Here is a 144,179-nt window from a genome sequence, read left to right on the forward strand (position 1 = left end):
GAGCTTCACTTTGCAACTTTAACATTCTTGCAATGTCATTTTTTGGGATGTAATATGAAAATGATAATACCATGAGGTATCATGCTAGGGCCAATGTTGTTTAACTGTCGTTATCTAGAAAAAGGAGGGAACAATGAGGTGTTAAAATCTGCAGATGACACCAAATTATTTAGGTTACTCAAATCCAGAGAAGACAGAGGAATTCCAGAAAGCTCTAACCAATTTAGGTGAGTAGACAACACAATAGCTAAAGTATGTCTGTTTTGATAAATGCCAAGTAATGTACATTCGAGGGAATAATCTGAACCGCCAAAAACATTGCTAGTTCCTAAATTAACTGTAGCTAGTCAGGAAAACGACCTGAATATCATTGTGGACAGCTCAGTGAAAACCAGTGGTCAAAAAAAAGCAAAGCAGCTGCTAGGACACATAAGGAATATGATGGAAAATAACACTGAAAATATTAGAATATCATTATAATTTTATGTATGCAGTGTTGTTGTAAACTGTGTTGGTCCTAGGCTATTAGGGAGACAAGGTGGGTGAGGTAATTTCTTGTATTGGACCAACTTTTGTTGGTGAGACAGACAAGTTTTCAAACTTACACAGGTTCTCTTCAGGTCCAGAAGTTGGTCCAATAAGAGATATTACCTCACCCACATTATAATTTCATGGTATGCATAGTATAGTGTGTTCAGTTCTGGTCACCCTACCTTTACAAGGATATGATATGTAGAGGTGATTCAGAAAGAGGAAATGAGAGTGACCATAGGTGTGTAAGAACATCCAGAGATGGAATGTTTAATTAAGAGAAGAGATGAATACGAGGAGTATACAAAATAATTAATTGTCTACAGAAAGTAGGTCACATTTTTTTTTCTCATCATGCAAGAACAAAGGGACATTTAATGAAACTGAAAGGCAACATATTTCAAAATGACAGGAGGAAATACTTTTCCAAGCAACACACAATTAACATATGGAGCTCATTGCCACAAGATATCAGTGAGGCCAAGAGCTTAGCGGAATTCAAAAAAGGACTGGACATTTATATGCATGATGAGACATCTAGATTTACATTAGTGAAGATTACACTTTAAAAATCCAAAAGATTGGAAGAAACAAAATCCCTCCTGCTTCAGAACCTAACCTAACTTTTAAATGAGTGGATTAGGAAGAAATTTTACCTACTGTGGCAAGACATCTCTGCCTCCTCTGGTGGTGGGGGCCTGGAGTTTGATGGGAGGACAGTGTTGTGGAAGGGACTGAACTGTCTTACTTGGGAGATATGACAGACCTGCAGGAAGGGGCCCCTTTGTGTGGAAAATCTATAAGGAAGATTTCTCCACTACCTCCAAAAAACCTCAAACAGTATTAAGTTAGCACTTTCCCTATCCTATCACCTATAATATCAATAACAGTTACCTTATTTTTTCCACTTCCTTCCCTCATGTCCAAACAGTTTTAAATTCTGTATCAAGAATATTCAGCATCCCTAAGGTTAATCTGATTTGATCTTGTCTTATTCCGTATATTTAGACATCTTTATCGGGCACTACAACTTGAAACAGATGTCCCAGATACATTATAGAATAACAAAATTACATGTAAATGTAAAAATTAACTTGTAATAACTTGACTTAATGCCTGGGCTTGAGGATCAGCATGATCCTGGCCTCCTCATCCATATAAAAATTATTCAGCCACAAAAGGCCCTTGAGCATAACATGACATTTACATCATCTATCTGTATTTCTTGTTTATTTCTCATAAATTTCCTTTGGTAATAACTTGATAGCTGAGAAACATTCTGCAGCATCCAAATACAGTACATGATTATTCCATATTTTATACAACACATGTTAAAGTAATTAATTTTCCCAGGCAAATGTCATACCATTTAGTTCATAGTTAAGAGCCAAATATTTGTGCACTCATTTGTTAGAAAGATATGCATAAGCACAGAACACTTTAGTTCCATTGTACTGAACAAGTGTAATTTAAAGGGACACTGTCACGCTTGTTAAGTTCTTAACTTTCACATTAGTTGTCGTTCCAGTTAATTGCAATTCCCTTAAGGATTCTGCCCAGTTTTATTTTTTATTTAAAAAAAAATATCCTTGCTATAGCATTTAACATGAAAAAACACCACCAAAAGACTAGACCTTCTGTATTGTGGAGTGCACTGCAGGCAGTCTGATATTTATGTCCTATGGTGCCAGAAGGACATGTTTTATTTTAACCCTCTCTCGCCTTTTTATTGACACGATCTTGAGCCTGTCCCATTTTTGGTTTGGAACCATAGCAATTAAGACCCTGTAGGTGACTCATAAAAGCAACTGCATTTAATAAGAACTTGAACAGAATTGCAAGTTGGAGAAAGAAACTTCTTTAATTTTTCCCCCCTCCCCACTTCCCCCCCCAAACAATAACAACTCTGGAGCTGTAATTCACAAGACAATACCCTCCATCAATGAAATGCAAGTTAGCAGCATTACATCATCATAACAATCTCCCATTGGCGCATCATGCTCTGAGGGCATGAAACCATTTCTGGCAGTTTCTCATAGCTGTTTATTTCCAAATGAACCTTTTAGATATACTACACCCTATAATACAAAAGACACTCACAGCGTTATATTTAAATTGGAACTGAACAAACCAGTTCAGTGAACTGAAGAGTAGAAATACACCTGAGCAACTACAAATTCTCCTCTCACTTGACAAGATTGGATTTCCTGAACAAAACCAGAAATTTCCATTGAAAGTTCCAGTTCAGCAATTCTAACCTGCACAGCCTCTCCTATTTCCTGCATGGCCACTTTTTCTTCAGCATGCTCAATGTGCTTCCAACAGCTTTGGAAGCAGAGGACCTGATTCTCTTCTCACTTACATTGATTTTCCACCGGTGTAAGTCCACTGACTTCTGTGAAGTGAGAGGAGAGGTAGGCCCACTGAAAGGCAGGCAGTTCTGCTTCTGATTCTGGAAGGACTGATTCAGAAATGGGAACAGGTGGCTTGGCAAAAAGTATGAGACGGACTGGCAGACATAAAAGCAAAACATGAAGCAGATGAGAAGATATGGATGATCAATGGAAAGAAGTACAAAAGAGGCCATAAGAGTAAAGGGGATCAAGAAGAGAAAGAAGTAGCCAGGAAAGGGATGATATAGGGAGGGAAGAAGGGAATGTAAGAAATACAAGACAAAGGGGAAAGGGGACAAAAAGAGACAGGAAGAAGTGCACAAATAAGAAAACAAAAAGATGTGAAAATGAAAGGCAGCGTGAAAAGAGATGGGGTTATGAAACATCTGATTTTATTCAGATCTCTGGGGCATTCACAGATTTTTGAATCCTTAGAGTTTCTCCCAGCACTGCTTCTAGTGCAAAAATATACCAGCTGTTTTAATATCTTACACTGCATTAACAGTCTATATGGACAATATGCTATCCTATTCCAGGCAAAACAGAGGATTCCTCAAAGCAGCTTTGATCAATACCAGATCCTCAAAGCAGCCTGCAAGGGTAGCTTGAAAGCTTTTTATTTAAAAAATAAATGTCATTTCCTCCTCTATTTTCTTAATTGAAATAGATACTGAAACTAGGACACAGTGTACCAGTAGCATGAGGGTGAAGTACAAGTGCATCCTTAGAAAAGCCTTGATCAATATTAGAGTCTCAAGATTGACTGGAAAAAGGAAGCTTAAACATGGTCTTGGGAATTTTTTAAAATGTTTTTGTTTTTATCCATCAGCCTAAAAGCTTAAGCTGGGAAATGCAGAATTTGGAGGAGAGAGGGAACTGGTATTTCCTTCATGCAGCTCCAATTGATGTCAAAGCTTTAAGGCAGCCTTCAAGGGGAAACTTGGAGAAATGCCTGGGGAATTTTCAAAAGCAGTAGGCAGCAGGTTAACAACCCTTGATGAGCAGAGACAGCAACTGGGCTTTTAAGCAACCTGCTGTATTTCAGTTATTATATTTGATAGTGTTTACAATAGAGTATTCAGGCTGCAGACAAGTAACCAATGGTGGAAACAAAAATAAATTTCTCTGGGCACTTCCTCTGGGACAAATCTGTAAATTTTGTTACCTGGGCACATCACACTACACAAAGCAGAAATTCACAAGATGCATGTGCTGTGTGTAGTTTGTGTACTATCACTGAATGGAAATGTTACCCAGTGATTAAAGTAAAAGGGAGCGTATATAAGCAAAGTACAGCCCCCTTCCCCAATCCTCAGTTGGTGCAGTGAGAGTTCCTCCTCCTCTTTCATTCTACTTTAAACCCTGATGTTGCCATTCTGTTTTTTAGGTACTGCACCTTTAAATATAGAGGCCTCTCCCTGGCAGCTGCAGGGTTGGCTGGGGAACAGATTGCCATTTTGCATTTCAGTTCAGTTGCAGAATGTCACAGAGGGAGTCACAGGGCTCTCCTGCCTCATGGTGACTTTATATTAGTTCTTTCTGTGCAGTTTCTAAATCTAAAATAAATGTCACCTAGATTGAGAAATACATGATTTGTGTCTGAGAAAATATGATAGGGAGGTCTCAGTAAATGATGAAAAATGGTTATTGCTACTGAGCAGTGTATTCATACTTCCCTTTGTTACTTGGGTATGCATGTCACTTGGGGTTAGAGCTTTCCTAGTCCTCTCAGCAATTGCTGTGTGTTTTAGTAAAAGTGTGTCTACAGTTTTCCTGCCAAATCTGCATTCCAGCTCTGAGTCTAATCAGATGCTTTACTTTCACATGCATACTATTTCACATGCTTTACTTTCACATGTATCTCACATTGGACCATAATGTGGGGGTGAATAGGATCTGTACAGTTACAGCATATCCCAGGTCACACTGAATATATACAGTGGTTTCACTTTAAAAGTTTCTGTCAGCTGGAAAACTTTTGCTGCTTTTACTGGCGATCCCCAGTATGGGTATGATTTTCAAATGTGCTCCGTGTAGGCATAACTCTGCTTTTTTTTTTATAAGTCAATGATGAAATTCCCACTAATTTCAATGGACTTCTTCTGATCACCTTTGCCTACATGTACAGGGTATGTATATCCAACTGGTAAGAACTTCAAAACCTGTGGAGACACTTTAAAAGTGCCACTGTACCTGATGTGACTTTACATCCAAATCTATCTCATATTCATGCTCAGTATGATAAAATGGCAAGCTTTTACTATGAAGTATTTCACACACAAGCTCAGATTCAACCCTGTGTTAGGGCATCTTAGCCAAAGTAACGAGCCACAGGAAGGTCACTTGAGTGTAGGGGGATCTGCCAGCAGCTCTTAAACCATTCCTCTCTCTGCAGCTGGCATAGGCAGTATGGCTGGGAGACGGGGATTATGGTCCATGTGCCATGGCTCTTTCCAACAGCTATATTGTAGATGCTCCAATTACTTGAAGATTTTGCAAACATGAAGGATATATAGATTAAATGCATTCTTGGGACCTTGTTCTCCACCCACGTACACTAGTGTGAATCAAGTGTAACTTCATTGAAGGGAATGGAATTACTTCGGTGTAAAACCAATATAAATGAGAGGAAAATCAGGGCCTTTGTGACAAAACGCCCAAGTGGTGAGTAGTTTTGTTCAAAGCAGATCAGGAGATCATAGTTTGAATACTGAATATTTTCAAATTTGCTTGAAAAACAGTCCCAATACAGATTAGAATCACTATGTTTCTCTTTTCACCATGGTAATAATATATTGGGTTTTTCTTTAACCCTTTGGCTTCCTTTCTGCCATCTTCCTCCTTGTACTATAGAACAAATGCAGTGTCTGATGTATATTCTCCATTATAATTCTCTGTTGCTGTCAGGATGTACAATTAATTTAATATTACTATCCTTTGTCATTCATTTAATACAAAGATTTTATTAAAATATTTTCTTTAACACTTTTTCAGTAATGGTAACTAATGCATTTGTTTTTGTTTTGGCCATATTCTCAAATGAATATAAAAAGGGAGGAACAAAAGATAGCCATGATGAATCAATCTCAAAGAAAACTTATGTGGTAACTGAATCAGTGGTTCTAGACAGGCTATATTGCTCCTGCACTTCACACAGCAAAATGTGACTGAAGAGTAGATGGAAAATGTTTGCAATGGTGTGTTTTGTTCTTACAGAGGAACTGTCTAGCAGCAGTTCTCAAACTGTGTTTCAGGACCCCAAAGTGCATTACAACCATAGGTGCCTACTCTGTGGGTGCTCCAGCCCTGGAGCACCCACAGAGAAAAATTAGTGGGTGCTCCTCACCCACCAGCAGCCAAGCTCCTCTGTCCTTGCCACCTCCTTCTTCCCCGAGCATGCTGTGTGCATGCTTCTCCATCTTTCTACCAGCGCTTCCCACCCCCCCACCAGCTAACAGCTGTTTGGTGGTGCTTAGGACTTTCTGGGAGGGAGCAGGGAGGAGTGGGGATGCAGTGCGCTCAGAGGAGGAGGTGAAGAGGCAAGGCAGGGGCGTGGACTTGGTGAAATGGGACTGGAATGGGGATGGGAATGGAAGGGCTGGGGTGGGAAAAGGCGGGGTGTGGCAGGGACTTTGGGGAAGGGGTGGAATGAGGGTGGGGTGAGGGCAGTGCTGGGGCAGGAAGAGGTGGGGCAGGGGGGCCAGGGGCAGGGGATCGAGCACCCACCAGGCAGAGGGGAAATCGGCGCCTATGGTTACAACCCCACTTTAGTGGGGGCTGGCGTTAGACTTGCTGGAGTCTGGGTCCAAAGCCCAAGCCAAAATTGAAGCCTGAGACCCCACTCCCCCTCCAGGTTGTGTAGTAATTTTTGTTGTCAGAAGGGGGTCACAGTGCAATGAAGTTTGAGAACCCCTGAGACAAAGCATATGCTTCCCTCATCACCTGTTACAACATGTAGGCCAAGAGAAAAGTTCTAACTGTGCTGAGTAATTGTGCAGGATGAGGGATGATGTGGAGGGAAAGCAGCAATTCTGTAATTTCCATGTAGCTAAGAAAAGCTTGGCCAGAATGTGGGGAAGAAGTCATGGGACTGTTCACTGTGGATGTTCCCTTGTTAGTGACTTGTACTTTGCAATGATGTCATCTGATACAATAGTAAGGGCTCAGGCATTTTTATCACTAATCTTGCTCTATGTTGTGTTAGATAACATGGTAGCAAGAAGGTCTGAATCCTGTCTACAGTATGACTTCCACTCTTACTACCTCTGATGGAGGAGCTACACCAAAAGTGAATTTTGGCTGCCAGTTTTCCTAGTTAGATGCACGAAAGAAGTAGGAAGAAGTGTGAGTGCCTTTTGGGCTATAGTTGTGTGAGTCAGACTTCCATTGCTATCTGGAAGGCAAGAACAACACAGATCTTGTCTTCATTGGAAAGTTAGATCAAGTTAAACCCAACGTTGTGAGTTCATGTTAGCTAATGGGATGTTAAACACAATTTTGCAACCAGTGTAGATTCCTACAAGTTGTGTTTAACAACATGTCAACTGGTTGCGGTTAAATATATAGTTCCATGACCATCTGACACAATATTAAACACAACAGTCCCTGCCTATATTGGTTGCAAAGTCTGTTTGACATCATGTTAGTTAACATGTCACCTCAAAGTCATAGTCTAACATGACCTAAGTTTCCAGTGAAGACAAGCCCACAAAAGCAACAAGGAAACCCATATATAGCCTGAGATCTGAAGAGTGTTCCCTGAGTATCCCTGTAGGTCTCTGGGTGAATGAAAAATCCTAGCTGGAAATATTCCTCCTGGGCTCCTGCTCTATCCAGAAATCAGGAGAGTGGCAACTTTTTGAAAGCCCTGAAACTTTGGGGGCTGTGTTTCCATTCTGTGCATTTTTACACAGGAAAAGAAGCATATGGCCCACAGTAAATAACATGTTTATGCAGAGTGTTAATTGTGCTAAGTATGGCTTTCAAAACCTCACTTGGAATTTACTTATGATTTTTAATAGGATGCTGATAATACTGTAGCATAAAACCATCTCTTGTTGCTCGTGACGGATGAAAACACACATTCCTCCAGCTACAGAGAAGAAACTGATTTTTGTACAATTTCAAAATATTTTTACAATCTGATGTTACCTAGAATCTCTGTGTTCTTGGGGAACCAGGGTGCAGTATCCAGCCTGTCTGACTCACAAAAGACCTTTCACCCCCACGCCACCCCAGCCTCTGCTTGAACCAAAACCAATCAGAAGAAAGACTTACAAAAAGCAATGAAAAGGCAGTGAAAGACAAACCTAAACCCCTGGGATAAAGGTGACAGGATTAAGGAAACTCCCCTAGCCTCATCTGCATTGAAGATGGGACAAGGAGGCATCTCCATTAGCATACAGAATGGAGAAAAGAGATTCCAAGGCAAGAACTGCACGGAACTCTGGGACCAGGAAAGCAGGGAAGCACTGCATGATGGGGGATTTCTGCTCCAGATGTTAATGAACCCACACTGGCACACACCCTGCTCAGACCAATTCTAGTATAAAATACTTTATTGTATCCAAAATAGTGAAGCTCCCTAATTGCATTGTGAGCTCCCTCCAAGGAACACCACCCACAGCCAGGAATGATCAGCTCCCATTGTCTAGCCTGAACAAAACAACTTTGATATACTCCCTTGAGCCATCAGTTTACACATAAACAAATCTAGTGTTCTCCCTTGAACCATTGTTTCTCTACAGAACCCCCCTACCCATGCTCAACTAAGTGTTCTGATGCCTGGATCCAAAATTTGCATCAGTTCCATTAGGACTTCATCTTCTCCTGACTGATCGTGCTGGGGGCTCTGCCTGTCTCCAGCACTCCGGACCTCAGCTACCTCCACCACCTGGGCCTCCTGAGTGATTCAAGCTTTACGGAGTGGTGAGAACCCAGCTCTCTCTCTCTCTAGGTATAGCTTTCTGACCCTGACTTGTGTGATCAGTTATAGTTTTCAAAATCTGACCTTTATAATCAAATTTAAATTAGATTTAATATTATAACTGTTTTGTTTGTTTGGCTCCCCTATGGTTATTACCTGGCAATAAATGATTTTCATGATTAAGCTGGTTGCTTCTCTCTCTCTCTCCTCCACTCTCCTCCCGGTGATTTTTGGCTGCTGGTGGGTGATTCATTCACTCTCCAGCAATGCTTCTCATATCTCAGCTAAAAGATCACTGCAACGCCCAAAAATTCTGTGGGGTTTGCTCATCAAGTGGGTTACTACCAGAACAACTGTAACGTGAAAGTGGGGATAGGGGCATGCTGAACCTGGGACATATGAGAGTGGCAGATTGAAAGTGCTGCTCGACCCAGCCTGCTCAGGCGTACTTTATTCCGGTGTGGTGTCCATGGCATATGAGGGTGACAGCTTGGAGGTGGTGTTTCACCCAGCCTACTGAGTCCAGGGACATATAAGGGGTCTATCATAACCTTAGTCCCAGATTTGGACCTTAGCGTCCAAAATATGGGGGTTAGCATGAAAACCTCCAAGCTTAGTTACCAGCTTGGACCTGGTACCTGCTGCCACCACCCAAAAAATTAGAGTGTTTTGGGGCACTCTGGTCCCCCTGAAAAACCTTCCCTGGGGACCCCAAGACCCAAATCCCTTGAGTCTCACAACAAAGGGAAATAATCCTTTTTCCCTTCCCCCCTCCAGGTGCTCCTGGAGAGATACACAGACACAAGCTCTGTGAAACTACACAGAGTGACTCCCCCTCTCTGTTTCCAATTCTGGAAACAAAAAGTACTTTCCTATTCCCCCAGAGGGAATGCAAAATCAGGCTAGCAATCCAACACACAGATCTCCCCTGATTTTTTCCTCCCACCAATTCCCTGGTGAGTACAGACTCAATTTCCCTGAAGTAAAGAAAAACTCCAACAGGTCTTAAAAGAAAGCTTTATATAAAAAAGAAAGAAAAATACATACCAATAGTCTCTCTGTATTAAGATGATACAATACAGGGTCGATTGCTTAAAAGAATATTGAATAAACAGCCTTATTCAAAAAGAATACAAATCAAAGCACTCCAGCACTTATATTTATGCAAATACCAAAGAAAAGAAACCATATAACTTACTATCTGATCTCTTTGTCCTTACACTTAGAAACAGAAGACTAGAAAGTAGAAACTACTTCTCCAAAGCTCAGAGAAAGCAGGCAGGCAGACAAAAGACTCAGACACAAACTTCCCTCCACCCAACGTTGAAAAAATCCGGTTTCCTGATTGGTCCTCTGGTCAGGTGCTTCAGGTGAAAGAGACATTAACCCTTAGCTATCTGTTTATGACAGGGTCAGCTTGGGAATGCTGATTAACCCGGTCCTCTCAGACGCACTCTGTTAATGTACGTGTGTGTTCGTCTGATTCTGGGGCTGAAAGAACCCAGCCCTGGGGAATCTAGGTCCTGCAGAATAGCTCCATTGGGAGGGAACTTGCAGCAGGGAGAAGTAGAGCTCCGTATGAGAACACAAGTGACACAAGAGTACATTGACAGAAGTACTGAAGAGTAACCCTAATAAATGAGCATATCCCAAAGTAACGGCAAAGCTGGTAACACTGACAATTTGAAATAATAAAGTTAAGGACATTATTTCAAAAGTAAAGTATACAGGAGGAAAGTTTGCATTTCTGCTTATTTGTCTTGGATCCGATAGGGCTTTAATAACATCATGCATCGACTACAAGAAAGGGACTGAGACACTTTTTCTGTTGGACCATATGAATTGGACCTTAAACTCACTGAACGTTAATTCTCACTAAATGAGTGTCAATCCATCCTCAGCATCGTAGTCACTCATTATACTTCACACCTGAAAGTAGCCATTTTATGAACAACATATCTCATACCTCATATCTCAATATCTGTACTTTGACCCATCAACTTTTTACCCCCAATTGGAGATATTGCAGATTATGTATTCCTGATGCCATCTGATCTTAAACAGAACTTCGTACCCCTTGATAATCTGTATGTTATTCCCTGATAACCAGAAACTCTACTCTGTACCATTCACTTTTTTTTTAAATCATCTTAATAATAGCAGGAGTCCATGCTGATGGAAAAGCCATGCTCACTTCTGTATTTAATTTAGGATAAACTTTGCAGTACTTTCTCAATTCTTTCTGAGTTGAAAACTGAGGTATTAAAAGGTATTTTACTAATGTAGTAATATCATTTCATCAGCCTATTGGTCAATACAACAAGTGTCCATGAATAGTAGTTATGAAATTGCACTAGTCCATTTAAGCTTTCTCAGTGATTAACTTATGTAGTATGGGACAGGGGTCAAGAGACTGAACAGAAAACTCTATTTTGCTCAGATATTTAAAAAGGTAGAAGTAATTTCTCACCATGAATTAACAGTGAAATATATTTGAAAGTAGAACTTTTAATTGGATTCTCTGAGCCTATTTTTGATAGCGGCCCTCTTGCTTTCAAACAGGATTTATGATGCTCGATCTATGGAAGTGCAGAGAAGCTTCTATGCTAGTTCAACAATCACAAAAAGAATAGGAGCATATTGGCATGTGAGCATTCCAAGATGCTTTGTGTCAATGTCCTCCAGACCCTCTCTTTCAAATGAAAGCTACTAACATTGAAAGTTTTGCTGCTGGAATATACACAGTGTTTCCTGAGAATTATGCAAATAAATAAAAGATAAAAACACATTGAAATGATAGAGGAGATACATGTATTTCATGAATGTTCTTAGAACTTCAGTCAGCACAGAAAGGGGTTAGTCATATGAGTGGTACAGGTGCTACAATCACACAATGTACCCTTCAAAATTTGTACAGCTCTTTGCAAAACTTCTTTGAAATTAGAGGTGGTGACAAAACAGGTTATTTCCCCCAGGGAAAATTTCAACTTTTCTGCAAAAAATCAAAAACTGAAATATTTCTACCAACAACCAAAGTAATTTGATTAGGAAATGCTGCTGTGGGGAATGTCTGATTTGTTGTTTGGGTGCCTCATGTTCCCATTTTTCTCGATAGGCTGGGCTCTCTGATCAGACAATATCTCCTGTGATACCCCGCGTCTTCTTCCCTCCTGGTGAAGGGAGGCAGTGCATTATGGGAGTCTCATGATTGTGATACACTATGGGAACTGAAGTCTGGCAGCCGAGTCTCACCCATGGAGAATACAGATATGGAGCAACTGAACTACAGTGCCCATGAGGCACTGTGGTGGCAGAATATCAGAATCAAAAATATTTTTTTGGCTGAAATATTTCAGCTATCAGCCAAAAATCAAAATCTTTTTGGATTTAGGCTGTCCATTTTTTTTTAAATTAAAAATTGAAATCTGCTGTGGAAAGCAGAACTTTCTGCAAAAATAAAAATAAAATAAAAAATCCAAATTTCTGTGGAAAAACAGTTTTGATGAAAAAGTTCTAGACCATCCATATGTGAAACACAAGGACAGACAAGCCATTGAGCTGCTGCTTTTCTGGACTATGGTTTGGAAGTGCACTGAGCATCCAGAATGCCCTGAAGAGGGTGTCCTATTTACAGGGGAAAATGAAATCTCCCTTGGACGCTATCAGCTTAGTTTGTGTTCAGAACCCTGCTCGCCACTACTTATAGCGAAGTTCTTGAGTAAAACATTATTATGATGTTTTTCTTTTTAATTTCAGAGGAAACAGTTTAAAAATAAGGAGTACTTACAGCACCTTAGAGACCAACAAATTTATTTGGGCAAAAGCTTTTGTGGGAGCTCCCTGGTCACTCAATTACAGATCTAAAAGTCACAATACTCACCAAAAATCCTTCAAAAACAGACTCCAAGGAGAAACTGCTCAGTTGGAATTAATTTGCAAACTGGACACCATTAAATTAGCCTTGAATAAGGACTGGGAGTGCATGGGTCATTATACAAAGTAAAACTATTTCCCCATGCTATTTTCCCCCACTCCCAATGTTACTCACACCTTCTTGTCAACTGTTGTAAATGGGCCATCCTGATAATCACTACTAAAGTTTTTTTTCTCCTGCTGCTAATAGCCCACCTTCATTGATTACTCTCATTATAGCTGGTATGACAACACCCAGTTTCATGTTCTCTGTGTATATTTATCTTCCTACTGTATTTTTCACTGCATGCATCTGATGAAGTGGGTTTTAGCCCATGAAAGCTTATGCTCAAATACATTTGTTAGTCTCTAAGGTGCCACAAGGACTCATCACTGTTTTTGCTGATACATACTAACATGGCTACCATTCTGAAAAAAGTTTAAAAACGTTTACATATTGCTAAGTAATCCTGGAAACGCAAACAGCCGGGCATGGGACCAGTGCCTGGGAAGCAGAAAGTGAAATCCACTGAGCTAAATTTCAGGGTCAGAACTGTGTAACATACAAGATCAAACAAAAAAAGTAGGAGATTCTCCCTTTAGCAGGTGGGGTTTGCAGTACCAGGGGGCCAGGTTGCAAGCTTTTCTCCATAGCCACCAGGGCTGCACACTAAGCGCCCGCCGGAGGGAAGACAGGTGGAAATCCCGCCGTGATCCCCTGACTCCAGGAGCTGGCGTTTTAAGGGGCGCACCCTGCCACCCGCTACAAACCCCGGGAGTCCTTCCCCACTCCCCGGCTCGGGGAAACCAAAAGCGGGAACCCGCGCTGCAGCCTCACGGGTGAAGCAGCCCGCAGGCAAACGTGCAGTGACCGCCCTGAGCCTGCAGGGGTCAGCCGAGAGCAGGCGCGCCTCGCCCAGGCCCCGCCCCGCCGCCATGACACCTCCCCCTGTGATGTCAAACGCACGTCTCTAGGCAACAGGATCCCAAACAGCGCGTTCACGTGCCCTCTCCGCCTGGCAGCGCGGGGGGCGCGAGCGGCCCGTGTCCGGGCAGCAACACCAGCCCCGGAGCGGCGCCGGGCTCGAGACCGGCACGAGCATGGCGCTACCGCTCCTGCCCGGGAACTCCTTCAACCGCAGCGTGAGTGACAGCGGCTGCCGCGCCCCCGAGACCCCGCCCCCAGCCGCATCCTGTGCCATCCCGCCCCCTGCATAGCCCCCTTCTGCACCCCCTCCCCTGCAGCTGGCCCCCTTGCATCTCACCCCTCCTTCCCCCTGTGTCCCACCCTGCACCCCTTGCGTAGGTCTTTCACCAGCAACCCTGCATAGCCCCCGGCAACCTCACATAGCCCCTCCCCTGCACCGCCTACCCCCTTGCACCTAGCAACTTCTGCCCCAGAGCCCCTTGTATCTAGCAGTCCCACTCAGCCTCTTTACCCATCACGCCTACCCTTCGCAGAGTCCCTACCCCTGTCCCTGCACACCTAGCAACTGCACAAGCTCCTAGCTCTGCACCAGAGCCCTGTCTGCACTGCTTCTACCTTCTGGTACCCTCACACATCTCCTTGTAGCTCCTGCACCTGGCAGCCCGCCCTGCACCCCTCTCCTGGCACCTGCCGCATGAATCCAACAACCCCCAGATAGTCTTTCTAATTGCCCCACACACTCCCAGCTCCCCCATTTGTTCCCCTCTATATGCTCCCTAGGTATCTCCCCAGCATACTGCCTAATCTACCACAGGTGTCTGATGCCTTTTTTTCCACATGTGTGGGGCAATAGGGATAATGATACTTGGCTCCCTTGGTAAAAAACTTTTGAGACCTACTGATAAAAAATGCTATGAAAGAGCCAAGTGTTGTTGTTGCTCCCCTTCAGCGTACCTCCCAAGTGCCTCCTAATGAATCCCAGGCTCCCCCAATATTCCTCCACAACATACCTTTCAGCATTATCACTTCCAGTATGCTCTCAATATACACAAGATGTGATTGCTTCACCTTATCTCTCTTTTATACTTATCATGTTCCTAGAAACCCATACGTTTGAAATTACTGTGCTTATTCCAGAGGAGAAGGGAGGGTAGGTCTAATTTTCAGAAGATTGTTCAAAAATAAATATTTATTGCCGACATCAGGCATTGGCAATGTTTGCACCTGATGAACTGTTGCTACAAACATGGTCTAGCAGCAAGTGTAGATGAGGATAAACACAACATGTCCTTGTCTATATTTGCAGGGAAATCATGTTTCAGCTGTACCTATTGTCAGCAATAGTTATTTTTCTCTTTTGTGTATGAGGCTTTGCTTCCAATACACTTGTCCTCTCTGGCCTTGTCTGCACTGGAGAATTATATAGTGTGTGATTAAAATATTAGTCTTGGCCCACATGTAAGTGCTGTACTAGCGTCCATACTACCAGTAATATTTCACTTGCACTTATCTCTGCATCCACACACAACTGTAAAATAAGCACATTGCCCTCAGGAGTCAGTGATGGGAGGACTAATTGTCATATACAAACTAGTTTTAGTGTTTCTCATGTTCATGAACACTGTAATATTGAAAGCTGGCATGGACTGAGAATAGCTTTATTTAGACTTGCTTATAGTAGGACAAACAAAAAATATATAAAGCATGCCTTTAAAACATTTGTAGCAAATCTAGGACTTTCCGGAGGTGGGTGGGAAGGGGGAACTGATCTCTAGTGCATCAAAAAAAAATCTCCAGTATAGGTCCATTGTGGGTGCTTTTTTCTGCTTTCATTGAAGTCAATGGCAAGACTCCTATTGAATTATTTGGCAGCAGGATTGAGCTCCACAGTAGTTGTCACAAGCAGAGTTAACTTAAATTCTGGAGTTTGCCACCTTCTCATTACACAATTGAGCAAAAGTAAAATAGTGTTACATTGATAACATTTCTTCTTTTTGAGGGCTTAAGTCAAAAGTGAACATATTTAGCAAGTAAGGAAGAACTGAATAACCAACCAGTAGTTTTTAGGACAGTTAGAACTTAGCTTATTTATGTAACAAAGGAAAATGGAGAGACAAATACACTGTTTAAAAAAACCCAAACAAATCAAAACCAGGACAGTTCAGGGATAAACAAAGTTAAGAATGATAATACATCATTCATAGCTGACAACTGCATTCTGTATATAGTTCCATAAGTATTCATGGCTGTTTGTAAATATGTAGAAGGACAAGGTTCTTACCATGAACTCTAAAATAAAAGAAAAGAGAGTTTAGGCAGCCACCACTTTTTCAATTCTGCCTATTAAGGATGGGGGAAATTTAAATAATAAATTTGCTGAATAGTACACATTTATCAAATATTTTTGAATATCAGTAGGTGAATACTTGGAAGTGAGTGTGACAAAATGAAGTTCAGGTTCAAAGGCTAGAGAGAGAGAGTTAAATCTTCCTTAGAATATTCTACTCGGTCATGTGGCCTCATTCATCTATTTTGTAATCATTCTTCAGATATTTTGGGTGCTGGTTGTTATTGCTAGCTTGTGCTGTTCACAGTGCCCTTTTCTCGGAGAAGACTAGGAGGTGTACTATATACAAACTAACAAAGAGGTTTGGACCATTCCTGCCACCGCTGCCTTCCCTTCTCTTATCTTCACCACGAGCACAACAGTTGCAGAGCAGCAGCAGCAGTGTTTTGGATGTTTGTGGAGGTCGCTGCTTTTATATACTGGAAAAAACAAAAGCCACATTGGTTACTACTAGGAGCACTGCCACTAGTGCCTCCTATTTTGTGGAGAAATCTAGTTCCAGCAATAGCACCTACAAAGCAAGAAGGACTAGTGGCCTTGTCATTGCTACTCCTATTAGCTCTTGGCTTATTTTTTCCCTTGCTGTTACTTCCATCATTGCACTTCCTGTTGCTGTTGTCATCACTACTACAACGACCATTCTTTTCTGTTCCCACTGCTACTGATATGTCAGTTACTATGCCTATGTGAAGGGCAAGAAGAAGTGTGGATGGAGAGGTGAAAGTACCCATTTTATTTGATTTGTACATGCCTAATCAGGAAATTTGCCTAACTGGGATGTCTCTCAGGGGTTCTGGTTGAACTTTGTGATAATTTATGGCTATTATTCTAGTTCAGTGGAGATGATATTTTTGTTAAAATTTGAGCTTTCATGATGCTTAGGTCTTTGTGTATGTCTCAGTCTTATTCTGGACTTGTCAACATTTATCTACCAGCAGCATTCAGTCTCTCCTTAGCTATGATAGGTCTAGAAAGGTTTAATTTCTGCTTGTTTCCTCTTTCCATATCAACTGTACACAATGGACTGCTAAGATGGACATCTCACAGCTGCCCCTGTTGCTGGCACTTGGTAGGTAGCAGTCTCTGTCCCTGTCCTACTGTAAATAGTGCCTCCTCCCAACTTGGCAACTTCCTGGAAAACAGTATTACAACTGAAATGGTTTATTCTGTTAGTGGCCATTCTGTTTAATTGGGGCCGATGTCTAACCATTTGGGCATCCCAGTTAATTAGACTCAAGGGTTATATATAAATCCTTATATATACACCTTATAAATACCTATAGATTTTTCTGTACCCTAATGCTTCCTTTTCACTGGATGAAACAGCAGAACTAATAGAAACAGTGCAAGTTTGATGTTCCATTTGCTGCAGAGGGTAGGATGCTTTCTGGTAGAAATGGATCAGGAGACATCAGAAGTTTGAAAAATTTACTGCTTGCAAAGGGAAAAGGGAGGTACTCTTCTCCCTGCGCCCTCCTTCTTCTGCTTTTTCTTTTAAGGCACTTATGCTCCATTGAAAAACAGAGAAAAATATATTGTGCAATTCCATTTTCCTGATCCTGCTAAGGAGGCCAGGATTAATTAAGAACCAATGGTGTCTTAGTAGTAGTTACAGCAACAGGACAAGTGAGCACAGCTTCAGGAGCAGGAAGTCTCAAAGGCCAACTAGCATTGCTATTGTTAATGTGGTGGTTGATTTTTAATCCATGTAGAATGGCAGTATTTTGAGCTTCATATAGTCAGTGCCACACAAGCTGTAGGCATACACTTCAGGAATGGTGTTTGCTGGGACAGAAACTTGTGAAGCCTGACAACTATGATCCATCTGTTGAATCATCTCTGTAATGGATGTCCCAATTTAGAGCATGAGAGGTATGCCCAAGTAGAGCAGAAAGAATGCACAAGCTGTTTCAAGTCCAGAATGGGTAAGGAAAGTGATGCGGTGGCATGCCTGGCACTATCTCCCTCTTCCTCCTCTGTCATCCTACTCTCTTGCTGTTAGTACTGTCCCATCTGCCTCTGCTCAAGGTAGCAGTACCATCACTTGTATTCTCCGTTCTCTTCTCCACTTGGGCTAAGGGCAAAAAAAAATCCCAACCTAAATCGGTGGTAGCAACATGAATGCCTATTATTGTTCCAATCATGCAGTGCTTTAAAACCAAGATCAAGCACAGCTCCTCTCACCCCACCATGCAGCAGATCACACAGCTGAGATGATGACAGTGGGCATGCAGCCCTTTTAAATTAGTGGGGTGAAAGGGAGAATGCTGGCTTTTAGCTGACCAATGGATTTTTGTTCAAAAAGTTTGAGATCCTGTTGAGATGCACCTTTTCTCAAACAGTTCTGCCTGGTACTTCTCAGAAGATCTGAAAGGGAGTTTACAGACCTTAGAAGAAGGTGGCTGTGGGGGAAGGTCTCATCTTCTGTGCCACTAATGTTTGGAACAGCTCAAATTCCATGCATACACCTCTGACTTCAACAGCTTACTGGAATTACCCTCAATGATGCTAATGTTGCTATTGTTACCATGACGATTGCTGCCTCATGCATTCTCTGCTACTTCTCCAATGTTGCCAGCCTCAATATCACAAGTTGCCCCCCCCATCATGAAATTAAAAAAAAAAAAAAAGATTACGTTGTGTAAGGGGAATTTTGGGCTGTCTTGATTTTTGAGCACCCTCCGCCCATCTCCGGTGTGTCTGTATGACAATTAGTGCTGCCCACTCTTCCACATGTGCTGGGTAAGGGGATTTTGGCCCCTGCTGCAGGAGCTCTCACCTCCACATCTTCATAGCCCCTACCCAGCAATTAATCCTGTCCCCCCCCCAGCCTCACCTCTGTTCCTTTATTTCATTCCTCTTTTCCAGGCCTGCGGGGCAGGTTCCCTCTCTCCCTTCCAGGCTGTTGGGGCTCATCCAGGGACTCTTCCCACCCCTCTGCCCCTTCCCAGGCTGGGTGCTGCAGGGGGAGGGGGAGTATCAGGGGATAGTCTGCAGGAAGTCTTGAATGGTACCTGGCTAGAAAATGGTCAACTTAAATCTGGCTTCTTTGTTATAGCTGTAAGGTCTAACATGGTGAGAGAAATTGCCAATAGATATTGTGGCAATTTCTTTTGCTTTGCTCATCCCTCAGTTTCCTGGTCATCCATTATTTCCGGAGAGAACCTGAATGTCAGAGTGATGTAATTGCCACAGTGAACACAACAGGTATTCACTTCCAGTGTTTGGTCAAAGCAACCAACAAACTATATGTATAAAGAGACCTTTGTTCCTTTCTTCCTTTCTTACTTAAAGGAACTTGCTGGCAAATACATACTGTTTGAAAAGTTTATTGTTCGCAGAATCTTTTAAGGTTAGTTTGCTTCTAATAATGATTCTGCATATAACCATTTTTATATGTTCTTTATGTAGAGCCCTCTACGATTTTGCAGCAGACAGTGGAAGATTCTTGATGGATTTAATTATTGGGCCATTTGGTTTTCATATAAAAAGTTACATTTCCGGAAGAAGTTCGTATAGGAGCAAATCTTGATCACTTAACTTAACAATTTAAGACACAACTAACCAAAATAAAAACCAGACAGAACAACAGGAAAACTTTCTCAGGACAGGCTTGAGATACATAACACCTGGTTCTGAGAGCTGTTTTCCTTTACCTAGATAAAATACTTCCCTCATTTATTGGCCACGCTTTTGACAGCTGCCTTTTTCTCCCCAGCTATTGCTTCAGTAATAGATGGGGAAAAAATAGGAAATATTAGATGTGCCAAAAGTGGTGCTATTCTGTAGAGCCCTTTGGTATAAATCAGCCATTTCTGCCTGCAAATTTCTCTTTTAAAATTCAGCTTTATTATATTTATTTCCCATTTGAACTCAAATGTAGAAAGCTTTCTCCTCCTCTGTACCCTCCATACCACCTTTCCCAGTTTGGTGAGGAGCTGCTACAGTAATAAAATAAGGAAACGGAACAAGAGAGTAGTTGACCAGCATCAGGAAAAAAAAAAAAAGACGGAGAACAAAAGTAGGAACCCCCCAGCCCCAAACCTTTTACAAATAAATTGCCATACTGGATCAGACCCGTGGTCCACGTGGTCTAGTGTCCCATCCCTGAAGGTAGCCAACATCAGATGCTTCAGAAGAAGATGCACTGTGTTATAAAGTAGTACTTTTTTAGTTGCTTTCATTCCTGGACCATGAACGTGCTCCTTATACACTTAAACAACACTTCACTTCTCACTGAACATATGGGCATACATTCCTATTGCCAGAGGCAGGGACAGAACGGAAAGGAGAGATATATTCACCCTTCTACAGGCATAGGGGAAACTGCACACAAGAAGATGAGGGAGGATGAGTGGAGTAATTTTTGTCCAACAGTTGGACGGAACAAGGAGCTGGTTCCACAGATGAGCACAATTCCCCCTTCTCCCTAAATCCCCTCACTAGTACTATGTCCTACATTTATACCATAAAAGTTTGTGTGACGTTTTTAAGCTGTTGATTTAAATACATCGTTTTATGATTATTTAATAATGGCTTATTCTCTTTTTTCCAATCTGTTTACAGCTAGGGAAAGAAAAGTTCCATAAATCTCAGCATTGGGGTTACTGCAATAAAATTGCTATGTTGGTGGCAGAAGATAAACCTGGAATAGGAGGTGAACCTTTGCATGGACAAAAGCTGAAACCTAAATATAGTGTGTTTCCTAGAGGTGTGGGAAGTGATGCTCCTTCATGGGTAGCATTTGATAAACAGGTATGTAGAAGTTGATCTCTGTTATAAAAGTGTTTTTACAAATGGTTAATTTATGCTAAAAAAGTATAAGATAAAGAAAATATTTTCTGTGCAGCAATGGTTAACATTTATTTTTCCATAGTATTAAGTATAGCTACACTGATCAATATACTAACTGCAACTGTCTAAATAGTCCACCACAAAGCTCCTAACTGGGGATTGGAGGGTATAGTGTGACTTCTGCAGGAGATAAGGTATAAGGATGGACAATGATATATTTCTTTTTAGTGAAATATATGGGGACCAAGAAATTATCTGGTTATCTTAAAAAACATCAATGGAGCTCATATATGAAGAGTTACAAGATGTAATTGGTAACTTCTATCCTTGTCCAGCGGTGAGTTGTGTGTGGCTCAGAGACCCACTGGAACAGGATTGAGGCTCTGATTCTACAAAGTAATCTGCCCATCTGGACCTTTATGCCTGTGCGAAGCCCCATTGGGACTCCAAATGGGTGTAAGGGTCTGGTTGGATTGATTCCCTTTGTAAAAGGTTTTAGGATTTAAACTATTATTTTTGCTTTTGTTTTGTAACAGAGTAGTGACATCCTTCAAATTAGCAAGTTATTGAAAAACCGTAATATTTGACAGTCTTACAAAATCAAACTATCATTATGTTTGATGTTTAAAGTTATGTTATGTTAAAGTTAGGTTCTGGTGACAAAGGTCATTTTGGCTCTTTTTAAAACAAATGACACAGAAATATTTTGTGACAAAACTATTGTGGTGGTTAAGTATTTGGAGGAATTTCTAATCTCTCAATTTCTGCTTTAAAATAAGTCATACAAGTAAGTACAGTTAAAACGCACATTCATCTTTTTGGTCAGCCAGCATCAATTATAAATTCATACAGGGCCTCATCCTGCAAACACATACAAAAGCAACTTTATTCACGTTAGCTATTCCTTTGAAGTCAATAGCACTGCTCACAAGTAAACATACTAATGTGTAGACGTGTCTGTTGGTTCCTTAGTTTGTGAAAGTACTAAGGCCTCAGTCAATCCTGCAGACGCCTATGCACATACTTAACTTAGTGCATGTGAGTTGTCCAAATGATTTTACTGGTACTACACACGTGTGCATGTATGCAGGCTTGAGACCCAAGTATATGAAATAAGTCTGTAAACTACATATTACCCTGCATGTGAGCTACAGTGCGAACACTGCACCATTTTCAGACTTGTGGTTAAATAAACTAGATAAACTATTTACATTTTGACTTTTAATTTTTTGGTTTAAAATTATTCTGCTTTTGCACATTTCTTCTGGGTTAATAGCTTTCCTCAAGATCTAATAATTCAATTAAAATTGAAAGAAGAGAATGCCTAGTACTTCATTTAACTAATTGAATAGTGAAGAAACAGGTTTTTATAGTTTTCAACATTCAGTAGGAAGTAAGAGATTAAGTGTTCACATAAATGGGTTAAGAGTTCACAAATGAGACATTTTGTGCTTGAAACATTACTCATAATTTGTCCATCTAACTATACTGTCAGGTAGGCCAAACTAAATGATGTTTCCAGGTGCTCCACAGAGTTTGTCGAATCTCTGTTCCTGTTCGTTGTTGTTTTTTGGTATAAAACGTTTATTAGTTTTTATTAACTTTTATTAAAAGAGGATAGATACTCCCTAAATTCATATATTAAACATGAATCTGCTGTTATATTGCTATCAAGAATATAAAATTCCCCAAAGTTGAGGGATTTGGAGAGACAGATGTGTATTATCCTACCTTTTCCTTTGGTATTGTCACAGCCAGGTCATGCGCAGCCAGACCTAGTAGTCAGAGCCAGAGTCCACAGTCGTGAGACAGGAGTTAGCTGGGTCAGGATACCATAAGATCTGAGGTAGGAGTCAAACTGGAGGTTAGAACCATAAGGCAGGAACTAAAGTCAGGCTTGGTCAGGATACCAGGGAGTTAGAAGCAGGAACTACAAGTCTGATACCAAGAGTCAAGCCGGCTCAGGCTGCCAGGAAATCAAGCCAGGGTAGTAGGCGCAGAAGGCACACAGTCCAGAGAAAGGTGAATCCAGTTCAGACAGCTTCCTGTTCCTGCTGCTGGCTTAGGGCTAGCGGGCCAATCGGCCCTCTGGGTTGGAGCCTTATAGTGGGGCTGGGCTTCATCACTCCCAGGTAAGCTGTTGCCGTCAGGCTGCCAAGTGGAGGTTTAGAGCATGACTTCTCCCATAAACCTTGCAAAGACCCTGGGGTCATGACAGATATTATCAGTTGTACATTTTCATTTCTTAGTTACTAGCAAAATGTTTTGCTTAAGCACATTACATTAAGTAAACTGAAACTGCATCCTATTTAATGGGTAAAATAGCATATGTGCCACTGAGTATGAATTTCATGCTGCAACTGCAGATTTGTAGTTCACTTTTATAGCTATTGTGTGTATCACTGTGATAGATTGACTACCAAAATATTCTGAGACCTTTAATATCCAATAGAAGAAATTAGTTGTTTGATTTGTCACCCTAAATTGTGTTTATTGTTAAAGCGCTTATGTGATTTTTTTTTTTTTGATTAAAACGTAACTTGTCATTTTTCAGTTTAAGGCAATCTCCTTTTCTCTTCCCCTCTACCCTCCTTTCTAAATGATTTTGCATTATTGAAATGGATGACTTAGCAATTGCATATATTTCAGTCTTACAAAGCATAAGCATATTCATATACAAGGGTATAAAGAGAAACAATGTTTGTGGAGCAAAATGCTTAATTGACCAAACTGTTCTAACAAAGTAAAAAAGCAGTTGGGCATATGTGTACAATAAGGAATCATTATTTAGGACCTGATCTTGCGTAGAGGTCCTTGCATGTGGAGTCTTCCATCTAGACGGATTCCCAGTGGGGTCAGTGAAATTCCATTTAGGCACAAGGGGCCAACTGCATGGATTCCTGTGCGGATCAGGGCATTAATGTGTAGAGGTATGTCAGCACATAATGTATCCCATTATTATGGGGCCATGACTGTGCCCCAGAGGTAGGTTTGCAAATAGTCTTCTCATTATAAACTCTATACTTAGCCTAATCACATCTGTTTAATCAAGAAGCTGAAAATTTGACATCCTGACTTTATGGCAAGAGGAGTTTATTTTGCCAAGTTTGAAGGGTCTAGATAAAACTGGTTTTCAGTAAGAAGCAAGTAAAAATTCCCCCTACTTTTATAATATAACAAAAATAACTAATAATTTTTGAAGTGCATGTAATGGAAATATTGACTTAGTTTTGCTCCTCCCTGGAACAATGACGCTCCTGGGGGTTGGTGGTGGAATGTCTCCTTTGAGCATTGCAAGCTCTGAAAAGAAGGGCGCTCTGTGGAAATATGCTGTCCAGACCGGGGGATGGAGGAGGAGGGAGTGGATGAAATCTCTCTTCTGTTCTCCATGCTGATGTGTCTGAAGCACCACACCTGCAAAAGTCTCCTCATTTAAGAAGCAACTTTGTCTCAACAGGACTCCTCCCCAAAAGGCAGATGATTCTTTATGTACAGCACTCCTGGAGGATTCGGCAAGTAAAGGCAGAATCTGTCTTTGCCCTATGCTGTTACCAACCTTTCCTGCATTAGCCCTAGTTAATGAAACATTGTACGACTTACAGGAAAAAATAGAAAATGATGGAACCATGACTTCAAAGAGTCCCATGACAGAAGTACTTTTCTTCTAAATGTACGAGACAAGGGTTTTTCTGGCACACAGAACACAGTACTGTGTAAAGAACTGAATGGGATGGGAGGACATACTAGCCACTGGCAACCTCATGGTTCAGGTGCCCTGCACAATCAACTTGGTTCCAGCTTTATTTAAGTGGAATTACAAGCATTGGTTTTCTGGAGAAGCTTGAGTGGAAGTGGGAATAACCGAGGCAGAGAAGCTTGAAGGCTTGGAAAGGGATAGGTTCTAGAGGGCTGTAGGGAATGTCAGGAATGAAGTTGGGGATGACACTTCCCCCAGGGAGAGGAAAGAATAGTATTTACCCAAACCATTCTCTGGTTCTTACCTTGCCCTCTTCCCTCCTTGGAGGAATTCTCATTCGTCATTTAACATGCCTTCTTTGAGATGCTAGCTATACATGTGTCAGGCTGCCCAGTCACCTCCAATGGTTATTCTTGCTACCAGAGATAAGATTTAAGCTTCTACAGAATTAAAAATACCATATATACTCGTTCATAAGTCAAATATTTTTAGTTAAAAAGTGACTCATCAAGGAGCAGGAGTCGGCTTATAAATGGGTCTACACCAAAATTTGATGATTTTAAACTCTATGGAATCATTGAATTGAATATCTAATACATTGTCATTTTGTTTACCTGGAGTGTCTGCAGGCATGGAGCCCCTCAGCTCCCATTGTCTGGGAACAGCGAACCACAGCCACAGGGAGCTGAGGGGCTCCATGCCTGCAGGCACTCCTGGTAAACAAAACATCCTGACTCACCAGCGGCTACCCTGACAGGCCTGGAGCCAAAGTTTGCCAACTCATTTATTGATGTCAATACTGCAGCCTTTTAAAGTTGCAAAGGCTTTGTTTAGTGGACTAGATTGGCTTGAAAGGAATACTGAAAGAGCAGTGCTGCAGATCTGCATGACATTTGACCCATGCATTTCACAAAATGCTATGTCTTACAAGCCAGACAGAAAAATACAATGAACGATAGTACTATAGTGTCAGTCTGCTACTGTGTAATTTGATCTCTTCATGCATTTCTACCAATGGACCTCATAAGTCTCAAGCCAATATGAAAATATAATGTGCAGAATAGATGGAATCTCTAATAAAATTGAAATAGCCAGTTATCCACACAGACGTGCCAATCTACAGGGCTGCTTTGAAATAAACAAAGAACAATAATAATGTGACAGTGATAAAGCAGGTGACGTTCCTGTGTGAAGTCCTGCAAAATCTATAACTACAATAATAATAATCTATTTTCATACTAGTATTTAAAATGAACAACAGTGAAATCAAAAGAAAACGGTCTGCTTATCACGCAGCGTTCAAACTTAAAGTTGTTGAATATGCAGAAGCAAACAATAATTGCGCCGCTGCTCGTGAATTCTGTATCAATGAAAAGCAAGTAAGAGAATGGCGAAAAAATAAAACAACACTAAAAGACATGCCAAGAAGCAAGAAAAAGTGTCCAACGAGGTGCGCTTCATTTCCTGAGCTGGAGAAGGATCTCAGTAATTGGGTTGTTGAATGTTGACAAAACGGGTACATTGTCACTAGAACTGGAATTCATCTGCATGATCTGCAAATGTTGAAAGACGACAAATACAAGTCAGTAAAGCCGTCAATGTTTGTCGCTTCAGCCGATTGGTGTGCTCGCTTGATGAGCCGTCATGGTTTCTGTCTTCGTCAGCGAACAAAGATAGCGCAAAAGCTGCCGAGAGATCTGGAATTAAAAATTGAATCTTTCCAAAGGTTTATTATAAAATATCGAAAGGAATATGCATTTGAACGGTCACAGATAAGAAATATGGATGAAACACTGATGACATTCGATTTCCTGAGCAACAGAATGGTAACTGATGATGGTGAAAAAACAGTTTTAACTAAAACCACTGGCCATGAAAAAATCCATTTTATGGTGGTTTTATCATGTTTGGCAAATGGATCAAAGCTCCCTTCTGTTGTTGTTTTTTTTAAAAGAAAAACCTTGCCTAAAAACATGAAATTTCCTGCTGGTGTCATCGTACGTGCACACGAAAAGGGATGAATGGATGGATGAAAGTGGGATTATTGAATTGCTGGAAAAAATGTGGTATGAGAGACCAGGAGCACTTTTCAAGAAACCTGCTATGCTCGTTTGGAACATGTTCAGGGCACACAAGACGGATGAGGTGAAAAATGTGGCCAAAAATATGAAAACTTCTTTGACTGTAATACGTGGAGACTTAACTTCAGTTCTACAACCGCTTGATGTCTGCCTGAACAAACCTTTTCAAGACAGGCTACGCAAAATGTGGTCTGAACGGATGTGGTCAGGCATGGCGAAGTTGACAAAAGGCGGGAATCTTATGAAGCCCGAAATCAATCTGGTCACCCAGTGGATCAAGGATGCGTGAGTGTCCATTCCTTCAGAAATGATAGAAAAATCATTTAGGAAATGCTGTATCAGCAATGCACTCGACGGGTCAGAAGATGATGCCATATTTGATGATGACAGAACAGAGGCTGATGATGAGAAGGAATCTGAGTCTGAAGACGACACTTCCGACATCTACGATGACAATGCAGGTGCAGCTGTGACTGAAGCTGAGTTTAATGAACTGTTTGGTGAATCAGAGACTGATTCAGACTTTGAAGGATTTAAAGACTTTTTAGTGTCTCATATTGTTCTAAGTTACATATTTTAAATATCCATTTACTGATTTTAAATATTGACTGTAATTTTGAAGGTGAATACATATTTGTTCAGTTATTATAACAGTTCTTTTGTTAGATTACATTAAAATAATTCTAGCAAAACTTTTGAGTGTTTCTTGTGATGCCAGCTTTTAAAATATAGCAGGGGTTGGCAACTTTGGCTTCTGGCCCATCAGGGTAAGCTGCTGGCAGGTCGGGATGTTTTGTTTACCTGGAGCGTCTGCAGGCACAGAGCCCTTCAGCGCCCAGTGGCCGCGGTTTGCCGTTCCCAGCCAATGGGAGACGCGGAAAGTGACACCACTTCCCGCAGCTCCCATTGGCTGGGAATGGCAAACCATAGCCACTCGGAGCTGAGGGGCTCCGTGCCTGTGAACGCTCCAGGTAAACAAAACGTCCAGGCCTGCCAGCAGCTTACCCTGATGGGCCAGGAGCCAAAGTTTGCCAACCCCTGAAATATAGGGTTGGCTTATGAAAGGATCATACAGATTTTGCTATTTTTACCTATCCATCTTGGGGGGTCGGCTTATAAATGAACGGGCTAATGAATGAGTATATACAGTAAGTAATAATCAGATGGTGTTTATATAGCATTTGAATGAAAGCGCTTTACAAATGGGTGGGCATTAGTGTCCCCATATGGGAAAACTGTGGCACAGCGTTGAAAAAAGTTGTCTATGGACACACAGCCAGTCAACAGCAGAGCCAGGAATGGAACAGGTCTCCTTGTCCATTGAATCACAATACATCCAGTTTTAAGACTAAAGTAATTTCATCTGAAGTGGTTGATTGTTGAAGGGGGTTAGGCAAAGTTAAGATTGTTTATGTTGACTTCACTGACCACTAAAAATTTAAGCCAGTATTTTCATATCTGGGTGCCTAAGGTTAGGCACTTAAATCTATTTTTAGAAAACTGTATAAATGCCCAGCTTAGGAACCAAGTATGAGAATTTTGGTCTTATTCAAGTGCTGAAAGCTGCCCAGGTCTTTGTTCCTTCTGGGTAAATTTTAACCCCTTTTCTGTAAAGAGAGATTCTCCAGTCGTGCAATTACATCCTTCTTCAGCAGAGCAGGAAGGACAGTCCAATTAAGAAACAGGACTGGGAGCCAGGAGATCTGCCACAGATCTTAGACAGTGCACTTGGCCCTTCTCTGCCTCAGTTTCCCCAGCTGTAAAAATGGATATTGATACCTGCCCAGGGTTGTGCTGAAGTTTACTTAATTACTGTTTGTAAAAGTACTTTGAGAGTCTCTGATGGAAATGCTAAAGAAAGGCAAAGTATTTTATATAGAGAATTTTGACATCTTTTAAAAATTTCCAAGCCTACTTCTGTCAGACACCCATCAGTACCTGTATGGCATGAAGAATGGCTAGCTAGAGTCTTTCTTCCATGGTCAATTTTATCTATGGAATCCAGATTAAAAATACATTCTTTCATTGCGTAAATCTTGAAAATATAATGATTATGAAAGAGGTACTAATTAGCACTGGTTTGAGTCAGACATGGTAGTGAAAAGTATGCAAGTTTCCGTAGTGTTTTCTTGCATGTGTGTGCTATGCCTACTTTCCTGTTGATTTATATACAAATATGTTTTACAGTTTTCCCCAAGCTTGACCTCATGAATAAAGACAATAAATGGTGCCAAATTGTTTAGTAGTTTTGCTATGTGCACAAATGAGTATTAATATGCAAGAGCAAAACTTACTAGTACATGTAACCATATGGAAGATGTCAGGGTCTCTAGAGGTGAAAGCTGCTGTAGTAAACTACTGAGCGGTGCACCCACAAACATTTTTTCTAGGATTACTAATACTGTAAGTTATAGTAAGGGAGGATCTAGATTTGTGTTTGGGGAGGCCAGCTCCAGCCTTCCCTGAGATTCACACACTCACTGAAACACAACACCAGGTAAGCTTTGAAGTAATTGTTTTGTATAGCCCTAAATGGCACTCAGTTATAGGAAGCTGGTATCGGCCTTCTCTGTGACAGTAGCCTGCTGATAGCTTAATAGTAGATTTCTTTTTTTTTTAATTTAATTTAATTTAATTTTTTTTAACTGGAGTCTTCCTTCTCTGCTCAGATGCAGTGATAAAAATGCCATCCAAAAGAATATAAAAATATAAGAATAGGAATTCGCATGAAATTGCATATTTCTGAAAAGTGAATCTACCTGCTGAAATCCACACATTTGTTATCTCTATAATTAATTGTGCATCTGTACCACTTCCCTTTATTGACATCTTTTTTATTGCAAACACTCTGGATGATGACTTTGCTTCTTTATATTTCTTTTTTTATGCTTTTTTGTAGGTATTGGCTTTTGATGCCTATTTTGATGAAGAAGTGCCTGAAAAAAATCAAGAGCTATATAGAATAAGACATTGTAAAATTTACTTCTATCTTGAAGATGACACAATTCAAGTGGTTGAACCCCAAGTCAAAAATAGTGGAATACCACAAGGTACCTATTTATAATAGACCTTCCTTTGTTTCTTCACCTCTGATCTTTTCCTCATTGAAGTCTTTCTCTATCTAAAAGGATACCTAAAGCATCTGCTTACATAGGCCTATTCTACACTACAAAGTTTTGCCAGCATAGTTATGAATTATTTAGGCTTAGTACCAATGTGGACACAAGAACAAATGGATATAAACTGGACACTAGGAAGTTTAGACTTGAAATTAGATGAAGGTTTCTAACCATTAGAGGAGTGAAGTTCTGGAACAGCCTTCCAAGGGGAGTAGTGGGGGCAAAAGACATATCTGGCTTTAAGACTAAGCTTGATAAGTTTATGGAGGGGATGATATGACGGGATAGCCTAATTTTGGCAATTGATTTGGCAATTGATCTTTGATTATCAACACGTAAGTATGCCCAGTGGTCTGTGATGGGATGTTAGATGGGATCTGAGTTACTACAGATAATTCTTTCCTGGGTGCTGGCTGGTGAGTCTTGCCCACATGCTCAGGGTTTAACTGATCACCATATTTGGGGTCAGGAAGGAATTTTCTTCCAGGGCAGATTGGCAGAGGCCCTGGAGTGTTTTTGTCTTCCTCTGCAGCATGGGGCACGAGTCACTTGTTGGAGGATCCTCTGCAGCTTGAGGTCTTCAAACCACAATTTGGGGACTTCAGTAACTCAGACATAGGTTAGGGGTTTGTTATTGAAGTGGATGGGTGAGATTCTGTGGCCTGCATTGTGCAGGAGGTCAGACTAGATGATCATAATGATCCCTTCTGACCTTAAAGTCTGAGTGTGAAAAAAAATCACATCCCCCTAGCTGATATAGCTGTGCTGACAAAACCCTCCTGCTGTCCTGACAGCGGAATGCTTCTGTCAGGATAGTTAATGTTTGTGAAGATGGTGCTGAGAGAAGAACTTGTGGTGACTTACGCCACATCTATACTAGGGGGCTCTGCTGGCCTAGCTATGCTGGCCAAGTCTTTGTAATGTAGACAAGTCCGTAGTGTAGCTAATTTTGAGTACAAATCTATGACAAAGAGTATAGATAGAATTCTTTTTCTTGCCATGACCATTAATGAGTACTTCCTCACAGGCTTCAGTTTAGAGGATCCAGGCCTAGTAGACGAACCCTCCTGTTTTTGAAAGAACATTCTGTGACCACGCTGTTGGGCAAAGTCCCTATTTTAACACAGCTATGATTGAAATTACATGATTATGGGTCTGTCAGCGCAGTCGTGTAAACTCTTAGTTTTCCAAAGGCAGGTTGTATATTATAGACTTCCACTCTTGTCTTGCTGCTGCTACCTTAGAACTGGTTATTAATTTCTCTATAGAATTCTAACGTTGTTTATTGCCCACTCGGGTAGCATGTGCCTGCCTTTGGTGAGGAGGTACAGCAGCTTTTAGTGCCTCCAGCTGTCAGTTCCTTTATTACTAGAGCTGGTCTTAGCATTTTTTGATAGGGCCTGCTAAATAATTTGTCACTGACACTCTCAAATTAACTGATTCCTGTGCACTGTGTTGACACCAGTATATGACCTGTGTTCTACACTCTACTTTTTATAAATATCCGCACTTGTGTTTTGGGAGAGGGCTAGTGAGTTGATTTTTCTGGAATACCCTCTAAATCTAATGGACTGGTTTTACATAAAAACTATGTGATCTGCAGACCATCGCTCTGCAGCAGAAGTGTAGTGCAGCTGCAGTTCCTTGGCGTTTATGGGGCTAGCTATATACTTTCCAGTATTTGAAATGTTTGCAGAAGATAATAGTATAAAGAAGCAAGAAGGCTGGGGATCATTATGTCTCCCCAACCACTGGAGCATTGTGTGTACATTCTGATGAATTTTAGTACATACATCGATATGCACACATTAACTACTCAGTCACCACAGTCCCCTTTGAGGTAGATAAGTATTATTAATTTCCACATCTATCAAACAGAGGTAAAGCAGAAATGTTACCTAACTGATCAGTAGAGCCCTGCAGATATCCGCTTTATATCCATGGATATCTACATCTACCCATGCAGAGGTGGTTGTAGTGTTTACAATCTCAGATGCAGATCCCATTTTTTGTATCCCATTTTTGTATCCCATTTTTTGCAGGGCTTTAACAGTGAGCTAGGGTGCTGATGCAGGTGCGGATACTTATAAAAAGTGGAGAGCAGATCACAGGTCAGATACAAGTTATCACAGATGCGGATTCAAATGTTTATATTTGCACAGGTCTCTACTGATCAGTGTTAGAGGTGAATTAAGATCCAGGAGTCCCTTTTCCTTAAGACAGTGCTTTGTGTACTGAATGACACTGCCTCTCTTGGTGTCAAATGGCCCCTCCTTGTGGTCAGAGGTCTCACTGGCTGTTCAGCAGAGGAGCTGGCTCTGGTTCCAGTAGGCACTCCTAGTCCTACCTGGGCAAATGCTCTATCAGGCTCTGGAAGAAGGCTTGTCAAATCTCTGATTCTCTTAACCTGGGAAAATATGAAGAATTTAAATCCTCTGTCTGTGATTGGAGATGGCAGCAGGTAAAGCTGTTCCTTGGTTTATGTGATACAGAAATGAGAGAAGCTACTTCTGGGTTAGATGTTCACAGCCTTTCTTGGCTACTAGAATGATCTTCAAGAGCTGGTGCACCTGAAGCTTGAGAGCCTGCAATACAACATAGGGTGCCACTTTGGGGCTTGTTGCAGGCTTGTTTCACTAAAGCAAGATAGAGCAAGACCACTCTCCATTCCATTGGATTTGGGTGGTGGACAAATATTTATCCCTATTGCCCGTGTAGTGGTAGTAGTTGGAGAGGCCAGGCTGCTGGGCTTAGGATCCTACACAGTTCGGCGGGGCCCTGGCAGGGATGACTTAAAAAAAAAGTGTTAAAAAAAAAGCCTTTCATTTTTTCCATGTATTATTTACTTTCTATAACTATATAAATAATAAAATTATATATTATGTACGTTGCATCATATATGCTGTTGATTGGTTATTAATGACTGCCGTTTCACATGTGTGGGTCCCAGCTGCTCCCTGCCCCCCTCATAGAAGCAGGTGTGCAGGGTTACTGCCCTGGGAACTGCAGGGCAGCAGTGGACATGGGGCTGGTTGGAGGTAGGGCAGGGGCTGACTGGAGGTATGGTCTGGCTGCAGGCAGGGCAAGGGGTGCGGGGCTGGCTGGAGACGGGGGTGTGGGGCGGGCTGGCTTCAGGCAGGGCTGCAGGGGGGTGCAGCAGGGGTTGGCAGGGCTGTAGATAGAAGAGTGCGGGAGTGGCTGGCTGCGGGCAGGGGGGTGCAGCAGGGGTTGGCTGGAGACAGGGCAGGAGGTGCAGGGCTGGTGCGGGCAGGGGTGTGTGTGGGGCTGGCTGGCTTTGGGCAGGGCTGCAGGGGTGTGTGGCAGGGATTGGCTGAAGACAGGACAGAGAGTTTGGAAGGGGTGGCTGCAGGCGGGGGGGCTGGTGCGGGCAGGGCAGGGGGTGCAGCAGAGGCAGCTGGAGCCCCGGCCCTTTAAATAGCCCCCAAGCCCCCCGCTATTCCAGGGCTCTGGGGCTATTTAAAGGGCCAGGGGCTCCCCTGCTTCTACCCCGCCCCGGACCTTTTAAATAGCTGCGGGAGCCCTGGAGAATGCATGGGGGTGGCAGGGCTCCGGCAGTTATTTAAAAGACCAGGGTGGCAGAGGCAGCTGGAGCCCTGGCCCTTTAAATAGCCCCTGGAACCCCCCCGCTACCTCAAGGCTCTGGGGGCTATTTAAAGGGCCCGGAGCTCCAGCCGGGAGAGCGGGGCTGTAGGGTAGGGCTTGCCGCGCTCCAGCCAGAGCTCCAGCCGGGGCCACGGGGCTTGTCACACTCCAGCCGGAGCTCCAGCCGGGAGAGTGGGGCCGCGGGGCAGCCGTGCTCCCGCCGGTGCTTTGGTCAGGAGAGCGGGGCCACGGAAGACCCCGGAGGAGACCACAGCCAGGGTAAGTAAAAAAAAATTAAAAAGGCGCCTAAGGCACAGAGCCCTCTTAGGTGCGGGGCCCGATTCCCGGGAATCAGGTGAATCGGCCTAAAGCTGGCCCTGTATGTCTTACATACTTGATTGAAGCTAGTGCTAACTGCTATTGGAGTACTTTTATTTTTTTTCTTTTGGTTCTAGATACTGAAACTTACCTTGAACATTATTGTAGAGAACCAAAAATACCTTCAGTGCACTATACAGGTGTATCTGGAAGAACTTTATGTCTTATACAACTTGGTCCTGAGTCTTTACTACAGAATTAGCAACTATTCTTGAGCGACAAGGTGGGTGAGGTAATAGCTTTTATTGGGCCAACTTCCTTTGGTGAGAGAGACGTGCTTTCGAAAGTTTGTCTCTCTCACCAACAGAAGTTGACCCAGTAAGAGAGAGTACCTCACCCACCTTGTCTTTCTAATATTCTGGGACTGACACGGCCCCAACACTGCATACAACAACTCCTGAAGTGTTAAAATTCATTCAAAAGGACTACTATGAGATTTTTTTAAAAATCTCAAACTCTCTGTTGCCACTTGGGTTGTTAAAGAGGCTTTATAATTTCAGAGTGTCTATAGCAGAAGTTTTCAGACTATGGGGCGTGGCTCCATAGGGAGCCATGGAGAAATAGTCGGGGGCTCGGGCCAGCCCTATGTGGGTGGGGGTGTGTTGGGCAGGGAGTGCCACCTCTACCCATGACTCACCTCAGCAGGCCATCTGGCCTATGGGTCAGTGTCAACATATGCATGCCCAGTGCTGGTTCTACCCCAGAGACCATCGTATGCACCTTCCCCAGCCCTGAAAACCCAAGAGGGGAGGGGTAGGTATGGGGGGGTGCAATCAAAAATTGTAACTCAAAGAGGGGGCTCAGCTCAAAAAGTTTGAAAACTGCTGGTCTATAGAGAGATGATATGGATAGAAAGCCTCTTCAGCCAGTCAGATTAAAGATTTCAGCCAAGTCATTTGAATAAAATGGTCCATAAAGACAAAATGAAGATTTTAAGTGTTCTGAATTTCGTGGCGGCTGGTGATCTTTCAGTTTCCTGATGTAGGTAAACTGTAAATATAATGTGTTCATAAGGAATTTATATTTTGTGTTAAATACCCAGGAAAGGTAAGAAGTATGCATTAACTTGGCTTTTCTAAAAGCCAGGAAACTAGATTTTACAGAAGATTTTTAACTCTCTTACACAGTTCGGCCAAACACAGTAAATTTCTATTACTGGTATATGTGAAAACCTCTATTACGGGTGTATTTTTTAGCCTGAGCACATTAAAAATACTTAAGCAAAGACAACATTTTAAAAGCACTGTTTTGTTTTGTTTTTAAAAATCCAAAATCATTAGTTGCCAAGTACATTCAGTTGTAGATACAACAGTGGTCTAATGTTGTTAATATTATTTATATTCTAGTAACCCTCAGGAGCCCCGTTCAGGAGTAGGGCCACACTGCATTAAGTACAGTATAGATATGAGAAAATGCAGTCCTCACTTAGAAGAGCTTAGTCTTGAAAAGGAGGAGGGTGGGAGAACAGACAAAGGGTGTGGGAAAGAATTACAGCAAATAAGTGAAGAGATCAGGGTAACAATGGCTCATATGTTAGTTTCACGTAGTTATTTTTATATATTTATTTTTGTTGATACTTACATGTTCTCTTTCTAGTGATTGTGCACTTATACGTTATATTGCGGATGTATGTGCACCCAATGCACTTGAGTCAGAGACTTTAGCAAGTAGTATCACTAGGCGCTGCATGTGCCCTCTCTCATCTTGTGCACCTAGCCAAGGACATAAAAAGGGCTGATCCACTGCCTCCCTCTCAGTTCCTTTTTGCAACCCGTGACGAGAGTTGGAGCTCCCCATACCTTTAGCTTAGGTTTGCCAGCTTTCTAAATAATTGTGTCGTATATAGATAGGTATAGTTCTAGTGTAGCTATAAGTTAATGTAGTTACTTAGATCTAGTTTAGCAAAAACTGGTCATTTGGAATGAAAAAAAATCATCAGGATTCAGGCAAAGTACTACATGCAGAGCCGTTTTCCTTGTGACAGGCAGGCATAAAAGCTTTTTGATTTGGCTTGGTGAGGGACACACGCAGTATTTGTACCTCCTTCCCTACCAGGACTAAGAGACTGAGGGTTTTCCTCCTCAAAGCCCTGATGAAGCAGGGTGATGCTCCCCTTTTCCTAACTGGACCCCAACAACAAAATAATGAAATCAAGTAAACAAGAAGTGCTCCTACTGCTACCTGGGATCCCAAGCAGAAGTCAATGGGAAAACATCACTCTTCACCCTCCCATCCCCCAGCCTCCTCAGAGCACTCCCAGCATTCTGACTCTTCATCTCATAAGAAGGCTTCCAGTAAGCACTCCAGTACTGGTTTGAGGCATCACAAGCATAAACACTCACTGGCACCATTTGAGGTTACACTGTCAACTTTGGCTCCTCTGGGGCTATTCAGAGTGGTGTCTTCATCCTTACTTGATACATGGTCAGTACAGCTGATTCAGACCCTATTGGCACTGCCAGCTTTCCAACTATCCTACTTGAAGACTTACCTGTCTCAGTCCTGTTGATTCCTCAAGCATTCCTGTCTGCAAGGGAATTTCTGTGCCTCCTCTTACCGGTTACCGGACTTTTCATGGTTATACCTGGCTCCAGTTGGGGCAACTCAGTGTCTTTGGCACAGTTGATACTATCAGCACCTTCAGCACAATCAGCACTGCTGGCATGCTCAGCAATGCCAGCACCTGTGACATAGTCTGGGCAGACAGCACTTCTCTCCACATTATTATGCCAGCACCATTGGTACTGCCAGCACCAATCACCTTGATGGTACTCCGGCCACCTTTTCCCTTGGTTTCTTTGGATCTTCTGGTGTCTTCCATACCCTGACCACTGCAGACTCCAAGAGTGACTGCCCCTCCCTTTTCTGAAGAAACCTGTGTTTCTTCTTCAGACTTTGAAAGGGAGGAACTTGTATCGCTTTGAATGTCTTTTAGATCACCATATAGACCTCTTACCAGAGTTATGGGTCCTAAGAATCAGGACTGGTTTTCCACCCTGAGCTACTCAGACATTGCAGTATCCCTCCTAGTTTTACTAATCTTGGGCTGAAGAGGGTTTCAGGAAGAACAACAGAAGATGAAGTTTGGTTCGGGTGGAAAGCTGACAGTCCCTTTGGAATAAACTTGAGGTGTGGCCTAAGGGAAACTTTGGCTTTATGAAAGATCATGAAAGGAGGATCAGCCAGAAGAGCTTGAAGTTCTGAAACTCTTCTTGCAGAAGTGGTTAGCCAGAAATGCCATGTTCATAGACAGTAGAGGTAGTGAAGTTGTTGCCATAGGTTTGTAGGAGGATCCCATTAGTCTGGAGAGGACTAAATTGAGATCCCATACAGGTAGGGGATTAGGCACAGGTTGGTAAACATTCAGCAGACCTTCTAGATATCTGGAAACCAAAAGGGTGAGAGAAAATCTGTTGCTGGTTGTAGTGAGATATGGAAGCTAGGTGGACTCTCCCAGAACTAACTGAAAGCCACATGATTTCAGGTGCAACAGATAGTCCAGTACACGTCTAAATTCTGTTCGATGGGCAATAACTGTTGTGACTGCACCCAAGTCATAAACCTAAACTTTGCTGCATACATGGATCTTTGCTGCATCTCTACTGGATTTTTATGTTGTTTAACAAGATGGCTTGACTATCCTGGGAGCACGATCTCTCATGAGTGTTCAACCAGGGATCATCCATGAAGTGGGGAGACTGGAGGTTGGGATGTAGAGACTTGCCCTGGTTCTGAGAGTGGTGTGAAGCAGAGAACATAACCCTCCTTTACAGTGCTGAGCACCTACTTGTCTGATGTTATGTCTTTCCAAGCACAGTGAAAGAGAGAGAGGCGTCTTCTGAAGGAAGAAGATCTGATCAGTGTGCTGTCCTTGATCAAGCAGTCAAAATGAACCCTTGGAAGTTGAAGATGTCTGGTGAGAAGGGCCAGCTGTAGACAAAGTCGAATGGCAAAATCAAGCTGGTCTAGACCTTCTCTTCATGTAATCCTGTAATGTTCATGAATCTTATAGTATGGGTGATGTTGAAATTGTTTCCTCTGTTCCTGGGGCATAAACTCTTAACGTAGGGAGCGTTACATGGGAGCCTTTCAGGCTATGCATAGCACCATCTGTTTTTTGGGGGAAATAGCTTAGACCCTATGAAGGGCAAGTCCTTGATTGTATTTTGCAGTTCCTTTGGAATGCCAGAAGTCTACAGATAGGAAAAGCACTCATGGAGATGGAGGTGGTCATAGAACGCAAGATCCCATAAGCGTCATCAAGTGGTGATGATCAGGGCGTGAGATGTCCTTTTGAAACCAGAGCCAGGAACTGTTCTTGTGGCAACTTGTCATGACATTTTGGAAAAAATAATAAAAGTATATTTAGAGAAGATTGCTTAATAGTTGGCCATTCTCATTTATAGAGTAGTGGTAGAATAAGCCTTCCGGCCATATAAATCCAGTCTCTTGAGCTGCTTGTCTTTGGGAATGGCTTTAAAATGGGACTGTCAAGAGCAGCCATGATCACCGAGGAATTGGGAACTGGTTGGGTGAAAAAGTAATTGAAGTCTGGCTGAGGGACTTGACAACATTTGTCCACCCATTCGACTATAATTGGTATAGAGGTGAGGCTCTACCCGATGGTTTTTGCCAGCTCCAACAAGGCTTCATTAATAGGAAAGGTAATTCTTTCTGAGGCAGGGGTTTGTAAAATATCAAGGAGGCTGTATGTATTTTCTTGCACAAGCTCAGTGTGCACTCCTAAGGAAATGGCCACTCTTCTCGTCAGGTTCTCTCTCTGCCCCCAGAGGCTTCCAGTGTTAATGGATTTAACCTCTCAATACCTCTGTTAAGAAGGGAAGTAAAATTATCCTCATTATACAATTGGGGAATTGTGGCACAGAGATTAAGTGTCTCGTGCATAGTCACACAGGAAGTCTGGCAGAACCAGGAAGTGAACCCGGGTCTCTAAATCCCAGTCCAGTGTGTTAACTACAAGAGCATCCTTCTGGTGCTTTTTAAAAAAAAGGTATTTAATTATTACTGAAAATATATGGATTTTTTGAGGGTGAGGGAGCAGCGCTTAGAGTTGAATTGTAGGAGAAGGGATTGTTGGAGTAAGGGGAGTGGATTAAGTGAGAGGACAGCTGAGCGAGGGAAAGTTGGAAGGGTGAGGGGAAAGAAAGCATCGGGGGTGTAAGAAGGATAATCGTCATGGAGAATCAGGTTGGGTAGCTAAGGGGCTGCAGTGGTAGGAAAGGGGCAGAATGAAGGAGAAACAGCAAACAGTGGCAGTAGAGGTAAATGAGGGGAAAGAAGTCCATGGGCCAAGTATCAGGGTTGATAGAATAGTAATAGAAGACTGAGAAGGCTCCTGCTGACTGATCCTATTTTTCATTTGGAGAGGATATAGGAGAGTGATCCAGAGGGTCTTTCTGGGTGTAGTAGTGCTGAGGTGGCTGCAGGGCCTTGACTTATCCCCTACGCTTTCAGCTGCAGATGGTTGCATTAGTGAAGAGGCTTGGGTTTTCTATTGTCCATTCCCTGTGAGATCTCTCTAGCTTCTGCTGTATCCCATGTAGTGTAGATAGGTGGTGCTGTTCTGTGTGGTTCTCTCTGGGTATGGTGGGGTCATGGAAGCTTGTGAGTTACCCACTGTGCTCTCTGTTGTGGCTAGTGCTGACTGCTTTGGCGACAAAGTATTGTATAGACTCACATGCCGAGAGAACGCTCCAAGGTAGAGAAAAATGAAGAAGAGTTTTTCTGAAGCAAAAATAATGAGTTTACAAATGTAAAAGAATTAGCTTGCAAACACATTTTCTGCTGTTTTCATTTTATGTTTACCAGTAATCAAACCCCCCTAAGAGTAAAGGATCTCCAGAAATGATTTTCAGAGACTTGAAAAAAGTTTCTGTGAAATTGGCAACACTATAGGGATGTGAATATGTACAAACTATAAATAAGGCTGCTGTGAAGGAATTACAGTTGTAAACTACATTTAATGCTGGGAGATGAACTGCTTAAATTTGAACTTACAATACTAAAGGTTACTAAAGTAACTTACAATACTAAAAAAACCTTTGGGCTTGTTTTACTCAGTGGGGAAATGCGCTCTATGGAGGTGTGACTTCTAAAGCTCACTAACATGTTGCCCATTAAATAGTCCATATAGACCCTGCTGGTGCTCTTTAACGTAGTGCTGTTTGAAACAGAACTGCATTAAAGCACATTAGGGAACCTTTAGTGCACACCAGCAGTGTCTACGTGGACCAATTAATACACAACACATTAGCGCTTTGTAGAAATCTTGCTCCTTTAGAGTGTTACCTCACGGTGTATACAAGCCCTTAGAAGTATTAGAAGAAAGCTATCCAAGCAGAGAAACAAATACATTAATTCATGTTTTGCCAGGCCAATTTGAAACTGACTTTGGAGAAACTGGAACCAAAGCTAAAAAATACCAGGACAATCAAAATACACAAAACTAAGTAAGGCTATGGGGGAACGGAGTGAAGGAGAGATCAGTAACCTTGAAAACACATTAAAAACTCCACCTACATCTTTCCAGGGTCAGAGTGTTACTGCAGAACAGTAACAAGAAATCCTCCATGTGCAGAGGAGACAAGTTAGGGTGATTCCAATATCCATTTCATAATTCCCCAGCTAACTGAACCCTGGCTAGCTGACGCTCTCTGTTATGAAAATCATTTATGTCCCATGGAGTTAAAACTGTAGTTTCAAGTGTAGCCTAAGCCCCACCATCTAGAGCACAGTTAAGCAGCTGGCTGGCTTCCCCAAGGTCAGCCAGCTGAAAAGGAGAGCAGAGCTGCCTGCTGGCTGGCTTCCCCAAGACCAGCTGGCTGAAGAGGAAAGTGCAATCAGGCAAGCGAGGTTTCAGTTAGCTCCTCCAATTTAACTGACTCTGATTATCTAAAGTTTTATGATGTTTCCTGGAACATTTAGATAATCAGGATTCTATCATGTTTATTCAGGGCCAGATCATGCTCTTGCTGCATGCTCACATAGATGAGTGGATATAAGGAGCCCTCTTACTCCTCCATGCTTGCTTTTTCTATTGTGGGGTGAGCAGAGGCTCCTGGAGTGTTCTGTGAATGTGGTCTTTGAGTGAATAGAGCAGGGGTAGGTGACCTATGGCATGTGTTCTGAAGTTGGCACTGCAAGCTGATTTTCAATGGCACTCACACTGCCCGGGTCCTGGCCACTGGTCCGGGGGGCTCTGCATTTTAATTTAATTTTAAATGAAGCTTCTTAAACATTTTAAAAATCTTATTTACTTTACATACAACAATAGTTTAGTTATATATTATAGACTTATAGAAAGAGCCCTTTTAAAAACGTTAAAATGTATTCCTGGCACGTGAAACCTTAAATTAGAGTGAATAAATGAAGACTTGGCACACCACTTCTGAAAGGTTGCCGACCCCTGGAGTAGAGTGAAGGCTTCACTCATTTCCCTCTGCCTCCCTTTACTCAATGCATGGGCCAACACAGCTGAGACAGTGTGTACGGAAGGTAAGATATACCAGGAAGAGTGCTGATGCTGTTTACTTTCCCTGTGGAGTTAGGAGGAAGTAGAGACTCAATTTTGACATAATTTGTTCCGTGCTCTGCTCAGCAAGATTACAATTTAACTTTAAGCCTTCCTTGCATCCCTTTTTGATATTAAAGATATCTTGTAAGATGTCATTGGACTTGTCCAAATCAAAAATAAAAGCACACTTTAAAGAGACACAGGCAAGGGTGCTCTATAAATATATTAATAACTTCCTGACACCCAGACTCCAACGAGGATTGTGGAGAATCAGTCCACCAGTCATGCCAGAAAAGATAACATGTTCTGGCTCCTGGAGTAAGCATATAGTGAAAATAAATGCCAGCACCACAGGCTGGTACAGAAGAGAAGCTGTATTTCAGATAGCAAAATGAGTATAATGAAGAAGAGGGTTAGCTCTACTGAACAGAAGGAGATTAAAAAAAAATCAATAATACCGTAGAATAGTCTGTTGGATGCTGCACTGTATGAAGTAACATCTACTTAACGAGGTGAAAGAGGTGTTAGAATATTCACTCATTATGAGTGATCTGATTTGGCTAAGCATGCATACACAGGTCCTCTTATAATGGAGTCTTATGGCAATTTTTTTTTATGTGGAAATGGTTCCCCCCCCAATTCCGATGAAAGTAGGATAATAAAAGTCTAAACTGTGCTGCACAATGTCTATTAAACCTCAGATTCACCAGTCTAAAGTTTATCATATACAGTACATGTGAAGAAATGAACTTGATCAGGCATAACAATAGCTCATTTTTTTAAAAGGGTGCTTTTGATACCCTCTGCACAAGAGATTTTCCATTGGCAAAGAATTCTTACCTACCTAGCACCAAGATGAAATGTGTATCACAACCAGACACAGTATTCATGAAAAATTAGTTGAAACCGACTCTTGGAGTTTTTGTCTACACTGGGAAGATGCATCATGTTAGAAAACCATCAACTAAAGTATTTTAACTAAAATGATGATTAAACATGATTTTGCCCCTTATATGGGTAAGGAAAGTTGTGTTTAAAAATATGTAGCAGGTCATGGTTAACCCAAGGGGAGAGCTGTCAGGGTAACTCAGTGAGGCAGAGGTGGAGCTGGTTTGGGCAGGTGCAGGTGGTTGCTGGTGTAGGGCCAGCTGGTGAGAGCAGGCTGGAAGCCTGAGGCAGGAGCCGTGCAGGCTGGAAGCCCAAGCAGTCAGTAAGACCACAAGGCAGAGGGAGAGTTCCCAGCCAAGTGGTGATGTTGCACAGACTGGCTGACTGCTCTTTCTGTGGGATAAATAGCTGTCCACGGGGGTCATCTGACCTGGTCTTGGCTTGTGCGTTGGCTATTGCAGCATGCCTGAGGGATGAGTCATTTCAAGCTCTGGCTGAGGGATTACCTCACAAGACCCAGATGTTAACCATGACCAGTTAACACATTTTTAAACACCACCTGTGCCTGTGTACAGTTGGTGCTAAATAGTGTTTTACATCATGTTAATTAGAATGTGTTATGGTTTGTTGTCTCAGTGGAGACATGGTCTAAATGTGCACATAGGTAGTACATTGATACATCATAAACCCGGAGGAGTATCTTTGCAACTCATTGTATGGCTCCATAGAGCAGGCTTTGTCTATCGTGGGTATCCAGACCTGGTGTTGGACTATCTAGATAGTAGCTCATAATTATCTTCCAGTGAGAGGTCAGTGACACAGATATGATATATGTGTGACTTAACTGGGTCTTAAATTGTAGCATGAAAGTGGGGGGCAAACACAGTGGGAAATGTATTTATTTATTTGGTTAACTACTCTGAAAATTAGAAGAAATTGCCATCTTTTCTGAACAGGAGTGAATATTTGACAAATAACTCTGAGAATACAGGGTAAATACTCTGAGAATACAACCCATCTAGAGCCATTCCCCAGGGACATAAGATCTCCAATAAAGAGTTTCCATGGGATAACTAAGAAAAAAGGCAATTCACACACCAAACAGGAACACACAAGAGGAATCGCAGCAAAATTACCACTTCTCAACATTGGAGAAATTTAAAAAAGGGATTCAGGTGGTACCAAGTAGAGTGCAAGATGCACAGTTGAAAGATATTGGGTAGAGACCTCCTACTTGCGTGAAGAGTAGAGGCAAGACCCCATAGATATTGTATATGACACACACTTACACAGTACTCACTTAAGTACTAGAACTGTTTGAATATTGTTACATCTTTATTAGTATTGTACGGTACATCGGGAACTGTTAGTGGTAAAAGAACTATGTAGCTGTAAGTAGTGATTATATCAGTTTACAATTTTTGATTGAATGAGTTGGTGATATTTTTCTAGTCCTAGCCAATAGATGTCCTCACTGCAAAATTATTGCCACAGAGTAGTACCTTTGTTGGTAGGCTCCTCAGGGAGACAAAGATTGAAAGGGCATGAAGGCCCAACTATCTTTTCATTCCCTAGACGTGGTTTCTCAGTAATGGGTTGAGAAACATTGGTGTGGGAAAGATTTCCCTTTTACTGTTGCCCATGCTGGTGTTCCTACATGGATTAATCCTTGGACTAAACTCCTCTGTTGTCTTTTCAGCACTTATTATAAACACTAAATTCACTCCGAAGAGAAAAATAATCATTGTAGGTCCTAATGTATACATGCCTGACTACAGCACATTACGTAAGCAGTAGGCTACAAACTGCTTCTGAAGTACTGTGAGTAATAGGTAATTTTAAGGCATTTTATCACTACAGTGCACAGTGCCCAATTCGGCAACGTACTTAAGTACGTCTAACTTTAAACAGGTATAGTCCCATTGAAGACAATTTACGCCCACCTTAAGGTCCCTTTGTGCTGCTCACAGTGTAACAGTGCATTAGTATAAATGAGACTCGTGTACCATAGGACACCATCTGCTGTTCATTCCACCCTTTCCCTGAGACTCCGGTTTTCCAGGCAGAAATATCAAAAGAAAAAAACAATGCAAGACTTGCAGTGTGATGGATGTAGTTTGTCATTCTCAATGTTGGGAGTGCTTGTTGAGAATGATCAGCCCTAGCGGGACAGGTATCCAGTCAAGAGATGGAAGAAGGGCTACTAATTCATCAGCTCTCTTCCTAAAGTCAAATGCGCAGACGTTTAAAAAATATTATCTGTGAGGGCTTGGAGGTGGCATTGTCTGCTATCAGTTGTGTCTATTTTTTGACTTCCATGATTCAGCATGAAGAGCAATGGTCTCTAGGATGGATGCTTACAGGCAACCCACGGTATAGTAAAAGGCTGAAATATGACAGAGAGGAGGTGGGGTGGGGAGAGGAGGTTAGACTTGTAGAAGCAAAATTAAGGCTGCTGTGGATGGGCCAACTATGATTAGGCAGCTGGTGTGCTGTGACCACTGCTTATTGTTCTATTTTTAATTTGTCTGTTACCTGGTGCTTCCCCTACCTGATGGTTGTTTGTGCTTGTTATTGTTCATTTCATAGTTAGATTGTAAGATCACTGAGGCAGGGACCATTTCTTTATGATGTATTTGTACAGTGCCTAACACAATGGGGTCCTGCTTCCTGATTAAGGCACCTGTGTACTACATAATATAAATAATAATGGGTAATTGGGCAATCAGCTGATTATGGCTGGCTCTGTGTAACAAGAAATAGGGCAACAAGCAGTTTGAAGGCTAATAGGATTTAATAATGTTCAGAACCTCTAGAAAGAGATTCCAACAGTTATACAACACCAGGAGGACTGGGGTTACTAAGTCAATGAATGTCCTTGTCTCCTTATCGTGTGACTGCAGCACAGGACGTGGACTCAGGAGTTCTGAGTTCTTGTCACAGACTATCTGTGGGAAAACTGAGCCCCTGGAAAGGTTAAATTACTTTGTTTCAATTGATGGATATTAATTCTGTCTACTTCATGGGTGGGATTGTGTTTACAAATACTAGTGAATTAACCCGAAGTCTTTTGAGATGTTCAAAGTGCTATGATTGTGAATAATAGTAAAATGTAAGATATATGCTGGTTCCCCAGTGTCTGGCAGATAAAACAATAGTGATTTCCTTTCTTAAGTGTGGATATTAGTAGTCACATTGTTCCCAGGGAGCTGGTCCTTTGCTTCAGGGATTATAAAGAATAAAATTAAAGCAAGTCCTAAATTTGTCTAGGTTCAAAGTGAAGTGTTTTTTTTTCCTGATAGGGTTTTGGCCCCTGTCAGATTGGTGAGCCCTGAGCCACTTCTCCAAGTCAGTGGTCTGCATTTCCCCACTGGAAGCCAATCAGTCCAATATTTCCCCTGCTTTCAACTTACTTCTTGGTGACCTTAAGATGAAGGCCCCTGCCTCCATGCTTGGAAGTTAAGGAAGTTTCTCCTGGGCAGGACAGTTGTCTTCTCTTATCACAGTGATGGATTACTGTTCTCCCCCTGTAGAGTGTTGTACAGGGACACCTCATCTCTGAAATCCTTTGTTTCCCAGACCGTGTCTTCCAGATGTCCACCTCCATAGAGTTTTAGCCATTTGGTTTTTGTGTGACTTTTCAACTTTCTCTTTAGAAAATAACTGGGGATAAAAGGCAGTAGGGGCTGCCATAGCTTCTCAATAGAATTGGCAAAGACTGCCCTCTCCTTTGGTTGGTCATCCAGTTTAGAATGCTGCTAAGAGAATACCTGCCAATCATGTTATAAGATCTAAGGGCCCCACGCTAAAAGCTGTTCTAATAACATACTTATAAATTTTGGTCTCAGAAGATAATGATTTTCTTTACTTGCATCACAATGGTATGTTTGACCTCAGTATTTGAGAGTGATTTGTGAATTTCTGAAGGTGATGAATGCAAAGTATTATTATTAGAAGAAGAAAAAAGATCGCTCTTTACATATAGTTATGTGCACAGTCTTTGCTGAACAAAGGAATAGTTGTCTCACTTTCGCTGAGTTTTTTATTTTAAGTGGGTTCTTCCATTTTTTAAAAATAAAACCAGCCTACTAGATTAATGTGAAATTTGATCCTTGGAGCAGAAGATACTTACCTTATCATTTTGATACAGGAACAATTGTCCGACGTCATCGGATTCCACTTCCACCTCCTAACGAAGATCAGTTTTATACTGTAGATTATTTCAACATCAATACAGAAGTAATCTTTTATGCCCGAAGATATAAGATTGTAGATTGTGATCAATTCACAAAAAATTTTTTGAGGAAGCTGGGAGTCAGATTAAATCCTCCAGCATATCATCCAGAAGATCCATACACCAGAGACCGGCAAAAGGTAAAGCAAATAGTGATGGTGAAAATCTAATTTTACAAACAAAAAAAGCCTCTGTGAAATCATATGCAAAGTATATTACATAAGAACATTACTCCTGTAGTAAATTAAAAATGTGTCCAAGTAACTATTTTAATATATGTTAATTAATTTTGGAATTAATACAAAAAGAATAAAGCAGAAAAGAAAATACCCATTTGGGTTACTTTGACTCACTAGCAAAAGCAATAGCTTGTAATATAGTCCCAGACAGGTCAATTTTCCTGTTGATGTGCACATCTACTTTGAAGCAGAGGGGAAACATTTGGGGAATAGCTAGCATGAGAGATTCTTCCAATAAAAGCAATATTGGTTGTGTGTATCTGCTTGATAAAACAGTTCTTATCTGTTACTGAAAATTGTAAGAACACAGGAGTGAAATTGTCTTCAATGTTTGTGTGCATGTAACTGCACAATATTACATTTAATATCTGTATGTATAAAATAAGTTACTTCCAGCCCTACATGTGGTGAATCAGATTTATTGAGACAAAGTATAAAGAACGAGATTGTCTCTAATAAATCTGATTCACCACATGTAGGGCAGGAAGTAGCTCTTTTAATATAGATATTAACTGTAATACTGTGCTAGCTGTTCCCCAGATGCCTCCCCTCTGCTGCAAAGTAGCCAGAATTCCTCATGGTTGTTTCCCACATAAGAGCTCAAATGGGGAGAATCCAGTAGATGATTGGGGATCTTTTCAAATAGCAAACAACAGGGGAGGGATCAGATAATCCGAGTCATGGGGGCCCTCTGCAATAAACTTTAACATCCTTTTCAGGGTCTGGTTGAATTGTTCAACCAGACCATCCATTGGCGGATGATAGACAGACATATATAGAGTCTTTTGTTTTAGTAGATCACACTTCAGTAGCCAAGATGTAAAGGTGGTGCCTTGATCAGTAAGAGTCTCCTTTGGTACTCCTTACTCTGGCAAAGATTTTTAGCAGTTCTGCTGTAATAATCTTTTTGCATTGGGGACATGCAGTGGGATTGCCTCAGGATAGTGGGTGGCGTAATCAACTATAACTAAAACATGTTTGCACCCAGCTGCACTTTTTTCTAAAGGCCCTATGAGTTCCATCCTGAGGCTTTCAAATGGAATGCTTGCTATGGGGAGTCAGACCAGAGGGGCTTTTGTCACTCCTTTAGGTCCTACTTGCTGGCATTTGGAGCAGGAGCCTATAACTTCTTAAAAGCAGCAAAGAATCCTGTGGCACCTTATAGACTAACAGACGTTTTGGAGCATGAGCTTTCGTGGGTGAATATCCACTTCATCAGATGCATGTCATGTCACGAAAGCTCATGCTCCAAAACGTCTGTTAGTCTATAAGGTGCCACAGAATTCTTTGCTGCTTTTACAGATCCAGACTAACACGGCTACTCCTCTGATACTATAACTTCTTAGTGAATTCTGAGCCAAAAAAAGTGATCCAGAATCCTGACAGGGTCTTCTCATGATTGCGGTAACCCGCAGAGCGGGTATTGTGAGTCAGTCGCATAACCTTGCACCTATGAGGCCAGGGAGTTGCAACTGAACTTCACCTGTCAGTTGGTCTTTCTCAAATTGGTACAGTTGCTCTGCCTGGAGCACAAACCAGGGATACTATTTTGCTTGTTGAGGGTCTATCACCTCCCTGTTCACCACTGGCAATTGGTCATAAATAGGGCCCTACCAAATTCACAAGCCATTTTGGTCAATTTCACGGCTATAGGATTTAAAAAATCCTAAATTTCATGATTTCAGATATTTAAATCTGAAATTTAATGGTGTTATACCTAAGGCTACGTTTTAGTGATGGGTATTTTTAGTGAAAGTCACGGACAGGTCACGGGCAGAAAACAAAAATTCCCCGTCTGTGACCTGTCCATGACCTTTACTAAAAATACTAGTGAATAAAACTTGGCAGAGGGGACTGCCTGGGGGCCCCACGGCTGCTGGGGGAGGGCAGCCTGGCTACTTGGGTGGGAGAAAGGCAGCATGTGGCCAAGGACCCCCGCTAGTGCTGGGGGGGGGAGGTTTGATGGGGCCAGCAGGCTCCCTACCTGGCTCCACACCTCCCCCTGCCAGCAGCAGCAGAGTGGGAGGTGGCAGGAGCTTGGGGCACGGGACGGGGTGAGGTGGGCTCTGGGCGGCTCTTACTTGGGGGGGCTCCCCGCAAGCAGCGATATCCCCCTCCCTCAGCTGCTGGGCGGAGGCTTGGACAGGCAGCTCTATGTGCTGCCTCCGCCTGCAGGCACCATCCCCGCAGCTCCCACTGCTGCTGGAGGTGGGTGCCTGAGCTGCCCCTGAGCCAGGCGCACCGGCCGCTGCAGAAGTCATAGAGGTCATGGAAAGTCGCGGAATCCATGACCTCTGTGACAAACTCGCAGTCTTAGTTATAACTGTAGAGATCCTGACCCAAAAGTAAGTTTTGGGAGGGTCACAAGGTTATTGTAGGGGACTCGCAGTATTCCCACCCTTACTTCTGCGCTGCTGCTGGTGGTAGTGCTGCCCTCAGAGCTAGGTGACTGGAGAGCAACAGCTGTTGGCTGGGAGCCCAGCTCTGAAGGTAGCGCTGCCGCCAGCAGCAGTGCAGAAGTAAGGATGGCATGGTATGGTATTGTCATCTTTACTTTTGTGCTGCTGCCTTCAGTGCTGAGCACCTGGACAGCAGCCACCGCTCTCTGGCCACACAGCTCTGAAGGCAGCGCAGAAGTAAGGGTGGCAATACTGCAACCCCTCCCCCCAATAACCTTGTGACTCCCCCCCCCAGTGTCCTCCTTTTGGGTTGGGACCCCTAGTTTGAGAAATGCTGGTCTTCCCTGTGAAATCTGTATAGTATAGGGTAAAAGTACACAAAAGACCAGATTTCATCGGGGAGATCAGATTTCATGGTCCGTGATGTGTTTTTCACGGCAGTGAATTTGGTAGGGCCCTAGTCAGAAACCTTCCCTCTGATTCTTGATGAGGTCAAGTCCCTCTAGTTAGAATGTCCCCTTCCAGTTAGGGGGACCAAGATCACTTTGTTGTTTGGTGGCCCTTCTCACTGGGATGGATCCCCCCTCTGCAGGGTCCTGCTCCTCACCCATACCTGCCAACTTTGCAGAGTTTGAGATCCCATCTCCCAAGGCACCCACAATCAATTCCTCTGGGGCAGGTTTAGATTCCCTCGGTACCTCAGAGAAATGCTCTCAATCCCAGCCCCAGATAATGGGGCAGGCTAGTGTTGAGGCTAGCCCCACACAAGGGACTTCGTGTTTTCCCCTATAGTCAACTGCACGTGTACATTAGGACAGGGTTTAATTTCTCTGTGAATATACTGTAGAAAGATAGTCTCCCTGGGTGCTCAGGATTTGGGACCAAATCATCCTGGACCAGGGTCTGCCCACACTGGGAATCCATCAGACCCATCATCTCTGTACTGTTTATCCGAATAGACACCATTACTTTAGCTGGTGTTTGCTTATCGGCACAGCTATTTGCCTTCCGCAGCTGTCCACAACCACACTCCATGTAGTGGCACTTGTGATACCGATGACTTGGGTGCCCACATGAAAAGCAAACTCCCACAGCTGGCTGAGTGGGAACTGGCCCTAAGCCTAATGTTTGAGGTAGCCTTTCCTTATGTGGCTTTTCTGCTACTGTCCTATGGCTTTCCTGCAGAGGAGTCCATGTGGCTCCCACTGACCTTTGTTGAGGCTGGGGCCTGAGATGCTGGGGTTTCCCAACAAGGACAGCCTGGGGCCCCTTAGAGGCTGGTGCTTCTGAGACCATACTGCCTGATTGCCAATACCCTTGGTGAGTCGAGGGGCTCCTTTGGCATCAGGCAGGTTCTAGTGTGATGCTGCCAGAGCCACTTCAGCAGCTAGAACATCTTCCATCAGCCAGACAACATCGGCTAGGGACTCTGGCTGGTGTTTGAGTACCTTGTGTCTACCTCAAGCTGGAAGCATGTGAGCAAACTGCTCCACCCATGATGAGCTCAGCCAACTGAACTCCTGTCCAAATCTCTGACTTTAAATACCTTCAGCATAAGTCTCAATTTCTGGGCAACCATGCAGGGTCAGGCTCTCTGGGGGAATTTCTCCCCATGGAACCTCTGTCAGAAGGTCTTCTCCATGACTTCAGGATAGTCGAGTACAACTGCTTTCACTTGCATGCAGTCGTGGGCACACACTGTGTCCAGCCCCCGGTATGTAGCCTCTGCTGGTTCTGTCAGGTCAGGTGCCAACAGGGTGGCTCACTGGTCAGGTGGTTACTGGGCTGCTGTTGCTACTCACTCAGACATTACCAGGAAAGCCTCTGGGTCTATCCTCAGGTCTCATTTTAGTGAGTTTCACTGACAGGTGAGGTCTATGGGCCCTGGAGGGGAAACCCCTGGGAGAGCCTGGGCTGCATCAGGCCCTTAACTGTTGGACCAGCCTTTGCTGCTTTTCTTGCTGTTGTGCATAGGCGTCAGGCCAATGTTACTTTTGAGCTGCCACTGGCTTCAGGACTTGCAGCTACTGCTGATCTGTCATGCACTTGAGAAGATGCTTGAGATCCATGTTGTCTGACCTACCAACTCAGACCTGTAGAGGTGTAGGGTGTTTGACTATCTGGGTCAATCAGTCTTCACCCTCTCCCAGGGTGGGAAGGAGTCTTGCATTCTTCACCAGTTGTGAAAGGGTTGACTTGCTGATGGTGCCTCCTTGTGGTGAGGCATGGCATAGTAGCTCTCTCCCTGCTGGGTATCTCCTGGAGATGGTTGCTCCTCTGTGATGATCTGCTCCTTCCTCCAGCCAGGTCACTTCACGGTCTCTTCACTTCTGGGGTTGTCCATGAGCAAAAAATGAAGGGAATTAATGCAAATAAATGGAATTAATAAGAGACAGAGGGGATTGTCTCCGTCTCAGAGTATGTCAGAGTCTGGCCTTCACTTCCCTCAGGGAAGGCTTCAGGCAGTGGTTGTCGAGGAAACTCCTGCCTTCAGTCAGCCCTTTCCTCAGGGACTGAGTGTTAACAGTCTGTCCTCTTTGCGGGTATGCCCACTAGTGAGCTGCTGTTAAGCTCCTTCTTCAGCCTGTGCATGCTTTGCAAGTATAGTGGGCAGAGCTGCCTGGGCCCAGAGCATGTCTTTAACCCTTTGTTGTCCAGTGTGGGGTTGTATACCCAATCACAACATCCTACTTATGATATTGCATAGGCTGAATGAATACTAATAAACCTATTAGTCCTCATCCTCAAAGGAAACCTGCACAACACTTTCAAAAGGCAAGCCTGGGAGCTTACATTCAGAACTCTGGTAGACACTAAGAAACATGGACTGCATAGAAACATTGGATTTATGGCTTATTACAACAACCTGTAACCCATTAACAACCCACCCCCTCAACTTCCTCTTCCCCCTCTCACTTCACCTTTAATAGTCCCTTGAAATATGTGCTAACTACTTGTTCTAAACAATCTGTTCTACTTTATATTTAACTGTGACACTAGAGTACATTTCCCAGACCTGGAGAAGAGTTCTGTGTAAGCTTTAAAGCTTGTGTCTCTCACCAATAGAAGTTGGTCCAATAAAAGATATTACCTCACTCACTTTGTCTCCCTAAGATTTTTAAAGGTAGATTTAATTGGGCTCACGGGGGGTTACCAATACTTTGGAGGATAGAGCTAAAATTCAGAGGCATGTTGATAAATTGGAGAACAGGGCTATAGATGAAAAAATGAAATTCAACAAAGACAAATGTAAGGTGCTACATTTAGGGAAGAAAAATCAAATGCACGAATACAGAATGGGGGATAACTGGCTTGGCAGCAGCACTGCTGAGAAGGATCTGGGACTTGTGGTGCATTACAACCTCAAAATGAGTCAGCAGTGCAATACTGTTTCAAAAAAAGCAAATGCAATTATAGGTTGCATTAACAGAGGCATAGCATGCAAGTCATGGGAGGTGATAGTACCACTCTACTCTGCAGTGGTTAGGTCTCAGCTGGAGTACTGTGTCCAGTTTTGGTCACCAGTGTATATAAAGGATGTAGAGAAACTGTAAAGGATCCAGATGCTAGCAACAAAGATGATCAAAGTGTTGGAACACAAGCCGTATGAGCAAAGGCTAAAAGAACTGGATATGTTTAGTTTGGAAAAGAGGAGATTCAGAAGGGGACATGATAGTAGTCTTCAAGTACTGAAATGTTGCCAAAAAAAAAAAAATGGAGAAGAATTGTTCTGTCTTGCCACAGAGGGCAGGACAAGAGGCAGTGGGTTCAAACTACAGTAGAGCAGATTTAGATTAAATCTCAGGAAAAACTTCCTAACAGTAAGAACAATAGGGCTATGGAACAGACGCCTAGGGAGGTTGTGGAAGCTCCTTCACTGGAGGCTTTCAAAGGGAGTCTGGATAGGGATAGCCATCTGTCTTGGATGGTTTAGACACAACAAATCCTGCATCTTGGCAGGGGGTTAGACTAGATGACCCTGGCGGTCCCTTCTAACTTTGTGATTCTATGGTCCAAGCACATGTGTGACTCTAGACTCATTGTTTGGGCACTTTTCGATGTCCTTATTAATCCCTACCCCCTCTACTTAATAAAACTATGTTACATGAAACAAATTCTTGCATCCCCAAGGTCCCAGTCGCACCCTTGCCTGGCATCCACTCTGTCTCACAAGCTTCCAGTTTCGTGTGCACATGCACACATCCCACCAAGTCTCCCTCCCTGTCAGTTCCTAAACACTGTGTAGATTTTTGTTTTCTGCAGGGTTTGGGATCCGGCTCCCCACAAATCTGGGAAGAGCAGTGGGAGTAGCAACAAGAGATTTTTCCCTGGTCACTTTCTTGAGGGCCATGTCTCCTTTTCTTCCTCATCAGCATGGAGGAGAGGAGGCATTGTGCTTTTTTTCTGACCTGCCCCTAGTGGGAGTTGTGGTCAGGGGTCCAGCCAGCACCCCTGGAAGCAGCAGTTAGTACAGACCCCACATGTCTGTCTCTCCCTTCCTGTTGTTGAGGCTCCTCTGTGACAGTGACCAGCAGTGACAATGGGATTTAACACCCCATAAAGATGCATGTGGCAGCCTGCATATCTTGGAAGCTGTGTCAGGCTGTCTGCAGTCTCAGGCAGACACCTGTGCATTAGTTATCTGTTGATGTTTTCAAGCTTTTCACCATAACTACAAGGGCTAAACTTCCTTTATTTTGTCAAATGAAAACTGAAATTTTGAACTCATCACATGACTCCAGGTATTGGGCCTATCCCTTTGTCTTAATCTGACCCTGTAGAATACACTTGTGTGAAAACCCAAGATGTATTTTCCTAATGTTGATGAGCTCTTAGTTGGTAATGGGTGTCTTTGCTCGATAGCTCTCGGCTTTTATTGCTAAAGGTCAATCCTGTTTTTTTTAAGACCATGCAAAATAAACTCACTCAAATGGGGAGAGAGAGAAGAACACCAAAGACAAGAAAATGAAGCTTCTTTCTTTTGGTATTTGCAGTTCAGCTACTGGAAAATCATATACACAGCTGTAGTGCAAATTCCAGTTGGTTCTGTGGCTCTTATTTCTCTGTGACTAGTCAGTGGAAGACAAATCTTTTATTTTACTATGATTGGGCTGCTCAGGACCACTTTGAACAAGGTGAAGCCTCTCTTAGTTAGCTAAAACCGGCTCTAAATAAGCAGGTGGCAAAAAGAGAAATATATGAGAGAAGCAGGAGGAATAAGGTGGGGGTGGAAAATGCTACACAAACAAGGTGCAGTAGGAACATTAGATTCACCGCTCTGCAGTTGCTCTGGCCTGGTCTACACTACGCATTTATACCGATTTTAGAAGCGTTAAACTGATTTAACGCTGCACCTGTCCACACAACGAGGCCCTTCATATCGATATAAAGGGCTCTTTAAACCGGTTTCTGTACTCCTCCCTGACAAGAGGAGTAGCACTGAAATCGGTATTACTATATCGGATTAGGGTTAGTGTGGCCGCAAATCAATGGTATTGGCCCCGGGCGGTATCCCACAGTGCACCACTGTGACCGCTCTGGAAAGCAATCTGAACTCCAATGCACTGGCCAGGTAGACAGGAAAAGCCCTGCAAACTTTTGAATTTCCTTTCCTGTTTGCCCAGTGTGGAGCTCTGATCAGCATGGGTGGCGATGCAGTCCCAAATCCAAAAAGAGCTCCAGCATGGATCGTACGGGAGATACTGGATCTGATTGCTGTATAGGGAGACAAATCTGTTCTATCAGAGCTCCGTTACAGAAGATGAAATGCCAAAGCATTTGAAAAAAATCTCCAGGCTATGATACAGAGTCCACAGCACAGTGCTGTGTGACAAGTGTAACGGAAAGCCAAAGAATCAAATGGACGCTCATGGAGGAAGGGAAGGGGGACTGAGGACTCCAGCTATCCCACAGTCCCCTCAGTCTCTAAAAAGCATTTGCATTCTTGGCTGAGCTCCCAATGCCTGTAGGGTCAAACACATTGTCTGAGGTGGTTCAGGGTATATCTCGTCAATTTACTCCCCGCCCCCCCGTGAAAGAAAAGGGAAAAAAATCGTTTCTTGACTTTTTTCAGTGTCACCCTATGTCTACTGCATGCTGCTGGTAGACACGGTGCTGGGGCAATGAACAGCAGCATCCTCTCCCCTCTCTTCCTCGGTGGCAGACGGTACAGTGCAGTAGGACTGGTAGCCGTCCTCGTCATCATCCCATGAGTGCTCCTGGCTGGCCTCAGGTGAGGTCGGCCGGGGGCGCCTGGGTAAAAATAGGAATGACTCCTGGTTATTCCCGGCAGATGGTACAGAATGGCTGGTAACCGTCCTCATCATAGCAACTGGGGGCTGAACTCCATCAGCCCCTCCTTTTTATGTCTAAAGAAAAGATTCTATACTGCCTGGACTATCATAGCAGCGGGATGCTGCGCAACTCTCCCCTCCACCATTTAATGTCCTTCCTGGACTATCATAGCAGCTGGAGGCTGCCTCCGCCTCATTTTATCTCACTAAAAAGTCAGTATTTCTTATTCCTGCATTCTTAATTACTTCATCACACAAATGTGGGGACCCTGCAACGGTAGCCCAGAAAGGTTGGGGGACCAGGGAAGCAACGGGTGGGGTTCTTGCAGGGACAACCCCTAGAATGGCATGCAGCTCATTGTTTCTGTGGGATCTGACACAGACATGGAAAAAGTAATGTTGCCTAGTTCCCTCGTCTTGTTTAGTCTGATCACAGCACCTTGGAGGTCTAGGGAAAAGAATGCCAAATTGTGTGGTGGTAAATGCCTGCATTCCAATGTTGAGGGATGGTGGTGGCTATGATGGAAATGCTGGTGCTGGTTGGTTGTGACATGGATGTGCATTGCTTAGGATCACGTTCTAGAAAGTTTTCAAGTTCCCCTTAAGGAGAAGAAAATATCCAAAAGTTGTCCCATCTAAATACTGTATAGGTTTATATGTGGACACATCCTTTGACCATCAAAAATTTGTCTCGATTCATCAAGTTTAGTCTGTTTCTAAAACAATTATGTAAGCTCCCCAGAAGCCTTGAAAACTCCTAATCAACAGTTTTTTCATTTCAAACACCTTGGTTTACATCATCTCTTTGACTGAATCCTATGCTTTTTTTCAGCAACAATTTAACATAGTTTTTGCTGGTTAAAATGACAGTTCTGCCACCTTTCATCCTCTTTGGACAATGCAAGTTCTCAATTAAGGAAAGGATCTGTATTCAGGACAGCATTAAGCATGTGTTTAAAGTTAAACATGTATAAAGGCTGTCCTAAATTGGGGCCTAAAACGTTAACCCAGGGTAAGATTCAATGCAACACTTCTCCATCCTTGAACTTCCTATGACTGGAAACTGCTGCTTTTCAGATCTTGTACTAAACGGGATATATTTTCATTTTGAAGCATATGTGTAATTCCTATTTATATAAATGAATGCATGCCAAGAAGAGAATATACACTGTTCAATAAGTGTAAACCACATAGATCACTTTGTAGCTCAAGGTTCCATATAACCAAATCATTATCTGTTAAATCCTGTAAAAAAAATTTTTAGTTTAACCTTTCTTCCACAATAGTTAATTACTGATATAAAATATCTTCAAAACAATCAAAGAGCGTGATGTTTGTCATGAAATGTAGCCCTATAGGTACCAAACATAATTTGTTGAAACTTGTGTGGTACAGGTTATTAATATCTTATCATTAAAAACTTGACAATTTTCTGATCAAAAGGACTGTTTATAGCAGGAGAAGCAAGGATTTAAAAGTCTAAAAATAATTGATCTTTTCAAAAATATACCGAGAGTATCCTCTTTTTTCAAATACTATGTTGTGTTTGATTTAGTATAGCTAAATTACATAATTTGAAACCCTTAAACTAGTCTGAGAACATGTCTTTACCATGTGTTTTTTTCCTGCACTTGAAAACATGTAATTTTTAAAAAGCTGTCTTTCATTTCTCCTTGATTTTTAGATTGCAGATAGTATGAAGCCCTTGCGCCCTTATGAGCGCTGTGACACTCTGAGACAGTTTCTGGAGTACGATGGACATGTTTTACGTTTTTACTGTATATGGGATGATACAGAATCCACTTTTGGGGACCCACGAGAACTTATTCTGCATTATTTTTTGGCTGACGATACTATTGAAATAAAAGAAGTGATACCAGTAAACTCAGGCCGGGATGCTGTTCCACTTTTCCTCAGTAGGAAGAAGCTACCAAAGGTAAAGAATAAAAAATACAGCGTATTTTAAGTTCTTTTGCCAACTAACAGCTTAAATGCATTATTTTGAAGTTCTTGTATTAGCAGTAAAATGATAATTACAGTATATTATCAAAATGACTGAGAATAACCACAATTATGGGATTTTTTTTGTTGCCTACGTATTTAATCACACAATAGGTACAAAAATTATAAAAAAATAATAGGCTTGGGCATGCTGTACTTAATCAAGAAGGGAGAAAATTCAGATGGGCGAACTAATAGGTTTGTATTCTACAATTTCCTTCTATTTATAATTCTATACCAATGGAGAAGTTTAAGTTTAATAGTTTATTACTGCAGCACTCCAGTGTAAATCAGTGTAAGTCCATTGAAATCAGTGGAGTTACACCATCATAAAACTGATGTGCATTCAGAATTAGGCCATGATTTTTTCCTAACTCCTTAAAAAAAGTCCAGTTTCAAGATTCAGCAATGTAAATTGTTGCTAGCAGCTACAGTATCATTGCTTTCACTTGAATTCTTAGAGTAGTGCCTAATCTAAAGCCAGCTGAAGTCAATGGGAGTCATTCTACTGACTTCAATGGATATTAGATCAGGCCCTTAGAGAGGGTCTACTAATTAGTTTAGTCCTCCATAACTTACTTACCATTTTAGAGTTTGAATACAGTGTTTTTGTGTTATTCCATTTTTATACTGGTGTTGGACTTGCACCATTATAGGTCTGGAGTAATGCAGTGATGAATTATTTCCCCCTTCTTTGCTTCTAATATTTGTTATAATATTTAATTCTGTAAGCCACAGGTGTTTACAGGCCAAGTTTAAAAAACAAACAGATCCCTGCCTTGAAGAGCCAACAGTCTGGGGCCCTGATCTTGCAATAAGCTCTGACTTAGCAGACCCTGTACCCATGCACTGTTCATTGAAGGATTGGGATTCAAGAGTCTACTTCTCCCTGAAGTCTATGGAAGTTAGAGAAATGGAGGCAAGGGATTACCTAAAATGGGGATGGTATACAGGAGGGACTGGAGTTACATTAAAGATAATGAGATCTGTTTTAGTTATATGCACATCTAGTTGATTATTTTTGGTTATAACTAGGATAAATTACTAGTATAAGTTAAAAACTTACTATAGGAACATTCATCACAATAGAATAGGCTGATTAGCTCTTTTCTATATTTGTGCAGCACCCAACACAATGGGGCCCCAATCCCATTTGCAGCTTTTACATGCCACAATAATATAATAACTACCAGCAATAATAATAAGATACACAATACTTTAGTTGTGCTAACCTTTGCTTTCCAATTGCTTCAGAGAAAGACTGTGCCCTTGGGTGCACAATAGGACTCTGAATGTTTAGTTTGAACAGCAGAGTGGCTTTGGAGGTCAGTAACATAAGCACACCTCAGTATGGTCACTAAAAATGTTCACACAAAACTAGTCATATAAAAATTGTCTCATACAACCACTGGTTTTGTTTGGTAACTGAAGTCTCTGTCTTTTGCTTTATTAGATGCAGTTCTTAAGCATCTGTTCTCTTTCCTTGCAGTATGCTCCAGCGGGGCTGTATCAGCCTGGTGCAATCACAGATCGTACAGTGCTCAATGTGTTTGGAGGCTTAGTAGGAAACAAAGGCCGTTACATTCTCGACAATCGTAAGGTCAGATATTTTGAATACCTCAGGCCATCTAATGTAATTACAGTTGTTTTATCATTTCTAACATCTTGCGAATCTTAAACAAAGAAGGTTATTTGTAAGAACGGTAGTGTCACTGTAGAACTGCTTAAATGAGCACTGTTGAAATTTAATATGCAGTGTTTGTGAAAATATTTAGAAAAAGCTTTAGCTTGGAGTAGGAGTAAAAACATCTAAAATGTGAACTATGGAGGTTTTTTGGTTAACGATCAAATATTTATGTAAAATTTCAACTTTTTTTTAGGACGTTCCATAGAGGTGCTTCTTAAATCTTTTTTTTCTTTTATTAGACAGGAACTGTGCATCAGGAATTTTACAAAGACTCTGACCTGACAATAGGAACAATGATCAATGTTTGGGGAAGGAGGGTAAAACTCTGTGACTGTGATGAATTTACTAAAGAATATTATATGGCAAAGTATGGAATCAGTAAGTAGTTATATTTATCCTCTTCTGTGCCTCCTTTTAAACTTCGAATTTTTAAAAGGTTAGTCTCTATTAATAGAAACCTTTTTATTTTTTTGAATTAGAAACTTGGAGCTATATAATCTGCTGTAAATAGCTAACAGCAAAATAGTAGTTTTGCAGGGGTCCCAGTGGAGTTGTTATAGAGTCAAGGCCAGAAAGGACCACCCATCTGATCTCCTGCACGTCACAGACCACTAAACACCACCCAACCACATCCAGACCAAGCCCAACAAGCAGAAATTGACCAAAGTGTTACAGTGTTCAGGAAACTGAACTATTGTGTGCCAAAGTCAGTGAACAGGACTGAGGTGCACCGATGCAATGGCAGGGAATTGATTTAGTAAGATATACCCAGATGTTCCTAGCAAGTGACGTGTGATCCATGCTGCAGAAGGCAAAAAATGCCCAATGTTTGTGCCCATTTGACTTGTGGGAATATTGCTTCCCATCCTTGGATATGGTGGTCAGTTAGACCCTGAGCATATGAGTGAGACCCACCAGAAGCCTCTAAAGTGTGAGATTTTAGTAACATAAGGCATGAACACAAGAGATGTCTAGAGGTACCTAGCCCAGTCCTCTCTCAGTGCAGGCAACTCTGTCATACAATCCTACTTCATACATTACCTAAAAGCGAATTAGGTTGTTTGCCCCCACAGCTCCTGTTGGGAGGCAGTTCCAGATCTTCACGCTCTGATGGTTAGAAACCTTCTTCAAATTTCCTCACCGTGGTCAATTTATACCCATTTATTCTTGTGCTGACATTGTCCCATAGCTTAAATGTCTCTTCACGCTCCCTATATTTAGAGAAAGCAGTCATATCCCTACCCAGCCTTTGTGTTGCTAAACAAGCCAAGCTCTTTTAGCCTCCTTTTGTAAGGTAGGGTCTCCATTCCCCTCATCATCCTAGTAACCCTTTTCTACGCCTGTGCCAGTTTGAATTCATGTTTCTTGAACATGGGTCATCTATCATGATCTGTTTAAGACCAACACAGATTTGCATGTTGTGCCCTTGACTGTTTTTATTTCAAAACCAGGACAATAAAATGATCCTACATATCCCTACCTTCAGTCAAAGTTTGTACAAAAATGTACATCTGAACATTTGTATACACTGGCTTCAAGACTAAACTTGATAACTTTATGGAGAGGAGGTATGATGGGATAGCCTAATTTTGGCAATTAATTGATCTTTGACTATTAGCGGTAAATCTGCCCAATGGGATGTTAGATGGGGTGGGATCTGAGTTACTACAGAGAATTCTTTCCTGGTGTCTGGCTGGTGAGTCTTGCCCACATGCTCAGGGTTTAGCTGATCACCATATTTGGGGTTGGGAAGGAATTTTCCCCCAGGGCAGACAGACAGAAGCCCTGGGGATTTTTTGCCTTTCTCTGTAGCATGGGGCACAAGTCACTTGCTGGAGGATTCTCTTCACCTTGAAGTCTTTAAACCATGATTTGAGGACTTCAGTGGCTCAGATATAGGTTAAAGTTTGTTACAGGAGTGAGTGGGTGAGATTCTGTGGCCTGCGTTGTGCAGGAGGTCAGATTAGATAATCATAATGGTCCCTTCTGACCTTAAAGTCTATGATTCATATTCTTCCATCACACTGCATTTTGTAAAGATGTCAGATCTATTTTCTGAAAACTGTTGCTGAGTTTAGATGTTTGTTGTTGTTGAGATGATTCAGTGCATCCTCACAACAAATGCTGGCAAATCTACACTTAATGCTCTCTACTGTACAGAACCTGTGCTGTTTGGAACATCACAGCAGCTATCCCATAGTGCCTCAAGAATTGCGGACTGGAGCACTGAATTTTTGGAAAACAATCAGCATTTGTCTCTAAGATGGGAAAACATTCTGGGAATATGGGATTTACTTAGCGATCCCAGAATTCCCCAGTCAGAATCAGAGCTGTTTTTAGTATAGGTGTCTCCTTGGAAGAGCAGTTTACCCTACCATCGATTTAGTTATCCAGTGAATAGATACTGAGTATATGGACTGCTCAAAAGTGGTGAGAAAAGTACTGTGCAACCTTTTCTGACATGTGAAACAAGATATCTGGGTAGACCTGTTTGTGACCCTGACTCACGACCAGATGGAACACAGAGTTTGGACTGAAGTCCAATGAACTCCTTGGTGGAATGAGGTACTGTAGTGCTGTAGAATGATAGCAATGAATGGCTGAAAAACATCAGAAGGAGGAAGTCCACCTTTTTATTTCTCTGGAACTTGGCCCAATATTACAGTAGAAGCCTTTATTGACGCTAACTACACATATTGAATACTGCTTCTTGTCTCACTTGTTGGGATTAGAAGAAAACAGTTGGAACAATACTGGTGCAAATATGCCAGGCATTAAACAAGATCCTATCAGAATGCGTTGTTAAAATTAAGAATGTCCATACTGTGATTACTGGAATGGTGTATGGGACTTCCATAATTGGGGTGGTGTGGTAAGTGGAACACACACAACCATTATCTGCCCACCAAGTAATACAGCTAAATATTACGGCCGCAAAGATTATTTCTCTAGTGTAATCGTGGCTGGTTAACTGCTGGTACTAGTTTATGAGAGGGCAGAATGGCACACTGTTTCCCACACACATATCAGAAAAATAAATAGTGTGTAATAGGGTGGTAGGATCTATGATTCTGTATAGAAATGTAGGCATCTTGATGTGACCCACCTTGTTAGCAGGTGTTAGAACTTTGCATAAAACTGCTAAATTCTGCTGATTTACTGTGACATGATAACCTCCTGGATATCCTGTCAGGATAGAAAAAGGCGTGACCTTTTAGTCAGAGGGGACTAAAGGTAGAGACAAGGAGGCCCTGTGGGTAACTCTTGGAACAGGTCGGGTTGGGTGAGAAAGCTCAAGGTTGGGGTTTATGTTCTGTTGTTTGTGAGTTGCCTATAAATTTAAACCCCAGGAAGAGATTACATTTGTCCTCCATGGAGCTTGTGCACACTTTATTTGGAGCGGGCAGAGATACCGTCTACTCTCTGTGACCTTGATCATGCAGTGTGCTCAGCACTCTGTCCCTGATCCAGCAAAGCACTCAAGCAGGTGCTTAGTTTTAACTTGTCTTCAGTAGGACCGTGACCTTGGCAAAGGTTAAACTCTTGCTTAAGTGCTTTGTTAAATTGGGACCAGAGTGCTCAGCACCTTGCAGGACCGAGCTCACTGTTGCTGTTGTGATTTTGAGTTACTCATCTTACCTACTGCTGTTCTTTGTGCAAGCATTTATTTGACTCTATGGCTTAAGCAGGAGTTGTATGCTGATAGAATTGCCTTTTAGGAGGACAAGGCAATTTCTCTTGATGTGCAGAGGTTATGATAATCAATGTGTTTCCAACGTTTTTGCCTGTTTTTCTCGGCATAATATTTGTGAACGCAAAGGGAGATTTTTCAAAGGACAGCGGCTTTGTAAAGATAGCTCATGCCCTTCAGCAGAAAGCCTGACGTTATTATGGATGAATGCAGCACTGATCTAAATGCAAGGGAAAGACACCTTAATGTGGGATATATTCTGCCTAAATTTTGCTAATGCAGCTGCATTGAAAGAGAAGGATGATCTGAATGCAGCAATAGCCACATATACATTATAAACAATGCATGCCCAAATGAAATGGGAAATTCACTCATGAGTATGTCTCTGAGGAGAACTATATTTATGCTTTTTACTTACTGTCTCATCACAGCACAGAAGTAGAGTAAGAAGCGTCCTTTCGTAAATACTTTTCTATTATTTATTAATTAAATAATATGTGGAGAGGGAAGAGGGATTTCTTGTGAGCCAAAATACATAGTGTCACATTTTTGGCTGCACTGCCAACCATGTGGCAAATAGGTGCTCTTGTAATATTTCTTTTAAAAGGCAGGAGAAAAGGAGGCATTGCCTCCTTGTTTTACTTAGTAAGTGAACTGTGAAGCAGGATCCCATTTCACTAAAATAAAGTTGGAAACTAGGGGATACCTGTTGCTTGTTGGCAAATGCATGAACCAAGCATTATGTCCAGGGCTAGTCATCTGTTTTCAGTCCAAGGGAATTTCAAGTACCTCTTCGCTGGTACTTTTAAAACTCAATTGAAATTGAAGCAAAAGATGAAATCTCAAATTTGAAAGCTGATTTTTTGCTAGCGTAACGCTTTTGCTGTGCCACTGAACTGCTCCTTATCACCATTTTTGCTACTGAGAAGACTACATGATATTCGAGTTTTTTTTATTCTTAAGGGGGACTGGATGGCTCTGGGGATTAATAATGGGCTATAAAGTTTTTTGCCTTTATGTTGCTGGTTCAGATCTTGTTTCATGATTGAAAGTGGTTAAAATGTAGTGACTGGTCTGTTATGTGAAATTAATTTGATAGTGTATGTCCTGATCATAAAAACCAGCACCACAGTAAGACTCCTTGAATTGCTCTGGACACTGAACTGCTCTCTCATGCATAGAGTATATCTTCACTACACAGATAACCCAGGCTCTTACTTCGGTTTTAGCCCGAGTTCCCTAATATCCGGATAGAAAATCCTCTTACTCAGATCTGAGGGTGCTTTAAGCCCAGGCTAGGTTACATTGCTCAGCTGGAGGAATGGGTGAGAGCCCACTTTCAGTTAGGCTAGAACCCACCCACTTTGCAGTGAAGATGTAGACAGAATCACTAATGTTCTGGTAGTCCTCCGATGCCCTTCCCACAATCCCTCCAGACAGACAAGTTCTCCCTCAACTGACTGGGAATGATTCCTACAGCAAAGGAGTAGGGATATACCGCCCTCCCATCCCCCCCAGACATGCATGTCCGAAGGCAGAAACAGTGAGGACACATTAACTAGGGTAAGACTTTGCAGTGGGGGCACTCACACTTGGGCACCTAACTCAGGTGCTCAGACCCAGATGCCAGTCATGCAGGTTCACTGTGGAGTGAAGACATACCCATAGAGATGATCCTTCAGTTTCAGGATTGAGGTGCATTGATGCAGCATTGTGGAGAAAACTGCTGGTGCCTATGGTGTACCTGTCCTGTCCATGAATAGTATTTCATTACCAAAGGCTTTCAATACCACAGTAAATTCACAATAAAATGTTGGAAGGAATGTTAGAAGGTCATCATAGTAGGGGGCAACCAGCGAGGAGATGGATAGATGTTGTGCAGCAGATCATTGGGAGATCAACTGCTGTGTGTGCAAAGTTAGCTATAGATTGAGAAGGCTTCCGAAAATACTGCCATGCTATCACTGGTATTCAGACTTGAATAAATGGACTTTACTTACTTTATTTTCTGCATTGTTCCCTAATGATTTGCAAGATGTTTTTTGAGAAGAACGTATAAGAACATTGTGTTACTCTGCAGATTGTTACAGCAAGAGACATGTTTACAAATGTTCAAAAATACTTCTGCTAAACTGTTTTGTTACAGATTTTCAGGACTTTAATAGAGATAATATATGAGTTCAGGGATAACACATCATTAAATTGTTAGGAATTGGTTCTGAGGGTCAAAGTTAAAGACCACACACAAATATTACATAATTACACAGAGCCCAATCTAGACTGGCTTTATGTAATGGGACCTGGGAAGACAAAAAATGGACATGTCCATACTACAGCAATTGAAAGCTGTGGTATTTTGTTGAGATCATGACTTATTAGTGCTGTATTAAGCATGGTTGATTATAGGTATGACTGACACATTAAAACAAATGTGTAAGTGCTGAGTTCCAAGAGAGTAAAACTAAATTGAGCAATTATCTTTGTCTTGTCTGTTAGACATGCACTAGGTGGCACTGTTGGAGTGCATGAAAGATCTTAATCAGTGTTCTATTTGTTATGTAAGTCCCACAGATTAAAGCTACCCGCAGGTAAGAATAATCAATATTATAAATCTGATTGTTCTTTTTCAGATAGAGAATACGTGTGATCACCTTGTAATTCAACATACAAACTCATGTAGGGGGTTCCACCCCCTTCTCAGTATGCAGAGACTAATGTACATGGTGTTTCTTTTTAACTAGAGTCGCACATGTAACTCCTCACACACTACACTGAAATTGTCTAGAGGGTCAATATTGCCAGAAATAATGTTTATTTTGTCATGTGTTTACTTACATGATGCTACTCTGTTACAGTGATGGTTTTTGGTGTAAAATTTGAAAATGTCCTAGCAGGAGACTTCTTTTTATGTATTGATTTAGGATTTGAGCCCTCCCAGACTAGTTGTGATATAGCATGGAAAGGGCATGTGTAACTTCTGAGGGAAATACATTAGCTGCTTTGTTTTTATAGAAACTCCTCTTGATTGGTTCAAGAGGAGGCATTAGCTTTTCCATGAAGAACTTATTCTTGACAGGATATCTTGCAATAGAAGTAACTGCTGAAGGAAGGATGGAGAAGGTGCTTCTTGTGTTTAGGACTTTACTTAGGAGAAATTCTGACATTTGAATTCTTGCTGTACTTTTCAACAACAAACTTGTGTTAGATAAATCTGAATTTAAAAGAGTAGGTTGCTGTGATCTTCGTTTATTAGCATGTTCTAAATCACCAGTTCTCAAACTCCATTTTGCTGCGACTCCATTCTGACAACAGAAATTACTACATGACCCCAGGAAGGGGGACCGAAGCCTGAGCCGCCCAAAGCCTGAGTCCTACTGCCCCAGGCAGGGGGCCTGTAACCTGATCTCCATCACCCAGGGCTGAAGCCCAAGCATGAGCCCCACCACCCAGGGCTGAAGCCCTCTGGCTTTGGCTTTGGCCCCAGAAAATCTAATGCCAGCCCTGGCGACCCCATTAAAATGGGGTCGTGACCCACTTTGGGATGCCGACATAGTTTGAGAACTCCTATTTTAAATAAACATGTAGACTGAAAAAGCACTTCAGGGAAAGTTTGAATTGGCCCACATTTCACCCTTTTCCTCTACATGTGCCGAAACCAAACCGATAGTACAATAATGTTGGGGATGTTTCAGATAAAAAATGCATTATTCATTCAATCAGTTTTTCTTCTTGTAGAACTATGTGTAAATTTCACCATTTTCACTGAATACTTTTGTTTTGGTGATGAAAAGGGAAAAAATGGTGAATTAAATCTCTTCCACTCCAGGTAGAAGAGACAAGGCTTGGGAAGAAAAAAACCCCATACTTGTTTGTGGTTATTGTTGTACACTGCCTTTCTGAGGCCCTCTGTTCTTTCATGGACCGTGGATTCTGTGACATTCTTCTGGCTGGTGATTTGCCTAGTGCGTTGTACGTTTATTTTCCAACATCTATCAGTGTTGCTTCCACGTTAATAAACTTTATTTACAGAGAATATAATCATCAAGACTGTATCTATCTAGGTTCTTATGTTGTCTGTAAGCTTCAATAGCTGTTGCAAGTTGTAATACCAGGAAAAACAGTTCAGGGGAGCAACTATGGCACACGAGAGCAGCAGCTGACACCAGGGCAGCAGGATTTTCGCTAGATATAGGGATCAGGGTGGACCCTATAACAGCTTGTTGAGTTGACAAGCATATGTGAAGAGAGGACAGATTGGTTATTGGTCATGTTCATATGGAGAAAGGGATCATAGTTGTGGAATAGTGCTGATGAGTGAGTCTGGAGCTAAGGCAATATTTAAGAGCAGGGTAGGGGAAAGACTATAAAAGTAAAGCTTCAGAAAATGTGGATGTATTTGGATAGGACTGAATTTATTGGTAACTTGCCAAGACTGACATAAACATTTGAGTTCTTCCAATACAAACATAGAAATTGACAAAAAGCAGAGAAAAATATCACAAGCAAGGAATTTAAATTGTGGAATGATCCCAAGGGATAAAAGTTGAAAAGTGGTTTTTAAAATTTGGTGGTTCTGTTTAGGAATAATATTTCCCTTACTATTGACTGATTTCTTCCAAACATTATAGGTCATGGGCAAAATCCTGGTCCCATTGAAATTACGATAGCAGTTTTGCCATTGATTTCAATCAGGCCTGCATTTCACCTTATAAATAGTGAAGTATGCATGATTTAAAGCAGGGATCTCAAACTGAAATTACCACCAGGGCCACATGAGGACTAGTACATTTGCCTGAGGGCCACATTACTGAAACCTTTTCATACAACGATACAAAAGCATAGTCAAAACTGAAAAAAATGAAGAGTAATATATGTGACAAAGTTCCTCCTCTACGTTGGTGGGTCCTGCGCTTATTGGCACATTTGCTCCCCTCAGAGATTCACCCTGTGGGTCGGGAAACAGCCCAGAGATCTTCCCCTCTGGTAGAGGCCACAGTCCAGGTCAATTCCTCCTGTGTTTGATCAGGAGTTGGGAGGTTTGGGGGGAACCCGGGCCTGCCCTCTACTCCGGGTTCCAGCCCAGGGCCCTGTGGATTGCAGCTGTCTATAGTGCCTCCTGGTACAGCTGTGTGACAGCTACAACTCCCTGGGCTACTTCCCCATGGCCTCCTCCCAGCACCTTCTTTGTCCTCACCACTGGACCTTCCTCCTGATGTCTGATAACACTTGTACTTCTCAGTCCTCCAGCAGTATTTCCACTCGCTCTCAGCTTCTTGCACACCTCTTGCTCCCAGTTCCTCGCACTCTCTTCCTCTTCTCTGGCTCTCTCTGGCCTGAGTGGAGTGAGCCATTTTATAGCATCGGAGGGGCCTTAATTAGAGTCAGGTGCTTAACTGCCTCACCTGACTCTTAGCAGGTTAATTGGAGTCAGGTGTTCTCATTAGCCTGGAGCGGCCCTGCTCTGGTTACTCAGGGAACAGAAAATTGCTTATCCAGTGGCCAGTATATCTCCCTTCTACTACTCTGTTGTTCCCAACTGGCCTGGGTCTATCACATATAGTATGGTATTAAAAGTCAATGTATTAACTTTTTAAAAACTGTAATGTGAAGAGGGGTTTTAATAAAATATAAACACCTGTAACTATTCCTTATGTGGTCAGTAACACTGATGACGATCTACACTAACAGACTATCAACATAGCAGTAATGTCAGGAACTTTTTAAAGTAACTATTCATACAAAATACGTTGCCACTTTTAATAAACATTTCTCCCAACTACTCACAGCAGAGTCATACATGCTGAACTTCATACCCCAGACTGCTTGTCTAGTCCATGAGGTCCCGCCTCTGCCCTGCCTCTTCCCACCCCTTCCCTGCCCCTATTCCAACCCCTTCCCCAAATCCCCGCCCCAGCCCCGCCTCTGTTCCCCCTCCTCCCCTGGGCGTGCCATGTCCCTGCTCCTTCCCCCTCCTCCTGGAAAGTCCTAAGTGCTGCCAAACAGCTGTTTGGTGGTGGGAAGTGCTGGGAGGTAGGCAGAGGAGCGGGGACACGGCATGCTTGGCAAGTGGGGGTTAGGGGTTGGGGAGGGGAGCTTGGCTGCTAGTGGAGTCGGTGCTTATGGCAGGCTGCATTTTTGAGACCTCTGATATAAAGGGAGAGATTCTGCCCTGTTACACGAATATATTAATAGACATCTATTCTGAAAATGCAATATCTTTAATAAAATAGCATGATCTGAAAAAAAATCTTACTGTCTTATTTTCTTATAGAGGATTTTACCCCGATTCCATTCAAGGCTCCACCTCCTGCAAAAATAGAAAGGAAGTTTCCACCGTACACTGGATTTGGTTCTGAAGAGGATTCTCTATGCTCCTGCTTGAGCCTTCTTCCTCAACCTCCTCAGAAAGATTTCAAGAAATTCATGGAGAAGGACAGGTATTTTAGTGAAAGATAATCCCAGTCAGTTTTTTAAATTCCTGGTTGCAGGGGAGAGGAGTGTTAAGTGAAATGTCAGGGTTACATGACTTAAGTGTCCAGGTGTATTAGGACTTGGTTAGCAACATTGCAGTTGACATTTCTGTGAACTAGGCAAATACCATCTTCCATGAAGTTAGGGTCTAATCTGATTCCCATTAAAATAAATACAAAGACTCCGTTGACTTCATTTGGCGTTGGATCAGTCTCTGAGGTATGTCTACACTTGGAACTAGGATGTAATTGCCATCTCGAATAGACATACTTGCACTAGCTCTCATTGAGCTATCATACTAAACCAAAGTAACGTAGCTGTGCTAGCACATGCAGTGGTGAGAGGTGGTTGGGGCTAGCTGCCCCAACTATGACCCAACCAGACCTTGTGGGTACATACTTGGGGTGGTTAGCCTGTACTGCTGCGCCACTCCCCATGTTACCATTGCTCCACTACTATTTGTAGCACGCTAGCTGGATGAGAGTTAGTCTGAGTATATCTACGTGAGCTGGCGCTCACACCCCCGGCTCCAAGTGTAGACCATTAAAAAGAATTTCAGAAGATCCACAAATATGATATAACTCCCGTTTGTTTCTCTTGAGATTTCCTGACAGTTCCTTTCTTTGTTGGCTGGTTGTCACGCACAGTTGTACTATAGCAATATGAAAACATTAGCACCTTCTATTTCCATATACAGACTGTGCCATGATTTATGAATCCTGAGTAAAAACCAAAGCTGCATTGCAGAGCTGAGGTCCATTAACCCACATGTAGAGCCTTCAGAAACGAGAATGCTTTTAGAAGACTTTATTAAAATTTTAATAATTTATATAACTATGGTACATTTTTAAATAGTAACATCTAAATCAATAGATTTATTATTGTTGAGTTCATGCAGTTTTCACATTTTAAAAAATAGCCACGTGGAAAAAGAATCTGATTGGCAAAATTTCCTGGAGAGGGTCCTGACACGTATTTTGATTTGTATTTAGGTTTGAAATTAATACATCTAAAAAATGCTTTTTTGCCCAATGAAATTTCTGGAAATAAACTTTGAGCCTGATTTGCAATTGAGATTGAATACAAATGCAATCAGAATCTGTAATCAGAGAACCAGTTGTGCCCTGAAAAATAATTCCTTTCTATCTGGCTGATCCTGCTTGGCTTTGTTAACCCCAGCTGAAAATTATTTTTGAAAAAATAGGGAATTTCATTCCATTTCCTGTCCAGACCAAGAATAACACAGTTTATTTCACAAAATGCATTTCCAAGTGATGAAAAGTTTCATCATACTATGTACTGAATTTCTTGCCACTTCTTCTGCCCTCGTAGAAAAGGCCTCGAAAGTAACCTGCTGCGCTTTCTTGCAAAATTTATTACTGATAATCCCATTGACAAGGATCGGCAGTTCATTATTTCTTATTTTCTGAGTGATGACACAATTACAGTGTTTGAGACCCCACAGCGAAATACAGGTAAGAGATGATAATCCTCTGGAAGCAAATCCAAGAGTTCTGCTGCTTTGATTAAAATGTAGTGATCATTAAACCCTATAGCTGAACTCAATCCTAATGGAAGCCTGCACAAATCCTTTTGAATTCAGTCAGATCTACATCTGTTTCTTTCAGGCTTGACTGAGGTCTACTGTTTTACGTTAATAGTAGTTGGCTGTGCTAATTTATAGTCTGTGATACTCAGAATGAAACCATTTGTTGTAAGACAGCACTTCACAACATTTAAAGTAATTGGCTCCTAAAGATGGTGGCACATTTTCTATTTGCAAATCTTACCCAGGGGAGCTTGCTTTTGTTATAAATAACATATAGAAACTGTATTTATTGTTGTCATTGATGGTAAATAGGGATAAACCCATAGAAAACCTAACATATTGGAAATCATACAGTAAGTTCTATGTTTTGCAGAATCAATATTATTATGCTAGCTACTGTATATGTTTTCCAGTATATAGAGGCACAGTATAAAAGCAAAATCATTGTAATCTAATATACATAACAATATCTTAAACAATACACAGTTTATTGGCATTTGAAGGGTAAATTTGGTCTTGTGCCAGGAGCTGTTTTAGTGACCTGCTAGAGTGACATTGATTTGAATTCCAGGAGACAGCTCATCCAGCCTTTCTAGTGATGAATGATCTGTGCTTCAAGTTCTTGTCCATATGTGTTTCACTGTTGGTGAGCATGCATCCAGTACAATTAAGTCCAGATACTTTGGGCCAGCAATATTCTTTGGGGACCATGCCTGTCCCTCTGAGGACCAAAAGGGCAGGGCGACCCTACCCTTCATTTCCTTCTCCCTTCCTCTGGGTATGGGTTGGAACTTGCAGTGTCCAAGCTTCTTAGCTCATTATATGGCCTATTCTTTGCCAGGTAAATAGTTCTGGATAGTTAGGTACTTAATAGTTAGTTAGTTAATAGTGTTATTGTTACAGATTTTTTTATAGTAATTCCTTTCTTCCTTTTAGAAGGAAATTCACTTTTTTGTTTTCCCATGAGTTAGCTCTGGAACTGAGATCAGTCATAATGGCTGAGCAGAAATCTCCAGGCTTAAAAAATTCCTCTTCCTGCGAGGCAGTAGTGTCTTCCAATGATGTGCACACTAGATGCTTGCTGGGTTTGGGTGAGGTGCACATAACAGAATCATGTACTACATATAAATCAGTTTCAATGAGACCCCAAAGAGCCAGGGAGTCTCCTCTGAAAATATTCTCCCTGGAGAGGTCAGTGCATCCCTTTCCAAACCCCGAGACACCGGGAGCAGCAGTTTCTTAACACTCATCATCTAAAAGTGCTCTGGCTGCCACCTTAACTCCTGGAGTGAAAGTGGGAGCAGAAGCAACCAAACTAGGGAATGCTGCACTGGGGGTGGGAGAAAATGGGGCCTCATGGGTGATCTCTCACCCCAGCAGCTCCTTGAACCCTGAACTGTGCAAGATAGACTTCCCCCTACTCTGGACATACTAGGACCCAGGTGGTGCCTCCCCTTTTCCCTTGTCATATGGCCTAGCTGGCCAGAGTCTCCAGCTGGCTGGGGCAGAAATGGCCAAAGCAGGGACCTCTGGACATTCAGAGAATTTTCTACAGTTTTAACTGGACTTTCTCTGCCCTGTGTTTGATTGGCTGTTTGTTCCAACACACCCCTCTCCCTCCTTCCCATTTTTTTCACCTCAGCTTCACTCCACATTTGTCCCTCTTATCCTGTCTCCCTCACGCCCTGCCCTTCAGTGTCCCCTCTCCCTTCCCTTTTCTTTCCATTTAACCAATCCCTTCCTAAGTAAATCTATACCCTAACACACCCACAAAAAAAATAAAAACTTGTGGAATTAGCTTAATGTTAGCTGCCATCACACTTTTCACTCTGCCATTGTTCGCGACTCCTTCTTACATCCTCTGTCTTGTCTATTTAGACTGTAAGCTCTTTGGGGCTAGGACCACTTACTGCTCTGGTTTGTGCAGTGTCTTGGAAAGAGGGGTCCATTCTTTGTTGGCCATTAGACACTTCAATATTGTATTTATTTATTTATTACTGTAGCACGTAGAAACCTCCGTCATAGACCAAGACCTGATTGTGGTAGACACTGTTCAAAATAAATATGATTAATAATTAATAATAAGAGCTGCTCCTAAAGATCCATCTTTCTAGTTTGGTAAAATCTCAGGGTACAGAGGGAGGAAAGACCACTGGACCTTCAAAGGAAAGAGATCTCTGTCCTCTTCTTCAAGGAACCATAAATCCTCTCGAGCTTCAGAAGAAAAAGCACCCAGTCTGGCACTGTTCACTGTGCCTCACTTGGTAACGCTTAAATCTCTCAGTACAGACCTCTCAGCATTGAGGCCCTGATGTCTCTCATACTAATAACCTTGGCACTATGACCATCTACTCACCTGTCTTTGATACCAACATAATTGATATCAAATTATATATCAATTTATATATAAATTATATACAGCATTGAAAGACCTACTGGTCTCTTCAGTGCTGGACTCTCCACTGTTAGCAGTGATGGAACTACCTCCTCCAGCACTGACTGCTGCTCTGATACTGGTACCAGGTACATCAGTGGTACCAACCAGAGCACGGACTAAAGGTGCTCCTAGCACACCAGCTGCTACAGCTCCTTCCCTCCAGGAGGACTATATATTCTCCTTCTCAGGCTCTGCAGGCAGTAGGGAGGTTGGCCCAATTTGTTCTCCAGAGTCTAGATATTCAGGCAGCACACCACGGAGAGGGAGTCAAGGGTTGAGTTCTATTACCCTCAGTGTAGAAGCTGAAAGAGGGATAGAATTCTCTGGTATCCTCTCCCTTGGCTACCTGGGTCTTGTGCTTAACAGTGCCTTTGTCTGTATTGGGCTCTGGGAGGAAAGCATCAGGCTAGAAGGCCAATGCCTGCCTCCCAATCCAGGATTAGATCCCCTTCTTCACCTCCACCAACCCAATCTGCTCCACTCCCAGCTGAACAGACATTCATGGTTCCAGTGAGGAAGCCCAAGTAGACGCCATCCTAACCCAGTTTCACATATTCTCATCATCCCAGTATGAAACAGTAGTCCCTGAGTCATTTACCTCAACCCCAGAGGGCTATAAGATGTTCCAGGACTAGTTATGCAGAATATCTAACACACTGGAGATTCCAGCTGAAGCAGTACAGGAAAAATCGCAGAAGCTTCTGGACATCCTACACAGGTCCATACTTGGATCTCTTGCAGTGCCCATCAAAAATGGACATCTTGAATCAGCTAAATTGCTCTGGGAGACACCTGCCTCTTTGGAATCAGCATCAAAGAGCTCATATCATCATTGCCACCTATTGTCTTCCCAGGGTATTGAGCAATTTTATACGCAATAGCTGGCATCATGGGTGGTTCTTGTGGTGAATGAAGAGAGATCACATGGAAGGCAACACAAAGCAACATGAAAAGACAAGGAACCCAAAAAGTTAGATTTATTTGGATGAGGAAAAGTACTCCACATCAAGCCTGCAAATGAGAATCATAAACTACCAAGCCTGGTTGGCAAAATACAATTATCTAAAGTGGGATTACATGGCTAAATGTGCAGGCAGGCTTTTTTAAGACAGTAGAGAAGAATTTAAGTTGCTCAGTGCTGAAGGTGATGTTATGCATATCACTCCAAGCAGCCTGTGATGCTGTAGGTATAGCTTCTAGATCTTTGGTAAACTCATTTCTGTAAGTTTAAGTGGTAGCCGTGTTAGTCTGTATCAGCAAAAACAATGAGGAGTCCTGGTGGCCCCTTAGAGACTAACAGATTTATTTTGGGATCACCTTTTGTGGACTAGAACCCACTTCATCAGATGTCTGAGACAATTCTGGTACTTTACACCTAAAGAATCTCTCCATCCAACCTCCAATACAATTGCCTCTCCAGGCTGATGTAATATCTCAGGCACTATGAGATTCTCCATCTGGATCCACATTCCCTGCACTTTATGGCATGGGTGCTGGCTAGCTGACCTGAGTGGAAAGATCCTATTACCCTGAAGTACAAAACATCTTAATCTACAGTAGAAAAGATTCTACAAGGCATACTTATGCTGCTAAGTGGAAGAGATTCATAATCTGGGTGCAGCAAATTCCAGACATGCTGGACTGCCATCTTTCTTTAAAGGACTCTGGACTGTCAGTGAGTTCCCAGAGGGTTCACCTAGCAGCCATCTCAGTTTTCCACCCTCCTCTTCAGTGATATTTTACATTTTCACACCCTACGGTAGCTAGCTTTGTATATCCCCAGTCAGAGAACCTCTTCCCTCCTCAGGATCTAAATATTGGACTGATTGGGGCTATTGGGCCCACCTTCTGGGTCAATGGCCATATGTTCTCTCTTTCCACTTTTTTATTAAAACAACTTTTCTGTGGCAGTAACACTGTCCCGAAGGGTTGAGGAGATACAAACACCTGATGGCAAGGCCCCCTATAAAGACAGGGTGCCAGTAAAACCGCACCTTAAATTTTTACGGAAAGTGGTCTCTGTCTTTCACTTAATTCAGGTCATCCCTTGACCTGTTTCCCCCGCCTGCCCAAAAAAAAAATCCATGTTCAAATAAAGGTGAGGTGAAATGGCACACTTTACAGAAGTTCTTAGAGTGCTCTCCTTCTGTGTAGATAGGACTAAGCCATTCAGGGTATCCCCAAGATTATTGATATTTTATGCAGACAGGGTTAAAGGACAAGCCCTTCCAACACAGGTGTTCGAACTGGATCTCTGCTTGTATCATGTGATGTGATGAATTAGCTAACATACTCTCATAGGGGGGTCTAACATCTCAGTCTACCAGAGCACAAACATCCTCTGTTGCTTCTTTGATAAATGTTCCCATACTTGGAGATACTAGGGTAGCTACTCTGGGCTCAGTACACACATTCACCCAGCATTACTCCATAGTGGAAGCATGAAGATCTGATGCTAATTTTGGTAGGACTCACCTACAATCATTGACAAAGAGTCCTGTGGCACCTTATAGACTAACAGACGTATTGGAGCATAAGCTTTCGTGGGTAAATACCCACTTCGTCAGACGCATTGGTTAGGTAGACTCCTAGCATCCACCTCCTGTAATCTAGGTCATTGCCTGTGAGTTACCAACAGTGAAATGTTTATGGACCAGCTCTCAGAGAAGAAGAAATTGCTGCTTGTACCTTACAGTAATTAGTTCTTCAAGATGTGTTGTCCATATATGTTCCATGAGTGCTGCCACCGCCCCCTCCCCCCCCGGCGTAGAGGCAAAAATTGAGTGTAGAAAGGCGCTCCACCTGTGTTCCATAGCCTCTAGCTTTCATTCTTCACTGTTCCAGCCTACATATTAGATCCATAACTAGTTATAATGGAACTGTCTATAGAAACAGTTGCTTCCATATATGTTATATCAATAGAGGGAGGATGCTGGTACAAATCCCGCAGGGTGGAACATCTATCAGTGTCTTTCCATTCCCTTGGATTTTGCTTATTTTACATAGTATACAATACATAATGCATACACAAACCCTTTATCCATACTGATGCTTCCAGTTGCTGCTGCTGCTGTTATTGAACAACAAAAGGGAAAAGGAGGGATGCAGGGACATAGAAATACACAGAATAAAGTTAAGGGTTTGTTTGGGTACTACATTACCTATTGTAGTACTTCCTGGGTGGTCTTTTTTGTTTTGTTAATTACCTTAAATAATTGTTTTAATAGAATTTGCGGATTGTTGTTTGAGGGATTTTGAAAAGCAGTGGGTTTTGAGAAGATATATAGTAAGGGAGATTACTTGGCCTACCAGACCAGTGAGACCATTTCAGGCTCGGAGGCCAGCACTCAGGAGAGCACAGGCACTTGTGCGAGAAGGGAACAAAAGGGGATCAGTCATTGGCAGAGAGAGAGAGTCAGCATAAAGGTAGTAGCTCAGATCGAGTGGATGAGGTTACCCAGGCATAAAGTGCAGAGGAAGAAGAGGAGAGGGCCAAAGACAGAATTTGGATGTAAAGAGGGGGTAAAGAGGAGGCGACACCTCCAGAGGAAATACTGAAGGGAGCACTCCAAATCAAGTATCTGATAGTCAAATAAAAGTACATGAGTTCAGAAAGGCGAAGTAGAAGAGAGTTAAGAAGGATGATATGGTTAACAGTGTTGAAGGTAGTAGACAGGTCAAGCAGAGTGAGCATGGAGAGATCAAGGAGAATGAGACTGAAGAAGAGAGATTTGGACTTGGCCAAGAAAAGCTAATTGGTGACTGACTCAGTGAGAGAAGTCTCTGTGGAACAGAGGAGTGAAAGGAAGTACAAGCAACAGGAGGATTTAGGATGTGAAAGGGGTTACAGAGACAGGGTAGCAGTTGGAAAGGTGGGAGAAACTGAGGAAGATTTATTTTTCAAAATGCAGAGAAGTAGATATGTTTGAAGGCTGAGAAAAAGGAGCTAGCTGAGAGAATCAAGATTAAGAATGAGAGAAGAGGGGTGGCAGAGGTCACAGATGGGAGGGTACAAGGGATAAGGGCAAAGGGACAGGGATTGGAGGAGGAGAGTGGGTACTTTGGCATAGGGAGCGAGGTGGGACTGGAATGGGTCTAAGTAGGGGAAAATAATAATGACCTCAGAACAGATGGGAATCGGGCAGTAACAGTAAATTTGTTTTTTTTTGGTTGTTGTTTTTTTAGTCATCATCCCTCTTTTACTCAGATTCAAAATGCTTATAATTCCTATTTTAATTTTAGAAATTGATGTTAATAGGCAAATTAAACTATTTGGAGTTGCAAAACGAACACTACAACCTTAACATTGTTCTCATTTTTCTCAGGACAGCATCCTGAAAAATCACAGGAGGAGAAGCAACTCATTATTAATATTTTGCAAATTACATTAGAAATTTAATTTTTTTGGACATTTTGAAGCTTCTGTTGAAAATGGGGGCAAAATCTGAGACCTATCGCTCCCCATATAGGAGACTATAACCCATTTTCCACCTTGTGTTAATACTAATCTAACAGCTGTACAAAACACCTGCAAGGACTGCTCTGATCTCAGTGGAAGACTTTCTTGTTGGTGTTTATTTTGAGTCTGCTTCTTGCAGATTTCCATTGAAATTGCTCATCTGATCTCAACCTAAGGTCCTTAACCTAGCAGTGTTCCTTATTGTTATTTTAATTTTTCTTTGCAGTATTAGAAAAGTACTACTTTTAAACATTAGAAAAACACATTAAGGTAAATTTCTAATTTAAACCCACAGAAGGAGGGAAATGCAGTCTGGGCTGAAATTCCAATCTGATGGTGGCCAGTTCTGCTTATGTATTTCATACATCTTCTAAAACTGTATGATCTAAAGTATCGTATGTGCTGCTATATCTAGGTGAAAAGGAATGTGTTAAGTTCAGAGTTCTATCCTTAACTTTGAATTTTCATGCTTTTTTTGGGTTTAAGCTAGACCCTGATCATTACCTTAATGTATTTTTTCTATCACTTTTATGATGCTAGTGGAGCAATTAAGTAAGATATCTGATCCAAACTCTTGTTTAATAAGTAGTTGGGTTTCACATTCACTTACAGTTTTGACTATAAATGGCATTTTATTACACTGTCCATCAGCTTTTTATTGGATTTACATCACTACAGAATATGTAAGACATCATAAAAAGTTACAAAAGTATGCTTTTTGGCTTTTGGTTTGAAAGGTTAGATATAAACAGGAAATGAAGCCCAGGCACTGCAGAACTGGCGTAGTGCACATTTAACGTAGTAACATATCTTGATAAAACATAACACTTGACAAACTGTTTTCTAGAATTTGGTAAATGTGATGCAGATTTGCTGGGCATTGCAAAACTATAGTAAATCAATTCAAAAGAAAGCCTATTCCTTCTAGTATTTTACATGCTAGTCACTTTAACTTTGCAAACAATGGTACCCATTCTGCCCTACTTGCACTTGTACTTGGCACTTAAATGTCATTTACATTTTAAAATCCCCCTATAGTATAAATCTCACAGTGCACTTCAACCACATGCTCGGTTCCCATGATGTGTATAAAATCATTATATATGAAAACAAAATTACCATGAGGACGTCAAGTTTACAAAGGAAAGCAGATCAGAATTAAGTTGCATTGGAAGAGCTATCTGGGAAAGCTAGAGCTATCTCAGTCCTGTGTTTTTTCACATTCATAAGCTCTTAAAAAGAAGTTGGAATAATGGTAAACCAAAAATTGAGTATATATGACTAGGACTTTCTCCTTATCCAAAGCTGTATTTGGCTTTAGCTGTTCAAGTGCAATTGCTTGTGTTGTATCCCTCCCAAGGATCCCAGTGCTGATGTCTGGGTTGTGGAAACCATGAGAAGAGGCAAACTTCTGTCACATTTTTATGAAAAAAGGAAGGTGTTGGCAGGCATTATAAGGATCACATGTGAGGGAATGTGCACAGTGTAATTGTTGCTGTGGGCACTGATACAGATGGCCCTTTCAGGAATGAGAGGGAGAGAGAGGGAGTATGGGAGATGAAACGTGAAGATGAAAACTAATATTTAAAAACAAAATAGCAAAGTACAGCTAATTATTTACAATTCTGTTCCTCCAGGGATACTTGGTGGGAAGTTCCTGGAAAGAAGTCGTATTAAGAAGCCTGGGCAGGAGCTTTTTAAGAGTGAGATATCTGAGTACTTCAAAGCTCAGGATCTGTTTGTTGGAGCCAAAGTTTGTTTCCATGGTCACAACTTTCTTTTGGTGGATGCTGATGAGTATGCTTTCAGTTATATGGAGAAGCATGCAGATGAGGTGAATTGAGCTTTTGCTATTTTATTTTGCCTTTCAGGACTGTGCATTGAGTATCTTATCTATATAATTTTCTCATAACCAAGTTTACCATGTTTCTTCACACTAAAATGTGTACCAAACTATCATTATTTAATTATTTATCTTAACAATTTGATCATTTCACTGCCCTCCTCTCTGTATGTGTGTGTGTGTGTGTGTGTGTGTGTGTGTGTGTGTATATATATATATAATCTCTGATCATGTGCTTTGTCACAAATATCACATATTCCCTTCACAGCTGGGGATTCAAGATCTCAGTTGCATTGAGTTTGATGATCTGCTGAGACTGGCATTGTTTTCAGAAAGGAAAGCAATAATTAGCAGAGGGAGGGGAAAAACTGATGATACGTACTTTTATCGTGCCAGTTAATTTATACGTGGTCCTGGTAACAGAGTCGATGTTAACCAAAGCCACACAGGTATGTCATAGTTGTTCTGGCTGCATCTTCCCACAGCAGTTGTCACATGAGGCACTGGCAGAAACAGTAACTTGGAGGAGACGATAAAAACAAGCTGCTATAAAGAATTGCAGAGTATTATGGGTGGACTACTGGTCTGGGTATGCTGTGCAGAAGCATACACTTAGGGAGATTATGATGAAATAATTATAACTGTAGGTGTACATATTTGGGAAGTCTTTTCTCTGAAGTGTTAAATATTATTCTGAAATTATTTAAAAATGCATTTGAAGAATATGTAAAATCAGGAACTCCTGAGTTCTAACCCCTGCTCTGCCATACTCACCTTGAGCAACTTGCTTAGGGCCAGATTGTGCCCTGAGGCACAGTTCTGTGCAGAGTATAAGTTGCATTGCTTGTGGTGGATCACCAGAAGGAAACGTGTCTCAGACTCAGTGTGTCTGAGTCATAATTTCGCCAAAGCTGCCCTTTCCCACAGTGGCAGGTAGGGAAGGGCAAAGAATACATTGAATCGGTCCTTAACAAGAAAAGGGATTTCCCTCCAGCCTTGTGTCCTGGCATCTTGTGTGTGTGTGGGTGGGATAGGGGGTGGTGGGAGGGGGGGTACAATGTTACTCTAGTCAAGTCTTTACCTATTCCATGACCACCTGCTCACTGAAAGGGAAGGGGGCAAGAAGCAGCCATTCAAGGACTCTGCTGTGCCTAAGTCCCAGATCCCAGGGGTGGGTACACCTAATACTGTTTCATATGGGAGGGTGGAAATCCTTATTCCACTACCCAGTCATGGTAAAGTAGACACAGTCTAGCTCTTAATGCCTTTGGGCCCCATGCACTACTCATCTGAGTGAGACAAACAGGTTTTCAGCCTCTGTTTCTTTGTAAAATAAGGATACTAACATTGTCTTCTTCACTTGGTGAAGTAAGGATTATTCGTTTGTTGAGTGCTTGTTGATATAAAGTGTTTTAACTGTTATGTATTAATAAAAAGATAAAGCTATATACACCTCTTATTCCCTGCAATTTGTTTGTACTCCTAGTATCATAACCAAACTATGCTCCAAAATATACAGTGCACCATTAAACTACAAATGTTCTTTGGAGCTGCTGTTTGCATTTGATTAATCCCTAAGCAAATAAATGAGATCCTAGTTTTTCAGACTAAGTGAATGCATATATCAGCATTACAATTGGCAGAATGTGAACAAGAAACATTGAGAAAACAGTCCTTTAAAAATGAGTTTTGAAAACTCTTATTCTTGCAGATAAGATTTTAAAACAGATGGTGAAAATAAGCTTTACTGTTGTATTGATGCCTAAGTGATTTATGCATGGTATTTGAATACTGAATATTAGGATTAAGTATACTAATTTGTCACAGTGGTCCAGGGAGTCACGTACTTCACCTACCTGAGCAAAAGTTGAAGATAAACAATGAAAAATAAATACATTCTAGAGGAAGAGAGTTTTAAGATTATTCTTAATCCTTTTATTTTTAAATTAAATATTTCTCTAACCTTTAGTTCTCTGTTTCCTTCCTTTGCCTTGCTCACTTTTCTCATCTGTGTCTGTTTTTAGAGCTGGTCAGAAAAGTTTTAGCTGAGCATTTCTCCATTACAAAATGCCATTATGCCAAAACAGAAACTTTCTGCAGAAATGTGTTGATTTTTCATGCATTTTTGTTTAGATTAAAAAATAAAAGGCATTTTGATAAAGTTCCATTTCTGTATTTTTGGAACAGAGTATTTTGATTTTAATTTTGAAATTTATTTCATTTTTATATTATAAAAATGTAAAAAGTCATAGTCAAAGGAAACATTTTGACTGATCCAAAATAAATTATTTTCAAAAATCTCATTTTCTGGGAAATTTTGAAATTGTTTGGTTTTGTTCCGGATTTGGAATGAAAACAAAGTTAGAAACTGAGGAATTTCCCACAAATTTAGAAATTCCAGTTCCCACACAGCTCTGCATATTTGGGGAGGGAGGGATAGCTCAGTGGCTTGAGCATTGGCCTGCTAAACCCAGGGTTATGAGTTCAATCCTTGAGGGGGCCATTTGGGGATTGGCCCTGCTTTGAGCAGGGGGTTGGACTAGATGATCTCTTGAGGTCCCTTCCAACCCTAATAATCTATGATTCTGTGTATGGAGACTAGATCAAAGCTCCTTAAGGAACTGTTAATGATGTCAGCAAGGTACACAGGTATAGTTAGCCTGCCACGCACTAGTGCAGGGTAGATTCACATTCCAGCTTGCTGCAAAGTAAGTGTTCATGTAGACAAGTCGTAAATGACAAAGTGTGCATGTCCTGTCTAGCAGGTAGGTTAATTCAAACTGGTGATTATTAATTACACTAAGGCCCCTTTGTGCTGCTCAGGCAATGTTATTAGGGTCTTACGGTACACCCACTTTTAGGGCTTTTAACACAACCAGGGTGATGTAAAGATGCCTAAGAGATGCTGGGCGTGCCTCGCAGTTATGCTAAGTGTAACTGAGAGTCAGGCCTAACCTCTCTTATGGTTAGATCCTTAATTGCCAGCCTTATCTAATTTCAATATTTGCTACTCAGAACAACACTGTGTATCAAATGGGAGAAAACAGTTTTTCGCTTGTTTCATTATACTTTCTAGAACTTGATTCAGCATCTGTTAAATGACTGTTTATTCAAAAAAATAAAAATCAAAGTTTTATTCTTGTTGACTACACACTTTTAAGAGTACCAAGCAAATTATGTACAGGGTTTTAACATAGCAAAGCTGAATACTGGATTTGAAACTTAAGTCTCAAGTCTAATTGGAATGGCCTAATCAAGAAGAATGCCACTTGTTGAAAGAAACGTTTAGCTTTCATTCTGGGAAAAATTGGTTCCTAATAATACTATCTGTGCTGAACCCAGTGTGAATGGCAAGTTTAGATGACTGAGCATATGCACTGGAACTGCAGTAAGCTGTTCACCAAAGCGAAGGATGAAAAGGTTTATTTTAAATTGATCATATGTATTAAATGAGGATTAAGTGGGATGCAGCAGTGGACAGTGAGGGCAAAAACAATTTTTAAACTTGTGCTTTAAAATGTACCTCTATCTGCTTTGATGTTGCATTGAAGCAAGACTGGGCATCGTTTTCAGTAATTAAAATCTAAGCTTTCTGAAGGTATAACAGATAAGTACATTTATTGAGCTTTTAACATTTTCAGTAAAAAGCAAATTTTTTCAGCAGTTGGCTTTTTCTCAAACTCACATAGAAAATGCTGTGATATGTACTGCACATTTCAGATGAGACAATGAGGATGATAATGCTTAGCAAGTATACAGTGCCTCCATAACACTGTGCATACGTTAACTAAGTAATGCCTTTCTGAATATTTCTGTTCTTCCCCCTCCATTAAGTTCCCAATGGCCAATATCAGCCTCATCCTGAACAAACTGAAGGCTATAGGAGAACCTAGTTCCAGAGAGATCAAGCAGATTTTTGCAGCCACTGATCCTGAACACACCAACATGATTGAATATAACCCTTTCAGGTAAGAACGAGGGATTCTCAGTTTTAACATTTACTTAGGGTGATTTTCACGAAATGTACAGAGCATTGCTGTTTCTTGAAGCTCTTTGCACAATTGTGTGTTAAGTGATAGATGACTTGTATTTGATTTCCACTAGTTTTAGCACTTGTGTGAAATGCAATACGAAGGAAGGTTTTCAGGTGAATTTAAAGAAAAGGAAGTGATTCTGGCTTAGAACAAGAGAATGTTTTGAATAGCTTGGACAGCACAAATGAATGTGGCTGTTCTCTGTGGAGTTAGCAGTGCAGCCACAGGAGAATAAGATCAGAACTGCATAGGCAGGGGAGTAGGTGAACATATGAGCAGACAGGTAGGGTCGGCCAAGTCAGCTGGAAGTTCTGAAAATCAGGAAGGCAATTTTGAGTTGAATTCAGAGATGGATAGGAAACAACAGAGAATGGGGTTACTTGAGTCCTGATTCTTTGAGTTACGGAATCCAGGCCCCTTGAAGTGTAGGAAACAAACTAGGAAGATCTTAAAAGAGGGGAATGCAGTGATGAGCTGCTAAAATTTAACAACCGGTTCCCTATAAAAAGTTCTGATTTAAGGGATGTGCCACAGTATGTATTTTTTGTACCAATAGGGTTACCATATGTCCGTATTTTTCCACTCAGACAGCGATTTAAGAACCAAAAAGCCTGTCATCTCCAGAAAAATACAGATGTATGTTAACCCTACCTAAAGTTCTTTTTTAAAAAGATGGGCCTGAACTAGAAATGAGCTCCATTTCACATGTGTGGGTCCCCGCCACTCCCTGGGGGTGTGCTAGGGTGATCAGATGTCAGATTCTATAGGGACAATCTCGATTTTTGGGTCTTTTTCTTATATAGACTCCTATTGCCCCCCACCCCCATCCCAATTTTTCACACTTGCTGTCTGGTCACTCTAGGGTGTGCACATGTGTGGGTCCCAGCTGCTCCCTGGCCCCCTCATTGAAGCAGGTGTGCAGGGTTACTGCCCTGGGAACTGCAGGGCAGCAGTGGAGGTAGGGCTGGCTGCAGACGGGCGTGGGGCAGGACTAGCTGGAGGCAGGGGGTGCAGGCAGGGGGGGCTGTGGGCAGGGGGTGCAGGCAGGCGGTGCAGACGGGATGGCTGCGGGCAGCGTGGTGGCTGCTGGCAGCGTGGTGAGTACTCACATGGGGATAGCAGCCCAGGCCCAGCAGAGCAGCCAGGAACCCACCAGGCAGCAGCCGGAGCCTCAGGGCCAGAGGTCCGAGGAGCAGCAGCAACAGGGCCAGGAGGCAGCCCACATGGCTCCCGCAGCGCAGCGCCCCCGGTGGCCGGGAGGAGGAATTACACGCTTGCCCGCTGAAGCCCATCAAAGCTTCCCTCGCAGGGAAGCCAGTTAACAAGCGGTTCTAAAACCGCTTCTGAACTGAACAACCGGTTCGTGCGAACTGGTGTGAACGGCTCCAGCTCACCCCTGGGGGAATGTAGTAGTTCACTCAAGCAGTGATTAAAGCATGAATAAGTATTTGAGGAGAGGCTGGGTTAATGGAAGTCTGGATTCTGGCAATGATCCAGAGGTGGTAATGAACAAATGTATAGGCAAGTTATATATGGAAGGGGAAATTAAATTCAGTATCAAGGCCAGCTTCAAGATTTCTGGCTTTGGTGGTAAAGGAAGGGTCTGAGCTAAGGAGAGTGGTAGTAAAGTCAAAGCTGTCGGACAGAGAAGATTGTTTTACTTAGCACTTCAGTTTTTGAAACTTTGAGTAGTAGTATATGATGATATCAGGAGCTTCAGAGATAAGTGGAGTAGATAAATAGGAAATAACAAGATGTACAGTGGAATGTCATCCATATAGAAATGTTAGCTCAGATAGAAACTACTGATGAACTATATTAGAAGAGATATAGATGAGAAGAAAAGGGCCAAAGACAGGTCTTTGTAACACTTTATAGTAGAAGTATCAACAAAAGAATGAAACCTCATCTTCAGTAATGAAAAATGAGTATCTAGAGAGGTAAGATTCATACCAGGAGAAGTCAGTGCCACTGGCACCTTCTTTTTGCTCAAGGTACTCAAGGATCAGTGTTAGAAGTTTTATTGAGATCAAATAGGTGTTAATCCATGATCAAAGTCAAGATATTAGACCATTAAATGCTTTGAGATGGTTGGTCTTCCTACTACAGTAAGAAAGGGCAAAACACCAAGCTGATGATGTTATGCTGAAAAACCTTACGTCTGAGTAAGCAGTTTATTGCACATGCCCAGTAATCTCTCTAAAAACCAAATAACTTGGTCATTAAATATTTGCTTTGGTCCAAATTATGAACTAATTATCTGAAATATTTTGTTGTTCTCTGCCATGCACTGATAATGTGTCAAAGCCTCTAGCACTTGTATTACCAAATTGGAGTGGCAGACTTGAGAAGGGCTGACTGCACTTATGTATAGTGGGAAAGGTTTTTATTCTGGGAGGTGTAGCTTTTGTTACATGTAAGCATACTGTGTATTCTTTGAAGCCCGAATTCTGTGCAGCTGTGAACAGCCTGAGTGCTAAGCTGTATGCAGAGCAGGATGAGAGGGGTGTGGAATGAGATGAATTCTCTCCCCAAGGCTGTAGAGCTGCTCTGTGGTCTACTCTTTAAGCAGCGAGGCTTCAATAGCTTCCTCCACGAATCTGAGAGGAGAGGAGGACTCACAAAGCGGTAGGTCTTCTAGCCTCATCTCTCACATGGATCACCACAGGCCTATCTCTTCATACCTCATGTGTGCTGAGATGCAGGGCTCCTGTAGGGAGGAGCTGTATCTCATAAGGTGTGCCCATCACCTGCAACTGCTGGCCTTCTGAACCCCCTTGTGGGGTGGAATCCCACCAATTCTGACAGGGGAGTATCCACAGATTTGAAATATCTTAACCATGTCTTCCTGTTCCATTTTGCAATATATGCATTACTATAGAACTGCCTGGAAATATTTCCACCATTCGGGAGAAAAATATTTTTATGCCAAAGCAAACAGAAAACCTCTCTGCTTCTATAAAAAGTCAATTTTTTTGAGGAAACATATGTCTTTTATTTTATTTTCTCATATGTTACTATTGCTTTTAATCTTTCACAGCATTTCATACTTAGAGGCCTTTACAAAATGCATATTTTTAATACATGCGCACACCTGCATGACATCCTGAAGCTGTAAGGGACACTTAAGTTTATGGTCCAGTACTACAGTCTTCCTGGCTTGTCTTAGAATGAGTCAAGAATTTCACTATGCTCTGAAGTTTACAGTTCAAATATACTCCTGTCTGCCTAGTTAATGAGTCAAAATAGCTTTCTCCGTAATGCACAGATCCTCTGTGTAACTTTCCTTAAGTTACACTGAGAAGATATACCCTTAGATATGATGCAGTGAAGCAGAATTATAATTATAACATTTGTTTATTCTGTTTACAAATCCCAAATCATACAGCATAGAAAACAGGAAATAAATAAATAGAATATACAGAAAGTATTGGCAGAGGTATTGTTCATGCTATTGAGAAGCTTTGTTAAAGAGACCAGGACACTGATAGTGACTGTGAAATGCTAAGGGAGATTAGGGAGGCTACCAAAATAATGAACTCAAAATAGTAGGGGATTTCAATTATCCCCATTTTGACTGGGTTCATGTTACCTCAGAATGAAATGCAGAGACAAAATTTCTCAATATTTGAAATGACTGCTTCTTGGAGCAGCTGGTACAGGAACCCACAAGGGGAGAGGCAATTCTCAATTTAGTCCTGAGTGGAGCGCAGGAGCTGGTCCAAGAGGTAACTATAACAGGACCGCTTGGAAATAGTGACCATAATATAATAACATTTAACATCCCTGTGGTGGGAAGAACACCTCAACAGCCCAACACTGTGGCATTTAATTTCAGAAAGGGGAACTATGCAAAAATGAGGCGGTTAGTTAAACAGAAATTAACAGGTACAGTGACTAAAGTGAAATCCTTGCAAGCTGCATGGATGCTTTTCAAGGATACCATAATAGAGGCCCAACTTCAATGTATACCCCAAATTAAAAAATACAGTAAAAGAACTAAAAAAGAGCCACTGTGGCTTAACAACCATGTAAAAGAAGCAATGAGAGATAAAAAGGCATCTTTTAAAAAGTGGAATTCAAATCTTAGTGAGGTAAATAGAAAGGAGCATAAACACTGCCAAATTAAGTGTAAAAATGTAATAAGAAGAGCCAAAAAGGAGTTTGAAGAACAGCTAGCCAAAACCTCAGAAGATAATAACAAAATGTTTTTTAAATACGTCAGAAGCTGGAAGCCTGCTAAACAACTGGTGGGGCCCCTGGACGATCAAGATACAAAAGGAGCACTTAAAGACGATAAAGTCATTGCGGAGAAACTAAGCGCACGTCCAGACTAACCCGTGGCATCGGCGGGTTAAAATCGATTGCTCGGGGATCGATATATCGTGTCTAGTCTGGACGCGATGTATCGATCCCCGAGCGCGCTTACATCGATTCCGGAACTCCATCAACCCGAACGGAGTTCCGGAATCGACACGGAGAGCCGCGGACATCGATGCCGCGCCGTCCAGACGGGTGAGTACCTCGATTTTAGAAATTCGACTTCAGCTACGTTATTCCCGTAGCTGAAGTTGCGTATCTAAAATCGATTTTAATACCTAGTCTGGACGTGGGCTAAATGAATTCTTTGCTTCAGTCTTCACGGCCGAGGATGTTAGGGAGATTCTCAAACCTGAGCCATCCTTTTGTAGGTGACAAATCTGAGGAATTGTCACAGATTGAAGTGTCACTAGAGAAGGTTTTGGAATTAATTGATAAACTTAACGGTAACAAGTCACCGGGACCAGATGGCATTCACCCAAGAGTTCTGAAGGAACTCAAATGTGAAATTGTGTAGCTGTTAACTATGGTTTGTAAACTCTCCTTTAAATCAGCTTCTGTACCCAATGACTGGAAGATAGCTAATGTAACACCAATATTTATAAAGGACTCTAGAGGTGATCCCGGCATTTACAAAGCGGTAAGCCTAAAGTCAGTACCGGGCAAATTAGTTGAAACAAAAGTAAAGAATAAAATTGTCAGACACATAGAAGAACATAAATTGTTGGGCAAAAGTCAACATGGTTTCTGTAAAGGGAAATCATGTCTCACTAATCTATTAGAGTTCTTTGAAGGGGACAACAAGCATGTGGCAAGGGGGATCCAGTGGACATAACGTATTTAGATTTCCAGAAAGCCTTTGACAAGGTCCCTCACCAAAGACTCTTACGTAAATTAAATTGTCGTGGGATAAGAGAGAAGATCCTTTCGTGGATTGAGAACTGGTTAAAAGACAGGGAACAAAGGTTAGGAATAAACGGTAAATTTTCAGAATGGAGAGGGATAACTAATGGTGGTCCCCAAGGGTCAGTCGTAGGACCAATCCTATTCAGCTTATTCATAAATGATCTGGAGAAAGGGGTAAACAGTGAAGTGGCAAAGTTTGCAGATGACACTAAACTGCTCAAGATAGTTAAGACCAAAGCAGACTGTGAAGAACTTCAAAAAGATCTCACAAAACTAAGTAATTGGGCAACAAAATGGCAAATGAAATTTAATGTGAATAAATGTAAAGTAATGCACATTGGAAAAAGTAACCCCAACTATACATACAATATGATGGGGGCTAATTTAGCTTCAACAAGTCAGGAAAGAGATCTTGGAGTCGTCGTGGATAGTTCTCTGAAGATGTCCACGCAGTGCACAGTGGCAGTCAAAAAAGCAAAGAGGATGTTAGGACTCAGTAAAAAAGGAATAGAGAATAAGATGAAGAATATCTTATTGCTGTTATATAAATCCATGGTATTCCCACATCTTGAATACTGCGTACAGATGTGGTCTCCTCGTCTCAAAAAAGATATACTGGCATCAGAAAAGGTTCAGAAGAGGGCAACTAAAATGATTAGGGGTTTGGAATGAGTCCCATATGAGGAGTGATTAAAAAGGCTAGGACTTTTTATTTTGGAAAAAAGGAGACTAAGGGGGGATATGATAGAGGTATATAAAATCATGAGTGGTGTGGAGAAAGTGAATAAGGAAAAGTTATTTACTTGTTCCCATAATATAAGAACTAAGGACCACAAAATGAAATTAATGGGCAGCAGGTTTAAAACAAATAAAAGGAAGTTCTTTACACAGTGCACAGTCAATCTGTGGAACTCCTTGCCTGAAGAGGTTGTGAAGATTAGGACTATAACAGTGTTTAAAAGAGAACTAGATAAATTCATGGAGGTTAAGTCCATTAATGGCTATTAGCCAGGATGGGTAAGGAATGGTGTCTCTAGCCTCTTTTTGTCAGAGGGTGGAGATGATGGGAGGAGAGAGATCACTTGATCATTACCTGTTAGGTTCACTCCCTCTGGGACACTTGGCATTGGCCACTGTCGGTAGACGGGATACTGGGCTGGATGGACCTTTGACCTGACCCAGTATGGCCGTTCTTATGTTCTTATGTTCTTAAAGCAAAGACCATCTGGAAACATAAACACTTTGTCTTAGTCCTGTCCTGACCTCTGGTTTTCAGAAGGTGATATGCAGGGCCATTTACAGTGAGAGACATAGCAGAATCACATGGGTTTAATGAAGATGCTACCCTTTCATTCATCTTGTGAAAGTTTTCTGAGCAGGTAATTATAATTTCTTCTCTGACCCTCCTAATCTTAGATTGCAATCTGATTTATTCTTATAGAATAAAAAAATTAAAAGAAAAGAAAACTAAGTTACAGGGAAAATTTATGAGACAAGGTGGGTGAGGTAACATCTTTTATTGGACCAACTTCTGTTTGGTGGAAGAGACAAGCTTTCGAGCCACACAGAGCTCTGTGTGCCTTGAAAGCTTGTCCCTCTCACCAATAGAAGTTGATCTAATAAAAGATGCTACTTCACCCACCTTGTGTCTCTAACTTCCTGGGACCCACACAACTACAACTATACTGCATAGGGAAGATTCATGTTACTTGACATTGTTTCCTGGCAGGAGAAGTCAATAAAATTCTGAGTTGGAATTTTGGGTCTTCAGCACTCTTCAGATCATAGTAACCCTAGGAAGTCCCTTAAATCCCAAAAGAGAAAATAATTTCATCTTTGGAAATCTTTGGTGCTTTGATTGTCATTGTCTGAGTTGAGAAAACATATGGAAGGATTTATTTAGATCCTAATCCTGCAAAGACTTAAGCATGGATGTAAAGTTGTACATGTGAATCGACCCACTGAAGTGGGTGTGACTACTCATATGTGTAAGGTTATGCATATGCTTAAATCATTGAAGGATCCGGATCTTAGTTGTAAGCCGTTTGGGGTGTGGCTAGTCTTCTATGGTGGTAGTATAGTGCCCGGCACAAAGGGCTTTAATTTTGATTGGGGCCTCTGAGCGTTACTGTAAAACACATAATAACAAGGGCGGGACCAAGCTTTGGTATAGTGTTGTATTTCATGCACTCAATTCAAATGCAAATGCTCAGTTTCCCTGTGTCTGGAAATAAGATTTATCTGGAGCTCTGTACACCTTGTCCTCTCCTGCTATTCATCTCATCATTGTAAATAAAGGGTCTTTCTGTGTTACTTAGTACAAATCCAGCTCAGAGTGAATCAGCTGAATCAAAGCAGAGAGTACGTTGTGTTCAGTACCCTTTAGTGAATAGCTCTGAGAATTTAGACTTCATGGGCCCTGGATTGACACTTTTATTTGGGCAGGGCTCCCCAAAAAGCAAATCATTTAAAAGAAACAGATACAAAAATCATCACATTTGTGGTAGAGTTGGGGGAGGGGGCAGTATGTATTTGTGCTATGAATTAATTGTTGACTATTAAGGGCTGCATTATCAGAGAATAGTGCAAGGTTTAGCCATGCACCATGCTCCTGACATCTCTCTGCCCAGCTCCTTGTTTTTTCATCCCTCTGCCAATCAGAGCTTCTGGGGTGGGGCCAACTTTCACAGCACTTCCTCTGTGCTGGAACTTCACACCTCTGCCCCATTTGCGTGCCTAGCTCTATGACTCTCTGTCCTTTTGGCACTATCCTCGCTTGTTTCCCTATTTTATGTATTTTCTGCGTAGGTGACATAAGTGTGGTTGTGTTGCTAGCTCATAGTTCTACAAATATCTGATCAAGTAGGGTGGAAGGTAGTTTTTAATTGATAAGATGAAATAAGATCATGTACAGAGAAGAGCAACAAGAATGATTAAAGGTTTTGAGAACATGACCTATGAAGGAAGGCTGAAAGAATTGGGTTGGTTTAGTTTGGAAAAGAGAAGACTGAGAGGGGACATGATAGCAGTTTTCAGGTATCTAAAAGGGTGTCATCAGGAGGAGGGAGAAAACTTGTTCACCTTAGCCTCTAATGATAGAACAAGAAGCAATGGGCTTAAACTGCAGCAAGGGAGATTTAGGTTGGACATTAGGAAAAAGTTCCTAACTGTCAGGGTAGTTAAACACTGGAATAGATTGCCTAGGGAAGTTGTGGAATCTCCATCTCTGGAGATATTTAAGAGTAGATTAGATAAATGTCTATTTGGGATGGTCTAGACAGTATTTGGTCCTGCCGTGAGGACAGGAGACTGGACTTGATGACCTCTCGAGGTCCCTTCCAGTCCTAGAGTCTATGAGTCTATGAGTAGTTGGACAAAGACAGTGATGCAATAAATACTGTCTTCAGTATGACTCCAATAAGACAATGCTGTGGAAAGGTACTTCAGAGATTACAAAGATTTGTATAGTACCAACATTGTGCTAGGTATACTACAGACGGGTAGGAAGAAATGGTCTCTTCCCTAAAGAGTTAAAATTTAGATAATTTCTTAAACAGTTTCCTGAGTAGTGTTGAGTTCATGTTAAACTATATGGACTTAATATCAGCATCACAAGTTGAGTACAGTACATCACCTAATTTCACAGAACTCTTAATTACATTAAATACTCAGCTTTTAATTGACTGTTTTGCTTTATTTTTCTATTTAATTTATTTGTTTCTTGCTAACAGAAATTTGATGGTGAATATCACTGGTGGAAAATTGTCAGAACATGAAATTATGACTATTGGACGTCATTACAGCGAGCAAAATGAGTTTGAAATGGACATCAATTTCCTTCTTGCAGTGGCTCAAGAACAGCTAAAGAAAAATAGCTTTGAGAATTTCGGACAACTGTCTGCTACCTTTATATACAATGACCGTGAAAAGTAAGATTTCTGTATTTAATTCAAGCTAATAATTGCCTTTTTTTTAAGCTGGTTTCTGATTTGATAAAATTCTATTTAGAGACCCAGGTTCTGTCTCTCTTTTGCCTAGCATATCATGAATGCATTCAAAGGATCTGGTTTCTGATAGGAGCCACTTGAGGATGGGTGAGAACTAGACTGCTTCTCTGTCCTCCTTTTTTATTTTCTGATTTGCTGATGGAGTCTGCATCATTTCAAATGTATTGAGTAGCCTGTGAAATAGTTATGTTCCTGGCCCTGCCACCATAGAAAAACATTTTTTTTAATCTAGGAGGAAAAATAGACATTTAACAAAAAATAAAAATCTGAGATTTTTATTGAATTCAAAATAATCACTTACATAAATTGTTTGTCCTGGTTTTGTAGGATCATAGATTTAGAATTAGAAATCTGTAAATGTACACCTTCCACCTGTAGTATACATGTGACTTAAATACTTCAGGGGAAGAGGGCTATGTGTGTAAAGTGTTGATGTTTTTCCTATTATGCAAAAGTGAAATTGTGTGAAATACGATTTTCATTTTTACCCTTAGATTTTCTACAAGTTTTATATTGTTTCCTTATTCACAATACATGCATTTGAAATATACGTTTTGCTTCCATGTTGTTAAACCTGTGAAGTTAGACAACATGAAGGAAATTTTTTCACTTCATTTTATATTTGTGCAGATGTGGGTTGCTGCCCCATGAGAAATGCAGGACTATTTGCAAGTCCTTCAGATTGCCATTGGCTGATGATCTTCTGCGAGCTTTACTGACCATGTAAGTCAAGGCCAGATAAAACGTTGTGTGTGAGTACAAGTCACTTGCACTGTAATGTAACATATGTTTAATGGTAGGTGAGTATTTTACATAAATTGTAGAAATATTTCCTAAGAATTTCAGCAGTTCACACAATTGTGTATGTGCTGTGGTGCTGAATCTTTTCATGCATTCCTTTGAGTTTTCATACTGGTAAACATTTGCAAATAAAAAGGAAGAGAATCATAGAAATGTTGGGCTGGAAGGGACCTTGAGAAGTCATCAAGTCCAGCCCCCTACTCTGAAGCAGGTCTAAGCCAACTGGCCAACGGTCTAGTTTGAGTTTTAGAATATGGTCTTTGGTCTCTTCTTTTCCCCTACTAGAAATCATTAAGAAAATCATTTTGAGGATATGGAGACCTCTTAGCATCAAGTCAAAAGCAGAAGGAGGTCTTATTTCTTGTCAGGAATAGATGCTTTCATGCATGCAAGCTCCTAGCTTTTAGCAGAAATTCAATGTATGCTTCAGGGATTTACCATTGAATGACAGGATTCTCTACAAACAGGAAGGTGAGGGAAAGTTTAATCACCTTTAAATCCTTATTGCCCAAATCTAGCCCTCCACACTTCACCAAACTCACAGGACACTGCTTGGAGGAGAAACCTTTTAAAGTCACTCTTTACCTGCAAGTCTGCCTTAAGAAACCTAAGGCACCATTGTTTTTAAGCTCAGTTTGTCTATGGACCTAAAGCATTTAGAATAATTCCCTGTGGTAGCCAGATGGATGACTTCTACAAACTGCTGACCATTCATCACTTCTGACAGTTGAGTCACAAGCATCAGTCAAAATGCATTAGCTGGGGGTATATATTCTACAGCTTGCAGTTTTTTTTCTGAGGTTAAACGATAAATAACTTATTAACTTTTTAATTTTCTATTTAAAAAGTAATACCCTAAATATCTATTATTTAACACTTGTATATAATACCGCAGGTGTCCATGGCACTTATCAAACAGAGTAAGGATTTAGGCCACATTGAAGTAAATAGGAGTTTTGCTATTGGTTTCAATGAGCCCAAGATTTCACCCGTGGTTTCTGTCCCAAAGAGCATCCCAATCTAAGCAAATGAAGAGAGAATCCTGGCCAATAATGTAAAGTTATAGTGCATTGAAAGTACTAAGGCAATTCTTAGTGTCTCATTGGTATAAATATATTTTTTTAAATTTACAGAGCAGGTGCAGATTTTTTACCGTGATGTATTCAAGATATGCAGAGGCTTCCTATTTGTTTCTACCAGTAAAATGCAACATTTTATTATAGCATTTCATTAAGTTTGTGCAAACATACAAGAAACAGTGAGCTCGTTTAATACACAAGCACAATTAAAATGCTTGAAAAATAAAATTTTGCATTTTGAAATAGTTGGTATTTTCTTTTGATCCTATTTTTATTTATTCACTGTGAACCTGTACTAATTGACAATTAAAAGAGGCTTACAGACTAGAGACATGGTGAATGAGGAAAGATAAAATGGAGGAAAGGAAGCAGGTAGAGGGAATGTACGACAAAGGTTCCAAATATAAGATCATGAGTTAATTCATCTGTACTGCACACATCTCGTGGCTTTTAAAAAATATTGTAAGTTTATGCTGAATAATTGCTATGGACACATTTGGGTGGTTTCTCTCAGCCCTGCTGCTGTGAGGTGGTTGTGGGCTTCTAGAAAAGATGGAGGCTTGGCAGCTGTGACTCAGGAAAGCCTGTGGGGGCAGCTGCCAGGCTGGGGAGTGCTGATGCTCGTGTGCCTCTGGAACCTAATATCCCAAGTGGTTGCCCCTTGTGCCAGGAGGCCCACTCACTGTAACTCCAAAATTTACTGTAATTCCTATATGGAATGAAGTGATGAACAAGACAGTAGAAGAGTGCATGCATCAAAGAGGATCTTTACGCAAACTAGATGCATTTTGAGTAGAGCTGTGGAAAATGCAGCAACTTCAGTTTGCAGCTTTTTGCTGGATGTTTTTTAGTTCCATTTTATAGCCCCCAAGTTTCCATGTGTGTATGAGCCAACACACAATGAAACCATTACGTTTTCCTTCAATTTTAATTTGAACAATGCAAAACTGATAATTTGTTTTTACCTGGTACCACCCCGAGGGTCACACTTTTCTCTGAGCACCCCACCTCCCCTGGCTTAACAGGAAGAGGGAGAAGACCTACAGGCATCTTTGATCCTCAGAAGAGCCAGAGCAATGAGATTTGAGCCAGAATAATTCTGTCCCTAGAACTTCCCACCCACAAGAGGCCAGGACCTCTCTGCTTTTTTGCTATCTCTTGGTGTGTGTGCCCTGGTGACTTTTACCCAGCAACCTACCCTCTAAAGTCTGTTTATTTTGGGGGTGCTATGCTCCCTCCAGTAGGGTAGGCCTAATTCCCCATTCACAGCAAAAAAATTCCTGAGGCAGACAGCGGGACTCAAAAGGCACCCCTGGTCATCCTGCTATACTCTCTCTCCAGCTCAGTGTGGCACCATAGACACACCTGTCTCTACTGTGGCCTTAAGGAACTTGCAGGTACCAATATTTAGAACTTAACCTTTTACAAACATTTTTGGTTTTTCAGTAACCTATGACAGACAGGTAGTGCAGTATGCATTTGTTGGGTATGTGCTAGTCAATATATTTACCACAGATTAGCCATCAACATTACTTAGCTCATACTGACCAGTTGTACATACCAGCTTGTGTTAGTCCTTTAATCTTTTCCTATAACCAACTTAAACACGTATTCATACCCAGAATATACAGAAGCTATCAAACAAATTGAAGTAGCAGCACAGCATACTCGACAAATATTCTGTTAAGTCAAAGTGACATAGTACTTTCTACAGCTATCAGATTAACATTTTAATAAAGTATTTTTGAAAACAAAGGAACTTAAGCTCTGTAAATATTGCTATCTAGAAAAAGAACACTTGGGTTGCAACTTTCTTGGCTGGAAAAGAAACATTTGTAAACAGGTTGGGTCACTCAGCACTACATTCTTACAAATTGATAAAGCAGGCTTCTACATGTTGGGGTGATCCAAGGTGAACACATTTTGCAGAGGCCACAAACAAGAGCTGTCTTCTGCCAAAGAAAAGAGAATTGTTCTCCAGGTGTTGTGGGGAGGAAGGAATCTTATAACATATTTTAACCTCAAATGCTTTGATGACGTTCTAGAGCTAAACTAAAAGGGGACAAGGTGTCAAGTGATCTTAGTTGCCTCCTGTTGGAAGAGGAAAATCTAACTTCCTTTGTTACAGAAAAGCATTATACTAGCTACTCATATTAACTCGGATCATTCAAATGTAGAGCATCTATTTCCAGTCCATCTAGTACCTTTGGCTCCAAACTCATAACTCAAAAATAAGGCATCTCCTTATTCAAATTCACCTGTGTAAGCAGGTGCAGTCCATGGGAGTCAAGGGATTTGTATCCACCTACCATATACCAGTATGAATTTGGAATATTTTCAAGCCACTTTTACATAGCTGCCTAAATATGGATTTAGGATCCTAATTTTCAGCACCCAGGCTTGAAAATTTTCGCTCTAGTTAAGGGTATTAATTCAAAGACAGCATTCTTAGCTGTTCAGGGTGCTTTCACAGTCAGGTCAAAGGACTTTGGCCCCAGTCCAATGCTTGTTGAAGTCAGTGAGAGTCACTGTATTGCACCTATACAGTCTTAGATGAAAGTGGTCTGGTATAGGTTTAGGTAATAAATTCTTTCACTTTTCCTATATAAAAAAACTACTCGGTTAACTTGTACAACTCTGAGTCTGTGCTGTGGATTATATCTTGACTTTCCACAAACCAGCAAAAGACCAACCTATATACTGAGAACATACAACTTCAAAGATTCTAATTAATGAAGTTTTAGGATGTCAACATAATGTAGTACTCTTAACTTTTTCTTTAGAGGGTTGAAAGCAATACTACAAGTTGGTAATTAAAAACAAAAACAAATCACATGTCATAAGGCTTATGAAATTCAATGCGTGTGCACCATAGATCATATTAAGATATATGTGCAATCAAAGGTTAATGCCTGTCAACTTTCATGGCGCATGCTAGCTTCTTAATCAAAAAGTAGGAAGTATTTGTCCTGCTCTACGCAGCACTGGTGATCACAAAATGGGTGCCCAGAGAATTTTGGATGGGTGCTTATTTTTATGAAAGGATTATAAATCAAAGTAGCAAAATAAACCAGATCAGCTGTATTCTCTTGTGTCTATAGCACCAGCAGGTTCTCTTCTAAACACGAAGACAGGATTTTACAGGGTGCCTCCAAGAACATTTTCACTCTTTATCCCAAAACTATAAGGCTTCCACTGATCATAACATTCGTGTATTGAAGAAAAATTGGCTAACAGTAATGTTTAGAAAATGAAATGAGTTGAACTCTAATACACTTTAGACAATGAAAAGTCCTATGTGACAGACAACAATGAAGAGTAAAGTTTTATATGAAGTTTAATGTATAGTACAATAGAGACATATTCTGCAGAGTCTTCTCCTTGGCCTGTTGTCCATTTTTTATATTTTTGAAATTAAATATGCAATTTGTTGTGTGATGTAAAATATGGCAAAGTATATTAAAATAGGTCACAATTGAATCAAAATATATATAAATATTCTGCTTTTAGGTTTGAAGATGGCAAGGAACAAGTAGATTATAAGAAGTTTGTCAATGGGCTGAATTGGAGAGAGAATCCAGTTCCGACTTTCCAGACAATAAAGGTTCCTATAAAGGTAAAGTTAAGACGTTCAAAACAAACAAAACCTGAAAGCCCCTTTCATGCTGCCGCTGATATCGTTCAGTCAAAATATATTAGCATCGTTGATTTATCCAACAAAGAATATCTGGGACTCAATCTTTATGGATCTTGTCTGGGTTTTTTGAGCAGTTTGTTTCTGTTGTGAAGGATTGGGCGAAGCAGAGAACCAGTATAAGGCATGGGAACTCTGTAACTCTGTTGTGCACAGTGGATGCCACATCTCTAATGGATTTCTAGGGAAATATAGGAAGGAAAAGGGCTGTGTGCTCCTGTGAACAAGGGCATGACTATCAGGTGCTCACACTTTCTATTACACAAACCTTATGTTCAGAAGTCACAATTATCAGTTAAGTCTACAAACTCCACTGACACTGCAAAATGTACCTAAAATTTTCTATAACTCTATGGAAACTTGCACAGAATACACCACTTCCTTGGTAGGTAGTGGGAATATAATGGAGAAATAAACTAATATGTCTCTGTCAGCCTAGTATTTAGGGTAAGTAAAAATGTCATTTTAGGAAACGGCAAAGATTAATCTGACCTGACTGTCTTGTGCTTGTGTGAGAACAGAATGGTTTAAAATAGCATTGTGCATAATCCAATCAAATTGATTTTTTTTAAATGTCATAGCAAAGAAATCCAAAGCATCTTAGCATGCATATAACATCGCTCTTCTGACCCAGCCCATGACTGATATTGAATGTGTTTCATTTAGTCTCCTCTGCTTCTGCTGGTTTAGAAGCATAGGGTTCAGTGCATTTTAAATTCAACAGCTGCATATTTTCACCAGTTATATGCAAGTGCTGCGTTTTCATCCTGACAACATAGTGGATTCGCTACTTGCTCGCTCTTCTGGAGCCTATAAAACTATCTGTAGGGACTAGTGAGGGCACAGTGCTGCTGAGTTGCTAAGCTTTCCTTGGTGTCATTTTCTTGGACTGCATAATTCGGAAAAAATTTCTTGTATGCATCTAAGCAAGATCCTTACAACATCCACATTATACTGGATATGTTTCAGATTTTAAAAGTGTGTGCTCCATATTAAGATGAGGGCACTTTTCAAACAGGGGGTTCGGAATTCTACTCAAAGATATTACTCAATGATTATGTTGTGATAGCATCCATTGATGCTTGTCAGGATTAGGGCATTGTTGTACTAGGTGCTGTGCAAACAGAGGTAGATGCAGTTTCCGACCCAAAGCACTTGCAAAACTAAGAGATTGAGCACCATGTGATGGGGGCGGTGGTGAAAGAGGCAGAAAAATATACAAATATGTTGGCTTGTTATTTATTTCATATTTTTCTCCTAGCTGTTTTGGCTGCTTGCCCAACTGCCTCAGACTAGTAATTGGGCACTGACTGATTTCTTGTAGGTGGTGTACCTGAAATGAACCTTGAATAGGGGGTGAAGGACCTGAGTGGTAGTGAGGAGAGGCAGTGTGTTCAGTTTGTAGTCATAATAAGCCAATCAGTGGCTGTGATCACAGTTTGCCACTTTGCCTCACTGTTATCAGATGACAGTGTTTTGTAGGCATCATGGCAGAGGTGATTTGAGGGAGGATTGGTGTTATGGATTTTTTCAGGGAATTTTTCCAGTGTACATGGGACAGCAAGGGAGAAAAGACAAAGACATTTGTGAACCAAGAAGTCAGTCAGGGTTGGCATCTTTAGTGGAACAAAGGCTGTGATCCATATAATAAAATACCAGGGATAATTTGGCAGGGTTACATTGTAAAGGTCAGGAAAAGACATTTGTGTTGGCAGTAGAGCTTACAGAAAATGAGCTGACAGAGCTACAGGCTAGGGAGACCATCTTAGTGGCAGCACAGTGAACGGACTTGAGGGGAGCAAGGTTGCAGACAAGGTCAAAAAGATGGAAGTTGTTGGTCATATTCTCATTTTATTATTTGCAGTACCGTAGTGCCTTAGAGTCTCAGTCCTGGACCAGGAACCCATTGTGCTAGGCACTTTGCAAACACAGAACAAAAAAACCCAACAACAGTCCCTGCCCCAAGCCACAGATGTGTATTCTGTTATCCCGCTAGATAGGAGAATCAGTTCTGCATTAATTGTTTAAAAAAAAAAAGCTGTACATTACATAACATACTGAGATATCCAGAACTATAGTAAATTAACAAACAAGTTAGTAAATTATCCAAATTGGCTGTGGTGGCATTATTTATTCAATTTATTATTTTGTTGGTTAGCTGTAATATATAATAATGAATTTATTTTAGATGAGTACATTTTAATGAAAAGATGAGTAACAAAAGAAGAGAAGATAAAGAGAATATAAATCCTTTTATTGATTCTTTGACTTTCTCAGCTGAATCTTTATCTGAGCTGTGATTTAATATGCACTATGGTTATTTTGTCTAGGTGTAAGATGATTATATTTGACAAACAAAAATTTCAGTTTGTATTCATACTCAGTGAATTAGTCCTGAAGTTTTGATCTTATAACTTACATTTCTTCTTCATTTTGTCTACTAGTTTGAAAGCTGACAATTCCTACAAAGGACTTGTTCTCTTAGCTGACCTACATATCTGTGAAGTATAGGTGTCTAACTGAACAAAACAGTACACTAGTCTTTAATTAAAAAAAAAAGGGCTGAAGTGGAGATGATGGGATATTTTTAATTAAAACTTCAGCAGCATTGGTCAAAATCGATACCATATTCTTTAGGAGGATATGCTTTACAAATTTGTTTTTTTCCACAGGTGATTTGCATGTAGAAATGAAATAACTTGCTTAACATTATTTTGGGATATTTCTAGTTATTTTTGTTTTCAAAATGAATTCTAAGTTTGTCCTCTTGTTTATCACTTTCAGTATGAAGATGACTGGAGTGGGCAGCCACCATCCCTTCCAGTGAAAAGGATAAAATATTTACCCCTAATAGAGGATGTTTTTGGCACTGAAGAATAATCTGGTCTATGCAGGTCACTTCTTTTGAATTACTGTTGCAACTTCACCAAGTGTATCTGGACAGATACTGTAAACTTTCCTTAAAAAATAAAAGAATCACAGATATAGATTTTATTGAATTTAAATGTCTTACTCCAATGTAGAAATACAGTTCATGTATTTTTGTAATTCTTTCAAAATACAAAGTACTGTACTGTAAGTACATGAGCACAAATAAAAATGTCCTTTAAACTGATCTTCATGTTTGGTTATATGTAGAATACACAAATATTCAGAAGTCTTACAGTGAGAATCAGATGTAGCAAAGTGTGACTGACCCTAAACCATTCTCATCTGCAAAGAAACAAAATGATCACTGACAACATTAAGTCAAACTATATCAGCACAATAATTTAATACACTACTACCTCGATATAACGCCACCTGATATAACACGAATTTGGATATAACAGGATAAAGCAGTGCTCGAGGGTGGGGTGGGGGGCACACACTCCGGTGGATCAAAGTAAGTTCAATATAACATGGTTTCACCTATAACACAGTAAGATTTTTTGGCTCCCAAGGACAGCGTTATATGGAGGTAAAGGTGTATTCTCTTCCATTTTTTTTCATGCTGCTTAGTTTTATATTGATGTATCCCTGCTGAATCTTAAGTGTTGTTTATGTCAAAGCCAGTTAGTTTATGGAGGGGTTCTAGCAAAGCACATTTCCTGGTATCAAAGATAATTGCAGCCTACCCAATATAGAAGTAAATATCTTGCAAGTGTAACACAGAAACTCTGAGCTCTTAATTTTTGCTTTACATACCTCGTAAATCGATAGATGTCAAAACTTATTTGGGGAATCTGTGTGAAATGAATTGGTGGGGAAGCTTGAGGCAGAGGCAGAGATGAGATGTGGAGGGACTTGCCTGAGGCAATAGTGAGTCAGTAGAAGAACCAGGATTAGAACTGAGAAGGTCTGACTCTCAGCTCTGCACTAGTATTTTCTGTAAAAGCAGCAAAGAATCCTGTGGCACCTTATAGACTAACAGACGTTTTGGAGCATGAGCTTTCGTGGGTGAATACCCACTTCGTCAGACTACATGCATCTGACCAAGTGGGTATTCACCCACGAAAGCTCAGACGTTTTGAAGCATGTTAGTCTATAAGGTGCCACAGGATTCTTTGCTGCTTTTACAGATCCAGACTAACAGGGCTACCCTTCTGCTAGTATTTTCTGGTTACTTTTGTGAAATTATCAAATTCTTTGACTGGAGGATCACAGATTTTTAATCTCAAATTGCAATTTAAGGAAAAGGACAAGTGCTTATTTTACAAAGATGAATACTTAGCTTATCTTACGATTCTTTATTACAAACAAGTTTAATAGATTATTTAAATCTGATTTGTTTTGTGGTCATACATTTTAAACATAGATTAGACTCCATAATGTCGTAGATTCCAAGGCCAAAAGTGGCCTTTGTGATCATCCAGTCCAGCATCCTACAGGCCACAGAGCTTCGGAGAATTAATTCCTGTTTGAACTAAAGCATATTTTACAGAAAAAAATCCCATTTTGATTTAAAAATTGCCAGTGATGGAAAATCCACCACAACTCTAAGTAAGTTGTTCCAAAGGTTAACTACCCTCATCATTAAAAATGTGTGCCTTATTTCCAGTCTGAATTTGTCTAACTTCAGCGTCCAGGGATTGGATCTTGTTATACCTTTATCTGATAGATTGAGGAGCCCTCTATTACCACATTTTTGTTCCCTGTGTAGGTACCTATACATTGTGATCAAGTCACTCCTTAAGCTATTTTAGACTTGAAAATGCCTTCTCACATGTCTGACAAGATCTCTGTGTAGATAAGTAACAAGACTTGAGTTGTTTTTTTTTTGGAAAGAAAGTTGAGAACTACCATCATTCTGTCTTTTGACTATTTTGTAATGCTGTTCTGTGTATTTGTAGTAATACTCACTGAATTTTCTCCCCACTTCTGTCTGTGCCTTCTTTTCTTTCTCATGCCCTAGGCAACTTGGATAGCCACAGAAAAATCTACTAGGAATGGTACATAGCAGGTTCATGTAGGGATTTTCATTCCTTGCCACCATGTTCACAATGCGCCTGGCAAAGTTGTGTGGAACTACATAGTACAAATAATTTCCACCAGATCTTCTGTTCACAAGTGGCAATGAAGAGGCCCCAGCCAATCATCAGCCAGCCTTATTGTTTGTATAATGTAACACAAAGCATACAACCCCCCTGACTATTTCAACCCCTTAATCCTGCCACCAGCTTCCTCTCTCTCTTCACATTGTTAATGAGATGCCTGAATGAAGACAATATCATAAGATTATGTTTCCAGATGGCATAAGGCCACAACTTTAAAGCACTTACCACATAAAGTGGGACGCAGTCCTTGCAATTGATCTTAACTAACAGTCTCTGGAGAAGAGCCTCCCTCATATCCTAAATATATCTTCTGTCCACAGACATCCCAGCTTTACATGGCAGTAGCTAAGAGATGCCCGCTGAGGTACTGCCTCACCCCTCTATGCTGACTGGATCTTGTAAAGTACCCAGTGTTGACTTACTAGCTCAACCCAGTACCTGAGAATGTGTCAGGGGCCATACTGGGGCAGCATCAGAAGCCAAGACATGGTTAGAGTCAGGAGCCCAACCAAGGGTCAGGACCAGGGTGGAGTCGGTAGCCATGCCAAGGATTAAGCCAGAATCAGAGTGAGAATTTCTGTCACTGGAATTAAGGTGAGGCAGCAGGAGCAAGGAGCAGAACCAGCTGAGGAGGCAGGAACTAGGACCAAGGTATGGTAACAGGGACAAGGGTCAGGAACTCAATATCAGGAGTCTGGTCAGCAGCAGACCTGGCAACTAGTTGCTCAGACAAAAGGTCAGACAACAGGAAACTTTATGCTTGGTGGTGTCCAGTCAGCAGTCTGCTGCTAGTATCCTGACCCAGCTGAGTCAGTGAGAATAGTCTGTGGTGGTGAGGCGTTAGCTGCACTTTCCTCATGTAAGCTCGTGGCACAGAGACTAAGGCTTTTGCTTGACACATCCCCCTTCCCCACTCCGCTTCCCCACCGGCCTGGGTTCAAGAGCTGCGGTACCTGACAGAATGGGAATTCTACATATTCCTCAAAAAAGCTGCTTCAGCCAAACAATAGATGGAGCTGATTCCATCTCATGCCAAGGAGGCCCCCTGCACCAAAACAAACTGACAGACCCTCTCTTTGGTCTGTCTTTTAGCCCAAAAGGTAATTCAGTAGCCCCAGGTACAAACTTCCCATGGAGGATCTACAAAGATCTTAATACCATGATGTCTGAAGCTTCAGAAGATTTAATCACTCAACAATAATAGGTGAGAAATGTCCCACTTTCACCAATAGCAACTTGACAGTTTATTTCTGATTAAACATCATCAGATGCTCCCACGGTTCCTGATAAGGAATTACAAAGCCATTAGAATAACTTTTCTCATCTGGGTGATCCAGCAGTTGGGAGAATAAAACTAGTATCTTGACGGGAAGGAAGAGAGAGGAAGAAATTCCATCCAGGTATAGCAAATTAAGATTATATATTATATAGGCTGTTACTGTATACAGCTGGATGGTCTGAAACATCTGGCAGTTTTTTGTTTTGTTTTGGAATATGTTATCAATAAATAAATTCACTGTTCTCAACTGCCCTTCAGCTGAGCCATTTATCCGCTTCCTCTTCCCCTTCTTTAGCTAATAGCTTTACACTGAGAATTAGCTGTAGTAAAAACTGGAGAAACCAATTCAGAGTCAGCTGCTTCTCAGGACCATAGTGTAAGCCAATGGTTAGCAACTTGGTAGAAATATCCTTTAACAGTTCAAGTTCATAGTGTTAACTACGGTAGTTTAGAAAATTTCCTCATTGAAAAGGAAAACTATTAGAAGAATGACGTTGTCTTGAAGGTTCAGAGGTACAAACTTTCCACTTGCATGTATTAGAAGAAACTCAGGGCTCTCAGTATGGTCACCGTGATCCATAAGCTCACTGAAGTCAATAGAAATACACCCATTGTCTTCAGTGAGCTTTGAATCAGTTTCCAGCTGTAGTATCCATAGATAAAACTCTTGCACTATTGAAGTCAACAGCAAAGCTCACATTGACTTCAGTGGAGTCAGGTTTTCTCCTTAACTGTTGTGCTTCTAGACCCCAGTTCATCAGAGCATTTAAGCATGACCTTAAGCCCATCACTATTTAGCAAAGCAATGTAAACATGTTTTTAAAATCTCATTGAACGCAGTGCAACAGACACATGTGCTTAAATGCTTTGTTGATCTGGGATGGACTGTTGAATCGAGGCCCAGATGAATTTAGTCACTGTAATAAAAATACATTATATCAGAAGATAAAATAGTATCTTATATTATAGAAGTGTGTGCGTGCCTATGTGTGTGTTTGTATCTGCACTCATGTGCATGTGCTGTATGTTATTCGTTATTACTGTATTTTTTTCATAGTGTAAGCCAACAATTAGCAATTAAATTCCCATTATGGGATCATGCTGGTAATTGTGATAAATTGAAACTATGTAACTGCTTTAAACTGTTCTCTTAACTAACCCAAATACTGTAATACTTCTATAATTTAGAGATAATATCCCCATTAGTACTGTTTATGACTCAATAAACAGCTCCCAAAAGTTAATAAATGCCAAAGCCATAAACACCAAGACTATTAATGCAGTAGAGTTTCTGTGCCTCCCTCTTTTGTTGGTGGTCTAGATACAGCAAAGGGAAATGCTATCTCAGGAAAAACATTTATTCTGGCTATATAAATATAAATGAATTGTCTTAAAACCCATCTGGAAAGCTCCCATCCTCCCTATGTCCCAGGTGGTCTGGCAACAGTGATGAATTCTGAATTTGTCTGTAGCCAATAGGAAAATCTTCCTTTTTAAATAAAAGAAAGAGGCTTAGTTTTAAAAGCTCTGATGACGTCTTCACCTTGTCTTTCCCCTCTGTGGAAAGTGGGAACAAAAATCCCCTCCACTGCGATTATTCAAATATGTTCGTTCAAAAACAAAACAAAACAAAATAAAACCCTACCACCAGTAGTGTGTGGATTTTTACATCTCTTTAACCGTTTTGCTGCCAGCATTCTTCCATTTTGATGGACAGATGGATTTGATGGAAGAGTGTCTGTGGGCGTTGATGGCAGCCTGAAGTTTAACACAGGCAAAGCTTTTCTGTAGTAGGAACTCCTTTGGATTCAGAGCTGAGGGAGTGATTAATGAAGTAATTTGCAAACAACACCAACCTTTTGCTTTAGCTAAAAAACAAATGCATTGAAATATGTTTTGCAAGATGCCAAGACTCCATTTCATTAAATAATCAGTTGTTCAATGAGCCCACTGTACCAGGGAAGTTTTTTGCTGAAGTACATTAATTTTGTGTATATGTTTGTATTAATCAAAATAGCTGAATGTTTTAGCCTCTGCAGCTGAGTTAATCCATTTCTGCATGAAAAGCCAGAGTGTATGCAATGGATCAATTTCTCATCATCCCCCCTCTCCCACATACTTCTTGTCCTGCTTATGTAACCCTTATTTTAATTTAATTTTTCCCCATCATTTCATAGCTTCTATTCTGTTACTTTTTGTGAGAGTCTGTTTCAGAGCAGGATTGTGTCTCAAATGGCTATTGAGATTCATGCTTTTGACCTCTGTGCTATTGCATTTGTCACCGTTATGCCTATGGGGTGCGGTGGGCATTGAAGGCTTTCAAAGGGCTAGTTATCATGCAGACAGAACCTCCACAAACATCGTCATCAAATATTTTTCTGTGCAAGTGCAATTAGCCAAAAGCAAATGTATCCTTGGTTGGCTTTAGATCTGTTATAATGTAACTATCCTCTTTATTTTGCTCTTGGGTTATGTTTCAGGAATAATTGTAGCTAACAGTGGTGTAATCCCTAAACCAACATGCAAATGCATTTCAACACTTTCCATATGCCACATGCACTGATATTTTATGGCCACTCAGCAGATCCAGAAATGCACCCACTGATTTCCTGCAGGAAAGCAAAAAATTAAGAAAAGAAAACCCACTGAGGCAAAATCAGTTTTTCTGATTAGAAAAACAAGAGACCGGGCACCCTAGTGGAGCAGAGGGCTTTGTCTGAAGAGACAGCCCTAATGGTAATTAAGTCAGTGGCAGTTTTATTATTGATTTCAGTGTGAACAGGATCTGACCTTAATTCAGCATAAATGGGTCTTATTTTGCTGCATCCCTTAACTCACAGTCATAGATTGTGACTCCAGTGAAAGCCAGAGCTCACAACTGACAGAGGGTTCTTAAGTAACTTTAGCAAAACTATCCCTGGATATTAAAAGTAATAACTCCTATCCATCAGAGAATGTTCTTAAAATGCTCTGCATATATACTGGTGAGTGGTACAGTGCATCACACACATCATTTTAAAAAAAGTCTATACACTGGTCTATAAAACCTATTATTCCTGCAGGTCTGCAATAACAGCACTGAAGTATAGGGAACTAGTAAAGTGACGGACAAATGTTTATATATAAAAACCTCCAGTGGGAGCAGAACCAAGGACTAGAATCAGTTCATTATTTTGAAATTATCCTTAATTTAAGCAGGCAGGCAAGATGTTACATGAGTTACAGAGAAGAAGAATACTGGAATCATCAGGGTTATGAGTTTTAACAAAATATATACATTTAGGCACTGCTCCAGGGTCCGTTGAAATCATTGGAAAGATTCCTGTTGACTTAGCCAGCTTTGGATCAGGCCCTTCACTCACATTGGTAATCACTCAGTTGAGGTTTAAAATTAGGATTGTGGTGACCTCAGTGCCCTATTCTTTTAGTCATTGAGCACTGTTTGGAAAGCCCAGAAAGCCCTCAACTACCACTGGTTTCTTGGAGGGAGAGGTCCATGCTTTTCTGTATTTCTTTTCCTTCCTTTATCAATAAGCACTTTTGCATGAAAACACGTGTGAGGGGGTGCATCCTCTATTGTGAAGCAGGGTTACAAACCAAAGGTGATTGTGTCTGTTATCTTCTGGATTATCAGTAAAATGATATTATGATATTTTTGGAATATTTACTCTCCTCTGGAAAGCCTTCTGGGTAAGCTTTTCCATGATAGTGGGGTATATAGAGCTGTACATGGCTTTATAGTGTTGATGTTAATGCCACACATGCTGGAAGGCAGAATCAAGCCTTCAGCATGTAGCTGTCAAGTGAATGAGACCCTCCTCTTGAGGGCCTTGCTGTTGGTGAATTCAATTTTGTTTTTATGTAATGTTTCTATCATGGGGCGACTGGACCCTTTAAAGGAAACAGGTGAAGCTCCCCTGTGATGGAGTAGGTGGCCCTGATGAGGGCCAACTGATAATATCAGGAAGGGCAGCTAAGGGGGTGAGAGGGAGCCCAAAGGGGCTAGAGAATGAAGATGTTGCAGATATGGAAAGTTCTTCAGGTCCTCCCTGTGAACAAGGAGGAGGGGGTTGTCTAGAGTGAAGTGGCTTGGGCAGGGATCCCAGGATGTGCTGGTGAGAGGAGCATATAGGAAGCCCTTAGCCTCTGGCAGGGATCCCAGGATCTAGGCATAGAACGTGAAAGGAAGGAACTCTAAACATTCAGCAGAAAGCTATGGTGTGTGGACTAAGAAAAGTAACCTGTGGACTAATGGGGTCCTGGCTGAATGCCTTGAACAGAAGGGGAATGACTCAGAAAGGCCTGGACCCATTGAATAACTGTCTGTACTACAAGCCTTTGATGAAGACTCTGTAAAAGCCTATATAAAGCATTGCAGCTTTGTTTATTTCTCTTTTGTTTTGTTTTGTTTTGTTCCAAAAAACAGAGATAGCCTAAGGAATAGGCGTCAAACTGGACTTGAGACTTGGTGTTGGTTCTTCTGATTTGGTGTGACAGGACAAACCCGTGGAAAGAGGAGAGGTGGATTCACTTGCATCATTGTGACCGGCCTGAAGTAGGCGCTCCAGGATGGTGAGCTGATGAGAGTTGTACTGGTTAAACATTTTGGATTACTCTGTTATCTGTTGTCCAAAGGCTTTCACATGCTCCGTTGTCCCATGCACAGCATAAGTTAGAGTACAATATAGAATTCCTTTTTATTTAATACTGCTGTTGCTCACAGCAACTCTTTAACTGGCTCCACATTTGCTGCACTGAGTTGGTATCACTTAAGGGTAACAAGCAGCCTGCCGTCATTCTGGAAGCAGACTGTGTATTTTCATAACCAAAGCGTGAAAACCAAACGTAAACAGTGTCTACAGTTTACAGCACAATGTACAATGTAAGTCATTCTTGGATCTCCTTTTTATAATGTTGCATTTATTTTTGTAGCACTGATAATAAGTTGAATACTATACCAACTCAAATGGATTTACTTTTAAACATTGTGGCATCTATTCCTTGTGCAGCCCAGAACATCCTGTACAGTATAGTGGTTTAGAAGTGCCGGTGTTGCCACAGTGAGATTTCAGAAATGGGAAGTTACCAGACATTAACAAAGTGAAATACAGGGGCTTAAAATGCATTACAGTCTTGCACTGAAGACTGGATCCCACTTGTTCACAATGAGTTTCATTAGACGGTGGTCCAGATTTCACCAAGGACTTTGCCCAGCTTCTCAGCAAGGACATCACCAATTAAAACACTAGTTAATGCAAGCCAGGCATTAACTGAACATCCTTCAATAAAACTAACAGGGAGTCCGTGGTCCAATACAAGGTGTTTTCTGCAGGTGCTGGGACTGGGGAGCTAGAACTGCATTGCCGTGAGGCTGCACCGTGTGCTGTAAAAGCATAAAGAAACCCCTTCCAGCCCTGCCCAGATGTCAGCTGCATGAATCACCCACAGTGATTCAGATCAGCCTTGTGTGCTTCAGAAGTGTTGGCAGAGGTAGTGTTAATATTCTGATGACCTTCATAGCCAGCAATGAAGTCCTTTGTTTTGTGAATCAGGCTGAGCACAGTGTATTGGTGGGCTTGGTAGTCAAAGAAAATGTGACAGGAGTTATATACACCTTATTCAGCCTTGATCAAAAAGTTGTTCCTTTAAAGAAGAACTCAAGTGATGCAGTCTTTTATTATTGTTTGACCTTGAGGTGCATTGTATTCATCCTTTATTGGCTAGGCAGCAGAAGGAATTGTTCAAGTTGCATACACAAAACATGGAAAGCCTAGAGATGTCTCCCAAACACTTGTACATGTAAACTTTCACTCATGGGAGAAATGACATTGATACAGTGAAAAGTCAGACGCACGAAGAGGTTCATGCCTCTCTGAACTGAGCCTTAGTGTTCTGACACCCAGTTCTGAGAACATACTTTGCCCAAAGACAGAAGTGGCAGTTTTGTTATGATTTACTACTTGTATTCTAGTAGCACCCATGGGGTCTCGCAAGCTTCTGGGTGCTTTACAGCTATACAGTGAGAAACAATCCATGTCCCAAAGATCTCACAATCTAAATAGACAAGACAAAGAACCAGAGCGGTGAAGTGATTTGCATGAGGTCATAGTGATAGTGCTGAGAGTAGAACCCAGGTCACCGGCATCCTCGTCCAGGGCCCAAGTCACTGGGTCACACGGCCTCTGGAGTTAATGCGGCGTCTTCAGAAATGATCTGAGTATGTGACACTGAGCAGATCAAGAGTGACTACAGGGCTCTGGGAGTACGGGTTAAGGAGTTTGGAGCACAGGTGGTATTCTCTTCGATTCTTCCTGTTGAAGGTAGGGGCCCAGGCAGAGACAGATGCATCGTGGAGGTGAATGCCTGGCTGCGAAGATGGTGTCGCCAGGAGGGCTTTGGCTTCCTCGACCACGGATGCTATTCGAGGAAAGGACTGCTAGGCACAGATGACGTTCACCTTTCGAAGAGGGGAAAGGCCTTATTTGCGCACAGACTGGCTAACCAAGTAAGGAGGGATTTAAACTAGGTTCCACGGGGACAGGTGAGCAAACCCCACAGGTAAGTGGGGAACAAGACCAGGGAGATGGGTTGGAAACAGGAGGGAGCACGGGCTATAATGGCAGTGAGGAAGGAGGGTCAGGGCAAAGCTGAGAGGCAAGATCAAACCAGTATCTTAGATGCCTATATACAAATGCAAGAAGTATGGGTAATAAGCAGGAAGAACTGGAAGTGCTAATAAATAAATACAACTATGACATTGTTGGCATTACTGAAACTTGGTGGGATAATACACATGACTGGAATGTTGGTGTGGATGGGTATAGTTTGCTCAGGAAGGATAGACAGGGGAAAAAGGGAGGAGGTGTTGCCTTATATATTAAAAATGTACACACTTGGACTGAGGTGGAGATGGACATAGGAGACGGAAGTGTTGAGAGTCTCTGGGTTAGGCTAAAAGGGGTAAAAAACACTGGTGATGTCGTGCTGGGAGTCTACTACAGGCCACCTAATCAGGTGGATGAGGCTTTTTTCAAACAACTAACAAAAGCACCCAAAGCCCAAGATTTGGTGGTGGGGGACTTCAACTATCCAGATATATGTTGGGAAAATAACACCGTGAGGCACAGACTATCCAATAAGTTCCTGGACTGCATTGCAGACAACTTTTTATTTCAGAAAGTTGAAAAAGCTACTAGGGGGGAAGCTGTTCTAGACTTGATTTTAACAAATAGGGAGGAACTTGTTGAGAATTTGAAAGTAGAAGGAAGCTTGGGTGAAAGTGATCATGAAATCATAGAGTTTGCAATTCTAAGGAAGGGTAGAAGGGAGTACAGCAGAATAGAGACAATGGATTTCAGGAAGGTGGATTTTGGTAAGCTCAGAGAGGTGATAGGTAAGGTCCCATGGGAATCAAGACTGAGGGGAAAAACAACTGAGGAGAGTGGCAGTTTTTCAAAGGGACGCTATTAAGGGCCCAAAAGCAAGCTATTCCGATGGTTAGGAAAGATAGAAAATGTGGCAAAAGACCACCTTGGCTTAACCATGAGATCTTGCGTGACCTACAAAATAAAAAGGCGTCATATAAAAAATGGAAACTAGGTCAGATATCAAAGGATGAATATAGGCAAACAACACAGGAATGCAGAGGCAAGATTAGAAAGGCAAAGGCACAAAATGAACTCAAACTAGCTATGGGAATAAAGGGAAACAAGAAGACTTTTTATCAATACATTAGAAGCAAGAGGAAAACCAAGGACAGGGTAGGCCCACTGCTCAGTGAGGAGGGGGAAACAGTAACGGGAGACTTGGAAATGGCAGAGATGCTTAATGACTTCTTTGTTTTGGTCTTCACTGAGAAGTCTGAAGGAATGTCCAATATAGTGAATGCTTACGGGAAGAGGGTAGGTTTAGAAGATAAAATAAAAAAAGAGCAAGTAAAAAATCACTTAGAAAAGTTAGATGCCTGCAAGTCACCAGGGCCTGATGAAATGCATCCTAGAATACTCAAGGAGTTAATAGAAGAGGTATCTGAGCCTCTAGCTATTATCTTTGGGAAATCATGGGAGACGGGGGAGATTCCAGAAGACTGGAAGGGGGCAAATATAGTGCCCATCTATAAAAAGGGAAATAAAAACAACCCAGGAAACTACAGACCAGTTAGTTTAACTTCTGTGCCAGGGAAGATAATGGAGCAGGTAATTAAAGAAATCATCTGCAAACACTTGGAAAGTGGTAAGGTGATAGGGAATAGCCAGCATGGATTTGTAAAAAACAAATCGTGTCAAACTAATCTAATAGCGTTCTTTGATAGGATAACAAGCCTTGTGGATAAGGGAGAAGCGGTGGATGTGATATACCTAGACTTTAGTAAGGCATTTGATACGGTCTCGCATGATATTCTTATAGGTAAGCTAGGAAAGTACAATTTAGGTGGGTGCATAACTGGCTGGATAACCGTACTCAGAGAGTAGTTGTTAATGGCTCCCAATCCTGCTGGAAAGGTATAACAAGTGGGGTTCCGCAGGGGTCTGTTTTGGGACCGGTTCTGTTCAATATCTTCATCAACGATTTAGATGTTGGCATAGAAACTACGCTTATTAAGTTTGCGGACGATACCAAACTGGGAGGGATTGCAACTGATTTGGAGGACAGGGTCAAAATTCAAAATGATCTGGACAAATTGGAGAAATGGTCTGAGGTAAACAGGATGAAGTTCAATAAAGATAAATGCAAAGTGCTCCACTTAGGAAGGAACAATCAGTTTCACAAATACAGAATGGGAAGAGACTGTCTAGGAAGGAGTATGGCAGAAAGAGATCTAGGGGTCATAGTGGACCACAAGCTTAATATGAGTCAACAGTGTGATACTGTTGCAAAAAAAGCAAACATGATTCTGGAATGCATTAACAGGTGTGTTGTAAACAAGACACGAGAAGTCATTCTTCCGCTTTACTCTGCACTGGTCAGGCCTCAGCTGGAGTATTGTGTCCAGTTCTGGGCACCGCATTTCAAGAAAGATGTGGAGAAATTGGAGAGGGTCCAGAGAAGAGCAACAAGAATGATTAAAGGTCTTGAGAACATGACCTATGAAGGAAGGCTGAAGGAATTGGGTTTGTTTAGTTTGGAAAAGAGAAGACTGAGAGGGGACATGATAGCAGTTTTCAGGTATCTAAAAGGGTGTCATCAGAAGGAGGGAGAAAACTTGTTCACCTTAGCCTCCAATGATAGAACAAGAAGCAATGGGCTTAAACTGCAGCAAGGGAGATTTAGGTTGGACATTAAGAAAAAGTTCCTAACTGTCAGGGTAGTTAAACACTGGAATAGATTGCCTAGGGAAGTTGTGGAATCTCCATCTCTGGAGATATTTAAGAGTAGGTTAGATAAATGTCTATTTGGGATGGTCTAGACAGTATTTGGTCCTGCCATGAGGGCAGGGGACTGGACTCGATGACCTCTCGAGGTTCCTTCCAGTCCTAGAGTCTATGAATCTATGTTGTGCAATAGGCCATTTTCTCTCTCAACTGATATGTTGTGTCAGGGATCAGGAGTTGTTTTAGTTTTAAGATCATTTCACTTTCTCTGTCCTTGCTGTATGGAGAGTCTGCCACATCTTGCAAAAGGGGGTTGGGTTGGGGTCATGGTTTGCCTCCATTCCAGAGTGGGCGATGAGCATGGTTCTTCCAATCCACAGACAGCTTGAGAGCCTCACTGAAGTCCCCACAAATCTCAGGGCTGCAGTGGTACTCACTGGATCTTGTAGAACCCGTCGGTCATGCAGGAGCCTCGCTGGCACAGGCTCCTCTGTTGCACCTTAGCAGTTAGTGAGGGCAAACGGTGCTGAAAAGTTGTGCGCATAAGATAATCTTGATCTTTGTGGGCTGATCCTTATAGGTTTGAGGGATGATGCCACAGCGAGTCTCTGTAATCAGGCTTGACTGACCCCTCCCCGCCCTGGCACCTCCCTTTGAAGCCACAGATTGGCAAATACATGGCATTTTATAGGGTGAGGTGGGGATCTGTGAGATTGGAGAGAAGAGGGCTGAGGCCACAATGGCTCTTCCCCCCTCCCTTTGACAGAAAGTTGGCCAATGGGTTAGTGTTATTTTACTTCTGCTCCTTTTTTCCTGTCAAAGGAAAATAATTGGGACCAACTCATCATCATATACTCTCTACTCGGCAGTGCTTCTGGGATCAGGCCTTTAAAAAGCAAGCCATGCTTAAGACTTCAAGCAAGCCAAGTGTGTATTTTAAATTGCATCTATATTCATAAGCTGCGGAGACATGAATTTTCAGATCTTCATTCAAAATGAACGACATCCCTCTTGGGCAAAGAAAGCAACGCACCTTTCTACAGAAATATAATCCAAAGGGACTCGTCTTAATTAAATTGAACAGTGAGAGGGAAATAAGGGTGCAGGATAAATATTTGTACCATGCACAGTCTAATTAATCATAGCTTTAAAAGGATCCTTAAGGCTTGTTTTTCTATGCTGAAATGTGCTATATGTAGCTATAGTTCTCATTTATAATTTAATTTATCGCAACTGGGAAGTGGTGTAAATGAAGGGGAGTAAATATCCCCCTCACCCCCAAGATTTCTGCACTTGTGCAAAGTGCCCTAGGTCGCAGAACTGGGGTTGCAGGGAGGGGTGTGGCCTGACCACTTTGAAGCAGTCGTCCCCTAGTAAATCTTGGAGTGGTCTTGAAGCATCACTCTGGCTGTGTGGTCACAAAGCCACTGAAATTTGACCCAGCTGCCCACCCTCCAGACAGATTAGCTGGGCCAAATGATGGTGTGACTTGGTGCAGGGGGAGTTGTGACCGAACAGCAAGTGCAGGGAAGTCTGCCAAGAACTTGACTCCCTGGTGGCACCAACTCATGCACTGTGTGGGTAAGAGAGGGGAAGACTCCATGGCTGAGGGAGATCCAGGGTCCTTGCAGGAAGACAGGGATGAGCGGGGATGAGAATAGGGTCCCTGCTGGGGGGCCTGAAACAGAATTTGCCCCCAAGAAATATCTGAATTGGCACCACTGCCTCCTGAGATTCCCCCGTTATGGGGTACTAGTATTTTCTAGTGAGTGAGCTGTGGCAGCTGAGAGAACTGCAAAGCAATGATGAGCAGTCCTGAAAACCAAACCACAAATGAACCTTTGCTTACACGGTATCTGTGGTGATTCCTGTTAAAGCCCCAATTCTGCAAGGCATAGAAACTAGTGCCTAACTTAAAGCACAAGACTGATTGCATTGATTTCAAGGGTACTGCTTTAGTTCTTAAAGTTAGGCATGTACTTAAGCACCTTGATGGAATGAGGTCTTTATTGTTAGCACTAATTCCTATTTTTTGCATTTCATATTTTGTGAAATTGAAAACATTTTTACACGTTTACTGACTTATTTGTCTACCTATCTAGTCTAGTCTAGTCTAGTCTCTCTCAGTCTCTCTCTCTTTGTGTCTATTGTATATCAGGTCAAATTTTAAAAAGGGTCTGAATCTAGATATCAATTTTATGACTGTAGATAATTAAAACTGTGAACAGTTATGTTCGAGCAACATAAACTAAGCCAAAGAAAGGCCACTGTCATTCCGAAAAAGAAAGCCCACTCAAAGAGTTATAACTGAATAATTATAGCATTATAATTATACTGGTATAGTAATGCCAGTAAATTTCCATGTGTAGACAAGTTCTTAATTGTGGGCTCAAACCACATCATTTACTGCAGATGTCTAACTACGTGACAACTTCTGCAGATTTAGTCTAAATACTGTCATTTGCCTCCACTAAGTTTTGCCCAAAAGAGATTGCTAAAGCAAAATTCTGAGTGCAAAATTAGAGACTGTTTAAATGTCCAATTAAAAATGCAAAGACCTAAGTTAATGGAAATATTAAGGGAGCAAAGGAAATGTAGGAAATGCAACTTCTAAATGTTTTAGGTGAATTGAATTTGGTTCACTTGATATAAGAAGTTATGCTTTCAACAGCAAAGTGAGTAATCGAAACTAACCCCTCTACAGTGCATACTTGTAGTCATTTTGATTACTAATTACATCTCAGATTTAAACCATATTTTTTCAAACATAACAAGTTGAGTATTTTTCATTGAGAACTATGGATGTATCATGCTGATAACTAAATACAAAAACACCTTCTAACTCTAAATAAACAAAATGTTCCCCTTGAACTAAAAATAACAAAAACAAAACCAAGATAATGTTGATACTGGGAAATGTGCATTTTTTCCCTCCTGGATAATTCTAAAACAACTGTAGGGGTTTTGTTCAAACTTCTCCCCAAAAGTTCATATTTAGTTTGAGACAAAAGTTTTGCTCCAAAGAAGACATGTTTACAGAAAGCTGTAAGAGGGAGAAGATGGGTTTATAATGGAAATTACATTTTGCTGCTACCTTACCTAGCGATCTTGCAATTTACAGTAATTTTTCTAACATTTGTTTGTCTTTAAGGAGAACAGCTCTGCTTTAGTGGAATCTGTGTTCTGCTGGGGGATATACAAAATTCTTATTGACTACTCAGGATTTCTCGGTATCCTCAAAGCTTTATGAGACAACAGGCTGGGTATGTCAACAGTGCCACTGGGACTGTTTCCCAAGGTGGATAGACAGATATGTGCTAGCTCTGCATGAGCTATCATGCTAAAAACAACAATGTAGCCAGGGATTGCATGGGTGGCAGCTTGGGCTATCTGCCAGAGTATGTACCCTGGGATCTGGGTGGGTTTACAATCAGGAGGCTAGCCTGAGCTGCCCCCCATGCTACCCCTGCCTCCACTGCTATTTTAGTGCAGACATAGCCCTAGAGTTAAAAGTTGCCTAAAATTTTCCTCTTTAAAGAATTGCTCTTAGTTTCTGAACCCCTTTGGGGGACAAAAGTCCCCCACAACATAGTTAAGGTAACTTTTTTCTCCGTACTGAATGAAGGTGCTGCTTACAGTGGCTTATAAGTTTGTCAGCTTTAACTGTTTGGGCGGAAATTCTCCATGCTAGCTATCTGCTTCTGGATGAATAATTTGGGAAAACGTCAGTGGAAAATGGTGAAGCCATTTCTGAGAATGCAGTAAGGAAAACAGATATAGTTAAAGTCTCCCTCCCCCTCTTCCAGTCACATCTTCAAAGAACTCTGAGATCTCCAGGGGTTAAAGCAGAGACTTGAAAAGAGGCTGGAGGAGTAGTCCTGGCTCCGAGAGATGCATTTTTCTTGTCACCATAAAAAATCCACCGTCATTCGGCCAAGTTCTGAGCCTCTGAAAATGGCGATTTGTGACTGTCCAGAGCTTGTTAGAGACATGACATTACATTACCGGAACATTCCATCAGCACTAACCATGCTCCTGCTCCAGAGCTTCCTATGTGCCATTGTAACCCACACGCCTTCTGGGTGTGGTGTTCTGTCCCCTCTAGTGGCACCAAGACCACTTGGAGATTACTGAGTCTGCTACAGCCTTAGTGAACAGCTATGGGGCTTTTAGCTCATGCAGTAGAGACTCATGCATTTAGTTCCAGAGGTCCTAGATTCAGTTCTGCCTGCCATCAACCAGGGTCTGTCAGTGTTACACCATCAGCGCTGAGTACTTCTAGCCTCCCATTAAAGTGCCTAATTGGTGGGCACAAAGCTAGAGTGATAAATAAAGTGGTGAATGATTGCAGCTGTTCCAACAACTTCTTTCCTCCCCTGGCAGAAGGAAATGGGTACTGCCTTTGGAGTCAGAGGCAATCATGAGTTCTAAGTTCAGCTCTTACATGTATTGTTGTTAATGAGGATATTACATTAGATTACAAGAACATAAGAATGGCCATACAGGTCCATCTACCCCAGTATCCTGTCTTCTGAACGTGGCCATCAAGAATATTAAGAATACGAAGTTAAGCATTCAAAAGTTAGGAAATACCAAAATTAAGGTTGTCCGTGCAATGTTAATTTGGCTAGTCTTTAACTAAAAAATCATATAGTATTTGTTCCAGAGGGCCCTGCCTCAGTTAGAGCTTGACCATACACTCCTTTAAGTCAGTGACAAAGCTCCCATTTACTTTAATAATGCAGCTTCAGAGCCTCAGTGGACAAGATGGACAGTGAATGAGGTAGAAGATTGCACGAAGGAAAAAGGCTGCTACGTGTTAAAGACTCTGGACTGGAACCTAGGACAGCTGAGATCTTCTAGTCCTGGCACTATGACAGACTCCCATATGATGTTGGGCAAGACTTTCATAATGCATATGCATGCAAAAGGGGGTCAAATTAAGTTGTTTTTGTATGTAATTAGTGACATAACTATTCCAAGAGCATTAAGGAAAACAAGAACAGGAGAAACTCTTGCTACCCTTGAGAAGATTTGTGTGGTCTGTAACAAAAGTAGATCTTCACGTTAGCACTAGCCCTATTTTTCTTGAAGGGTACTTAGAAGAGACCTAGGGCCTTTTGTACTTTGTCGATCTGCAGCTTATGACTTGCTTTGCATTGGCTTGACCTTTTTTATTATATAATACAACCTTGAAGAAAGAAAAGCAAGCCTGAATCCTATGATTTATAGCTGGATATTTAGTTATTCTATCCGGGAGCAAGACCTTGTCCAAGAAACAAAATGATATTGTATGCCCAGAACAAAAGATACACACTTAAGCACCAAATGTGTTTTTCTTGGAGCTCTCTCCCCACTGGCTTTAATTGGAAAACTGACCGTTTGCTCACCCCGTGGGTGTTTCCAAGCTCGCGTGCTTTTACTTCTAAATTTCTCTCTCGGAAAGTTATTCCCACTTCTATTCAGTGGAGCTAAATCACTGTCTCTGCTGCTCCGTGCCTAGTGAGAACCACACTGCTTCCATTTATGCTGAATAAAGAAACACCTCTTCAATAAATTAAGACAGAAGTATGTGATGCAGGAGCATCTGGTGTTCCCTGGTCTGATTTATTTCAGCAGCAACACACACAACCCCAAGTGATAAATGATTCAAGGTAGCTGGGCCCTTGGCGAGTAGGGCCATGATGAATAGTCAACAGTTGGCATCCTACATAACACTGTCTCCCTGTGGGCTCCCTAGGGAGGCAATAGGGGAAAAGAAGAGGTAAAGCTTTTGAAGGAAACAGCTGGTTGGAAAGTCTCCCTTTGAGTGAAAGATTAGTTTGATTTTTAACAACTTATTTCAGTAATGAGAAATTGGATGAGTAATCAGTTTGTGATAAATAGTGAATACTAAACTCACTTTCACCTGCAGGCTAGTTTAAGATGGGATGGCAACAAAGCAGAAAATTGACACATTTTTCATAAAAAGGCTGCAAGTGTACTTATGATATATCTCTTATCAGACAAATGTACTGTGGTTTCCAGGACATAGACATTTACAATATGTCCTTCCCCAGAACATAAAATATAGAATATGCTTTGTTATTTTCCTTAAGAAAGTCAGAAGTCCTGGTGAAGTATTTTAAGAATTGATGTTTGATGATATTGGGTGCACAGCTCAGAAGGGGCAAATGTGAACATAGCCCCTCAATTATTCTGGCTACTTAGGATTTTCTGTGCTCTTATTTTTGATGCCCAGTAAATGAATGGCAAAATATAGTGGCGACAAGCCACTCAAATGTAGGTTCTTTAATTGATTCTGAAGCTTGTAGTGATGATGAAGATCTTGCACTTAGTGAATCTGATAGTCATATTCATTACTGTTGGCATCCCAGTTCTGGGTGTGGAGGATAGGTCCATCAATGGCTATTAGCCAGGACTGGCGGGGTTGCAGCCCCATGTGCTGAGTGTCCCTAGCCTCTGTTTGCCAGAGGCTGGGACTGGGTAACAGGGGATGGATCACTCGCTGATTACCTGTTCTGTTCATTCCCTCTGAAGCACCTGGCACTGACCACTGTCGGAAGACAGAGTACTGGGTTGGGGGAACATTGGTCTGACCCAAGATGGCTGTTCTTATGTATTGAATTCTTAGTGCAAGCATGACATGTGATCTTGCATTGTACATCTTCAAGTATGAAACAACTTGGGAGGAGGTGGGAAGTAAAAGATGCAAGATGTAGAATATGTGATGGATGTATGCTTTGAAATAGTAGTTTCACTGAGGGCTTAGAATGTCACAAAGTTTGCTTTAAATCAAACAAATTATTGTAGCAGTTTTTTCTAAGTCTGCATCTACAGTGAATTTTTCAGCAGCAGCCTATGAGGCCATGTATTCCTATATCCTGCATACAGCAGTCTGGGAGCTAAAATGAGACGTGCATCTCCAGAAGTGACAAACTAGGGCCAATATGGATGCTCAAAGTTAGGCTCCTGAGTTGGTCCTTCTGCACCCAAATATAAATAACCTGATTTTGAAAAGTCCACATGCAGGTGTTTTAATTTTTATTATAAATGGCTCAAGAAGCCACTTTTGGCCACTTGAGTTTGTTTTGAAAATAATGGTGGAATAGCAAAACTCCATGTGTGAAATGGGACTAGCTGACTGCAGGGATTGGGAATAGCATATGGTGCCTATCACCTCTATGTCACTGCTTCAGATCAAGCCCAGATCAGTGTGACTCACAGTTGTCACAAGGTGATGGCTGTTCAGTTGGCTATACGAAATGATGTCAACCTGATTCCTACGATATTCTCAGCAGTGAGGCCAAGTACTGGATGGATTAGCAAAACAGAACTATCTTCTTTGCCTTAGAGGTAAGTCTGCCAAGACTGCTTTATGGTATATTCATAGATTGGAAGGTGTCATTATGGTCATCGAGTCTGATCTCCTTCATAACACAGGCCACAGAACCTCAGCCAGTCATATGAGAACTTTGCCTGGTGGTTATTATGGCAGGCAGTAGGGAGAAGATGGCACAGCAGTTGTACCTGCTCTGATGATGGAGGACTTCAGAGTTAAGGATTCCAAGCTAACATTTTCGCTACTGCAGTACGTTTTAGCCCCATGCCACCCTCTCACATGTGATTTACAAACATATAATTTCAGATAAATTTCATGCTGAGACATATAAATATCAACTTTGTTGTATGGTGTGAATCAAACATTTGGTCTTTTTAATTGCATTTTGTTCCCCCTCTTGGTAAGAACAGTGGCTTTTTATTGCCATTTCCTCTCCTGACGTGCTTCATGTTCCCTGTGTGATTCCCAGTCAGATCTCTGGTTTATTTAATCTCCTGCCATGCTGGGGTCAGTTTAATGTATCAAAAATCAATCTGACTTGCATCTGTTTTGCAGATCATCAGTGGCATACTTTTGAAATGGTTGTATGTCTATAACGACTCCTTCCTTGCCTCCCCCTGCCCAATAATGGCAAGATTTATTGAATCTGAAAGTCCAACAATGACCTTGGCTCTCACTCACTAAATCTGAAGCTGTTGGGTCTACAAATCTTTGTGCATGGTTCAATTCATAGATGCAGACATCTGCTTATCATACAATATTTAGGTTGCAGGTGTATTCCGCTAGTAAAATAAACACATGAATTCACAACCATGTAGGCTGCAGAACATTAGACAGATGTTGAAGAGAACACAGTGGTATCATCGGTGAGAAAACACTTAAGATGTCTAGATGAACACACACCATCGACAAAGCTGATGTGCGTGGTGGGGTGCAGTGGTATTGTGGGATGCACAGTACCAAGAAACAAAAGCAGCACAGCATTATCCCAGGGCCCCAGACTAACCATCTCACTGCATGGAGATTGATTGCTCATTGAGTGATACACAAACAATTTAAATGAAAAATGCCATGCCCTTCTCCTCATACATCCTGAATTTGGTTTGGAAAACTGTTGTATGCGTGATGAATATTTACTACCTTCATATGAAGGTCAAAAAGACACACAAGCTTAAGATGACTCCAGTTATTTATTTACAGCATGTGAGATAGCTCTGATAACCCAGACTCAGAAAAGAGTTACTACTCAGCGAAATGTGTGAGAGGCAATAAGGAAGAAACCAGCCAATGAAGGAGCTCAAGAGGAAGGCATTCCTGGGTGACTGACAGATTCAACTACAGAGTCTCTACTTGGACTGGTGAATGACTGAAAATGAGAGCCAGTTGGTGGGCTGTGTGCTTCTAGGGCACTGTATTTCCTGTTTGGGAGATGAGAAAGCAGCCAGAGGCTCTAAATGAGGAAGTCAGAATGATATGGATTTTTGATATCAGTTATCATGTGCGATTTGAACTCCACATAGAAAGGAATGGGTTTATGGAACAGAGTAGTTGAAAGATGACACTTCAGGAGGACAAGTGTCAGCAAATTAAGAAATATACTGTGATGAATATGGTGCAGTGGGGAAGAGAGGGCAGGGCATTCAGATACCATGGTGATGGGCACAATATAAGAACTTAAATAGTGAGAGATATATTACAATCCATGCATGAGGAAGGAGGCTGGAGAGTCCTACCCCATAGCATAATGATGTGCTACAGACTACAGTCTGACTGAAAAAGAAAAATGGAAGGAATGAAAAGCAGCTGGTACCTTTACTGGGAAGCAAAAAGAGGGACATGATCAAAGAAGAATAGCCAGAGTTAGTTAGGACTCACCAGGAAACATAAGGCAGCACAAAAGCAGCATGAGGTAATAAGCCAGAGGAGTTAACAGGAGCAGGAGAGCACTTACAATAAAACCAGTAAAGGAAAATCCAAGAGGCATAGCAATTTCTTGACTCAGTGAAACAAGAGATTAAATGAATGGCTCTAACATGGCAGAGATTCTGAACTACTTTTGAAAACCAACACTTTAGAAGAAAAATAAAGGAAATATGTTTGGATAATTATGCCCCAATTCAGCATGGTACTTAAACACCTGACATGTGTGAGTAGTCCCACTGAGGTCAAGTGCTGACTTGAGTTCTTAGATAGTAACAAAAACATAAAAGAGTGCAAGGATGGTCTTGTGGACTGGGATTTGGGGAGCTGGTTTCAAGTCCTGGCTCTGCTACATATCTATTTTGTGACCTTGGGCAAATGGCTTAATTTCTCTGTCTCTTGATTCTCCATCTGTAAAATGGTGATAATACTTCCTGTCTTCCATCTGACTCTGTTTTGTCTATTTAGATAGTCCATGCACTAAGGGCTTACAGTCTCTTACTATGTGCAATGCATAGCACAATGGGACATTGTTCCAGCTAGGGGCTCTAATCGCTACCAGAGTACATATAACCATAGTAAAAATAGCTGTTGATAAAAAGTGGGCAAAGGAATACTTGGAAAATGTAAACCTATATGATAAGTGTATCTAGTACCTTGCATCTTATGGTGTTGAGGGAACTAGATAATTATTGTTCAAAGCCACCAACCATTATTTTTTAAGAAGCCTAGAGAACTGGAGAGTTGCTAGAGGGATAAGGAAGAGCAGAGATGACACTGATGTTCCAAAAAAGGAAAGTATGATACTGACAAATATTGTCAAATTGCAATCTCTAATGAAATAATGAAACAAATATTGAAAAACACCATACCTCTCCATCTCTATCTACAGAGGATCATGGAATCATGGACAATAAACAGCCTGGGTTATTATACAACAGGTCAGATGTCTGCTGTTTCTAGCTTATACTGTAGTAAATATTGCCAGACAAACAATGCATATTTCAATGAGAATTTAGAAAATTAGGCCCTTCTCCTGCAAGCACGTGTGTTTGCAGGGTTGGGTTATATTTGACAAAAGGAAAGATGTCAATGTCTTATAGCTGTTCCTCACAAAAGGATTTGTTACTGTTAGATCTGGGTGAAAATTTTTGCCTGAAACTTTTTTTGGTGAAAAATGCGGATTTAGTGACGCTAAAATGTTTTATGATTTCGTTTCTTTCACCCCCAAATTGTTCATGTTGAAAACAAAAAAAGAAACAAACAAAATTCTGAAAATATCCAAATGTTTCATTCTGATATTTTCAAAACAATTTTTTTGATTTGATTCAAAATGACTTTTTGTTTCAAAACAGCCTTAATATTTTTTCAAGTAAACATTAAATGTTCGAAATCAAAACAAAATATTCTGTTTTGGGTCAAACTAAATGAAACATTTGACCCCAAACAATTTTTTTTTAACTTTTCAATTCACCAAAAATTTCAAAAATTTCATTTTCAGTTTAACCAAAAATAACTTTTTTCTCAATTTTTCAGAATTGCCATTGAACCAAAAAAAGAGGAAAAAGGAAAAAAAAAATCTTGTTATTCCCAGTTCCATTGCATTCAATAATTTTCACTTCACATGTGTGGAAAATTGGTATAAGACTATCTAACCACATCATAAAAGACTGCCCCTCTGACAGAGCAGCTACATGGGAGGTGTGATCAGCAGGGGAATTTTTGCAACAGTGTCCAGATTTTAATATCTGGGGACTGCTGGCAAGGCCTTTGGCCTTGTCTACATTAGAAAGTTGCACCACTTTAACTATTCCAATATAGTTAAAGCAGTACACCTCCCCCAGTGTAAACATAGTTGTATCTGTATACAGGTGCTTTATACTGGTATAGCTATTTCTGTACAGGAAGGGTAATAAATTATACCAGAATAAATCACCTTTACTTTGGTATAACTATGTTCACACTAGGAGTTGAACCAGTGTAACTCTATTCGTAATCCCCCCCACACCTAATTGAAATAGTTATACTGGTACAACTTTAAAACAGAGATCAGGTCTTAGTGATTGGGTTTTGGCATTGGAATTTTCTTCCTCTGTTGGTCTGACAGATGCCTTGTTTGTTGACTTCCATGTTGTGGTTTAATGTCCATTGCCTGTGGGTGTGATGTGTGGTTTCCACTGAAGGAGGGAAAGGTATGTGAGGTTGATGGTCAGTAAGTGGTGCATCTTGGTTTTAAATGAATGCCTATCTGCTTAGAGAATGTCCAATAGGATAATTTTCTCACTATCAAATTAAATGTTGAACAAATAAAAGGAACCTTTTAAAAATTGAATGGTGCAATGCCAGTGCACTGCTGGTGAGAAACTGACACATAGGGACGTCCTGGAGATTACTCTCCTGGTGAGACTGGTGACCCAACTTGCTCAGTTAGACTTCAGCTGGGGCACATGTCATTAGCAATAAGTGATGCTCCAGGCAGAGCTGTAGGAAGCAGAGCTTTATTAAATACATTGAGAGGCCTGTGTTACATGCTGAAGTTCTAGAGTTTCTGAGGTAGCAGCCTGGATCAGGCAAGCATTGCTGAGCCCTCTGGTGCCACACCAAACTATGTCCCTCTGCAATTGACCCTCTTGCTCCAGTTCCACTCATCATACTACCGGGTTCTTTATTTGCCTTAGCTCTACCCTTGCTGATTAAATAAATGAAAGTGCCTCTCAGCACTTCACAGCACCTGAGACACTGTTCTGTAAAGATCTACTGCTGCTGTGAAGCCTTCTACAAGAGTGTGCTCATTGCGTATGGATGCCCCTCAGTGCTCTGCTGGGGCTGTTAGGATGGCCCAGTTAGACCCAATGGCCTTGGTTTAACACCCCCAGCCCCCACACCGCCGGAGTGTGCACAAGTTCACTGGGTAGTTGGTGACACCAGAACAGCTGCCCTCCAATCATTCATTTGGGAGGGCTATTCTGGTCAGTGGAACAGCTGTGTATGCTCCAAAGCTTCTGGATGTGTAACAGGGCATGGCTTCACTCCTGTCGTCCTTCAGAAACTGCGCAGGCTCCGCTAGTTGTGCATTCACAGGGCCATTTATTTTGACTTCCCTTCACCAATACCACTAGTGTCTTCAGGCAACAGTCTATTTACAATATCTTCTGTGCTTTTGGTCCTCTCATCAGGAGCTGAGGACCAACAGAGGTCTCCCTTCCCAGATGCCTCTGTGTGCGTGGGCTCAGCCAACCCTTTCTCTTTGTTTCTTTTTTTCTCTCTCTCCCCTAGCCAGCACTTTCTTGCTGTGACTCTTTACCAGACGTGGGCTGTTGGGCTAATTGGCTCTTTATCCCACCCAACCCACTGGTCTGATTGTCTAATTACCTCAGTCAGTTTTCTCTGGGGAACTAATTGGCATCTAAGTGATCAGAGTGCAGGTTCATTTATCCACTCCCTGCACTCTGTCACAATGTGCATGTTATTTTACTTGAATTTTATTTTCACATTTGTCTGCATGGGGCAGTGTCCGTATGGTAAAGCTTTCTCTCTCTCCCCAATGAATTTGTCTCTAGTATTTTGGAGGAAAGGCTATGCATTCTCAGACCACTTCACAGATTGGATGTGCCTGTAAAAAGGGGTGTGAGAGTTTATGGATTTACTTCTTTTGCAACATCCATTAACTTCCATAGTCGCTTCTCCCTCTCCTTCCAGGTTAGCCACCCCAAGCCATGATTTAGCATGAGGCATGAACATCCTCACTTATTTTATCCATAAAAGAAGAAAATTGGGAATTCGTTCAGATTGCCAGGAATCTGGAATTTGTTGATGAATGGACATTTGGCTGAACACAGTGAATTCCCAGCTAATTGAAAGCAGATAACAAAAGTAATGCATCCACCTCGAAAAACATTACTTTCTTAATAAATAATTGAAAATAGCCATTTTCTGACATATGAACTAGGAAAAAAAAAATCCTAAATAAATTCAGGACTAATTCCTGTCATATATATTATACTGTACTTAACAGTTGTAGTACATGAGAAGATTAAAAGCCATAAATCTTTTTGCAGCATAGCCTAGACACCACTGCAAATCCAGAAAGGGCAAGGAGCTGTAGTGGTGTCTGTCTTCAAAGATCTTCAGTCTGCTTTTATATCTCCACTTACTGTGTCTATGCAAAGTAGTATAGGCTTACGGGGAAAATACTAGTTAAGTTGTAAATGAAGAATATAAATGGGTCTGAAGAAAAACACTGATCCAAACAGTGTACATTTTTTGTGCTTGGAATTTGAAGGGACACTAGGTCCTGACCTTAGCATCTGGTCCCTCCTGTCTTTATAATGGATTAAAATAAAATTCCAGATCTGAGCCCCACTGAAGGTTGGAGTTTTCAGAAAAGAGTTTTATGGCATGGGCCTATCTCTAATGAAACATTTGGGGCAAATTAGTTCGCTATTAGAGCCGAGCCAAATGTTCACAATGAGATTTGAAACCTGACAACATTTTACTGTCTAAACCTCAAATTTGGCCATGTTCACTGGGAGGGTTTTCAATCCCATTTAATTTCTGATCAAGTTTTGAATGAATGTGGAGCAAATTATGATTTTGAGTAGACACTATGGGAGATGTGGTAGTTTCACACATTTTAATGAGAAAACAGAAAATACTTGGCCATTTTGGGTGAGTTAGGATTTAAGCTTTTGGGCTTGTTCAACCTCAAATTGAAATTCATGGGTTGCAAAGCCGTGTGAACTATAATGGAACAGTCACTGCAAACTGAAACTGCAAATGAACGCTGCGAGATTGCATTCAGATATGTTCCCAATCAGTTCTGTATCCATTAAACCTGAAGAGGTACAATCCACTGTTTCATAAAATCACCTTGCAAGAAATATACACAGGGTTACCAAAGGGTACTAAACAATGAGAAGAGCCTTGATGAAAGGCTTGTTGTGTGTGGTCCCTTCACTGTTAAACTCATATCAATGCATAAAATCCATAACTGCCACTAGAGCTGAGGAATTGAGATGTGCTCAAAGTAGAGGTGAAAAAAATGAATAGATGAAGATTTAATAATGATCGAAAAGATATAGCACAGACATATATTGCATGTTTGCATTAATCCTTCCTAGCAGTGTCAGTCTAGACCAGGTGTGGGCAAACTTTTTGTCCCAAGGGCCACATCGGGGTGGGGAAATTGCATGCAGGGCCATGAATGTAGGGGCGGGGTAGGGGGTTGGGATGCAGGAGGGAGTGCAGGGCGTGGGAGGAGTTGCGGTGTGCAGGAGGGGGCTTAGGGCAAAGGGTTGGGGCACAGGAGGGGTGTGGGATGTAAAAGGGGGCTCAGGGAAGAGGATTGGGTGCAGGAGGGGGTGCACAGTGCGGAAGGGGGCTCAGAGCAAGGGGTCGGGACATGTGAGGGGTGTGGGATGTACGAGGGGGCTCAGGGAAGGGGGTTGGGGTGCAGGAGGGTGTGCACAGTGCGGGAGGAGGCTCAGGGCAGTGGTGCAGGGAGGGGTTCGGAGTATGGGAGAGGGCTCAAAGCAAGGGGTTGGGGTGCAAGGTGCAGCAGGGAGTTAGGGTGCAGGAGGGGTGCTGGGTGCAGCAGGGGGGCTCAGGGCAGGGAGTTGGGGTTCAAGAGCAGTGTGGGGTGCAGCAGGGGGTGTGAGGTGCAGGCAGGGGGCTCAGGGCAGGAAGTTGGGGGGCAGGGTGCAGGAGGGGTTTGGGCTCTGGCCCGGTGCCAGGGTGGCAGCAGTGCACACCGGGTCCAGGGCAGGCTCCCTGGCTCCAGCCCCATACCGTTCTGGGAAGCAGCTGGCACCACGTCCCTGTGGCCTCTGGGGGAGGGGTGCAGAGGGCTCCGTGTGCCTGTGGGTACCTCCCCCGAAGCTCCCACTGGCTGCGGTTCCCCGTTTCTGGCCAATGGGAGCTTCTGGGGAGATATTCACAGGCAAGAGCGCATGCAGAGCCCTCTGCCCACCCCCTCCCACCCCCTTAGAGGCTACAGGGAGATGGTTCCGGCCACTTCCCAGAGCGGCGCAGGGCTCACTGCACCACAGGGGTGGCAATCCTGTGGGCTGGATCCAAAGCCCTGAGGGGCCAGATCTGGCCCACAGGCCGTAGTTTGCCCACCCTAGTCTAGGCCATGCAAACTAATGATGACATGTGGGAATGTTGCAGTGCCTTTGTGTGCTCAGATGTCCTGTTGAGCTTCTTGGATTTAGAGGCAAAGTTGTGACTTATGTGAGAAACAAATGGCTAAAATGGTATTTTGTGCATGGTTCTCTTTTCATAGATTTTAAGCTCAGAAGGCACCATTATGATAATCTAGTCTGATCTCCTTCATAACACAGGCTATAGGGCTTCCCTGAATTAATTCCTGTTTCAAGTCCAATAGCTATGGTTAATCAAGGATATTTTCTAGAAGAAACATTGAATCTTGATTTTAAAATTTCCAGTGATGGAGAATCCACCACAATCCTTGGTAAATTGTTGCACTAGTTAATTATCCTCCCTTCAAAAATTCTTCCTTATTTCTAGTCTGAATTTGTCTAGCTTCAGCTTCAAGACATTGGATCTTGTTATACTTTGTCTGCTAGATTGAAGAGCCCTGTATTACCAAAATTTTGTTTCCCAAGTAGGTATTTATGGACTGTGATCAAATTGCTCCTTAACATTCTCTTTGATAAAGAGATTCTTGACTAGGGCATGTTTTAAACTTTTAATCATTCTTGTGGCTCTTCTCTGATTTCCCTCTCCAATTTCTCAACATCCTTCTTGAACTGTGGACACCAGAACTGGAGACAGTATTCCAGTAGCAGTTACACTAGTGCCAAATACAAAGCTGCTATAACCTTCCTATTCCTACTCAATATTCCCATTTCTGAATCCATGAATCTCATTAGCTTTTTAAGTCACAGCATTGTATCAGGAGCTCATGTTCAGCTGCTTATCCACCATGATCCCAAATCTTTTTCAGAGTCACCATTTCCCAAGAAAGAGTCCCCTGTCCAGTAAGTATGGCCTGCATTCTTTGTTCCTAAATGCATGACCTACCATTTGGTCATATTGAAATGGATATTGTTTGCTTGAGCCCCGCTTACAAAGTGATCCAGTTTGTTTTTTATCAACGACCTGTCCTCTTTGTTATTTATCTCTCCCCCAATATTTGTGTCATCTGCAAATATTATCAGTAGTGATTTTATGTTCTCTACCAGATCGTTAATAAATATAGCTTAGGGCCAAGAAACAGTCCCTGTGGGATCTCACTAGAGGCAAACCACTCAGTGATGATTCCCCGTTTACAATTACATTTTGAAACCTAAAGACACAAGGTGGATGAGGTAATATCTTTATTGGATCAACTTCTGGTGCTGAGAGAGACAAATTTTTGAGCTACAGAGTGTCACAAGGTTGAACAAATAGTATAGCAAAAGTAGTTAGCACATATTCTAAGGGACTATTCAAGGTGCTTGTCTCTCTCACCCACTTTGTCCCTCTAATATCCTGGGACCAACACAGCTACACCAACACGGCGTACACTTTGAGACCTATCAGTTAGCTAGCTTTAAATCCATTTAGTATGTGCCATGTTGATTTTGTATTATTGTAGTTTCTTGATCAAAACGGCCTGTGGTACCAAGTCAAATGCCTTACATAAGTCTACCAGTATGTGTCTCAACACCAGTACCTTTATTAACCAAACGGGTAATGCCATAGAAAGATGATATCAAGTTAGTTTGGCAAGATCTATTTTCCATAAGACCATGTTGATTGGCATGAATTATATTAACCTCTGTATCAGCTGTTCCATTATTTTATCCAAGGCCTGTGTCAGCCTGACAGACCTATAATTATTTGGGTTGTTCTAGCTACCCTTTTAAAATATTGGCACATTAACTTTCTTCTAGTCCTTTGGCACTTCCCTAGTTTTCCTACGCACTAAAACAGGTGCATAAGAAATTGGTCCATTCTGTTTTCTAGTGTTGTTTGGTGGTCTGTAGCAGACACCCACTAATGCCCCATCCTATTCTATATCTCTTAGAACATTGGTCCATAAACATTCATGACCATTTGTTTCCAAGTTGCCAGTGACTTGGGAAGAGGGAATGCTATTTTTGACACACACTGGCACTCTCCCACCTTTTTTCCCCACCTGATTATTTCTAAATAGGGTGTAACCAGTGATTTAATATTCCAAACATGCAAATCTTCCCACCAGGTTTCAGTAATTCCAGTTCGGTCAAACTTATATTTGTAAATGGGAAATTCCAATTCCTCTTATTTGTTACGAGGCTCGTACCATTGGTGTACAGGCAATTAAAGAATTTCTTCTCTTTGTGTCTCTTAGTGCCTTGATTAATTTTGTTCTTGACATCTTGATTTATTGCTAAGCAAATGCTCCTTTGTTCCACCCTTTTACTCCACCCCATTCCTCTTTTTTTTTTTTTTTTTTAGTTTAACACTCTCCGGACTAGTCTAGTCAGCCTGTCCCTAGAAAATTGGTTTCCCCGATTGAGATGGAGGTGATGTTGTTTACAGAACCCTCTCTCCATAGAAGGTTGCCAGTGTTCCACAATCTGTGGATTATTACATATGACATTTTAAATAGTAAGTGGTAATGCTGCCAATAAAACAAAACATCTCTTTGCTTTCCATATTATAAATAAATTCATTAGCAAATTACTATAATACAGTGACCATTGTTTTACCACTTATAAAAATCAGGCCATAATATAAACCAAACCAAATAATAAACATAGCCATTTGTGAGTAAAACTAAGATACAACACCCTCTCCCTCAAAAGGCATTAAGGTTATGAGTCTTACCACAGCCATATGGAAATAGAGTGCTTTGAAAATGTATGAAATAGCCAAACGTAAAGTCATTCCTATTTCTTTGGATGTCTAATTCATGCATTTTGATTTATTGTGCTAGCCTGGCTGGTTTTCATGAGCATTTAATAGAAATATTTCCAGTGAAGTTCAGATTCTTACACCAAGATGATGGTGCAATGCTTATATCCTTGTTGATATTTATTTCTATTTAAAAAAGTGAATTATATTACCCTCCGTATCAGCTGCTCCATTATTTTACTTAGCATCTGAGTTCGACTGCTTTACAGTTTCTTTATATTACCAAGTTTGAGAGAGATACTAAACCTCTGGCAGTTATTCCCCTCAAGCTGTCCTGATTGATTGGAATGTTCTTCAGCCCTATGCACTGTACACTAACAATGAGATCATTGAGAGAACCAGCCTACAGTCTATGCAGACTGTGCTGGATGCTCACAGGCTTCACTGGCTGGGACATGTGGAGCTTCGTTGACCAAATGTCCCAATTTTATAGGGACAATCCCGATATTTGGGAATTTTTCTTATATAGGCACCTATTACCTCCTACCCCTGACACGATTTTTCACACTTTCTATCTGGTCACCCTATGTGGAGCATTTGCTTGAAGATTGTCTGCCAAAGACTGTGCTTTGTGGCCAACTCAAGGACTGCCCGTGAAGCAGAGGAAGGCCAAAGCTCCGATACAGTGACAAGATCAAGCAAGGTCTCAAGTAATTCAGCATTCCCACTGACAACTGGGAGAATCTTGCCCACAACTGCTCAGTCTGGAGAAGCTGGGTCAAGCCTGCTGCAGTCATCACGGAGAGCCATCAGAGAGTCCGTGCTGAGGCCTGCAGGTGAGGTAGGAAGCAGAGTGTGCACCAACCTCCATATGGTGAGTGGACTTGTAACCACCATGAGACGGTTTGCCGCTCACACAGCTGGCTCTTTCCTCACACTACTGTCAAGCACCATTGATTGACTGACTTCATAGTGTTTCGTTTTATCTGTCACAATGTTGGATGGCCATAGACAAAAAAATGCAGAAGAAATAAGTTAACTGAAAACTACATAGTGATCTAATGGGTAGAAAGTATGTTCTGTCCACGATCTGTTAACAGTGCTCGTTCTGTCTTCCAGAAGCCCCAATCACAGCTTTCATCCACACCATTTGTATACTACACATATATTTGTTTGTCCAATACTTATAGAGTGGAATTCATCAATATTTATCTTATCCATAATGTGCCATCAATACTCTGCTGATTGCCAGGATCCTGATTCAGTTGTCTTGCAGAAGTGTATTCATACTAGGCCCAATCTTTAGTCCTTTGAAATCAGTGGTAAAACTCCCTTTCCATAACCAAAACCAGGACAGGCTTATAATGTGCTTCTAGTTCCCATTTGCCCGGAGGCATGCTCAGCTCACTCAAGGGTTTGCATAACAAGAGGCCATTGAAAATCAGATTGACAGAAGGCCAAGAGGAACTTAGCAGGCTCAAGGCCTGGCTTGTGCAGCATGCTTGGTGTATTAACTCTTGTTGTTCCATTCCCTAGGTGGAGTTGATTGTGTGGACAGTCTTCCAGGGGCTACCCATAAGACTAATGGCCTGATTCTGATCTCACTAATACCATTGTAAAACCAGTGTAACTCTGTTAACTTCTGTGGTCTTACTCCTAATTTACACCAGTGTCAGTGATATTAGGATCGGGCTCTGAGGAGGACTGGGTGCTGCTCCCTCCACAGTCTGTTAACACTGCTCATGCTGTCTGCCAAAAGGTGATTGCCAGGGAGTGAAAGGAAATGCTCCAACCCCTACTTGCCTAGGGAATGAAGTACTAAAGAAGACACACAGACTTGAATCCCTCATGTGTGGCCATTAGGCTATTCTGGTTTCACACAATCTTACTGTTTAGGGGCCCATCCTTACTCATGTTGAGTAGCTCCATACTCTGTGAGTAGTGCCATCATTTTAATCAGACTGCTAATGGAATAAGGTCCTATTTGAGGTAGCAGAATGTAGCCCTAATCTGGCATATTTCAGAAAGAGTGCAAGGTTGCTTAACCTGTTTCTTTATATTACCAGGTTTGAGAGAGAATAATAAAACTCTGGCAGCTATTGCCCTCAAGATGGCCTGATTGAATGGAATGTTCTTCAGCCATTTGGGAAACTGTTATTTTGAAATTAAAACATTTATTACTTTGACTTTGGCATTCTGGTTAGGGCCCTCACTGAAAATCTGCACTATTATCACAGCTGGGTTTACCTTCCCTTAAATGTTGCTGATAAGTGAAGTGTTAGATGGGTCTTTTGTAAAGCACATTCTCTTATTAAAACACATTTAAAGGGCCTTGTAAACCCTGGAGATTAACCCCAACATTTATAGAGAATTTGAGGATACTAATTCTTGCATACTTGTCATTCCAGAGCATGGCCTGGTGGTGAACAGTCCTTTTCTTCACAAGAACATGTACATCAGCGGGATCTGTCCATGCTCTCATGTCTTAGGGGAGTGAAGTGAGATAGTGGGAGGGTGAGGAACATAGGAATTGCCTTTCTGGGTTGAACAAGCGGTCCATTTAGTCCAGTATCCTGTCTCTGACAGTGGTCAGGACCAGATGCTTTAAAGGAAGGAGCAGGTAACTTCATAATGAACAGTTATGGAATAATCTTCCATGTGGTAAACTTCTGGTTAAAACCTGTCAGAGGTTGGCTTATGCCTAAAAGCAAGTGGGGTTTTATTCTTTCAAAAATTTAAAAATATATTATTTAATGTAACTGTGGATGTTCTTATCCATACATATTCATATCTCATCTTTACTCCCAATCCTACTAAGTACTCGGCCTCCGTGATATCTGGTGGCAATGAGTTCCACATACCCTCAGCTTCCTCATTAACTAAACATCTATTACCTCACTGGTGCTATTGCCATTTTTTTCTCTTCCAGGATTAGTAGATTGTATCATCTGTTAGAATACTTTTGTTTATACCTCAGAGAAATATAAATCTTGGCCACTGCACTTTGTAGGTCTCTGCAGAGTCAGTCCTGCCAATTTTCAGAAGAGGTGTGAGAAATGCCTCTTGGGGCAGCACTTCATTGGTAAAGGGCAGATACACTAATTAAAATGCCCAACAGACATACACAAAACTCCCCCACTCTTGACCATACACACCAGAACCTTCTATTACCTCACATCACCCTCTCTACCATGCATACACCTCAATCTCCTCCACTACCCAGTTACATTCCAGTTTTCACTGCTTTTTCTTCTTCTTTCAGGTTCTTGGTACTATTGCTCCCCAGGTCTCCTTTAGCTTCCTCCACGTGATGTTCCTCACTGCTGTGCCTTTCTTTCCTCAGGCACCAGGTGATGGCTTCTGCTGCTCCTCACAGCCCACTCTGAGCCTATTCTCTGCCAGTGGTTACCAGTTTGGGGATGTCCTTTTCTGTTTTCTTCTCACTTCTGTAAGTCTGGGTGCAGCAACAGCACTAGCTACTCCAGACCTCGTTCTGACTCAGGTTGTGCTGTGCTCCTTGTGGCCTTCACTGTCCTGTCCTGTTCATGCTCACATCCCTGTGTCCTGGCTCTCCTTCAGAATCTGCACACAGCACGTGACCTGTGTGGGGCACTAAAAACAGGCCTAGCTTTGGGTCTATGACTTAAGCTATTAGATACTTGGTCAAGCTTTTTGGGAAAAACTTACAACTTCTGAGAGTACCTTTTAATTTTTTTCCACAGCTAAGATTTCTATGTCATCTTCCTCCCGCTCCTCCTAGATGCAGTAAGTCATGTCAAGATCACGGTAGTGGGGAATGAAGTAGATGTCTCACAGCAGTATCTACAATGTGAAAGGCTGAAAGGCCATTCATTTATATGAAAAGCCAGCTAAATCTTCTGCCCTGAGCTGACCAGGCAAGGCACTGTGGCCCAGTGGGATCTCTCTATTCTATCTGGATCCTGTTTGCTGGATCCTCAGGTCTGCAAGCAACAGGAAGTCAGGAACAATCATGGTGCAGAGATGCTGAATGAGAGGGGATGCTAATAACATTTTGCTGACCTGAACTAGACAATTTCAGTTGTAAGCAGTGCTTTGTGCCCAATACAGGAAACAAGTACAGAGGGCTGGGCTTTGCCAAGCTGCAGTGATCCCTGGTAGAAGAGGATTAAAAAGGCAGGACAATTATGGACTGTCTGGAATCTGAAAGGAGCCTTGGCCTGATCTCTGTTGTCTAGAGCATGGAATCTTGATGTAGCCTAGAGAAACTCAGCTGCAGAGACATGAAAAACAGTACAGACAGCTTTTGGCTCCTTCTGTGGCTACAGAAGGTCCTCTGCCCTGCTCACAATGCCGCTATTTCCTCTTCTAGGAAAAGGGGGATCAAGGGCTACCAGCCCTCTGCACTTCCTGTGACCAGCATGCCACTGTGGAGGCAAAAGAAGAGAGGTAACAGTGTCCCCAGAGTCATAGCACCCTATAATGCCTGTCTGAAAAGAAGTTTTTCTGTGGACAGTTGGACTTATTTCAGAAAATGGAAAGGTATCTTACCAATTGGCCTAATTCCACCAGGCAGTTGGCGGTGGCTCATGGTCTTCTCAGCTCTTTTAGGAGTGTAGAGGAGGAAAGTACAAACCAAAAACATGGAATAATTTAATCGTTTAATGTGTAACCACTATAGGACTGGACTATAATTCTGGGTATATGACCTACAGGAAACTACTAAGGTAAGACTCATAGTACTTTTTTTATTATATGCTGGATAATTGGTCCATAGATCCTTTTTGGTCATATAGATGCTTAATAGAACTGAGATGATAATTTGTAACAAAGAATTAATTTGATAAATTTCACCTCTGTTTCTGCTTTTAAATTGTTTTCAAATAGATCATGATATTCTTGAATTTATTCATTAATCAAAATTATTTGCTGGATAACTTCTTTAAAATAATTTAATCTCGGAGCCCTGTGGAGTTGCATATGGGGCTCCTCCATAGTGGGAGAACAGGAAAACCTGTCAGTTCACCGAGTCACTTCATGCCTGTCTTGGCATGGCCAATTGTTTCTAATGACACAACCATCCATTCTATTTGCTTATTGTTAGGGCTGAACTTTTACTTGCTGCTCCTACTGTACAGTGGCGGCCACCACAGCTGTTTGCATTTGCAATGACTGTGCCAAAAGTTACAAAATGCCAAGGCAAAGCAACAGGTTGGTCTTGGGGAATGTCAAAACAATAGCATGGTGTGGATAAAATACACTGTAGTCTGACCCAAGGAGGACTGGCAGATAGGTGACATTTCATTAAACCGAACGGAGAAGCTTTCAAAAATAAGGAACATATTTACAGGACTGGGGCATTAGAGCTGTGAAAAGTGGGTGTGAAAAGCTGCCATTCTGATATGGCAATTTTTGCAGTAACTTTGCACGGGTATAACGGACTGGGACTGACTGAGATGACAGATAGCAGAGACTCGGGCTCTCAGCATCCAGGGAAAATACCGAGGCTTCTCAATTTAATCAGAATAATAAAATAAGTCACATCGGGTTGTTAGGGACAGTATTTTCCAGCTGAAATCTTCACCCCCACCGCTAACAAGGGGAAAAGCACTAACTGCTCATATTTAAGGTCTGACTTATTTCCCCCTAGTTGAAAAAATAAAAGATAGCAATAACTGGTTATGAAAAGTATGTGAAGCCAAAAGGAATCAGTAGCTCCTAGCAACACAAAAGATGAAGTAACAAAATGCTGTTGAGTTTGGCTTGGTTGATTTTAACGTAATTACTGGAATACATATGGCCAGGGTAGCTCACTGGTAGTGCCGGTGGCTCATCATAATGTCATGGGAGACATTGGATTTTAGGGAATGATAGGCTCTCTCACTTCTGTGGTTGGCCACTCAGCATCCTGGGAAGCATGAGGGAATGCAGCACCCGCTTACCAGTTTAGGGATTTACGCTGCCTTCAGTGCAGTACTGGGCTTTTTTCAGATAAGTGAAGCAAAAGAGCTATGGAAATCATCTCAGATGATTTAACCCCAAATGATATTTTCCTGTTTGGATGAATACTAGGCAACAAAGAAGGACACGGATCATGAGAAAACAAAGTGAGCCTCCCAGAATGAGCAAATTACTCTGATTTCCCTCTTTGATTGTGTCAGGTTCCTCCAAACTTCAGTGTATACAATTAGCAGCCTAATTTTAAGCCATATTCTGGGAAGCCTTCAAACATATCACACTTTAGCTGTAGTTTCCCTCTCATTTTCCTGCCACGTTTGACACTTGTTTTTAAGCAAGCACAGCTCTTCCCCTTGGGAATTCTTCCAATGAAACATTAATGTGCAGTTCTGCTCTGAAAAGTGACTACTCCCTGTTTTCGTTCAAAGTCATATCAGCTGATGTTAGTGACAAACAGAAGTTTTTACCACTTTTTCCTCCTGTTAACTCTGAAATGCCAGCACAGCTCTGTGAGAGTGAGCTGGAGTCTATTCTTGGTTTGTACATCATCCAAATAATTGTTAAGAAAATTCCATTTGCAGAACCAGCTGTGCGACCCTATGATGGCTTTCCACAGGTGGAAGTGAGAGAACAGTTTTGCTTCTAGAATCTTGTACTGTTGATAATGACTAAGCCAGAAAGAACCCAGCTTGATTTTCAAGTGAAGGTGCGTAGGAGGCAGTAAGGAAATACACACAGGGTGAAAACTTGGTACTATTAAAGTCAGTGGGAGATTTGCCATTGATGCTAATGGAACCAGGATTTCACCCACCTTCTTTTATATATAAACCAAGCAAATTATGGGCCTGATCCAATTTCCAGTGATTTGATTGGGAATTGGATTGGGTCCTTGATCTGTGAGATTATAAACACAGAACCCTACTGTATCACTTTCAGAGAGTCACTTTTCAGAGTGGAATCAAACTTACATCATTTCCATTGCAAAATGTTCAAGACACAAATAATGGATTCTTACTTCACTGTAGGATCAAATTGAAGGAGGAACTGGATTATGAAAGAACAAATTCGAGTGCTACTTACAACATGTGAAGCAATAGCAAAGGAAAAGCTGTGCAACATTTTTAAAAGTTTGCAAGAGAATAGAAATCTTCCATAAAAACAAAAAAATTGTGAAAAGATAAGAAAAAATGTTATATATAACCATTGCACACGCATCACATTTTAAACCAGTCCTTTACTCTTCCTAAATTCAGTCTGTGTTACATGAGATGTGACTGGAATATCTGACACACACAACTGCAGATATTTCTCATGTGATAATCACCATTTGTTTGATATGATAATATTTTTCAGCACCATTAGCTGTGAGTAACAGTGAATTAGTTGGATGAGAATCTACACTGAACAGAGACAGGCTTTGAAGAATTAGAAATAAATATATAAGGAGCCGGACAAATCTCTCTTAGGTGCATATGTCATAGATACCACTGTCCTTTAGGGTGATGCTAGCCAGCAACATTTTACAATTGTTTATATTTAACCTTTCAGCCCCACGTTCTTTTTTTATTATATACAAAATGTGCTGCACACAGTATACAGCACTGAGAGGTTAATAGGGACTATGATTGTGCCTCAATTAACCTATCTCTTTTAACTATCCCCTTCCACAAAATCTGCTGCCCTTTTTTCTAAAGTATAGTGTCTGACTTTGCTTGTAAGGTATGGCTTTCGATGTGGTATGTTTTACAGCTCTCAGGACTAAAAGGCCCAGTTGGTTTCCTCACTCCTCTTTGGACCACTAAGCGAGGTGTGCGAAGAGGATAGTGGGAGGGGCTGCGGAGGTGTGTGGAGCTGCTCTGACCAAACATCTGGGTTCCATGGCATTCTGACAGTATAGGGCAGGAAGCCTCAGGAGACACTGGGGAATATACTCTGCATTGCATGCCTTTCAGCTGCATTTGAAAAGAGCCGTCTTAGTGCCTATCAGTGCCTGTTGCTAGCAGGTGTGCAGGGAGTGGGCATGAAAACCTGGCCAGGCCTTCAATCTGGAGTGATATCCTCCTCACCCACTCCATTGTCAGGTATAGGTAACAGCTCCAATGTAGGTGGGAAAGGAAGAAGCTCCCTATACTGCTCTTCTCTCCAAACCCTCGCCTGTAAGGCACTCTGATGAGATGACTGGAGATGTAGTGAAATGGTGACATCACAACAACCAAGAGAGTGACAGCTGAGGGACTGAGATGGGAAGGGATGCCTCGTTAGAATATTTAAAATTCTTTGGGCCATATTTTCTGTGGGTATAAATGGGTGCTACTCCATTAATTTATACTTTTCACCCATTTACACCAGCAGAGAATTTAGCTTTTTATGTTTAGTTAACATATATTGAACTTCAATTATTACTTAACATTTTGGACAAAAGTAGCCACTGTAAAAGAGCCAATTTTCACCCTTTCCAATAAAGTGTTAGAGTTCACAAAAAAATTCCTATTCCCCAAGACCTTGAGGGTCTTCCAACAAAACCAAAGAAGACCAGATCTAACATTTCTAATATTTCTAAGGTAAGAAATAAGCAGAAAAAAAATCTTCAAACTCTTTCTGACCTTCCTTATACATCAGAAGTTGAAGGGGATAAAAGCCCAATTTAAAAAATAATCCTTTGCAGGTCACCTTGACTTTAGTCATAACTGTATTTCAGTCAGGTCCTAGAGAAGAAAAAAAAAAGAATGCACCAAGTCCTAAGGCCTCAGAAATCAAATGGATTTTCCCATCAGCTTGAGGCTGTGTGCCAGTTTTTATTTTGCAGTTAAGTATATGTTCTGCTTGCACTACATCCAATAGGCTAATCAAGACTGAATACCAATAGGCTTTGAAGAACTATAAATAAAAACATAAGGAGCCTTTTGAATCTTGCCAGGGTAGTTACCATGATATGTTAATTACCTGCTCCCATTGTGTTATGACTTAATTCACTCACAAGATCTTAGTATCAAGAGGAAATTCCAGGGGTCAAGTGTACTAACAGGTTTGCATGTCTTCAGAATTATGGTGCAATTAATTAGACTAGAATAGACTGGCCACCACCATTAGTTTGGGGAATTGGAAAAAAAACATGTTTTTCTACATACCATTCGCTTCCATGAATTACGGTATCTAGAGGACCTATAGGGAGAGCCTGGAGAGCCCAAGTTAACAAATGCTTGAATATTACTATTGAATAACATTAAGTGTTTTCCATTACAGGAAATGCTAAGTAAACTTACCCCTATAACTATGCCTTTATATGAAATGTGATATGCAATGGAATGTTACCATACAGTTCTGGGATTTTAATGAAAATTAATCAATTGGTTATGAAAAATGTATAATGCATATTGTTTTACTCAATACATATTTTATTATATAATGCATGTTGAACTCTAATATTTTATATATATTGTCAGGAAAAGAGCTGTGGTAGAAGGAGAAGGAAAAGATGACCTAATAGGATTTTTTATCTGCAATTTATATTATTCTTTGATTAAAAACTAATGGCCTGACTTGCAGTTTTCACAAAGATATCTGTCACACCATTTGATTTAAGCCTTTTCTACAGATATTTAACATGGAGACAGAAAGATACCTACACTGGAGGATTAATTTATCTGTCAGCGTCATATTTCCTTTTGGTACATCAGTACATTGCACAAGCCCAGACCCCTCATCTGGTGTCCATCAGTGCAGCTCCACTGACTTCAATGGAATGATTCCGGTATTCAGTGAGGATCTCTGCCCTAATGTGTTTTCTCTGTGCAGCATTAAATGAAGCACAAGAGCTGCATAATACCACAACAAAACAAGCACACAAAAATGAGAGCAAGGAACAGTTGTTACATAATCCTGACTATGAACTCCACCACTTGAGCGCAGAGATGTTGCCAGGAATGTAAAAGGAATTCTGCTGTACCTCAAAGGGAGTTTTATATAGCACCTTAGTCAACTGGATGAAAAGACTTTATTAGAAACAGCATCTGTGTTAATTGAGACTCCTGAGATGTTTGGCTAACCATACTGATCTATATCATCCATGTTTGCTTTTGCTCAATCCAGCGTGTATCCATGGACTGTGAGGTCCACAGTGCTTTCTGCTTATTGGTTCTGTCCTGTGGTAATAGTACCTACACACAGTGGAACAGGATTCTGAGAATGCTAATCAAATCTTTGTCTTGGTCTGAAATGGTGGACAGCTATAAGAAACAAACACATAAGATGGGAGGTAAAATAAACAGATATTGTGCAATATCACATACCTCTTCTGTTTTGAAAAATCCTGGTAATATTTTTTATTTGGGCCTCATCTGCAGTGGATGTCTTGTTCCCAAGGAAGAAAAAAGTGGAGAGTATTTCAATTAATTGAGGATAGTTTTGCTACTTATGAGTAGAAACCTTTTAAAGGGATCCAAAGAGATGCACAACCCCAGAATTTTGTATTAGTGGCAATATATGATGCTTTACATAGCTTAAAAGTGCAGATGATCTATGCAGCCAGTCATTTCCTTTGATGGGAATGACATCTTCATAGACTCATAGACTCCAGGACTGGAAGGGACCTCGAGAGGTCATCGAGTCCAGTCCCCTGCCCTCATGGCAGGACCAAATACTGTCTAGACCATCCCTAATAGACATTTATCTAACCTACTCTTAAATATCTCCAGAGATGGAGATTCCACAGCTTCCCTAGGCAATCTATTCCAGTGTTTAACTACCCTGACAGTTAGGAACTTTTTCCTAATGTCCAACCTAAATCTACCTTGCTGCAGTTTAAGCCCACTGCTTCTTGTTCTATCATTGGAGGCTAAGGTGAACAAGTTTTCTCCCTCCTCCTGATGACACCCTTTTAGATACCTGAAAACTGCTATCATGTCCCCTCTCAGTCTTCTCTTTTCCAAACTAAACAAACCCAATTCCTTCAGCCTTCCTTCATAGGTCATGTTCTCAAGACCTTTAATCATTCTTGTTGCTCTTCTCTGGACCCTCTCCAATTTCTCCACATCTTTCTTGAAATGCGGTGCCCAGAACTGGACACAATACTCCAGCTGAGGCCTGACCAGCGCAGAGTAAAGCGGAAGAATGACTTCTTGTGTCTTCAACCAATGTAGGGTCACATCTTTGGCCATACAGATTTACAACAGAACCCTGGTGGCTTCTAGGAAAAATGATGAGCTTGGTGACGCATGAAACAGTACAGTGGCACAGCTGCAATAGCACTTCAATGTAGTCACTACCTACGTTGATGGGAGAGGTTCTTCTGTCGGCATAGGTAATCCACCTCCCTGAGAGCTGGTAGCTAGTTCGATGGAAGAATTTTTCCATTGACCTAGTGCTGTCTACACCAGGGGTTCGGTCAGTTTTTTTCACACCTGTGAGTGATGTAGCTGAATTGACCTAACTTTCTAGTGTAGGCCAGTCTTGAGAATTCTTATGTAAGATGTATAATGCACAGACCAGAAGGTCCTCACTTGCCTCAGGCTGAAGCAATATCTGAGTGAGATGATATTCTGCAGTCTGACTCCATTCTAGAAGAAAGAATAGAGCTGCTCAGAAAATGGCAATGAAGACAAAATTTTGATGTAAATCAGAAACAAAACAAATGCCATTTCTTTTCCATTTTCAGACCAACTGTTCTGAGCACCTGCTGAAGCTCAGTCCTTCTGCATTATTATTTCTATGACGGTAGCATCCAGACACCACACTTTGGGATCAGAGGTCCATTGTCTGATGCAAATATAATGAAAAGACAGTTCCTGCCCCCAAAATCTTACAGTCTAAACAAGATGCGACAACAGAAGAATACATCAAACAGATGCAGAGAGCACATGGTATCAGTAAGACAGTTATGGTTAGAGTAATCAGCTGCAGTCCCAGTTATATTAAGTTCCTACTACCCCATTGTAAAATAGAACTTTAGTTCATGCTATATAGCTGTAGTGTGTGCCTTAAGTCTGGAGACTGGATAGGGAAGACAGACATTCTCACAATATGACATAGGAAAACTGTTTACCCTTTCATGGTGTTGTGAAGTGAGACTCACTGGTGTGGTACCTCCTGCTGGTTGTCCTGGGAATTAGCTCTTTTCCAGCTCCAGAGCACCCTCTGCTGGCTGATGTCTCGCCTGCCTCAGGCCCCGTGTCCCTCCCGCACCCCAGTGCCCTTTTCCTCAGGGTTCTGCCCCAGCAGTATCTCCACACTCTGGGTT

The 144,179-nt window shown here is 41.5% G+C and overlaps 1 protein-coding gene across 1 annotated transcript; it reads left to right on the forward strand.

Annotated features, from left to right (window-relative positions):
* The first annotated feature begins 13,760 nt into the window (after positions 1-13,760).
* Positions 13,761-101,390, forward strand: EFHC2 (EF-hand domain containing 2). The gene is made up of 15 exons (XM_050936535.1): positions 13,761-13,905; positions 20,604-20,792; positions 29,509-29,659; positions 46,282-46,505; positions 56,981-57,232; positions 58,787-58,897; positions 59,224-59,362; positions 68,947-69,112; positions 70,479-70,621; positions 79,229-79,425; positions 83,269-83,402; positions 92,426-92,623; positions 93,332-93,424; positions 98,092-98,197; positions 101,060-101,390. The coding sequence occupies exons 1-15, from the start codon at positions 13,864-13,866 to the stop codon at positions 101,153-101,155; spliced, it is 2,241 nt and encodes a 746-aa protein (XP_050792492.1). The 5' UTR covers positions 13,761-13,863; the 3' UTR covers positions 101,156-101,390.
* The last annotated feature ends 42,789 nt before the right edge of the window (positions 101,391-144,179 follow it).

Source organism: Gopherus flavomarginatus, chromosome 1 (assembly GCF_025201925.1).
Source record: "Gopherus flavomarginatus isolate rGopFla2 chromosome 1, rGopFla2.mat.asm, whole genome shotgun sequence".
Lineage (NCBI taxonomy): Eukaryota > Metazoa > Chordata > Testudines > Testudinidae > Gopherus > Gopherus flavomarginatus.

Coding starts and splice junctions, on each gene's coding strand:
- EFHC2 (XM_050936535.1), top strand. CDS start 13,864: ATGGCGCTACCGCTCCTGCCCGGGAACTCCTTCAACCGCAGC. Junction 59,363..68,946: donor TATGGCAAAGTATGGAATCA/GTAAGTAGTTAT, acceptor ATTTTCTTATAG/AGGATTTTACCCCGATTCCA. Junction 83,403..92,425: donor ATTGAATATAACCCTTTCAG/GTAAGAACGAGG, acceptor TCTTGCTAACAG/AAATTTGATGGTGAATATCA.